General features: G+C 35.2%; 8 protein-coding genes and 1 pseudogene across 11 annotated transcripts; 3 read left to right on the top strand and 6 right to left on the bottom strand.

The window, feature by feature from the left end:
* Positions 1–562: 562 nt before the first annotated feature.
* LOC140862096 (putative late blight resistance protein homolog R1B-23) lies at positions 563–3,205 on the top strand. The gene has a single exon (XM_073265100.1). The coding sequence runs from the start codon at positions 563–565 to the stop codon at positions 3,203–3,205; it is 2,643 nt and encodes an 880-aa protein (XP_073121201.1).
* Positions 3,206–4,797: 1,592 nt separating this feature from the next.
* Positions 4,798–7,440, top strand: LOC140862095 (putative late blight resistance protein homolog R1A-3). The gene has a single exon (XM_073265099.1). The coding sequence runs from the start codon at positions 4,798–4,800 to the stop codon at positions 7,438–7,440; it is 2,643 nt and encodes an 880-aa protein (XP_073121200.1).
* Positions 7,441–18,994: 11,554 nt separating this feature from the next.
* Positions 18,995–21,865, top strand: LOC140866339 (multiple C2 domain and transmembrane region protein 6-like; annotated as a pseudogene).
* A 38,275-nt stretch (positions 21,866–60,140) lies between these two features.
* Positions 60,141–61,293, bottom strand: LOC140867221 (uncharacterized). Its single transcript, XM_073272298.1, has one exon. The coding sequence runs from the start codon at positions 61,249–61,251 to the stop codon at positions 60,379–60,381; it is 873 nt and encodes a 290-aa protein (XP_073128399.1). The 5' UTR covers positions 61,252–61,293; the 3' UTR covers positions 60,141–60,378.
* Positions 61,294–75,262: 13,969 nt separating this feature from the next.
* On the bottom strand, positions 75,263–78,311 carry LOC140866249 (uncharacterized). Its single transcript, XM_073271196.1, has 4 exons — positions 77,871–78,311; positions 76,762–77,193; positions 76,104–76,410; positions 75,263–75,873 (listed from the first exon to the last, which is right to left on the bottom strand). Exons 1-4 carry the CDS (start codon positions 78,252–78,254, stop codon positions 75,731–75,733), a joined length of 1,266 nt encoding a protein of 421 aa, XP_073127297.1. The 5' UTR covers positions 78,255–78,311; the 3' UTR covers positions 75,263–75,730.
* Positions 78,312–88,669: 10,358 nt separating this feature from the next.
* Positions 88,670–92,383, bottom strand: LOC140863499 (4-coumarate--CoA ligase-like 9). Its single transcript, XM_073266964.1, has 6 exons — positions 91,331–92,383; positions 89,954–90,143; positions 89,725–89,870; positions 89,578–89,645; positions 89,257–89,359; positions 88,670–88,962 (listed from the first exon to the last, which is right to left on the bottom strand). Exons 1-6 carry the CDS (start codon positions 92,378–92,380, stop codon positions 88,837–88,839), a joined length of 1,683 nt encoding a protein of 560 aa, XP_073123065.1. The 5' UTR covers positions 92,381–92,383; the 3' UTR covers positions 88,670–88,836.
* A 14,597-nt stretch (positions 92,384–106,980) lies between these two features.
* LOC140867087 (uncharacterized) lies at positions 106,981–115,938 on the bottom strand. 2 transcript variants are annotated; one of them, XM_073272165.1, is made up of 7 exons: positions 115,442–115,938; positions 115,329–115,352; positions 112,309–115,035; positions 108,312–108,376; positions 108,159–108,182; positions 107,793–107,865; positions 106,981–107,188 (listed from the first exon to the last, which is right to left on the bottom strand). In XM_073272165.1, the coding sequence occupies exons 3-6, from the start codon at positions 113,639–113,641 to the stop codon at positions 107,809–107,811; spliced, it is 1,479 nt and encodes a 492-aa protein (XP_073128266.1). In that variant the 5' UTR covers positions 113,642–115,035; positions 115,329–115,352; positions 115,442–115,938; the 3' UTR covers positions 106,981–107,188; positions 107,793–107,808. The 2 variants fall into 2 exon arrangements, with proteins under 2 accessions (XP_073128266.1, XP_073128267.1); XM_073272166.1 differs by having other exon boundaries at positions 106,981–107,865; positions 108,272–108,376.
* Positions 115,939–131,931: 15,993 nt separating this feature from the next.
* Positions 131,932–134,772, bottom strand: LOC140865578 (uncharacterized). Of its 3 annotated transcripts, none has more exons than XM_073270258.1 (6): positions 134,644–134,772; positions 134,081–134,161; positions 133,864–133,993; positions 133,482–133,775; positions 132,448–133,192; positions 131,932–132,218 (listed from the first exon to the last, which is right to left on the bottom strand). In XM_073270258.1, exons 2-5 carry the CDS (start codon positions 134,146–134,148, stop codon positions 132,452–132,454), a joined length of 1,233 nt encoding a protein of 410 aa, XP_073126359.1. In that variant the 5' UTR covers positions 134,149–134,161; positions 134,644–134,772; the 3' UTR covers positions 131,932–132,218; positions 132,448–132,451. The 3 variants fall into 3 exon arrangements, with proteins under 3 accessions (XP_073126359.1, XP_073126360.1, XP_073126361.1); XM_073270259.1 differs by having other exon boundaries at positions 132,452–133,192; XM_073270260.1 differs by having other exon boundaries at positions 133,482–133,772.
* A 2,030-nt stretch (positions 134,773–136,802) lies between these two features.
* Positions 136,803–139,307, bottom strand: LOC140862094 (uncharacterized). The gene has a single exon (XM_073265098.1). The coding sequence runs from the start codon at positions 139,305–139,307 to the stop codon at positions 136,803–136,805; it is 2,505 nt and encodes an 834-aa protein (XP_073121199.1).
* Positions 139,308–144,179: the final 4,872 nt, after the last annotated feature.

The raw sequence follows: 144,179 nt of genomic DNA, 5'->3' as shown, positions 1-144,179 counted from the left end.
CAGAGAGTATGGAGTATAAAATGCCATGACCGTGTGGACATTTACCTAGTCAAATGTCTCAAAACTATATGAACACAATTTATTGCACATCTCGTTGTCATGTCTCGGTTAGCTGTTTCATTAAATGATTTATTACACAAATAATAGTTGATCAACTTTCATACAAGATATCTGAGTCCGTTTGGATTTCAAAGATTTTTTTCAAAAATGATTTTTAAGTTTTAATTTTTGGTTTTTGAAAAAGCTCTAAGGTAGTGTTTGCAATCTCTAAAATTAAGTGATTATAGAGATTATGTTAACAAATTTGTTAAAAAAATCTATATAATCACTTATTTTTAGATGTTACAAACACTACCTAAATTTGACTTAAAAAAATGCTTTTTAAACACTTAAATGACCATCCAAATACTTTATAAACTAAAAAAACACATTCTTGGATTAGCCTGTTACACAAAGATATACGGATTTATCCGAGGCACGCCGAAAAGCCTTTTTGGTTTGACTTTTGATACTGGCTATAATACATCGTTCCCTCTCTCCTTTCAATCCATCTATGTCTCCCATGGCAACTCCTTATGCTGCTCTTCTCTCACTTGCTCGATCAATCCACCAGATTTTGGATCTTGATCCCTTAATTCACAAAGAAAGAATCGTTTCCCTTCAAGAAAAAGTTGATTCCGTCATCACTTTCCTCGAAGATTATTCGGAGAAGCATCGCGGAACACACGATCGTGTGGGAAATGAAATCAGAAATGCTGCAAATGAAGCCCAAGATTTCATGGATTCGTATCTGTGTTTGGTATCAAGAACCCATGATGAGTGGAGTTCTTCGGAGGCTAATAATTGTGATCGATGTTTAGCCATGGCGTTTGAAAGGATTAATTTTATCTGGGAAGAGGCAATGGAGATCATGGAGAAAGAAGACACAACTGAAGATCTCCGATCAAGAACTCGCGCTATACATCATTCATACAGAGCCCAAGTCACTGAAAGCAAAGTTGTGGAATTTGATGATGACTTGGATGCTATCAACGAACTTATGTATGAAGATTCGTCTAAACTCCAAGTTATTCCGATTGTTGGGATGGGAGGAATTGGGAAGACGACTCTAGCTAGAAGAGCTTACGAGGATTCACTCCGTGCTCAGTATATTGACATCTATGCTTGGGCTACATTGTCCGGAGAGTACCAAAGAAGAGGTACTCTTTCGGAGCTTCTTCGATCCTTGAAGAAATACACCACTGATGCTAATCAACAATATTCCGGTGAGTGCGAAGCCCAATTGGCAAAACGAGTGTACCAAACTCTCGTGGGTAGGCGGTATCTGATTGTGATTGATGATATATGGAGTAGCAAGGCTTGGGATGATTTGAAGATGATATTTCCAGATGATGACAATGGAAGTCGAATCTTGCTAACCACGAGGATATCTGATGTTGCTGTTTATGCGGGGTGTTCTAGTACTAGTTTTCACCAAATGAAGTTTTTGAACGAAGATCAAAGTTGGAAACTACTTGAGGAAAAGATTTTCGGGCATGAATCCTGTCCTCTCCACCTGGTGGGACTCGGTAAGAAGGTCGCAAGAAACTGCAGGGGACTTCCTCTCACGATTGTGGTTGTCGCAGGACTGATCCTTTCTTCGGGAAACATGATGAAAGAAGAATTTTGGGAAAGTGTTTTGGGAAATATAAGCTCAACAGAATCCACAATCAATGTGCAATGCTCAAATATACTAAGTTTGAGTTACGATTGGTTACCTCTGAGACTAAAGCCATGTTTCTTATACATAGCAGCTTTTCCGGAAGATTTCGATATTGATATTTCTAGTCTAATCATGTTGTGGGTTGCAGAGGGATTCCTTAAACCAAGTGATGAGTTTAAATGCTTGGAAGAAGTGGGTAAGGGATATTTGGAGGATCTTGTGCATAGAAATCTGATCTTAGTGAGTGAGAAAGGGCCTGATGGGAAACTCGAAGCTGTCGGAATTCATGATGTCTTGAGGAAAATTTGTATAACAAAAGCTGAAGAAGAGGGATTTCTTCATCATTTGTCTTTCAAAAGTATTGATGCCTGTGGTGATGCAATAGAGAACCCAAAGCGTCGTCTTTATGCACATTCCACATTGGCTTTTCAGGAACTACACACACAAGATTCAAGCGTGCGTTCGATTTTCTCCGAGGCAAGACTCTTTGCAACGTTACCTCCGAATTTTAGGCGCCTCAGTATCTTGAATTCACCCAAAGTGACTTGGTGGAATTTACCAGAAGTAATCTCAACATTCGTCAATTTAAGGTACATTTGCTTTACCTTAGACGACAATTATATGACATGGCCCGATAGGTTTCTTGCCTCATTATCCAAACTTCCCAATCTGGAGACTATAATTGCTGATGTAAATTGGGGCTTAGAACTGGAAGTACCCAATCAAATTTTGAGGATTCCCAAGTTAAGGCATCTGATAATGAACAACCCCTTTCATTTATCGGATCCCTCTAACATAGGAATCATCAACAAAAGTGATCTACAAACACTTGAAATAGTGATCAATTTCATGTTTACCGAAGATGCCATCAAAACACTTGTGAATCTAAAGAAATTGACGGTCGTTTTTGCTGAGTTGGGTGATAATTGGGATGATTTTAATCTCAACAATCTTTGTCGTCTACAAAACCTCGAAGAATTACAAGTCTCTCTCGGTCTATCCAATTACTTCATTGTGACTGACACTCCTCATGATCCATCTTTGATATGGAACTATGCTTTTCCAATGAGTCTCAAGAAGTTAACTCTGCATGGAGTTCCTTTTCCTTGGGAAAATATGGCCATAATCGGGTCACTCCCTAATCTTCAAGTGCTCGAGATATTAGATAATGATATCAACAGAGAATCGGAGTGGAGTATGTTAGAAGACCAATTTCTCCAACTCAAGTACTTTTGTTCAACGTTAGATCATTTGGTAAACTGGGAAATGGAAAAAGATCACTTCCCAAGCCTCGAAACCTTGATCCTCAAACGCGTGAAGTGGATTGATGAGATTCCTCGTGGATTAGGAGAAATAGATTCACTTCAACTTATTGAGTTAGAAGACTGTCGGGAATCGTTAGTGAATTCGGCCAAGCAAATTCGGGAGCAGCAACATGAAAATGGGAATGATGTTTTTCAAGTTAATGTCATTAATCACGAGTATATGAAAAATTTTGCTTGAAGTATTTGGAAGCAGAAACTGTAAGAATTTGTATAGTTTGGATTACATATTTTTCCTCCACTGATAAATATCCAATAAAGCAGAGGATAGGGTATGCACTGAGTTAATTGATGTGCCACTGAATCAATTTTACAGTGTGTGTGTTACAATTGTGTCTCGAACTGTAGACCGCGTCCCAATTTTATTTTATTTTTATCATGTTTCTATTTTCAGCGTGCATTGTTGCAAGAACTAAATGTTTTTGTCATGGTTTGAATTCTGGTTCCTTGGGTTTCTGTCTTGCGTCAAAATTATGTGTTTTGGGCTTTAATTGGGTTTTCTTTGGTTCATACCACTGATATTATTTAGGTGCCAACTGCTAACATTGGAGGAGTTCTCTAATGTCTGAAATAGCTCAAATCGAATGATATAATAATAGCACTCTCAGATAAATATTTAAATATGAATGAAAAATTCTAGTCTATATTAATTTTTTCCTCACTTAAATTCTAATTATTTTCTAATTTTTAATTGATATTTTATGTTTAGATTAATGACCTGAATTACCATAATAAAGGGTAATAATCATGATTTAAGTTCTATGACTGTTACATTAATTTCTTCGAGTGCCATTACAAATACTCTACCGATTGAAATTGTCCATATGCATTGTGAATAAAATGATTTACATTTTCCCTTAAAAAAAATGATTTACATTTGTAAAAACTTATTAAAATAAAATATTTTACATAAGATAAAAACTTATTTAAAAAATTTAAACTATAAAACCATCCAATTTAAAATATTGTTAGATAACCAATTAATTAATTAATTAATCACTAAGTAATAATAATTAGTTGTATTAAAAAATAAATAATTACAGAAAATATGTTAAACTAATAATAATAATACAAGCATAATATCTAAATGCAATTAATGTGCAATTAGTAAGCCTGAATGGTTAGTGAGCAATATTTACAATATTTACTATCATAATTATCTTTATATATTTACGTTTATGCCATAACTTAAACATATCACATTTACATTTGTATCCCTATATTTATTTAGTTCTACCTAGAATAGTGTATAATAGAAGGAATAAAGTTGCAAATTATAGTTATAATTATTAAACTTTGCACTTTATTGATAGTTTTAGATAGGCGATAGAATATATTAAATTCTAATTCCTTTTTAATTTTTTAATTGATAGTTTAATTTTAGATTAATGACCTAAATTAGTAAAATTACCATAATAAAGCGACATAATCATGATTTAAGTTCCATGACCATGACCGCTACACTAATTTCTTCGAGTGCCCAATTACAAATGTTCCACGATGGAGTGTGAATAAAATGATTTAAATTATATAAAAAAAACTTATTTTAAAAAAGTTAAACTATAAAAAAGTATCCCATTTAAAAGTTTATTAACTAATAATACAATTTAATGCATATCTCGTTGCCATGCCTCAGCTAGCTGTATCTCACTTGCAAATTAAATTAGATGATTTATTAAACAAATATATAGTTGGTCAACTTTAACATAACATTATAATACAAAGTTGTGTCTCTCTCGTTTCAAATTAGTCCATTATCTTAATTTGTCTCCCATGGCAACTACTGCTTATGCTGCGCTTCTCTCATTTGCTCGATCAATCCACCAGATTTTGAATCTTGATCCCTTAATTCACAAACAAAGAATCGTTTCCCTGCAAGAAAAAGTTGATTCCATCATCACTTTCCTCGAAGATTATTCGGAGAAGCATCGAGGAACGCACGATCGTGTGGGAAATGAAATCAGAAATGCTGCGCATGAAGCGCAGGATTTCATGGATTCGTATCTTTGTTTGGTATCAAGAACCCATGATGAGTGGAGTTCTTCGGAGGCTAATAATTGTGATCAATGTTTGGACATGGCGTTTGAAAGGATTGATTTTATCTGGGAAGAGGCAATGGAGATCATGAAGAAAGAAGACACAACAGAAGATCTCCAATCAAGAACTCATTCTTCTCGCACTATACATCATTCATACAGAGCCCAAGTAACCGAAAGCAAGGTCGTGGAATTTGATGATGACTTGGATGCCATCAAAGAATGTATGTATGAAGATTCGTCTAAACTCCAAATCATCCCGATTGTTGGGATGGGAGGGATCGGGAAGACGACTCTAGCTAGAAGAGCTTACGAGGATTCACTCCGAGCTCAGGATTTTGACATCTATGCTTGGGCTACATTGTCTGCAGAGTATGAAAAAGGAGATACTCTTTTAAAGCTTCTTCAATCCTTGAAGAAATACTCCACTAATGGTAATCAACAATCCAATGAGAGCGAAGCCCAAATGGCAAAACGAGTGTACCAAACTCTCTTGGGTAGGCGGTATCTGGTTGTGATTGATGATATATGGAGTAGCAAGGCTTGGGATGATTTGAAGATGCTATTTCCGGACGATGGTAGTGGAAGTCGAATCCTGTTAACCACGAGGCTATCAGATGTTGCTGTTTATGCGGGATCTTCCAATACTCGGATCCACCAAATGAAGATTTTGAATGAAGATCAAAGTTGGAAACTGCTTCAGGAAAAGATTTTCGGGCAAGAATCCTGTCCTCTCCACCTTATGGAGCTTGGTAAGATGGTTGCAAGAAACTGCAGGGGACTTCCGCTCACGATTGTGGTCGTGGCAGGACTGATCCTTTCATCGGGAAACATGATGAAAGAAGAATTGTGGGAAAGTATTTTGAGAAATATAAGTTCAATAGAATCAACAATCCCCGTGCAATGCTCCAAGATACTATGTTTGAGTTATGATTGGCTACCTCTGCGATTGAAGCCGTTTTTCCTCTACATAGCAGCTTTTCCAGAAGATTTTGAAATTGATATTTCGAAGCTAATCATGTTGTGGGTTGCAGAGGGATTCCTTAAACCATGTAATAACAAGCCTAAATGCTTGGAAGAAGTTGGGAAGGCGTATTTGGAGGATCTTGTGAACAGAAATCTGATCTTAGTGAGCAAGAAAGGGCCGGATGGCAAACTCGTAGCCGTCGGAATTCATGATCTCTTGAGGAATATTTGCATAACAAAAGCTGAAGAAGAGGGATTTCTTCATCACATCTCATCTAAAACAAATGTCTGTGATGATGCCACAGAGAATCCAAAGCGTCGTCTCGGTGCACATTGCAAAGAAGCTTTTCAGGAACTACATACACTAGATTCCAGCGTGCGTTCGATTTTCTCCGAGACTAGATGCCTTTCAATTTCGTCTCCCAAGTTCAAGCACCTCGGTATCTTGCATTCACCCAAAGTGACTTGGTGGAAATTACCAGAAGTGATCTCGACATTCGTCAATTTAAGGTACATTTCTGTTGCCTTGGATGACTACATGCCATTCCTCAACGAGTTTCTTCCCTCTTTATCCAAACTTCCCAATCTTGAAACAATAATCGCTGATGTAACTAACTGCCAAGCATTGCTAGTACCCTATCAAATCTTGAGGATGCCCAAGTTAAGGCATCTGATAATGAGCCACCCTCGTTATTTATCGAATCTCTTCGACTTAGAAATGGTCAACAAAAGTGATCATCTACAAACACTTGACATAGTGATGAATTTCATATTCACCGAAGATGCCATCGAAACACTTGTGAATCTAAAGAAACTGACTGTTGTTTTTGATGGTCACTGTGATACTTGGGATGATTTTTATCTCGACAATCTTTTTCGTCTACAAAACCTCGAAGACTTACAAGTCTCTCTCGGCCCACACGATTATATGTTTGTGTATGACCCTAATCATCCATCTTTGATATGGAATTATGCTTTTCCAATGAGTCTCAAGAAGTTAACTCTACGTGGAGTTCCTTTTCCTTGGGAAAATATGACCATAATCGGGTCGCTTCCTGATCTTCAAGTGCTTGAGATATTATCTAATGATATCAACAGAGAATCGGAGTGGACAATGATAGAAGACCAATTTCTCAGACTCAAGTACTTTTGCTCTTCGTTAGATTATCTGGTGAAGTGGGAAGTGGAGAAAAATCACCTCCCAAGCCTTGAAAGCTTGATTCTCAAGAATGTTGCGTGGATTGATGAGATTCCTTGTGGATTAGGCGAAATAGATTCACTTCAACTCATTGAGTTACAGGAATGCCGGGAACCGTTGGTGAATTCGGCTAAGCGAATTCAGGAGCAGCAACATGAGAATGGGAACCGTGCTTTTCTAGTTAATGACCTTGGTTATGCGTACATGAACGATTAGTATTCAAGTCTCGAGCTCGAGATATCGTCCCATACTTGTGACCTTAGTGCCAAATGAGTTATTAGCATTCAAGTATTTGAAAGCAGAAATTGTAGGAATGTGTATTAGTTTGGATGAAAGACTTTTGCTGTGAGTGATAATCCAAGAAAGTGGAGGTTGGGATATGCAGAGAGTTTTTTACAGTTGAATCCTATATGAGAGAATATATATTTATTACTGAGCCGAAACATATACGTTGCATTCGGATCTGTACAATACATTTCAATTTTTAAACTATTTAATTCGTTTAGTTGTGTAAAAACTTTTTTTAAAGTGCTCTTAGATTATATATTTTTTTGGTGAGTTTGGAAACCTAATAAGTTTTTTCTCATTACGTTTCTTTTGTGAAGGATTATTGACGGTAAAATAAATATTGTGATGAGTTTGTTTAATTTGAAAAGCATATTAATTAATAATAACAATTTTTGACAGTTTTTAAAACATGTTTTTTTAGGGAAAAATATTTTTTTTCCCAAATAATTTGACCTTTTTCAAGTTTTACTCCACTCAATTTTCAATTTTTGGTCTTGATGACATAACTTCTAAATTTTCAACTATTTTAGTTCATCTACCATTAGAATGTTTAATTTTTACGAGAAAACAATTATTATAGGTAGTGGCTAAAGTATATTTTGATGCCACAATCTTTGAATTTTTTTGGTGGAATGCATAGACCTTATAAATTTTGATTGATTTGTTTGACTTTTTTATGCTAAGTCCTTCCAATTAATTAACGTGATTTCCTCTCAAAATAAAGAAATCCCTGCCAAATTTTGGCCACGTTAGCTTTAGCCAACATGCAACATCTAATCAGTGTTTTTCGATAAATGTAAATTATTATATCTAAATTTATATCAATTATATCGTGACTATTTGCTATTAACATAGTTGGATTTTGTATCAAATGTATCATGACATTTTTTAAAAAGAATTTTGTATTAAATTTTTAATTGATATACAAATATTGATGTCCAGAGAGCATCTCTCAATTAAAATTAAATATTATGGTGGTAGAGAAACCAAAATAGCCAAAATCCAAAAGTTATAATATCAAAACAAAAGAGACCAAGTTAGTTGATGTAATCGTGACACACACGATGCGTGTGCTCCATATAAAATTTAGAGAATGAAATATATTTTTTAGTTTTAAAATAGCAGAAGAGAAAGTAAAATGTAAGGGGCAAATGTGGTATATATAGTTGGATTATTATATAACTACTCGAACTACGTAAACCGAAATATAAAATGTAAGGGGCAAATGTGGTATATATAGTTGGATTATTATATAACTATTCGAACTACGTAAACCGGAATATAAAATGCAACTGGTTCGTATGTAAGCATAGAGTAATGATAAAACCCAAGAATTAGAGAGCTCAAGGGGAGTAAAAATGAAAAGGTACGTTGGATATAAAGATTAAAGAAGATACCTTTATTTATAAATGTTTAAGAGTGTTTAGCGGGTTTGAATCTTTGTGTATTGGGCTTATAAAATTGAACTTATTTTAATAATTAATATCATTGGGTTAATGGGCTTCCATCCCATCTGAGTAATCCAAGTATGTTTTGGGAATTATAAAAAAAATTAATCGTCGTACCAAAAATAGTTACTTAAAGGTAACTCCGATGATTTTAATCTCGACAATCTTTCCAAATTCACGCACGACTAATGGGATAGCTCATTAGTAATGGATGTGAACATCTTGTATAAGGAATTTTGTCCTTTACATACTAACTTTACAAAGTTCCCTTTCCTTGGGAAAATATTGTAAGACCCGATATTATATATTAATTAATTTGTGTGTTAAAAATATGTATTTATAAATATCGGTTTATAGACGATATTAAAATGAATATGTTATTAATAGAGCATACATGAGTTGAAATAACTCGAACCGGGTCAAATTTGAACCCCGAATGAATAAAATAAGACACACATTAAAGCAATACATATCTAATTAAATAGATATGGATATATATATTCAGACTGTTTCTCTCTCCTCACGCGTTCATCGTCATCCCCGTCTGTATCGTTTTCCTTTTCATTTCAAAATCTTTCCGTCGCTTGTAAGGGTCGTATCTCATTCGTTTTTGGCCGGATTTCAAAAGTAAATATAGTTCTGGAATCCTCTCGACGAGAGCTATCTTTCGGTACCTATATTTCATATTTTATTGAGATTTCCGGAAACCCGTCGCACCAGCCGTCGTCGTTCACCGTCGTTCGCCGTCGCCGATCGCCGCCGGAGTGTAGAGGGTTGCTGTTTCGGTTGATTAGACCTCTAATTCAAATATTTGAGGTAGATTTCGAGATTAGTGTTTCGAATTTTGGGAATTTTGATTCAATCGACTTCCGATAATTAATATTTGATTTATTATTGGTTGTAGGTATTATATCGGACTCGATTGGAGGTATTGGCTATTTTTCAGAAATTATTCTAGCATTATTTCGAAATTTCAGATTATTGTAGTTGGGGATTTTTGACTTTTAGGATTATTGCAATTACTATTTAAATGTGTCACTGTGTTAGAATTGTCTTATAGTAATTTAGGATTTAGTAACTAATTATGGACAATTTCAGATTATTTATATTTAGGTAATTTGACTTTTAGAGTCGTATATTCAATATTTGGTTATTAATAGGATGTTTTAATATTAAATATGAATTTTAGGATTTATGAGCAATTTTTCTGGAATTACAGATTCTGAAAATTTGGGATTGGAATATCCGAGAAATATTTGGGATAATTTCTATGGTAAATTAAGAATTGGTTGAGGTACGTATGAGCTGTTTATATTACGACGCCTATAATGACATGTAATGATATTAAGTATTTTGTAATGAGTGATAACGTGTTTTATATGCTTACGTGGATTATATGATTTCCTTCACTCATTTACAAGTTTACATAGCACGTTGAGCCTTGACTCCTTTGATTGCTATTGATATTGATCTCTTGAGATGTATTGAGTCATCATGGAGCGAGTGACATTGTTTTAGTGCACTCCTGAGATAGCATGAGGCACGGACAGGTAGCTCATGTCGCCCTCCGATGCTACGTACGACACTCCTGATGACAGCATGAGGCTGGACGGGTCGCTCCTGTCACCCTCCGATGCTACGTGTATGGATTAGCAGTGATGATTCGAGGTCTGCTGCGTTCCTGGCACGGGTGGCCACTGAGTTTATTGTGATACGATTATTTGGACTCCTTTTGGTATCCCTTATTTCATTGATACCTGTCACGCATTACATTGCATTTCATTGCATTGTACTTGATTTTATTCATGTCAGTTATATTTGTCGTAATTTTTATAGTTCGTCGTACTGGGGTCAGACCCCTGTTTTCTTTTTATGATGTGGTTGTTTGTGATTCCATAGCAGGTTATCCAGGGGATTTGACGCATCTGGTGGAGCGTCATCTAGTGGCACCCAGTGAGGCGAGCGTGGAGTCGAGTTCCCAGATATATGTATATATATCAGTTTAGCGAGTTTTATATTTGCCGGGGTGATGCCCTGTGTATCTGTATAAATAGTTTTGGACCTTGTTTTGAATTGTTATTTGTGTGATCGAGCCTTGCCGGCTCTGCATGTGTTTAGTCCTGGCCAGTGCGGCTATAGGTTTGTAAATTGGAGTTGTGACTCTATTTTCGAGTATATATTGCTGGTTGTGTTGTACAGGTTTTTGGGATGTTCTATTTACGAATAGGTCATGCCGAAATTTCTGTAGGCCCAAACGAAAATTTTTAACTCGTTTTCGCTATTTACATTAATTAATCCTGGTTGTTTGATCATTAAATATTAAATCAGGACATGGGCCCTTTCATTTGGTATCAGAGTGTATACTGGGATATGCTCGAATTAGAGTCTAGGACACTCGAGTTTAGACACTAACAAAATGGTTGCGTATGTGTGTGACTACTTGTTCTTACGTGACTTACTTGTGGTGTTTATTTTTGAACGTATTTGTTAGAACCAGTAGTTCTTGGCTTTAGAATTAGTTTATGAATTCTATTAGAACTCTGAGTTCCTATCATAGTTTTCTGTTTGTTAAGATATTTCTGCCTATGTTTAAATCCTTGTGTCTTGTAGAATGGAACCAGGAGGAAGAGGTAGAAAAGGGAAGGAAGTTGTAGAAGAGTTTGCAGCGGAAAATGTTAGAAATCTTGATGATATTGTCAGGGGAAGACGTGGTCGACCAGCTGTTCAGCCTCCGAAAGATGTGGAATTAGAGGTGGAACAACAACCACGGGTGAATCCTGACAAGGGGAAAGCTGTTCAGGCTGAGGCTGATCCAGTAGCCCAATTGACTGAGAAAATGGGAGGAATACGATTAATAATTTCTCAATTTCAGGAGTTGCGTCCGCAAAAGTTCTTTGGCAATGAAGGAAGTGAGAAAGCTGCTAGTTGGTTGAAAAGTCTCAACAATATATTTAATGGACTAGAATATCCTGATGATATTCGACTGAAGTTAGTTCCTTTTCAACTTAAAGACCGAGCGCAACTGTGGTGGGAAACGACAGCAGAAACACTTTTTGATTCTGGTGAAAAGATCACATGGGAAGTATTTTGTAAGCAGTTTGCACAAGAATATGCACCACCATCATACTATTCTGCTAAAGAAGATGAATTTAATCTGTTGGTGCAAGGCAATAAATCTGTTGCTGAATATGCTTCTCAATTTTCTGCTCTTTTGCCTTATGTCCCACATGTTGCAAAGAATGATCGATCAAAGCTTTCACATTTTTTGAAGGGGCTTACACGAACGATCCATACGTTGGTAACTACTGGAACTCCATCTACTTATATGAAAGCAGTAGAAAAGGCCAAGAAAATTGAAGCAAGTCTACTCAGGGGTGAACCACAATCAATCCCAGCAGCTAGTCCTCAAGGAGCTGGAAGCAGTTTACAGACACCAATGAGTTTACCTTCATATCAGCCTACGCAATTTTCTCAGCAAGCGAAAAGGCCTTGGTTTAAAGCTAGAGGGAAGCCATTTAAAAAGAAACAGCAGTCTAGTTCATCGAGTTCCAGTGGTAGTCGTGCAGAAAGTTCAGTTGGATCGTCTGGTAGGGTGTACTGTGACAGATGTGGTGGTAAGCATTTGAGTGCACATTGTACAGGATTTCCAGGAACTTGTTATACTTGTGGGCAGGCTGGACATTCGTCTCGAGTATGTCCAAATGCTGGAAGACAGCAATTTCAGCCACAACAGTTTGGCCAGTTTTCTGGACGACCATCATTCAGACCATATGCTCCTGTACCACAGTTTGCTCCTACACAGCCTTATATTCCAGTACAGTCCACTCAGCAGCCTAGGTATCCATCTCCTCAGAGTCAGCAGCGTTTTCCAGGTCCACAGCAGGCTCAAGTCCATGCTATGACTCAGGATCAGGCACAAGATGCACCTGGGGGAGTTATTGCAGGTATTTGTTATATTTTTGAGTATCCTGCACGTATCTTGATAGACACAGGAGCATCTCATTCATTTTTATCTGTTACATTTGCTGATGAGCATGAGATTGCTTTTACCCCGTTATTGGATACTGTGTCTGTTGCTACTCCTGCTGGTGTTTTCTTGATGTCTAATGAGATAGTTTTGAATTGTGTGATTAGATTTGAGGATAAGATAATGATAACCAATCTAATCAAACTAGCTATGTCTGATTTTGAATGTATCTTGGGTATGGAGGTAATCCCGAATAATAATTTTTTTAAAAAAAATTCTATGAAAATATTTTTTAAAAAAATTATGAAAAAATCAAACAATTTCTTAATACATTACAAATAAATTAAAATTTCTTTGTATATGACCATTAAAAAACTAAAACATCTTTTTAGTACATTACAAATAAACTAAAACAACTACTTGATTAATACAAAAAAACATATAATTATTTGTAATAATAAAAAAATAAAATAAAAATTTATAGCTCAATGTTAATATTAAAAAAAATAAATATAAAAAAATTATATAGTATTTAATTATAAAACATTAATATTAAAACATAAAATTATAAAAAAAAATTATTTTTTAATTAAAAAATATTATTAAAAAATATTATTTTTATATTCGGATCGGGTCGGAAATCCCGTCGGGAAGAGTTGCCTATCCCGATCCCGAAATTGATCGGGTCGGGACATTCGGGTCGAAAAAAGTTCGGGGCGTGAAAAATTCGGGATAAAAACGGATTGAAAATCGGGACATATCGAGATTTATGTGAAATTTACCACCCTTATAATTGGTTCACTCTCAATTCTTCAAGAGCTAAAGATGACGAGTATTGACGTCACTGAGACGTCGGAGTGGACGCCTATGGAAGCCAATTTCTTCAACTAAAGAGCTTTCATTCTTCGTTGGATCATCTTGCAACCAAAAATGAAACAATTAAATAATAAATTGATATGAAAAATATTAATATTTTAAACAAATGAAATAATAAATATAACAAATATTGCTACCTTTAAAAAAACAAATATTACTAATTATTTCACTAACTACAACTGCCCGAATGAGGATTTAGCGGTTAAATTTTTTTGCATTTGAGATGTTCACATGAACATCTCAAGTGCAAAATATGAGCCGCCAGATGGAACACATGAGAAATGCCTATGTGCTAGCATAGACAAGGCCCTGGACATGTTGTGTTTTCCACGGAATGATCGATGCTACCTTTCAGGCACCACCCATGTGCCCAACGATCCATTAATTTATTCCATGTTCGATGTTCGATGTCGACAAATTTATTCTCCACGTAACAAAACCTATAGGCACAAAAATTTCACCAAATCTCGACTATCTCACAAAAATACAAGGCCACGACATGCATGCCAGCGTGTAGGGGTGCTTATTGATCGGTTCAGTTTTTATTTTGATTTTTTATTTTGATTTTTTCGATTTTTGATTTTTGAAATATATAATCCGATATTTGAACCGTTTTTCTTTGGTTCGGTTCAATTATTTTGGTTTTGATATAATTATTTTAATTAATATTATAAATATATTTTAAAATATAATATGTTATCTTTTAAATGATTTCTTTGTAAAATTTTTAAATTCAATGTCTAAATGACTTAAATAAACAACAATAAACTAAAAATTATTAAAAATGATTCTTTATTCACTAGACATCATTTCATAAAATATATAATATAAATAAATATATAAATAAAATTAATAATTTAATAAAATTTTGATTTTTTCAGTCGGTTCGATTTTGAGATATATAATTCGAAACCGAACCAAATAAATTTCGGTTTTAACATAATTTTAAATTTTAATTTTCGATTCGGTTCGATGTTTGATTTTTTCGATTTGTAAAATTATACACTCGGTTACACATTATTTTTAAAATTAAAAACTGTCCAATCTAATGTACTTTAATTGAAAGAAATCTTTTAACAGTATGCATAAGGTATTTAGTTTGGTAATTTCAATGATAATAAATAACAGTGTGTGACATCTTCATCCTACATATTGTATTTTTAATTTTTAAATATATTTTTTTAAAAAAAATCAATTGTAAAAAAGAAAATACTTTAAATAATGGTACCAGCTGTTTCCCACAATCCTAAATGATTAACAAAGGGTGGTTCGTCCACTATGACATGAAATTATTCATTCATTTGATCTATTCACTTCCATCTTCTAATTCTATGGCTGCTTATGCTGCGCTTCTTTCACTTGCTAATTCAATACACCAGATTTTGGATCTTCAACAGTACTCTATCGATCCCCTTCACAAGGAAAATATTGTTTCTCTCCAAGAAAAGGTTGATTCCATCGTCACTTTCTTGGAAGATTATTCAAAGAAGCATTGCGGAACACTCGATCTCATGCGGGGAACTGAATTCAGAGAAGCAACATATGAAGCACAAGATCTCGTGGATTCGTATCTGTGTTATTCGGATCAAGATTTGAACACGGCGCTTGAAAGAATTAACTTCATATGGGAAGTTTGCAAGAAGATGAAAATGACTAGTGATGCAGCAGAAGATATACGACCTGTTGCTAATTATGATCATGTCGAAACGATGGCGAAAACAGTGATCGAGGTGGGAGTTGATGATGACTTTAAAGCAATCAAAGAACGAGTGTATGAAGATTCAGATAAGCTCCAAATCATCCCAATTGTTGGGATGGGAGGAATCGGAAAGACGACTCTAGCTAGAAAAGTTTACGATGATTTGCTCCTTGCCCGACATTTCGATGTCTACGCATGGATTAAAATGTCAGCAGAGTATCAAAAAAGAGAGATTCTTTTGGGGCTTCTTCGAAACCTCAAGAAACCCGATGATGAACAATCTGGCGAAGGCCAAAGCACAGAGAATGCTTCAGGGTATCTTGATTCCTTCGACAAAACCGATACCCAACTATCTGATAAGAGCGACGCCGAATTGGAAAAGCTAGTGTACCAGAATCTCATCGGTAGGCGATATCTCGTTGTGATGGATGACATATGGAGCAGCGAGGCTTGGGATGAATTGAAGAAGATATTTTCGAATGATGGAAGTGGAAGTCGGATCTTGTTAACTACAAGACAATCAGAAGTTGCTGTTTATGCTGGATCTTCTAGCAATCCGCTTCACCAGATGAATTTCTTGAGCGACCATCATAGTTGGAAACTGCTTCGAGAAAGGATTTTCGGACAAGAATCATCTTGTCCTGCCCAACTTGTGGGAATCGGGAAGAAGATTGCAAGAAATTGCAAGGGACTTCCGCTCACGATCGTGGTGGTGGCCGGACTCATCCTCTCTTCGGGCAACATCACAAGCCAAGAATCGTGGGAAAGCATTTCGGACAACATAAGTTCGACGGAACCTATAATTGCATTGCAATGCTTAAAGATACTCTGTTTGAGCTATGATAAATTGCCTCTTCGTCTAAAGCCGTGCTTCCTCTACATGGCAGCATTTCCAGAAGACATGAAAATAAATGTTTCCAAACTAATCAAGTTGTGGGTTGCCGAGGGATTCGTTAGGCCAAATGATGAGTCGAAATGCTTGGAAGATGTTGGGGAGGGGTACCTAGAGGATCTCGTGAATAGAAGTTTGATCTTGGTGACCAAAAAAGGCCGAGACGGGAAACTTGAAACTGTGGGAATTCATGATCTGTTGAGGGACATTTGCATGACAAAAGCCGAAGAAGACGGGTTTCTCCTTCATGTCTCATCCAAAAGGAATACCCAAAATGAGGTTCTAGTAGATAATCCCATTCGCCGCATTAGTTTTCACTTCCCCGAACGCTGGCCGATAAAAGATCCATTAAAAGATCTAAGAGTGCGTTCACTTCTACTCTTCTCCGAGAGGGAATTGAGAGCATCGTTATCACAAAGCCGTAGGCATCTTAGTATCTTGGATGCAACCAAACTGACTTGGCCAAAGTTCTCAGACGAAGTCTCCACATTCCTCAATTTGAGGTACATTGCTTTTGCCTTCAACGATATATCATGTCCCCACGGATTTCCTTCCACAATATCCAAACTCCCAAATCTCCAAACTATAATTGTTCATTTATCTACTCACGTAGAATGTTTTGAAGTACCCTATGAGATTTGGGAGATGCCCAAGTTGAGGCATTTGATCATGAACGTTCCTTTTCGTTTATCGTACCCCTCCAACATAGGAATCGTTGGCAAAAGTGGTCTGCTGACACTCGACGAAGTGATGGATCTTCGATTGACCGAAGAGACCGTCGAAACACTTGTGAATCTAAAGAAACTGGTGGTTGTTTTCGCAATGTCCGATGCTAACTGGGAAGATTTTAATCTCGACAACTTTGTCCGTTTTCAAAACCTCCAAGAGTTGCAAATATCTGTGCACAACTTGTGTATTAGTCCTTCAAGGATATGGAGCCATTCTTTTTCGACGAGTCTCAAGAAGTTATCTCTGTGTGGAGTTCCTCTTCCTTGGGAGAATATGGACATAATTGGTTCACTCCCGAATCTTCAAATGCTACATATGATGGGTATGGATGTCAAAGAAGCGTCGGAGTGGACGACGCTGGAAGGCCAATTTCTCCAACTCAAGCACTTCAATTCTTCGTTAGATAATTTGGTGAAGTGGGAAGTGGAGAAGGAACACTTCCCAAGCCTTGAAATCTTGACTCTTCGCCATGCTTGGATTGATGAGATTCCTTGTGGTATAGGAGAGATAGATTCACTTCAACTCATTGAGTTAGTACGTTGCAAACCATCACTAGTGTTGTCAGCGGTGCAAATACTGGACAAACAACGTGAAAATGGAAATTATGCATTTCTACTTCGTGTTATTGAAAATTAAGAGAAGATGGGAAAGAGGAAATTGTATTTGTTCTAATATTGTATTGGAAGAATTTTGCTCGAAAATCTAGTGTCGGTGGCTCGTGGGATGAGATTAAAAAAAAGAAAAAAGTAATAAATGTAGCTAACATAATGACTAACAATAATACATAAATCAACAAATATATAAAACAAAAGGAGAATATCAATTTAAGCACGTAATTTCATAGTGATTTAATTGAAATAAAGAAAAATATCTCTTGAATCATAAATAGTTGGCTTCATAATTTCATGAAAATTCGAAATATTAAATTAAGGTTATGGAGAAATGGTAAAGTATATATGTATTCTATCGCAAGTATTCCATCTTTTCCCCAAAAGCAGCTAGGGTCGCATCTGGAGATCAAGGTTTGGCGGAGAAACTCGAAATGTACTCTACACAAGGCTAAACCAATCCATTTGAACCGGAGAAAGAGAGAACACATCTGCAATCATATAAACTCCTGTTCGATTTATCACTCATCCTTGCAATTTGAAAACATTTGGTCATATAAACAAGCAGATGTGAACCTCAAACCTCATCGTCACCATACCACGCAGGTATGATATGCCACTCCACCTTGGTTCTAATATCATGCATGGAGTTATATATACCATGCATTGTTGCATATTTATACTGTCCTGAGAATAACCGGTGGTATGCGGATTATCTTGCAAGTATAGTTGCTGATGCAGATTGTGTGATGCAAAGAAAGAAGATATGTTTTGAATATAATAGGCTCATGGACTTGTATAAAAGTCTTGGCTCCTAAATTTCTGTCCGTTTGGTTACTGCATGCATCCTACATCATTTTATTCAGGTAAATACTCAACATTGTCCTTAAAAAAGTTCACTACGGACATTTTTTTTAAAAAAAATTACAAAAATTTTATCCAAACAGATAAATATTTTTAATTTATAATAGAATATTAAAAATATTTTTAAAAAAGATGTACGAATCTTAGGCCCCGTTTGGTTTCAAAAGTTAGGCAAAAAAAACACTTTTTTAAATGATTTTTATTTAATAAAGTGTTTGATTGACAAAAAATAAGCACTTTTTTGAGCCAAAATTAAAACTTTTTCAAAAGCAAAAAATTATAACTTAAAAAAATATTTTTTTTAAAAAATATCTACCAAATCCAAACTTTTTTTTTTTTTTTTCTTAGAGTCAAATCGTGTTGAAGCACTGTTTGTGTATCCACTTCCCACCGATCATCTTGCCTTCTCGATGGCAAAACTTGTGGTCGAAGTTCTTGATTCCGCTGATCTCATGCCAGAAGATGGAGAAGAGAGTTCAAGTCCGTTTGTGGAAGTAGAATTTGAAGGGCAGCGCCGCAGGACCGCCACGAAGTCCGAGGATCTCAACCCATTTTGGAATGAGAAGCTGGAGTTCAATGTGAAAAATCCTAGATATTTGTCGGATGAGACGATCGAGGTCTCTGTGTACAACGATAGCAAATACGGCCACCACGAGAATTTCCTTGGAAGGGTTCGGATCTCCGGGGTGTCTGTTCCATTTTCTACGGAGGAAGCCGTTGTTCAGAGGTACCCGCTTGAGAAAACAGCTCTCTTTTCTCGTGTAAAGGGTGATATAGCTCTGAGGATACACGCAGAGGTACAAGATTTCAAGTCATTTGATCTATTGGAGGAATTTTTGCAGTACTTGAATGTTGGGGAAAATCATCATCTTCGTAATGATGGTAATAGTTATGCCAAGGCTGCAGATACTACTACTAGAGCATTGCAGGAGGTCAATACCAACAAGTTCGATGATGAGTATCAATATATGGAAAATCGCGCGAGGGACATTACTGCAAGCACTTACGATTTGGTAAAGCAAATGCATTTCTTGTATGTCAGGGTCGTAAAGGCTAGGGATCTTCCAGTTATGGACATAACTGGGAGTCTCGATCCATTCGTTGAGGTGAAAGTTGGGAACAATAAAGGGGTGACCAGACAAATCGAGAAGTGTCAGAATCCGGAATGGGGAACTTGTATTTGCATTTTCAAGGGAGAGACTGGAAAGCGATTTGATTGAAATCACTGTGATGGATAAGGATATTGTGAAGGATGAATTTGTGGGTAAAGTCCTGTTGGATGTTGTTAAAATCCCCGAAACCCGATATCCCTCTAGCTCCTCAGTGGCACAGATTGTTGGACAAGAAAGGAGAGAAGATCAATCAAGGGGAGATCATGCTTGCAGTTTGGAAGGGAACTCAAGCTGATGAAGCTTTCCCTGATGCTTGGTTTTCTGATGCTCGCAGCATAGACCACCAACGTCTTGGCAATACACGATCAAAAATATATTTTTCTCCGAAATTGTTTTACCTCCGGGTCCATATAATCGCTGCTCAGGACCTTGTTCCCTCGGGTAGAAGTCGACCCCTGGTAACATATGTGAAGGTGCATGTTGGGCATCAGCTGAGGGTCACTAGGCCTTCTCCGATGAGGCACATTAATCCGGAGTGGAATGAAGAATTTATGTTTGTAGCATGTGAGCCTTTTGAGGAGTCTATTGGAATCAGTGTGGAAGAAAGAATTGGACCGGGCAAGGATGAAGTTATCGGAGGTTTTGTTATATTTTTCGGGGAGGTTCAGCGGAGACTTCAAACTAAGAAGCTGGATGCTCGATGGTATGCTCTCCTCCCTCCTCCTGTGGCGGAGGAAATTGGGGATAAGAAAAAAGAGGTGGAATTCGCGAGCAGAATCTGTCTGGGAGTCTGCTTAGATGCTGGTTACCATGTTTTTGATCAGGCCACGGATTTTAGCAGCGACCTTGAGCCGTCATCCAAGCATCTGAGCAAAGATAGCATTGGACTGCTTGAAGTTGGTATTCTAAGTGCTCACAATCTGCAGCCAATGAAGAGCAGAGGTGACAGATTGACAGATGCTTATTGCGTAGCAAAGTATGGGATGAAGTGGGTCCGAACCAGAACTGTTCTTAATTCTCTGCATCCTCAGTGGAACGAGCAGTATACTTGGGAAGTTCGTGATCCTTGTACCGTAATCACGATTGGCGTTTTTGACAATAGCCAAGTCAATGGGAAAGACGATGCAAGGGACCAGAGAATTGGAAGGGTGAGAATCAGGCTTTCAAGCTTAGAAACGGATAGAGTTTACACACATTCCTATCCGCTTCTGGTTATTTCTCCGTCTGGTTTGATGAAACATGGGGAGCTACACTTGGCAATACGTTTCACGTGTACAAGCTTGGTGAACATGGTGACACGATATGGGAAGCCCTTGCTCCCAAAGATGCATTACGTTCAGCCCATATCCATCAAGCATGTCGACTGGCTTCGCCACCAGGCTATGCAAATAGTGGCGGCAAGATTATCCCGGGCAGAACCACCCCTCCGAAGAGAGACAGTTGAATACATGCTGGATGTGGATTACCATGTGTGGAGCCTAAGGAGAAGCAAAGCCAATTTCTACCGCATAATGTCTCTTCTATCTAGCGTCTCATATGTGTATAGATGGTTTGATGGCATCTGCCACTGGAAAAACCCGCCGACAACAATCCTCGTGCACGTTCTGTTCTTGATACTTGTACGCTATCCGAAGTTGATCTTGTCAGCAATCTTCCTCTGCTTTTTTGTCATTGGCTTGTTGAACTACCGGTATAGGCCTAGGCATCCGCCCCACTTGAACGCTCAACTTTCTCTAGCAGAGAACGGTCATCCGGATGAACTGAACGAGGAATTCGACGTGTTCCCAAGTTCTCAGCCAACTGTCATGGTGAGGATGAGGTACGACAGGTTGCGAAGCTGGGCAGGAAAAGTTCAGGCGGTGATAGGAGATGTAGCAACACAAGGCGAGAGGGTGCTCAGCATACTGAGCTGGAGGGATCCCAGGGCCACAGTCATATTCATAGTGTTTGCATTGATCGGCGGTGTGTTCGTGTGTGTCACTCCATTCCAAGTAGTGGCAGTGCTGTTTGGGCTTTACAATCTGCGCCATCCCCTATTCCGGCGCGGGATGGTATCAATGCCCGTCACTTTCTTCAATAGATTACCAGCCAGATCAGATTCTCTTCTTTGAGATTTGTACAATCAGGAGCTTCAATTCATCAGTAACTAGTCCCTTGAGCAGAGGCAGCAGAAGAGGGTGTTGTAGCAACTTTCTCAAACAGCTTCCTTTTCACATGGAGTGATATTTGTTATTAATATTCATTATTTTGTTGTATGAGATTGTTAATCTAATTGTGTATACTGTATATATATATATATAAGCTTTAATTGTACGTGTATTATATATATATATATGTATATATATATTTTACCCTATAAATATATCAGTTTTAATTGTGTGTTTACCTTAAACCCCTTGTATGTCTATATATATATATATATATATATATATATATATATATACTAGTAAGTAGCACGTGCCACGCACTAGAATGACATATTAATTTATTAAATATAATATAAAATAAATTTAAATTTATTTATATTTATAATAAAAACTAAATTATCAATAATTAAATTTTCAAATAATCTATAATTGTTTGATTTTTTTTAGATGTATTAAGTTTCTAATAGTTGTTAAATGTCTTATACTTGAGTCTTAAGTATTATTTCTCTAATGACATTTTTTTACTTCTGTTCACAATTTCATGCATAGAATAAATTAAATACGTAAATGAGATGAAAATAATTTTTTTTCTTGTCAAACATATATTCACTTTTATATATAATTTTTTAAATATTTTCTAAGAATTATGAAGATGTCCATTTTTTTACCAACTAAAAATTAAACATATCACGTGTAAATAGATGATAGAAATGTTAAAAGATGAATTTAAGGTGATTAATGACACAATTAAAGGCACAATACATCCAAATATAATTTGACTTACAATATTGCTCTAATTTTTATCATCTAACTTCAAAAAATAATCAATTTCATTTTTCAATTGTTAATCAAATCAATGTAGTATATTAGCAAGTCATAAATGCATAAATTAAACCACATTTTTTTTCTTCCTTTTATGCCCCTAGTACCCAACTAATATCTCAATTTTACATTTATATTTCAAACTATTTTCAATCCAATAAAAAATAACAAAAATATAATCATGAAATTACTAAATTATTTAACTTCTAATTTTTATTATTTCAAATGTATTTTAACTCTCTTTCAATAATTTTTTCTATAATTAATTGTTAAAGTATAAAAATACATTTCTCAAAAAATAAATCCTAAAGAAATAACCAAATAAAATTCTAATTCTAATTATTAAATTCAAAATAAAATCTTATAACACTGTTAAAATAAGGTTTTATCATTTATTTAATATTCCTTATAAGCAAATGAAAGTCTAAATTTTAAAATTGTGTCTCTTGGCTTCCCGTCACTATTTTAAATCCTAAAAAAATAACCAAATAAAATTCAAATTCCAATTAGTTAATACAAATTAAAATCATATAACACTATTAAAATAAGTTTTTATAATTTATTTAATATAAACAATGTGCAAATATTTAGTTAATATGTAATTAACGGAAACATTAACTGCAAGTCAATTAAAACCATTAATTCATATTATTATTATTATTATTATTATTATTATTATTATTATTATTATTATATTATATAATCAAAATATATATTTACTTTTATACCCTAATTAAAATTTAACTTTTACTTTTATATCTATACATATTTTTATATGATCTTGCATAAAATGTAGAATAAAAGTACAAAATTATTATTTCACAATTGTAAAAATATACCATTTTATTCACACTTTTAGATAAGTCATAGATAATAGATAATATGATTTATTTTTTGAGAAACGTATTTTTATGATTTAACAAATCATTATAAAAAAATTTATTGAAAGAGAGTTAAAACACTGATGAAATGATAAAATTTAGAAGTTAAATATTTAGTAATTTCATGATTATATTTTTGTTATTTTTTTACTGGATCGAGGATATAGTTTGAGATATAAATGTAAATGTGAGATATTAGTTGGGGCATAAAAGGAAGAAAAAAAAATGTGGTTTATGCCTTATGACTTACTTATATACTACATTGATTTGATTAACAATTAAAAAATAAAATTGATTATTTATTAATTGAAAATTAAATGAAAGCCAACATATGTAACTGAAAAGTTGCAATTGGGATAAAATTGAAATTAGTAAAAATATTTTGATCGTGTACATGAAATATTAGATCAATTATATATAACAATATTTTTTGATTGTGTGAATGAAATATTAGATCAATTATATGAGTAATTAATTAAAATATGAATTATAGAGTTTTGATATAATGAGCAACCATCATAAACACCTACATGGCAACAACTGACGTGTCAATCATTAATTATATATACAATGTTATTTTTAAATTATTAAATGCTAAAAACAATAAAAAAAATTCTATTTTTAAATGATAATAACAATAAATATAAAAAAGATTTAGAAGAAATGATATTTTAATATTAAAACCAATTATCAATAAAACTAATATCTATATTGTTTACATTCATTTAATTTGGTTTATCCCTTAAAACAAATCTAAATTTCAGAACCTAAAAAATAAATATCTATTACCCATTATCTATTATATATTATTTATTACTTATCTAAAAGTGTGAATAAAATGATATAGTTTTACAATTGTGAAATAATAATTTTGTACTTTTATTCTACATTTTATGTAAGATCATATAAAAATATGTAGAGATATAAAAGTAAAAAACAAATTTTAATTAGGGTATAAAAGTAAATATATATTTCGATTATATAATAATAATAATAATAATAATAATAATAATAATAATAATAATAATAATAATAATAATTAATGGTCTTATTCTAATTATTTTATTCAAAATAGAATCCTATTGCAATATTAAATAAGTTTTTATCCTTGTCAAAAAAAAAAAAAAGTTTTTGTCATTTATTTAATAGTCCTCATAAGTAAATGAATTTTTTTTTTTTTTTTTAAAAATTCAAAACTTTAAAATTTCTTGATATTAAAATAAGAATGATTCACTTAGAAAATTCAAAAATAATTTTTTTTTTCAAAAAATAAATCCTAAAAAAATAACCAAATAAAATTCTTATTTTAATTATTTAATTCAAAATAAAATCCTATAGCAGTATTAAAATAAGTTTTTATCCTTGTCAAAAAAAAGTTTTTATCATTTATTTAATAGTCCTCATAAGTAAATAAAATATTTTTTTATTTTTGAAGAAGTCTAAACTTTAAAATTGTGTCTCTTGGTATTAAAATAAGAATGATTCACTTAGAAAATTCTAAATTATTTTTTTTTCTCATGTTTTATTTATAATAACTTTAGGAATATGATGAAAATCAATTAAAATATAATGTTGTATTCAATGATTCAAAAAAAATAAATGCACCACTTTAATGAATAAGCAACACATTGATTCTTCACAATTTTAATATCCCAAATTTGACCCTAATTTTTACATCATTTTTCCACACAATGCCCATGCAATTAATACACATAATTCATACTTTTTGGGCAATATAGTAAATACACAATAAAAACTTTGTCCACCATTCATACTTTTATAGTAGAAATAGATTTTACCCTATAAATATATCAGTTTTAATTGTGTATTTACCTTAAACCCCTTGTAATTTCCCACGGTGTGCAGCAACTGTATGGCCTCATATTTAGTTTTTGTTCGGATGCATTAATTGTTTTCCAATTATTCTAATTTCGTTTCATTTGTATTGCCTTATTATTAATTGCATGTGGTATTAAATGATCCTCATACATGCATCATTTCATTGATTCGTTTTCACTCTCTCGTGGCTGGCTCTTGGTTGTCTTTTGTTTTGGATGCATGACTGATGGTCCAAGGCTTTAGTCCTGTCTGGATTCGTGTCCAGGTGGTCTTTAATTTGTTGCTGTTTGTTTCATTTTATTTTATTTTTTTTGTCTTTCTGTTATCTGCCTTTAGATTTATTGGCACGTTGTTATGTGGTTTTAGATATTTTATGTAATTCTTACTCGCATTTTGTTGATAATACTTTGTTTGTTTGTTGTTTGCTTATTTATTTCCACCCGTGTTTTGGCAACAACTCTCCCGAAGATGCATCCACTTCTGATAATACACTCTTCCATGTACTATAAAATAAATAAATAAAACGGAGCAAATGCGACCGTAGTTTTATACACTCTTCAATTTGTTAATTTTCTATTACTGTGGTAGTTTTTTAAACATCTTGAATTAAATTTTAAAAAATGTCAATCAATGATTAGTGTAACATATAATATTTTTTTGCCCAAATCATGGATCTAATTATATTTTAAAACATAAACATAATTAATGTTAGAGAGGTAACACAACAAATTATTGAACCATTAGATTAACCATTAAGATGATACCCGTAAGTAGGTTGAAATCAACCAAATGTGTTACATCACTTCGTCACAAAAAATTATTGAATAATGCTAGAGGTACAACCAATATATCGTACAACGATATTTACAACAATTATGTCGTGATATTTTGCTATTATCTCGTGAGATTTTGATATGATATCGTGACATTTTGCATTTAATGTATCGTGAGATTTGATAAATTAAAATTTTGTATTGAATTTTTTGTGGTGTAAAATTGGTTGTACAAATTTGATTGTACATGTAGCATTACTCAAAATTTGTTACATCACTTCGTCACAAAAAATTATTTCAAATTATGTCTTTTCGATTATCGTTTACGACAATATAATTCATCCAATAACTAACTACACAAGCAGAATATTGTTCTGCCACAGCCCACACTATTACAATTAATGAACATATGGTCCTGAATCCCAATGGGCTTAAAATTTGTTTGGAAAAATTGCAATTTTGATTATTTATACTTTTTAGTTCGTAATTTTTTTTTCTTTTGCAATTTTATTTATTTTTTTGATATAACATTAATTCAGTGATGATGTGAACGTGATGTGTTTAGTGTCACGTAAGTATTTTTTTAAAAAAAATTATTTAAATTGCAAAAAAAAAAAATCAAAACATAAATAACTAAAAATGAAATATGAAAACATAGAAAACTCAATCGCAAATTTACAAAATTACAAATTAAAATTACAATTTTCAACGAGAACTCAAGAGTAGTTTGAAATGGAACCAATTACGGTACATGTAAACAGAGATCAAAAGTTTTTTTAATAGCTGCACGATCTTCATAAAATCCCATACACTTTCTTGAAATAATCCCGAAGCAAAAATCTTGCATGCAAAAAACAATAAATTCTAAACATTTTCCCTTCCAAGATTTGCCATAATAAATATTGCTCAAAAAAAAAAAAAAGATCATTCATCAGAATCAAATGACACGAACTTGGAAAGCACGGTTTCCATTTTCACGTTGTTGCTCCTGGATTCTTCTCGCCGAATTCACTAATGATTCCGAACAACACTGCAACTCAATAAGTTTAAGTGAATCTATTTCTCCTATATATAACACATGGAATCTCATCGACAACCAGGCTTTCTGAGCATCGGAAAGTGCTCATTTTCCACTTCCCACTTCACCAAATAATCCAAGGAAGATCGGAAAGAAGAAACTGGCCTTCCATCGTCGTCCACTCGGAGATTCCGGCGACCCCGGTATTCGTCATCTCGAGCAGTAGTTGAAGATTTGGGAGTGACCCTATTATATTGCCTATATTGTCCCAAGGCAAAGGAACTCCTTTTAGTCTCAACATCTTGAGACTCATTGGGAATGCATATGGTTCCAATTCATGGAGGGATTACGCCAGTAGTCCGTAGAGAGTCGTAATTCTTGGAGATTTTGTAGAAGGAAAAGATTGTGGAGATGCAAATCATCCAGCTTATGACGCTCTCGAAAAACAACTTTCAGTTTCTTTAAATTTGCAAGCTATATTCCAATGGCCTCTAGGGTCATGAATTTGAAGTCGACGATTTTATCCTTATCCGGATGTAATAAATGACATGGGGTGTCAACAATCAGATGTCAAAAAAAAAAAAACTTGGGAAATCCACATATTTCACAGGGGACTGGCAACTGAGGTCCGAAATCATGTTTCTATGCACAAGATCCTCTAAATACCGAGTTATATACAAAACCAGAAACAGAGAAAAGATAATTGCATTCATTGAATTCAATATTGATTACTGTTTACAACTACCGACATCCTATTATAGAAATCTAGAACCAATGAGAAAGTGACAAATGCAAATGAAGTTGTAACAAACAAATATTCTTTGTCAGACTAAAAATCTATCCACTAAATTCTCTCAAAACATTCGGATCCAATAATATACTTGAATTGACTAACTTTACCCTTTAATACTTGCTCCATAACATACCGTTCTCCCTCATCCGTCTTCCAAGCATTTGGACGGATCATTACTCGGTTTAAGAAATCCCTCCGCAACCCACAACTTGATTAGCTTCGAAACATCGATGTTATATTAGTCCTCTGGAAAAGCTGTGATATTGTAGAGGAAATTATAAACATGGCTTTAGCCTAATAGGTAACCGATCATAGCTCAAATATAGTATCTTTGAGCATTGCAGCTCTATCGTAGGCTCCATATTGAAACATATGTGTTCCGAAATACTTTCCCACAATTCTTCTTTCGTCGTGTGGCTCGAAGAAAGGAGTAGTCCTGCGACCACCACGATCGTGAGTGGGAGTCCCCCGCAGTTTCTAGCAATCTTCTTGCCAGTTTCCACCAGTTGAAGTGGACAAGATTCTTGTCCGAAAATCTTTTTCTGCAGCAGTTCCCAACTCTGATCTTCATTCAGAAAACTCATTTGGTGAAATGGAGTGCAACAAGATCCTGCATGAACCGCAACATCTGATATCCGGTTTAGTAACCCCATGATTGGTCAAAATTAGTGGGTCCCACGTGGACCAACTGATTTTAACCAATCATAAACCGCCACATTACCCGCAGGGCATTACCCTGCGAATAGCATCTACTCAACCCTGATATCCTAGTAGTCAACAAGATCCGACTTCCACTACCTTCGTCTGGAAATATCATCCTCAGATCATCCCAAGCCTTGGTACACCATATATCATCAATCGCGACGAGATATCGCCTGCCAATGAGATTTTGGTGGATTAGTTTCGTCAACTGTGCTTCGCTCTCATCAGATTGTTCATGATCATCGGGTTTCTTGATGAGGTCATCCCAAGCCTTTGTCATATTATTTATCTATTTATTAGTTAATAATTTTAAATCAATTAAATCAAATAAATTATAATCTATTCATCAAATCAAATAATATTTTAAATAATTTTTTTTATTTATTTTTAATTAATTTACATTATATATTAATCTGCACTGTGATCCATGCGCAGATATCGAAATACTGAGAAGGCAGTGAATCCTTGTAAGCTCTTCTAGCTAGATTCGTCTTCCCGATCCCTCCCATCCCAACGATGGAGACTATTTTGAGCTTAGCTGAATCTTCACATAACCTCTCTTTAAAGTCGTATATCTCCAAATCCCACAAACATGTTCCAATTGGCGGTGATTTCGACTGCAGATGAGTGATCAACATGTGAATGAATCGAAATCTTCTGCAACATCGTCGCTGTTCTTGATCTTCATCACCACTTCCCACATAAAACTAATCCTTTCAAACGCCATGTCTAAGTGTTGATCCAAGCTCACTGGCCTCATCACAATCAGCCACGGAATAATTACTCAAATCCTCTTCGGTTCTTATTATCAGTACCGAATAGGAATACGAATCCACGAAATCTTGCGCTTCATCTGCAGCTTTCCTGATTTCATTTCTCACGTGATCATGGAGTGTTCCACGATCGAAGTTTCTCCGAATAATATTCGAGGAAACTGATAATGGAATCGACCTATTCGAGGAGGGGCGCGACTATTTCTTTGCGAAGAGGATTGATGTATTGTTCAAGATCCAAAATTGAGAAAGGGAGAGCAGTGCAGCATAAGCGGCCATTGGAGACAAAGTTTGATCCAAAATGGGAGCTAGCTAGGATACGTTGCCATGCATGCATATGATATTTAATGGACCAACTATATAATTAATTTTAATTAATATGTAATTAAGCATGTGGTAACAGCTGATAACATCGTGCCGTTGTATATTATATTATAGGAAAACGTGATTGTTTCATTTTTTATGTGTTATATATTATAGGAAATTCTATGTTTTGTGTCATGTAATTAATTTATATGTTTTTTTTTAATTTTATTGGTCTATTTACAGCCTCATTAATCTCAAATTTGAATTATTTGCATTTGTTTTTTTCACACAATTCAGTTAGATATCAATATGTCATCATTTACTTGACTAAAAACTCTTTTTCAAAGAGAGAGAAAAAATTATCAGCGGATCATTATTAATTAACTAGTAACCGTATCAAAAATGAAAATGTAATTAAAGATTAAAAAAATTATTTGGTCGTTATTATATATTTAGTGTGATTAGGTAAAAAAAAAATTGATAAAAATTGTTATATAGACAAATTCCTAATTAATTTTCCTCACAGATATAGTTCAGCAACTTAGATCTAGGGAAAATGATTTTTTGGTTCATCCACTTGTCCCCTTTTTTGTTTGGTCTATTAATTTTTCAATGTTTGGTTTTTGTATGCTAATTTTTAGTTTTCGATTATTTTGGTCCAATTGATGACGTTGAAGCTTGACATGTCAGTATTGTTCGATGTCACGTCATTGTTTTTCAATATCACGTCATCTTTTTTTATTACACGTCAGTATTTTTTGATGTCAAATCAATAGTAATCAAAATAGCTGAAAACTAAAAGTTAATATATCTAAAATAAATTTGAAAAGTTAGTGGATCAAAATTAAAAAAAATGACCAAGTTAATATTGGAACAAAAAACTATTTTCCATTGAATTTATGAGCACAACTTCTTAATTTATATTACAAATTTATTTTAATTTTTGCTAACTGAAATAGAAGTTATTAAATAATTTTTATAAATTGCAAAGTATTTCATGCACGTGCGAATCATGGATTTGATTATTGATTATCATAGAGTGATTTAGCCAGCCTCACGTGTTCAACTTCAGGGCAGGAATTAATTAAACCGAATTTAAGGGATGTCCGATTTGGGAAAATTATATTTTTATTCCTTATAGTTTACTACAATATTTTTGTGCCCTGAGTATAATTTATATAAACTTCTAAACTCCAAAAAAAAAAAAATACCAATTAGTCCTAATTACCATTAAGTTTTTAATAACTTAATGACGTACATGAATAAGTTTGTGATACTTATTAAAATCCAAGGACCAAAAATATTCATAAATAATATAGAATAAAATAATATTTAAATTTAATTTTAATTTTCCGATATATATTATTAAAATATTATAATATCTGAACAAATTTGATATACATATAATTAAACAAAATTTGAATAATTGCTATTTCAAAATTGCACACTACGTGATTACACATAATTATATTCCTGATGTGTCCCCAAGCCAAAATAGAAAATGATATTTTATTTTTATTTTTATTTTTTAAAATATCTGTTTCCACAAGATAATCTAAAAAGATGCGTAAAAATTTAAAATATCCCAAAATCAGAGAACACGGGGGTTGATTTGTTCCGTTCGAAAGGAGCAAAAAAAAAATATTTTTGGACCTTAGTTTTTTAGTTTAACTAAATATTTTTGGACATGTAAGTTTTTTTTTTTGGACTTGTAAGTTTAATTTGTATGTTGTTTTTTTTCGTGGTTATGTTATTGATTAATTCACGATCAAAAAATATTATTTATTATAATTAAGTAGGTATATTATGAGATGAGTCTTATAAATGTATATATTCGAAATAGTTGATTTGATTTATATATATATATATATATATATATATATATATATATATATATACTAGAAAAATGTACGTGTGTTTGCACGTAACAACAATTTTATTTGATTGAGATCGAAGTTATTAAATTTCGTCGAATGTTTAGCTTTACTAAAATCAAGTGAAACGACCCTGCCTCAACTTTTAAATTAAACTAAATAAAATACTAATTTTTCAAAATATTAAAATTTTTATTAAAATTTCGGCATGACCTTTCTATTTATATTACAACCAACCTGTCTCAGACAACAACCAAAATAAAAATAAAAGAGATAGACGACTGACGACACAAGAAACTAGGCCGAAACAAGAACGAGGCCCAAGAAAAAGGTTCGACATATCAAACATCCACAAAATTAGAAAAACTAATATTTACATGCCCATAAGCAATGATATCGAAACATTACATATGCATTTGACAACTAAGGAAAACAAATGATCCATAACATAGAAATTCTAATGACTATGCGGAAGACGAGCATAGGTCGGAGGGATGTGTCATGCCCGCATCGCAGTTCACTCGATAGTCTTGCCCCTCGATCTAAATGAAATACTCCTCACCTGAAAGTAGGAAGAAGTGGGGTGAGTCTAAAAGACCCAGCAAAAATATGGGGGGAATAACGAGTGCTACGTAAATACAAGCACACACAGATTAAAAATAGCTGATACTAAAAATAACTTTGTTTTGTGCCCTTACTTTAAACAAGTAAATAAATTTCAGAATGAATGAAAGAACATGAATGAAACATATGCATGACTAAGTCAAACATAATTAATGAAACTGCATAAATTGAATCTGAATCTGTAACTGTGAACTTAGATCCTTGATTGTGACTCTGTGATTTCGATCATGATCATGGCTATAGTGCACAATGCCGCAAGGAGGTCGAGATGAAACCCACCCGTACTTGCCCTCTATTGGTAAGGGAGACCAGAATAGCTCCGGCCCCACACGAACACATGCTAAGGTAAGAAAACTCATAATGAATTGGTAAGGGAGGCCAAAACGTCTTTCAGCCCCACACGAACACATGAATATGTAGTCACAACCATCTCACTTCGTTCAAAATATATTTCTTTCCTTTATTGAATATGAGACTTAGAATGCATATGTAAATATGACGTACATGTAAATGTTAATCAATAATCATGCATATGACTCACACATGGATGATCGGGACGGTGATTTAGGAAACAAACCAAAGGATGGAAAAACTAAACCATAATGTAGCGCTTAAAGACAAATTGAGTGGTTTACCCGTAAAATTCATAACTTACTCAATTCTCACTCAAAATCAGTTCCGCTCGAAACCACCACTTCCTAACGCTTAGAATTAACTTAAGAAGTCATCCTCGAATTTTATTTCCCAAGCAACCAATTTATGAAAATCGGATTTCCGGGCAGCAGCCCCTATTCCACAAAATTCTGCACGCATCTATCCGTCCAATCACCTAAAACTCAACCAAAGCTTAACCGACTTAATTCCCGCTTGAACTGACGCATTCCCAACATCCTAGACTACTTTCCGACCCGAGCCCTTGGCCAAAACCCAAGTTTAACCCCTGTTTAAAAATCGATTTCCGAACAGCCCACTCACTTCACAAAAATCTGCTCATGAATTGTTTTCAAACTTAACCAAAACTTAACTATAAATCCTCCAATCTTCCAAGTCTCTAATCACCAACATTCAATCACGTTTCCAGCCCTTACAACACAACTCAATTCGCCCTAAGCTAGCTCGAAGTCAGTCCATAATCACCATCCAAAAACCGAGTCCCTACGCCTCAAGTTCGAATACACCTCCAATCAAACTTACAAGCCCACTTCGAACCCTCCTAGGAGCAACCATGTGAACTAAAAATTTCACCCATGGTAGCTCCTAAATTCACCATCCAATCAACACAATACATCACCAAGTATACAAACCATGCCATGAAGGAAAAAATCTGGAATATATTCAAACAACAAGCCAAGACAAATTCTGAACAAAATTCGAACACAAAGCATGAAGAAAAACTGAGAAATACTCGAACAACCAGCTAGTTAAGGAAGCTGGAAATTCTCGAACACATGATATGCAAGGAATCTGGAAATTCTCGAACACCAGATATGCAAGGGAGCTGGAAATATTCGAACATACAAGCTAAGGAAGAATTCTGGAAAGAAATTCGAATCAACACTATGGAAGTTTCTGAAAAAAAAATAAACGAACCAATGCTATAAGACTATGGAAACTTCCGAACCAACAACACATGGCATCAACAATCCTCAAGCATGAAATGCAAACTGCACAAAAATTTCGAAACCAAAAACAGAAATCTCTCGGCCAAATTGCAAGAAAAGCTGAAACAGGGCACACGACATAAATAAATTTCAAAAGCTTCAAGATATGCAACACAAAATATAATAATCTACATGGTGAAGAAAGAAACCCATTATCCTTGCCTAGGCTAGAAAACCGAAATGCTCCAAAAAGCACAAGAAAAAAAACCCATTATCCTTGCCTAGGCGGTGGCGGAAAAGCTTGGAAGAATGAAGAACCCGATGGTGAGGGGAAGGAGAAGTGAGAGAGGATGTCGTAAGTGTGAGTGTGTGGCGTGAGAAATGAGTGTATCTTGAGTGTAAATTTTAGGGGTTAGGGTTATATATTAAATTGAGTGTGTAGGATATAGAAAAAAGTGCTAAGCACTTTTAGAAAGTGCTAATCAAACTTAGCAGCTTTGGGTCTTAAATTTAATTACACTTATAAAATACACAAGCTTGGGAAAAAAAAGAATTAAACACTTTAAATATTCGGATGTCACAGTAACGAGTAAAATATTTAAATAACAATCAGAATGATTAAAAAAATTTTAAACAAACTAAACAAACGTTTAAAAGCAATTTAAATAAATACACAAGCAAAAATAAAAATATTTAAAATTATTTGGACAATTAAAAGGATTTAAATAAATAATCTATAAATTTAAAATAGTTAAAAAAAATAATTTAAAATAACTAAAACCTAAACTTAGGCTATTTAAAATAAATAAGTTGAATACTCGAAATATTTAAACAAATAAACTAAATAGTTAAAATTATTTAAAATAATAAATTAAACAATTAAAATCATTTAAATATGCAAGATGAAACCTTTAAAATATTAAAACAATTAAATTTCATAATAAAAATCATTTTGACAAATAAACTTAAACAATTAAAAATATTAATTAAATAGTTAGTAAAATAAAATCATTTGAATAAATAATAAAATATTTTATTAGCACGCAATTCAAATAAGGAATTTAAATCACATAAAATTAAAAATAAAAATCCTAATATTTATTAAATTAATGCATGTGATTTAGTATATTGGATTTTAGGAGTCACATCAAGTGTTATATTTTTTACGAGCAAGTTCAAACTTCAGTCACCATGATTCAATATTTAATTAGATACTGAAGTGGTCATATGACCTATTTAAATTTATTTTTTGTTATATTTGTCGGTTTCTGATCGACGGTTTTTTGTAGTGATATTATATGTTTATGCATTGAGTTTGATTTATTTTTTAGCTAACAATTTTAAAACAATAACATAGGTTATATATTTATTGAAAAACGTAAAATATATATTTATTACAAACTGTAAGATCAAGAAATTTGTATTTTACTAAAAGCTATAGTTAGAGATAATTTTCTAACGCAAATCTTAAGACAAATATTTACAGAAAACATGTATTTCTAGAAGACCTCCAAACTCTCTCAGGGTTATGGAATTTTGAGTTTACGAAGGAAATGTTTAACTTTATTAAAATCAAGTGTTACGGGCAAGTTCAAACTTCAGTCATCATGATTCAATATTTAATTATCTACTGAAGTGGTCATATGACCTATTTAAATTTATTTTTTGTTATATTTGTCGGTTTCTGATCGACGGTTTTTTGTAGTGATATTATATGTTTATGCATTGAGTTTGATTTATTTTTTAGCTAACAATTTTAAAACAATAACAAATGTTATATATTTATTGAAAAACGTAAAATATATATTTATTACAAACTGTAAGATCAATAGATTTGTATTTTACTAAAAGCTATAGTTAGAGATAATTGTGTAACGCAATTTTATTGTGATTTTCTACTTTTTGTCACGTAATTTTTTACGAATTCATAAGAATTAACATTAATTGATTATATTAGCCAAGTATTATACTATAATACAAATATCAATATGAAACTTAGTTATAAGGGTAAATTCGCATTCAGTACCTAAACCCAAACACATATGCATGTTCAGTACCCTGTCAGAAAAATATTTGTTTGAACTTCCTGGGCCCACATTTTTTTTTCGGATGAAAATGAGTACAAAACATTGAAAATAAGGTACGAATATATTATATTCCTGTACAAAACATTGAAAATCTGGTACAAAAACTTAGATTTTGAGTATAAAATTAACATGAACATTTTTATTAATTAATAAGAAAAATATGTCATTAATATTAATATTTTTAGTATTAAAAAATCATATATTTGTACCATATCTAACACATTTCGTACTCAAAAAACATATATTAGTGCTCTATTTCTGATATTTTGTACTCATTTTCATCAAAACATACAATTTGTCATTAATGTCAATATTTATCTATATATTTGAGTACTAAAAAATCATATATTTATACCAGATTTTCAATGTTTTGTACTGGGATATCATGTATTCGTACCTTATTTTCAATGTTTTGTACTGATTTTCATCCGAGAAAAAAATGTGGGCATAGGGAGTTTAAACAAACATTTTTCTGACGGGGGACTGAACATGTATATTTGTTTGGGTTTAGGTACTGAATGATACTTTACCGTAGTTATAATCATACTCTTTATGTCTCACTTATTTAAACTATATTTATTTTTTTATTTGTCTCAATTATATATATAGTTTAGTTCTCATTTTAAATATCATATGTCCTACTCTTTTAAAATACTTTCTTAATATGTATGTGAAAATACAAACAAGCCTAAATACGTGGGCCGAAATTACTATATTTTTTTTACCTTGGATAAGAAAATATTGATGTTGTTGATTACATTTGTAGTCCCTAAAATTTTCAAAAATATTATACAAAAATATTGATTATTAAATGAAAAATGATAATAACTAAAGTTCCACTTTTATTTCATATTAAATATCATATGTCATATTCTTTTACCAGTTTATTTCTATTAAGTTCATATTATTAAATACTTGTATAATTATTTTATTTTAGTATTATTAAATGGTTTTATTAGCCAATTATTATACTGTAGTATAAATATCAACATAAAACTTAATTATAATCATACTATTTATGTCTTACTTATTTAAATTACATTTATTTTTTATCGGTTTCAATTATATAGTCTAGTTTAATATTAAATATCATATGTCCTACTCTTTTAACAATTTATCCCTATTAAATTCATATTATTAATTAACTACTTGTATAATTATTTTATTTTATTATAATTTCATTAAATAGGGGCATTTTGAACACTTTCTTAATATATATATATATATAAATATATATATATATATATATATATATATGTGTGTGTGTGTGTGTGAAAATACACACAAGACTAAACACGTGAGACGAAATGAGTATATTTTACTTCGAATAAGAAAATATTAATATTGTTTATTACATTAGTAGTCCTTACAATTTTGAAAAATATTAAACAAAAATATTAATTATTAAGTGAATAATGTTAATAAATAAAGTGTCACTTTTATCATATTAAATATCATATGCCATATTCTTTTACCAATTTATCTTTATTAAATTCATATTATTAACTACTTGTATAATTATTTTATTTTATTAAAATTTTATTAAATAAGGGTAAAATGAAAATTTCTTTATAAAATTTACTTTTTCAAACAGTTTCTTAATATATATGTGAAAATACACACAAGCCTAAATAAGTAGAAAAAATTAAGTATAATTTTTATCTTGGACAAGAAAATATTGATGTTGTTGATTACATTTGTAATCCCTAAAATTTTCATAAATATCACAAAAAATATTAATTATTAAATAAAAAATGATAATAACTAAAGTGTCACTTCTATAAATATATATATATAGATATAAACAAATAAATAAATTAAGACATATTTCAATTAATATAATAAATTTTTAATTTAAGAAATGAATTAAATTTAACAATTAATCTAATTTGAATAATAAATCAATGGAAACAAAATTAAGATAAATTTCAATTAATAAAATTTTAAATTTAAGATATGAATTAAATATTAACAATTAATATACATTGAATAAATAAATTGACAAAAATTAATTACTCTTGACTAATCAAGAAAATAAAATGAAAAACTAAAAACATCGGAAATGAAAAAAAATGTTTAATTAATAGTATTTAATATAAAGAATGGAAAATTAAAAAAATTCACAATTAAAACTAAATAAAAAATTATAATAACTAAAGTCTGCACTCGAGTTCATCTCGATTTGATGGTTGGATTTGATGAGTACTTGATGCAGATTGTGGATCAACTTACAGGGGATTCATCTGCACTCGAGTTCATCTCGATTGTCGGGATGGGAGGTATCGGTAAGAGTACATTAGCAACTCATGCTTATAATCATCCATATGTTGTACATCACTTTGACGTCCGTGCTTGGGTCACTGTATCTCAATCATATAACATAAGAGATATCATGTCGAGTATAATGGACTCGATGAATAAATTGCCTAAGAGTACTGATCAATTAGGACTTGATGTGTACCAAAACTTGAAGGGTCGAAGGTACCTCATCATAATAGATGATATTTGGGATATTAAGGCCTGGGATGACCTGAAAAGGATGTTTCCAGATGACCAAATTGGAAGCCGAATCATCTTGACCACTCGGATAGCCGATGTGGCTGCATACTAGTCCTTCTGGGGCTCTTCATCAAATTTCTTTACAAGAAATCGGAAAGACAATTGCACAAAATTGTGGGGGACTTCCCCTCTCTGTTGTGGTAATTGGCGGATTGCTCTCAAAGTTAGAGATGAGACAAGAGGTGTGGCGATCCGTTGCTGAAAATGTGACTTCGTTTGTGTTTTCAAGTGACGACCGATGCTCGGCTATGCTAAGACTAAGCTACAACTACTTGCCTCAATATTTGAAGGCATGCTTCCTTTACACAGGAATTTTTCCCAGAAATCATGAGATTAGTGTTTCCAAACTCACCATGATGTGGGTTGCTGAGGGTTTTCTGGGACAAGCTCATGGTCGAAGCTTAGAAGAGTCGGCAGAGAGGTGTGTGGAAGACCTCCTTGATAGAAGCCTGATTTTGAAGTCTCAGAACAACTCTCAAGGCAAAATCAAAGCTTTCAGGATCCATGACCTCTTACTCGACTTCTGCATAGAATAAGCAAAGCATGAGAAGTTCCTTCAAATAATAGAAAGTCCTGCGCATCTACCTTCGACAAGTAGTACAGCAAGTGAGCGTCGTCTAAGCATTCGAGTTCATGTACTGTTTGAGCACAGTCGGTTTAATATTGACTCCATGTCATCCACTTCGTATGTTCGCTCGCTTGTTTCTTTGGGACTATGGCCACCTTCCTCAGATTTGTTCTTAAGATTCAAACTTCTTAGGGTACTACATGCTATTGAAGTAGCATTTTCTCAATTTCCATGTCAAGTTATGGAGCTTTTGAATCTACGTTACATGGCTTTGTGTTGTAATGGGGATATACCAGCATCAATAACTAAGCTGTGGAATCTCCAAACTTTAATTATGGTTCCAGTTTTGGGTATGTTTGGGAAAAATTACTTACCTGTGGAAATCTGGATCATGTCACATTTGAGGTATGTAAGGTGTTACGGACCTAATTTTCTTGATCCTAGAGCTGCCAAATTCGACATTTACAGAAAACATGTATTTCTAGAAGACCTCCAGACTCTCTCAGGGTTATGGAATTTTGAGTTTACAGAGGAAATGTTGCGGAGGATTCCAAACATCAAGAATATCGACGTTTACTATGATTCTCACCGTTTGATAGAAAACGAATGGTCATACTACCAACTTGAGAATCTTGGCAACCTGCGTCAGCTCAAAGCATTGAAGATATGTGCATTTCCATACCCAAGTTGCTCGGTAAAGTCGAAATTCGCCGTTCATTTTCCAGCATCGCTTAAAACTTTAACTTTAAGTGGGGTTAGAATTCCATGGCATGAACTGACAATTATAGGCTCGTTACCCAATCTTGAAGTTCTCAAACTGAAGGATAACGCGTGCGTAGGGACGGAGTGGGAACCAAATGAAGACGAGTTCTGTCAACTAAAAGTTTTGGTACTTGAAAGTTTGGAGTTGGAGCATTGGAGAGCTGAGTCTGATCACTTTCCAAGCCTCCAGCGCCTCATCATTCGGATGTGCTACAGTTTAGTCGAGATACCGTCCGGGTTGGGAGAAAGCCCGACGCTTGCCACAATTGGCTTGGATGAGTGTGAGGATTCCGTGTGGGATTCAGCAAACGAAATACGGAAGACACAACTTAGCTACGGAAACGATGATTTTCAAGTTAGTAATGTGCATTCTGACAAGAGGTATTTTATAGGGCATGTGGATAGGCTTGTTAAAAACAAGCGCTTATAAGTTGTTTGGAACTTTTTTTTTAAAAAAAAAATGTTTTTTTTAAATTTCTTTTTAATAATTAAAAATATGTTGATATATTTGATATTATAATAGAAAAACGTACGTGTGTTGCACGTAACAACAATTTTATTTGATTGAGACCGAAGTTATTAAATTTCGTCGGAAAACAGCTTTATTAAAATCAAGTGTTATATTTTTTACGGGCAAGTTCAAACTTCAATCACCATAATTCAATATTTAATTAGCTACTGAAGTGGTCATATGACCTATTTAAATTTATTTTTTATTATATTTGTCGGTTTCTGATCGACGGTTTTTTGTAGTGATATTATATGTTTATGCATTGAGTTTGATTTATTTTTTAGCTAACAATTTTAAAACAATAACATATGTTATATATTTATTGAAAAACGTAAAATATGTATTTATTACAAACTGTAAGATCAAGAGATTTGTATTTTACTAAAAGCTATAGTTAGAGATAATTGTGTAACGCAAATCTTTTAGATCGTATCGCAGTTCAAACAAACACATGTTTCAATTGTTCAACCCAAGGAAAGAATTATTGCACCCAAATAATCACCTTATCAAGAATTGTGATTTCAATCAATATGAATCGAAACTACGAGCTTCACTCTGATATTAATTGTATGACCGAACACGTCTCGCTTTACCAAAATTTATAGCTGATGGTAACAATACGACTCAAAATTTTAAGCAATACAAAATCTCAAGCGTCATGTTTCAATTAATGCTCTCAGAGACTATTATTGCACCCCCAGCATAAACAATTTATGTTAAATGATAATTTTACTTATATTGATTTTAAAAAAACAGTAATATTTGACAATTCAATAATGTTCGAATTCTTTTCAGCATTTTTACGTCGTACCAGTATTTTTTTTTATAAATTAGTATTTTTCAGTTCCATGTCCCCTATTAGACCAAAAGTAGCCGAATTCAAATTTAGTGTATCACAAATAAACTTTGTAAACTTTAGTGGACCAAATCATAATATTAAATAAGTTAGTGAAAAAAAAAACTATTTTTTCTTTATTAAAAAAGCTTTATTTAGAGATGAATTTTGATCTTCTATTGATAAACTAAATATATATCATGTATTATTTTTTTCTCTGATAAACCATGTTAATCATTAGACAATTGTTGTATCTTGACTTACTACATTAATTTATTTCAGATAAATAATTTTTTGATTCATTTACTTGTCCAAATTTGAGTTTTAATCCATTGAGTTGTAAAATTTGGTTTTGGTGCACTAACAATTAATTTATGACTATTGTTAGTCCAATTGCTGACGTGATTTTTGACAATTAAACAACGCTCGATCTCAATTTTTGAATTGAATATGTTTTTATTCTTAATTTTCTTCAATAATAATCCAATTGTGTTGTTTTCATTTTGATATACATATAAAGTACATGTTGGTGTGCATGATAATTAATATATAGTTTTTAAGAATAGTATGTTTAGGTACCGTTTGGTACAAGTACAATTAGTACTTGTACAACTTATCTTATCAAATCCCGCGTTCTTCTCGTCATATTATTTATCTATCTATTAATTATTTATTTTACATCAATCAAATCATTAATCATTTATCTTACATCAATCAAATCATTGAATTTAAATTACTATATTACCCTTATAAATAATATTATTCATATTTTATTTATTCTCAAAAGGACAAAATGATAATTTATATTTTTAATGTAAAATTCAATCAATCAAATCCAATAAACTATAATCTATCAATCAAATCAAATACTAATTTAACTATCATTTTCTATTTATTTTATATTACATTATATTACTTATCCAAATATTATTTATCCTATCCTCGAACCAAACTTAGCCTAAATATATTATTTGCAATAAAAATTTGAGTGACAAAAAAATGTAAAGAAAAAATATTTTTTAAAGAATGAACAATCATATTTTAAACAAGTTAAATTTTTTTATAATCAATCATTTCTAAGATTTAAGTAACTTAGATATAAGAATAACTTGTTTGACTTAAAATCGATTTGAATTTTGTGTGATTTTCTACTTTTTGTCACGTAATTTTTTACGATTTCATAAGAATTAACATTAATTGATTATATTAGCCAAGTATTATACTATAATACAAATATCAATATGAAATTTAGTTATAATCATACTCTTTATGTCTCACTTATTTAAACTACATTTATTTTTTATTTGTCTCAATTATATATAAAGTTTAGTTCTCATATTAAATATCATATGTCCTACTCTTTTAACAATTTATCCATGTTAAATTCATATTATTAACTACTTGTAAAATTATTTTATTTTATTTAAATTTAATTAAATAAGGGCAAAATGAGAAATTCTTTTACAAAATTTATTTTACAAACACTTTTTTACCTTGGACAAGAAAATATTTATGTTGTTTATTAATTCTTTTAAATTTTCATATTCTTTTACAGATTTATCCCTATTAAATTCATATTATTAACTATTTGTATAATTATTTTATTTTATTAGTATTAATTGATTATATTAGACAAATATTATACTGTAATAAAAATATGAACATAAAACTTAGTTATAATCATACTCTCTATGTCTCACTTATTTAAATTACATTTATTTTTTATCTGTCTCAATTATATAGTCTAGTTTTCATATTAAATATCATATTTCCTACTATTTTAACAAATTATCCCTAAAATTCATATTATTAACTATTTGTATAATTATTTTATTTTATTAAACTTTCATTAAATAAGTGCAAAATGAGAAATTTTTTTACAAAATTTACTTTTTCAAATACTTTCTTAATATGTATGTGAAAATACAAACAAACCTAAATACGTGGGCCGAAATTACTATATTTTTTTACCTTAGATAAGAAAATATTGATGTTGATTATTACATTTGTAGTCCCTAAAATTTTCAAAAATATTAGACAAAAATATTGATTATTAAATGAAAAATGATAATAACTAAAGTTCCACTTTTATTTCATATTAAATATCATATGTCATATTCTTTTACCAGTTTATCCCTATTAAGTTCATATTATTAATTACTTGTATAATTATTTTATTTATTAGTATTAAATGGTTTTATTAGCCAATTATTATACTGTAGTACAAATATCAACATAAACTTAATTATAATCATACTCTTTATATCTTATGTTGGAGATCAAACCCAAATAGTTTCGGTGATAGCAAGTCAAAACAAAATCAAGTAATAAAATAATTTAAAGACTAAAACTATTCGGACTTTTCCAGATCAAATATCTGAGAACTCAAGCGAATCAAGTATTATGCCAGATCGATTGGAGTATAAATAGCCAGAACAAAGTGCCCGATGTCCAGATCAATCGAGAAGACTCTCAACGGACCTTTACAGATCAATCAATCAGATCGAAAGCCCCAATCAACAAGATCTAAAGCTTGACTTCAAAGTAACCGTTGCTGAACTTATTGAAGAAAAGACAAAATTATTTAATGATATCATTGAACGATGATCTGCCTCCATTAAAGTCAAGATTTGTGTACTATCTTTTGAAGATATGTTGGCGGCTATTTATCACAGATTTTTTGGCAGCTCATCTTCAGAAGTTGTTGGTGGCTCAACGGCTACCTATGATAATTATAAATACTCAAACATTTTGAAGATTCTAAAAGAGACCAAGAGTGAAAAACACAAGCTATCAAAATTGAAGTTCATTCAAAAACCCTTTCACTCAATATAACTCAGATACCCTTTTCATCAGATGAAAGCCTCGACATTCTGAGTTAGATAATATCTCCAGATCGATCAAACTTCAAAAGAAACATATACGAAATTGATCCAGATCAAAGTCATTCACAGCCAATCAAATCAAAACACATAAACACATTTTGTAGTTGTTTTGTGTAACTCAAAGCAGAAAGTTCGATCTGCTTCGAGAGGAAGTATTGCTAGGAGTTCTTATTTAGGCATTGGATAAGTCCTAGATTGGATTGGATTTGTACAAAGCCTTGTATAAATCAAAGTCTTTTAGTGGAATCCTTTTGAAAACAGAAGAAGGGGTGACGTAGGAGAATTCATCTCCGAACATCCAAAAACAATTTCATCTGTTTATTTAATGCACTTACTATATTTTATATGCCTTAACGTTACATACATTCAATCTGCGAGAAATATTTCTTCCGCCTGACTATTCCTCAGATCTTTCGAGCAGATCAAAGTTTTAAGCAACAAAACTTCTGTCTGATTTTAACAAATCAGATCGAAGACTCTTTAAATTTTAAAATAGTGTATTCACCCCCCTCTACACTTATTTTCGATCCTAACAAGTGGTATCAGAGAGGTTCTTGCTTATCACCTGAATCGTCTCTTAGACTATGACATCTTTAGCTATGACATCGTTTAGTAAAATTCCTATGTATTCAAAAGAAGATTATGATGACTGAAAAATTCGTATGCAGGCACATTTATCAGCGCTGGATGATGATATGTGGTTCGTAGTAATAGATGGACCAATGAATATTATGAAAGTCAACACTGCAGTTGCTATCACTGAAGGTGCTCCACAGATGATAGAAAAGCCTCGATCTGCATGGACTTCTGAAGATAAAAGGAAAGCTAATCTTGACAATGTAGCCAGAGACATACTATACAAAACTCTGGACAAGAACATGTTTAGCAAGATCAAAAGCTGCACTACTGCCAAAGAAATATGGAAAAAACTCACTCAACTATGTGAAGGAAACGATCAAACAAAGGAAAACAAACTCATGGTGGCCATTCAAAAGTTTGATAACATAAAGATGAAGCCAGGAGAAACAATGAATGAATTTGATGAAAGATTCAGCAGCATTATGATCGAGCTAAATGCACTTGGAAAAAGCTACAGCAACCGTGAAGTAACACTCAAAGTTATGAGAGCTCTACCACGAGAATAGGATGTAAAGACAGTATCAATGAGAGAATCCAAAAACCACAACAAGATCGAACTACATGATCTATTTGCTGATCTCAAAGCTTATGAGTTTGAGCTGGGAGTTCGAACTGAAGAAGACACATCAACATCACAAGTCCCTAAAGCTCTCACTGCTGCAGAAGAAATTCCATCAACCAAAACCGCAGAACAAATCAGCAGTGATATTTGTTAAGAAGTTTGGAAGATTCATGAGGAAGAATCACAATAACTTCCAAAGAGTAAACAGATCAAGCTTCAAATCAAAGGAACCAACTGAAGAAAATCGAGCATGTTACAATTGTGGAAAAGAAGGACACTTCATAGCCGATTGTACCAAACCTAAAAAGGATGAGAAAAGAACATCTTACAAAAAGAATTCAAAAGAAGAAAGGAAGAGATTCAACAGGAAGAAAGAACAAAAGGCCCTATTAGCAGATGAAAGTGTTGGAAAACTGGCGTTCAGATCAATCACGATTGATACCCGGTGCAGCGGAAGTTTAAAAATTTTATTATGGAACAATTCCATAGTGTGGGTATCAACCGTTTAACGATTAAATTATAAGTGTGTGTAAAATTAAATAACAATTATGTAATTTTTACCTTCAATCTCGAAGCGAGATTATTGGACACCACACAGATTTCTCTGCGCTTCTTGTATCTCCCTGGAACTGATGAACAAGCTTTCCTTCAATCAGGTCCACGAATGGAGGTTTAATCCCTCTGATAGATTGCACTAGAAAATCTATCAGAAGTTTTCTACGAAAAGAATAAACGAATTTGATTCGCTATTCCAGACTGCAATTCAAAATCACAGACCGGAATTTCTCACGCAGAGAAGGGAGGGGGGCGGCCGAATTTCTTTTGAGAGAGAGCTAGGGTTTTCGATTTTCTGTCTCTCAAATTATGACCAGTTGTGTGTAATTTCTGTACTGCAATAACTTATTTATAATGCAGGCCACTAACACCTTAGGGCCCATTAGTCATAAGTTGAGGCCCGACAAGCAAATCCCGCATGTTCAGAAATTAATATAAAATTCATCGTGACTCCGATTGATAAACCGATTTTACCAATGTGCACAGAAACCATTTCTGCACATTTTAAAGTCAAGATAAATTTTCCTGAATCCGAATTCAGTGGTTTCCAAAAATGTACATCCCTATGTCATTTTAGGAAATCCTACTCCCTTACTCTTATTTAAGAAGTCCAACTTCTTTATTCATTAAATTTAACTCTTTAAATTTAACTATCTCAACGGGGATTAAAACTCCATTACACTGTGTGACCCTCAATGGTTCAGGGATACAGCTAGCCGTGGGCTCACAACTCCTTGTGACTCGGAACAACGATTTCCGACTTGCCCAACGAATCATGGTAAAGCGCCTAGCAACATCGCCCCATGATTCCCTAGGTATCACTGATAGTGCCTACAAGAACCAGTAGATTTTGGTTAGCGTACAGTACGGTCCCTTCATCCATATATCCCGATCGAATCAACAACCATTGGTATATCGAGAGTCGCTCAAGATTCGATAACTATGCAATACATCTTGAAGATCAAATTAGTGACATCGCATGTGCTACTAAGAAACCATTTCTTAAATCACATCAAGTACTCTGGCCAGAGATTCGTCACACTAATATCTCCTCAGATCGCATAGGATATCCACACTCGCAAGTATGTGGTGAATCCTTGACAACAAAGCATCGACTCCTATATGTGTTGTAACTGTACCCAATCCCGACACCTGATGACCCCCATAGAGTCGGTAAACGAGTCAAAGCACAGTACTAGCATATAGAGTCTCCATGATGTTTCAAGTAGTAAGGACTAATGGTGTACAACCAAAACCGCGGACTTTATCCACTCGATAAGTGATAACCACTTGGAAAGTCCGGATAGGGTAGTTCGATTATTCATCCTATGAAAATCCATTTGCATGCTTCGAACATCTCCATGTTCCCTACCAATGAAACGTGGTACTCCGCATCGCAAATGCTAGTCTCAAACTCGAGTGATCCTTATCCTTATTATCGGACGGCTCAATCGACTAGGAACAGTTTAGAATATACAGTGACTATAAGATGTATTTCATGATAGACATCCCCATGTTCTACCACATCTTATATACACTATAGTATATTCAAGGTCTTTATCAAAACAACAATAGTATATCATAATATAACAATATGAAGAAAGATAAAGTCATTGCCATTAATAAAAGTGTAAATTACATTAAACAAAAGATCGTTTGTACAAAGAGTCATCAAAGCCCATAGCCACAAGTTGGCTCACTGGGCACCCACTCTTTGAGAAAGCAACAGCAAATGGGCTGAATCGGACTCCACTTCATCTGATTCAGAAACATCATCAAGTGAAAGTGAAGATGAAGCTACCAAATGTCTTATGGCTAATGAAGCTGATATTCCAGATGATGGAGAGGTACTTGACTTTACTTCTGATGATTTAGTAAAGAAGATCTTATTAATGCATTAAATGAGATGGTTAATGAATATCGCATGCTATCTCATAAGTTTGATGAGGTCAGAACAAATGGAAAGAGCTCAATAGACAAGTCAGATCAAAGTAACTCAGATGAGTACACTGGATCAGACAGTCTAAAAACTCAATAAGTTTGTTAATGACTGAGAACACTAATATGAAAAGTCAGCTTCAAGTAACTCTATCTGAAAATCAGAGATTAACAGATTTAGTAAACTCTTGGAATAAAGCATCGATTTCTTTAGATAAACTTACCGAAATGCAAAAGCAAGCTGGAGATAAATCTGGATTAGGCTACAGAATGAATGAAGGAAGTTCATCTATCTAAACTACCCAATCTTGCCTGGATAAAAATAACTTTAAATCCTTGAAGTTTGTGAGATCCAGCACGATATATGAACCAGATATTCCTATGACATATTCAATACCTCAACAGAGTAAACTCTTACATAGAGGGCTGGGATATGTTGAGCCAAACAGATCTAAGTCTCGATGGACTAAACCTAGATTAAATTGGTCTGGATATGGTCTTGAAAGGCAAAGAACTCCATCTACTCAACATATACCACATTTTAATAACTCTTATAGAAAGTATTGGAAGTCAAACAGGAACAATCAATATGATCACTATACTTGGCATACACAGCACAATGCACAAAGATCATTAGATAAATCAGTTATCCCAAAAGGAAGACATCATGGAAAGCCTGTAAGAATAATACAAGTGTGGATTCCAAAGGGATTAATCCACCGTGGACCCAAGTAGGAATAGGGACCAAAGTTATTTTAATTTACTTTTGCAGGTAAATAGAAACGAACTCATTAAGCAAGCAGTCTGGTATTTGGATAGTGGATGCTCAAGGCATATGACGGGACTATGTTCCAGGATTAGGACCTAAGATTACCTTCGGAGATAATTCTAAAGGTACAACCATGGGTAAGGGTAAGCTTATCCATGGAATTATTCGCATTAAAGATGTATTACTTGTAGAAAATTTAAAATATAATCTGATTAGTATTAGTCAATTGTGTGACTACGACCACTGTGTAGAATTTCAAAAGCACACTTGCATTGTAAAAGATCAATCTGGACTAATCATTATGACAGGTGAAAGAAGGGGAAATACTTATAAGGTAAATTGGTCGGATCAATCACCTACTACAGTCTGTCTGGTAACAACAAAGATGAACCAAAATTGGTTATGGCACAAGAGACTGAATCACTTGAACTTCAAAGCCTTAGCCAATCTGAGTAAACATGAATTGGTTACAGGTCTGCCTAAAATCGAGTTTTCAAAAGATAAAGTGTGTTCTGCCTGCCAACTGGGTAAGCAGATCAGATCAACTTTTAAAAACAAAGGATGTAAATCTTCTTTCAAAAGTTTAGAACTATTGCACATGGATCTTTTTGGTCCTATACCAGTAACAAGCTTAGGGGGAATGAAGTACACCCTAGTTATTGTTGATGATTTCTCGAGATTCACTTGGGTGATATTTTTAAAATCCAAAGATCAAACTGTCACTCAATTGATTAAACTTCTTTTAAGACTTTAAAATGAAAAATCTCAATCGATTGATAAAATTAAAAGTGACAGAGGAACCGAGTTTATAAATCAACCTTTATCTACTTATCTTGAAAATCATGGAATCAAGCATGAGTATTCCGCAGCTAGAACGCCACAACAAAATGGTGTTGCAGAAAAGAAAAATAGAACTCTAAAAGAAACTGCTAGAACAATGATTGCTGATTAAGGTTTTTCACAAAAGTTTTGGGCAGAAGCTGTAAACACAGCTTGTTATACTCAGAACAGATCAATGATTAATAAGAAAGTTGGAAAAACACCTTATGAGATCTGGTATGGTAAAGTTCCTGTGATATCTTATTTCAGAGTTTTTTGCTGTAAATGTTTCATACATAACAATGGTAAGACTCATCTGACTGCACTTGATGTCAGATCAGATGCTGGGATATTTCTTGGTTAATCATCTGTTAGTAAATCATATAGAGTATTTAATACTAAATCTCTAACAGTTGAAGAATCAGTTCACAATGTGTTTGATGAAACATCTATTACTAATGAATCTCCAAGTTTAAATGATCTTAGTAACAGAATAGAAGATTCAAAGCTTGACACAGATGATGAATACGAGATCCAGATCATGCAGAACAGAGAAATTCAATGTGAACCAGATCAGGTTGAAGAACAGAGACCAGAAGAACCACCAGTTAATAATGAAATTCCAATGAACACAGACCTTGTTCAACCTCTTAATGATCAAACTCAACAAGGGAATACAGATCACCTTGGTCCATATTACAGATGGTCCAAGACTCACCCACCAAGTTTGGTAATAGGTAATCCATCTGCACCGCTAAGAATCAGAGGTCAGATGATTAATGAATTCTTGCATGCTGCTTTCATTTCTCATATAGAACCTAAGAGGATAGAAGAAGCCCTTCTTGACAGTAATTGGATAGAAGCTATGCAAGATGAACTAAACCAATTTGAAAAAAACTCTGTCTGGCACTTAGTTCCTAGGCCCTCAGATAAGTCTATAATAGGAACTAGATGGGTATTTAAAAATAAACTCAATGAAAGTGGTACTGTAATAAGAAATAAGGCTCGCTTAGTAGCACAGGGCTACAGACAAGAAGAAGGTATTGACTTTGATGAAACAATTGCTCCAGTAGCTAGACTTGAAGCTATTAGAATTTTTCTTGCTTATGCTGCTTTCAAGGACTTTAAGGTATTCCAGATGGATGTTAAGAGTGCGTTTCTCAATGGTCTTCTTCAAGAAGAAGTATTTGTTGAACAACCCCCAGGTTTTGAAAGCAAAACTTATCCAGATCATGTGTTCAAACTGGATAAAGCTCTTTATGGATTGATCGATTGTATCAACCTCACAGCTATCCAATCAATAATGTTTATGATCTGATAAAGATAATTTGCATATCTAGAGGATTGCAACAATCCTTCTTGAGATTCTCAAAAGTCTATCATATTTACCCTGCTTTTAATACCAACTTATATTCTATGCAGGAAATTAATTAGTTGAACATCTATTTCGCAGACAGCATGTCCAATCACAAATAGTTATTTTTGTGTTTATGTATACAATATCTTGCTCCGAACCTTTCAAATATTATCATTACCTCATGCATTCAATTTATTGTCTGTTCATTTATTTTTCTTCTGACAACTCAAATGTTTGATCTGCCTAAGATGAAGCGTTTATAAACTTTCATCTGGGACAAACTAATCTGATCTTTAGTAGCTTTTCACAGTTTTATTATGTATTATATGTTACTTCATTTCGTTTAAACTTACTGAACAGATGAAAGATTTTAGCAAAATACTTCATTTCATAAACTTCGGAAGCTTACAAGATACAACATCTTCACATACCTACCCTAATCACCTAGAGTATCTCGTATGGGACCCCAGACTCTCTTTCTCACATCAGCATCAAGGCTCCACAGGTTCAATCACTCAATCAGGGCTGGATCGAATTACCTACCCTTGTACTCATCTGCATTAATCAGATGAGTAAGAACCTTCACCTATTTCCTATACATCAGAAAGGACACCCCCTGATGTGTAAGAATCTCATTTACGGTGATGGCACCCAGCAACTCCATATACATTTCCTTGTGATACTCTATCTCACAATCATCCTCATATTTGCGTGGAGGAAATGGAGCTTGTTGATACATCCGTATCTCCTCAACCTTGAACCAAAGCCTCATCACCCATTTAAGGACGAACTCTTGCATCTCTTCCTTAAACTCTTCAACAGATTGATCGGAACTCATGACTCTCTCTTGCCTTGAAATTACGAACGGTTACTCGGACCTTTCATCTGAGTGTCCTATTTATAAAGGGAAGTTTGTTTGTTGTTTTACATTCCCGAGGAATTATTAAAATATTATTTTATTTGCCGCGTGCTTGACATATCTCTCAGCCGCATTTTATTTGAATTTGAATCGTTTATTACGTCATGTGCCACGTTTTTTTTTAAAAAAAAACAAACTTATCGGATTAAATTCTTCTTCGCTCTCTTAAAATTTCTACGAAGCCCTAAATCGTGTTTTGAAAGAACAGATTACTCGCATTCGAATCTTTGATTTTTGCAGGAACAACATGACACCCATAACCCAAAATGTTCTTCTAGTTGATTTCCACACCGTATTCGATCTTACAGATCAAGGAATGGTGGACATGTTCAGAACAATAGAAGCATCTGGGCTGCAGAAATTTCTTGAAGGAGGGAAATCGCTATACAAGCAGGCTTTGCCCAAATTCTTTCAGACGGCCAAATTTGAAAATGAAGTTATTTTTGCAACCTTGGGTGGAGAATCAGTTCAAATTACATCTGCTTTATTCACCATCTCATTCAATCTACCTCAACAGGGCATCATTGATTTCTCAACTATCTCTGGCGAAACAAAGCAACAGATGAAGAGGATGTACTCTTTGATAGACAAGCCAGTCCGCATTCCTTGCAAGAAGAAGGAATTAAAGCTGGAATTCAGAATCTTGCACGACATCGTGGCCAAGTCTCTTCTGGCCAAAGCAGGTTCTTTTGACGCTATTACATCTGAAAAATTTGATGTTATGGTTGCTATCTCTGCTGGTATTTCTGTAAACTGGTCTGCTGTTCTGTTCAAAATCCTATATGCTATGGTAACTGCTACTGCAGAACAATCCCAGGGATTCGCAGTTCAGATCGATGAAATATTTAATGATCTGAATGTCCATGTGGGACCCTCTTCTCCAAGTCATCCGCACAAGACTCTGAATGAGAGGGCAATTGAAGTTTATAAGGCTAAGCAATTAATAGTCTTCAAACATGGCTCACCTCACTCAGATGAAATTAAAGATATTACTCTTTCGGGTGAAAGCAAACCTCTATTAATCGAAGGTGCTAAGGAAATATCATCGCCCAAAAAGGCTACACCAAAGAGAAGATCATCGACAAAGAGAAAGGTGATTATTCACTCTTCTGACTCAGAGACATTAGAATCAGATCAAGTGATTCTTGCAGATATTATTGTGCCACATTTTCAAAAGAAACGAAGGACCTTCAGACTCCCCCCTAGAATCCCTATGCCTACTCAGACTGAACCAGTTCCCGCAGTACCTATTTCTATGGTTGAACATATAGTCTCTCCAGTATCTCAGATGAATATCCCTGCCTTCTGCTCTGGATTTTTCAAACAACCCGATGATGTGTCAAATACACAGTCAAAGACTCAACGTCTCATTGATCTGACTGCTGATCGTATTATCAAGCATGTCGATATAAAGATGAAGATCTTTGATAAATGAATATTTCATCGCACTGAGGATCACTTCACCAATATTAGAAATTTGAACAAATTGGAAAGCATTGCGTCTCTTTAAGAAAGTATTCTTGAATGGGCTGAGACTCAAGTTATTTCTCGAGCTCTGGAAAGAAGAGAGTTTGTAAAACTCAGGCTTCAGGAGAGCATTCTTCGATCTCATATTTGTATACAGAGAGCAAAGCGTCATCCCAAAAGTTTGAACATTTTTTATATCTCTGCTGCACTTACTAAACTGGAGAAGGACGCTCATCTGCTAACTACTAAGGCAAATGTAATGAGACAAGATTTTCTTCTGGAAGCTCCAATCAACGCACGGGCTTCTTCATCTGATATGTGTCCTGAGATAGATGATTTGAATTTATCGGATGAAATCAGTCTGTCTGCTGATCCAACTTCACCAACTGTCTCACCTATTAGAGTTGTCTCTCTTCCAGAGACGTCATTAATCAGTGATGTTGCTCCCTCAGATCAATCTGCCCAGGAATTTTTGTCTAAGGAACCACCGACTTCTTCTCAACTTTTAGATGCGTCAAGTGATCAGTTTGACCACTCTGTACACCCTGATTTTGAAAAAGAAATAGAGATACCACTGGCTACATCAACTGTTCCTACAGCCTTTCCAGATGACACTCTTTTGTCTACAAAAAAACCAGTTGGACATGAGTTGCCAGTTGATACCTCTGCTCAAGAAAATTCTTTTATTGAAGAAATGATCGTGGACCCTCAAGAACATATGACGATTTCTGCTATTGATCCGAACTCAGCAATGGTACCGTTCGTTCCAATGGAAGAACGAATTAATCATCTGTATGATGAATCCTTGAAGATTGTCTCTTCTGAACAACTAGTAATGGATTTGCCTCCTATTTTCAATGTATTTAGGACTGATCTTATTCACAGTCTATTCAGGCCTATTACCATCATGTTCAAAGACAATATAAGTCTTCCATCTGCAACTCATTCAAACATCTCCACCCCAGATCCAGGTGAATCGTCGAAGATTTTGGACGAAGTTGCTCTTACACCTCCGAATGTCTCTGCTCCACTGCTTCAAATCTGTGCTTCATCTGAAGCTGCAACAACTTCATCTTCTCATCTGAATAAAGATAGGCCCGATAATTCGCTGTCTGAATCTTTGGCTCAACTATCTACTATTGTCAGTGAATTGCACGTTAATCAGATCCAGGCATTTGCAGAATTTCGTGACTTCAAATCACACGTACTGACAATATTAAATAACATTAGTGAATCTATTTTGAGTGTTCAGATGAAACAAGCTAAAGAATATATAAGTATCCTTCGGAAACTTGACAGACTCGAAGCCTCTACAGAAGCTCACAATAAACAGATTCATGATACTTTTGGTACTCAACTCACGGTTATTCAAGACCTTCTATCTGAGAATAGTGATGCCAAAAAGAGGGAAAAGGTCATAGCCAAAGGCAAAGCAAAGAAGTAAGGACTATCAGATCAAAATAAGAGACCATCAGATCAGAAGAAGAGCAGAGTAGATCAGATCATCTTGGAAAATTAATTTTTAACATTTATTTTGTCTAAAAATTATTACTCGATCTATGATAAGATAATTTTGGAAAGCTCCTTGATCTATCGTTCTTATTGAAATTTGATCCGAAAATGAACTTGGTTTTGACATCACCAAAAAGGGAAAAATTGTTGGAGATCAAACCTAAATAGTTTCGGTGATAGCAAGTCAAAACAAAACCAAGTAATAAAATAATTTAAAGGCTAAAACTATTCGGACTTTTCCAGATCAAATATCCGAGAACTCAAGCAAATCAAGTATTATGCCAGATCGATTGGAGTATAAATAGCCAGAACAAAGTGCCTGATGTCCAGATCAATCGAGAAGACTCTCAACGGACCTTTACAGATCAATCAACCAGATCGAAAGCCCCAATCAACCAGATCTAAATCTTGACTTCAAAGTAACCGTTGCTGAACTTATTGAAGAAAAGACAAAATCATTTAATGATATCTTTGAACGATGATCTGCCTCCATTAAAGTCAAGTTTTGTGTGCTATCTTTTGAAGATATGTTGACGGCTATTTATCACAGATTTGTTGGCGGCTCATCTTCAGAAGTTGTTGGTAGCTCAACGGATACCTATGATGATTATAAATACTCAAACATTTTGAAGATTCAAAAAGAGACCAAGAGTGAAAAATACAAGCTATCAAAATCGAAGTTCATTCAAAAAGCATTCCACTCAATATAACTCAGATACCCTTTTCATCAGATGAAAGCCTCGACATTCTGAGTTAGATAATATCTCCAGATCGATCAAACTTCAAAAGAAGCATATACGAAATCGATCTAGATCAAAGTCATTCACAGCCAATCAGATCAAAACACAGAAACATATTCTGTAGTTGTTTTGTGTAACTCAAAGCAGAAAGTTCGATCTGCTTCGAGAGGAAGTATTGCTAGGAATTCTTATTTAGGCATTGGATAAGTCCTAGATTGGATTGGATTTGTACAAAGCCTTGTATAAATCAAAGTCTTCTAGTGGAATCCTTCTGAAAACAAAAGAAGGGGTGACGTAGGAGAATTCATCTACGAACATCCAGAAACAATTTCATCTGTTTATTTACTGCACTTACTATATTTTATCTGCCTTAACGTTACATACATTCAATCTGCGAGAAAGATTTCTTCCACCTGACTATTCCTCAGATCTTTCGAACAGATCAAAGTTTTAAGCAACAAAACTTCTGTCTGATTTTAACAAATCAGATCGAAGACTCTTTAAATTTTAAAATAGTGTATTCACCCCCCTCTCTACACATATTTTTGATCCTAGCATCTTACTTATTTAAATTACATTTATTTTTTTCGGTTTCAATTATATAGTCTAGTTTTAATATTAAATATCATATGTCCTACTCTTTTAACAATTTATCCCTATTAAATTCATATTATTAATTAACTACTAGTATAATTATTTTATTTTATTATAATTTCACTAAATAGGGGCAATTCAAACACTTTCTTAATATATATATATATATATATATATGTGTGTGTGTGTGTGTGTGTGTGTGTGAAAATACACACAAGCCTAAACACGTGAGACGAAATGAGTATATTTTTACTTTGGACAAAAAAATATTAATGTTGTTTATTACATTAGTAGTCCTTACAATTTTCAAAAATATTAGACAAAAATATTAATTATTAAGTGAATAATGATAATAAATAAAGTGTCACTTTTATCATATTAAATATCATATGCCATATTCTTTTATCAAATTATATTTATTAAATTCATATTATTAACTACTTGTATAATTATTTTATTTTATTAAATTTTATTAAATAAGGGTAAAATGAGAAATTTCTTTATAAAATTTACTTTTTCAAACAGTTTCTTAATATATACGTGAAAATACACACAAACCTAAATAAGTGGGAAGAAATGAGTATAATTTTTATCTTGGACAAGAAAATATTGATGTTGATTACATTTGTAATCCCTAAAATTTTCATAAATATTACAAAAAAATATTAATTATTAAATAAAAAATGATAATAACTAAATGTCACTTCTATAAATATATATATAGATATAGACAAATAAATAAATTAAGACACATTTCAATTAATATAATAATTTTTTAATTTAAGAAATAAATTAAATTTATCAATTAATCTACTTTGAATAATAAATCAATGGAAACAAAATTAAGATAAATTTTAATTAATATTTTTTTTTAATTTAAGACATGAATTAAATATTAACAATTAATATAAATTGAATAAATAAATGGACAAAAATTAATTACTCTTGAATAATCAAGAAAATAAAATGAAAAACCTAAAAAAACATTAGAAATGACAAAAAATATTTAATTAATAGTATTTAAGATAAAGAAGGGCAAATTATAAAATTCACAATTGAAACTAAATAAAAAATGATAATAACTAAAGTGTCACTTCTATAAATATATATATATATAGATATAGACAAATAAATAAATTAAGAAATATTTCAATTAATATAATAATTTTTTAATTTAAGAGCTGAATTAAATTTAACAATTAATCTACTTTGAATAATAAATCAATGGAAACAAAATTAAGATAAATTTCAATTAATAAATTTTTTAATTTAAGATATAAATTAAATATTAAAAATTAATATGCATTGAATAAATAAATAGACAAAAATTAATTACTCTTGACTAATCAAGAAAATAAAATGAAAAACCTAATAAAACATTGGAAATTACGAAAAATATTTAGTTAATAGTATTTAAGATAAAGAAGGGCAAATTAAAAAATTCACAATTGAAACTCATATATTTATAAGAGTAATAGATAATAGATAAAGAAGGGCAAAAATTAATTACTCTTGACTAATCAAGAAAATAAAATGAAAAACCTAAAAAAATTGGAAATGACAAAAAATATTTAATTAATAGTATTTAAGATAAAGAAGTACAAATTAGAAAATTCACAATTGAAACTCATATATTTATAAAAATTAATAATTAATTAATTAATTAATAATATATATATATTAAAAATAATATTTAATTACTAAAACTAATTTTTTTTTATGAAACATATAAAAAATGATATCAATCTCATAAAAGTGACATCATCATAGTTTTTATGATTATAATTTCAATCACGAAACTTAAACCCATTTTTATTGCCCCTAATTAAGGCCCGAGCTATGATGCTCCACCGGGTGTGCTTCACTCGGTACAACATATGTCCTTCATTAGGCCCGAAACCCATACAAATTGTGTGGATTTAGGTGGATCCCGAGCCCAGTGAATGGCCAAAATTCCACCCGATGAAGTTCACCCAGTAGAGCATAGTCATTCCCCCTAATTAAGTGGTCACCTACGTCAATTATTAGGTATTACTGAACTAATGTCTCCTAAAAGACAAATAATTGATTTACACAAGAAAAACATCAATTAATCATTTTTTTTACTTGGAAAAACTCGTAATATTGTTAATTAATATCATTCATTACAAATTTTATCAACCAAGAAGGAAATTATTCATTCACTCATAAGAAAGGCGAGGGTAAAGAAAAAGCAAAAACGAACAATATTATGGTTTTTTTAAAAAAGAAAAAATACATTACAAACTAAGCCAAACAGTCCTTCGCATATGATTAATCGACAAGAATGGTGCTTTCTTACAACATGATTAAGCCAACTAAGACAGAAATAGTCGACCCATTCTACATTAGAAGGCATTGATAAAGCTTTTCTAGCCAAAAGATGAGCCGCCTTATTAGCAGTCCTTCGCATATGATTAATCGACAAGAATGGTACTTGCCCAACCATAGATCTGATTTCCAAAGCCAATAAACCATATGGACCTATATCCTCTTCAATGTTGTGGATAGCCCGAACTGCTTCCACCGAGTCGGAAAAAATACAAACATTGACAAACCTCTGTCTCACACAAAAATCCATTACACGGATAGCCATCAATTCCGCTCCTTTGATCGATCCTTGATATCGAACACACCAAGCTAAAGCACCACGAACTACTCCTTAAACCGATTTCTTATCGCATCCAATCCCATGTCAACATCCAACCGAACATGATTTAAGCTAGGTGGTTTCCACATAGAATCTGCCAATAAAGGCCTAACCTCCCCACTAACTGAATACACCAAATAAACCTTCCAAAAATTTTCCAGAAACCCATAAAACCCAATCCACATATACATCCATTTCTTTCTCGAATCTTCATGTATAATTTTGCAAATTTCATTCCAGGTTGCCCAACATAACATGACAAATAATTGCATCACCAACTTCGATAAATAATTTGCACAATAAAAAAAAGGAAGCATCCCAGTTTTTTTTTTTTTTCAAAAGAGAACAAAATGAGGTATTTTTACAAATATTTCTAATTAACCACCGGACAAAATATAATACAATGGCTCGTCGACCATAATGAAATTTATTTACACAAAGAACACGTACCGTCCGGACATGATCAAGGACGGATCTATCTTATGTCAGTCTTAGTTTATAGCCCACCCCAAATATTTTCTATTACATATGTAAGTTTTTTTACTTGATCTAATGAAACTTAATTTTCACACCGGAAGTCTATATCATCTTCTTAATTCTAGTGCACAACTTCATTTTTGGGAAGAAATTTGCATGTTGGTGTTGCAAATTTGTCATTTTATGATTTTGATTTTTTATGTTATCAAATTTTAGTTTTAGTCACGCAATTGTTTTTGGTAATACTAGTATATTTTTTTATTGAAAGTGATAATTTGACACTATACACTCTAGTTTCATACTAATACTGCATTGTTTTCATGTCAGAGCCAAGTCGAAAAAAGATGAAAGTTGCCAAAAAAGCAAAGATAGCATATTAAAATTGAAATTTGACAACATAGATTATCAAAATCCTAAAGTCAAATATATGTTACCAAAAACACGATTTTTCTATTTTTTTTAAGTAGTGCAATGTAATGACTTTTTTATAATATATAATTTACTGATTAAGTTCAAGTACACCACAACTCTAATTCTTTGATACATCCCTCACATGATGTTTGAGGAGATTAAGGGATGACATCTTTCAAAGGTCGCCATAAGAATTCTAACTTTAGGCGGGAGTTGAAAGCTTCCACATTGTTTTCCCCCAAAACAGATCTAGGTGCCCGGATCGGAAATGGGAAGGAGTAATGTTTTGGTTACAACGAAAATTATAGGATGATTCTTAGGTCAATCTCATGAATTGATCGATGCTACCCCACCCGGATAGTGCCAAGGTGGAATATCATTGGTCCAATCTTGTTGATTTAACCTGCAAAATTGATCTGGGCCATCAATGATGACATCAGAGTTAGCATCGACCCTTCTCAATCTTATATAGTTTTTAAACGTTGAAGAGCTTGTAATTAAAAGTTGAGGAAATAATATATTGAATAAAAAATATCACAATATAATTATTATAAATATAATATGATCTGTACGTTTTTAGCTATAATCTTTTGTAAGTGATAGACGCTGGATATATCTGATTCGAAGATTTATTATGCAACTTTAATCGTTATTTCATGTAACAAGAATCCAATGTTAACCACTTGAAACTCTCTACTCATCAAGATTACAAGAGTCGAATGTACATATGAACTCCATACTCCCAAAACAAACTATCGAAAAAGGCACTATATTTACAATTTCTATCCCAAAACCTAGCCAAATCAAACACCATTTTCCTTATTTTTCTCAAAAAAAAAAGGTGTTCTTTGTTTAGTCACAAATTAAACATTAATAATCAACTTTCACCATCCCAAAGAGAGGGCTGCTTGGGTGTCGAGCCTCCATGCAAACCCTCCGCACTCCATTCTCCAAACGTCGCACGGCAGCGTCGACGACCCCTTCTCCTTCCCGCACGTCGTCACCACCCTCACCCGGCAAGTGAACGCCGCCCACTCCGCCGGCAGCGCCACCCCATCCTCCACCACCACCCTCACCACCACCTCCTCCCCCGCCGCCATCTTTTTATAGGCCGCATTGATCCATCTCACGTTGTTGCTACTGTCCGACACGAAACCAGGACACGTGTCCAGATCCAAGCTCATCACCTTCTCCACGTCCGTACGCCCCAGCACGACGTCGTACCCGTAGCTATCCAGCACCCACCTGTCGGTGACCCTCTCCACCCTCACCCACGACTCAGCCACCTTCCTCCGCCCCGACGCCGCCGCCGCGTCCTCCATCACGTGATCCACACACGGAGGAGCACTCACACGACCACAACCAACGTCGATCGGTAACGGAAAACCATCGACCCCCACACTCTCCTTCACAACCGGCGTCTCCGGCAGCAGAGTAAGAGTCTTAACAACCGTCTCTCCGCCTCCAGACGCCGTTACCTCCGGCAAAGGCCTCCGCTTCCGGCCGCCACACCTCTTAGTCACTCTACCACCACCACCCTCCCCCTCCTTCAAACTCCTCCTCTTCTTCCGTCCAGAAGAACTACCATCCGACCTCTGGCTGATCTCCGGCACCACTCCGGCGGGGACGAACCCACCTGCAGAAGCCGGCTTGGGAGCTATAGGACGAAACCTGAGCATTATCCTGTCCACCTTAGACGCCACATCGTACGCACCCCCGGCGTACCTCGCTACACAGCACCCACCTCTTCCGTTCATGGCCGATCACGGGCAGAATCTATTGGTTTCTTGAAAAGGGTTAGATCTGAATTTATAGTGAAAGTGAGAGGATTGGTATAGGGCGGAGCGGAGCGGCCAATGGGAGTGTAAAGTGGAGGCGCGTGGCCAATGGGAATGGAGGGAGTGGCGCATCCATAGGGGGCACGTAGGGGGGGAAGCATGGGGCCTCGTGTACGGTGGAACTTCCAGAATAATTGTACGTGGTCCAATGAGATTCTAGGACCCACCAGATTGCGCCACGTGGACGTGGATAATGGGATGGAGATCTATTTATAATCTACTAAAAATCTTTTTGGGGTAATGGGTTAGCTGGTCTCTACCTATCATTCTTTCTATCGGTGTTCAAAAAACTTGATTAAGTCTTTATTAATTTTGTTTAACCTTGAATCTTTTTCAAAACACTTTGTTTCGGTCTGTTTCGGTCAAAAGCGAAAAAAAAATGATCAGACATGTGTTGACCATATAAAGCGACATTAAATACACTTAAATATGATTTTTTTAAAACAAAAATTGACTAATAAGACGAAAATAAATCTTAAATTAGCGGTTTTACTAGTGAGTGTTAGCAATATTAGAAATGTACAATATTGTATGACTAAGTGTAGCGATGATGTAAATGCAGTACATATTGAGGGATAAGACAAATTAATTTAGTTTATGTTCGATGACACGTGATATGAAATAAATGATAAAATAAATTGAATTAGAATTTCACAAAGAATTAATGCATAACACTTGAACTTATTATATTTATTCATTATTTACTCCGTTAATTTTGTGAGATGACTACCTAAAATTATAGTTTAAATTGAAAACGCTTTTTACGTTTAAACTCGTAGTAATCGCGCTTAAGCTTAAAAAGTTTAAAGATTGACTTTCACGCTTCGACACCCTTCACATTTTTTAGAATTTTGCTTTCAATGGTACACTGAGTTACCTGTGATTTTCAAATGGAAAAATGTCGATTTTTAGTTACTTAGGCACTGTTTGGTTTGAGGTATGGTATAAGTAATATATAGATAAGTAGTATAATGTAATAAAAAATAAATAAGAAATGATAGTTAAAATTGTATTGGATTTGATTGATAGATTATGGTTTATTTGATTTGATTGATTAAATTTTATATAAAAATGTTAAATGACTATTTTATCTTTTTAACAATAAATAAAATAAAAATTATATTATTTATGAGGGGTAATATAGTAATTTGAATTCAATGATTTGATTGATGTGAGATAAATAATTAATGATTTGATTGATGTAAAATAAATAGTTAATATATAGATAAATAATATGATGAGAAGAACGTGAAATGAGATGAGATGAGTTATACATATATTAGTAATACCGTGAAAAGAACGGTGCCTTAATATATGATATTTTATGGGGAATAAAAAGATTAAAATGGTACGATAAATTTTGTTTTTATCTTGGGTTTTGATGTTGTAAATATCTAGTTTTAGATTTTGGTCCTTCGAGATGGCTTATATTTTAACTTTAGTTGTTTTTTTCACTAAATGTTACCGAAAATTTTTGATGTGAATAAATAAGGAAGAATTATTTCGATCATTGTAGATCTTATTGTGCAAGGTCGTTTTGATGGTTCAAGGCATATTAGTCGTAGTGAATTCTGTTGTGGAGAATTTCGATATGGAAGGAAGTGTTTGATATAATGGAATTTAAAATTAGATTGGTATTTGGTGGGATTTGATGGGATTTGATATAATTAAATGAAATCGACAAAAACTTCTATAAGACGGTCTCAAGGGTCATTTTTTTTAGACAGATTTCTTATATGAGTTATTCATTAAAAAATATTATATTTTATGTCAAAAGTATTACTTATTATTATAAATATGAATAGGGTTGACCCGTATCACATATGAGACCGTCTCACAGGAGTGTTACTCAATGAAATATTAGCAAAAATGAAAAGATTTCATGGAATTTCATGGGATTTAGGTTATAAAGACAAAATAACTTTTTTTTTAAACTAACTAAAATATCATTTCCTCTAAAAACAATACATTTAATTCATAAATATTTTATCATATAGTTGAAAAGATTATTTTGAAACCATTTTAAAATATTTATATATTTTAAAAATTACATAAATTCTTTATTTTTATGATAAACTTCAATTATTTTTAATGCTAAAACTTAATTTATCATAATTTGATGACTTTATCTCAATTTTCTTTTGATGAAATTTTTTTCATTATTAAAAAAATTATTTAATAAAAAATAAATATTTTCCTTATATTTATAAATTATATTTATTATATACCATGTATAAAAAAAATATTTGACTATTAAATATTATTAATAAGAAATATATTTTAAAAATAATAAGTAAAACAAAAAATTTTAAATATAAAATTAGTTTAATTTTAACTATCAAATCTAATTCCTAATTAACATTAGCCAAACACTATAATGGAATTCTAAATCCAATTTCATTTCTAATTCTAATTCTAAATCCAATTCCAAATTTCATTTTTAACTCTTCCAAACACAGTGTTAGTTGTAGTGCAAACAATGCAGCTCATCGTCTCGCACGTTGCACTTTAATTTATCACACCTTTCACCTATGTTTTGTATTGAATGTTTTTTTTGTGACGTGTGAACCCGCAACCGCTATCTTTCGGTGCGCTCTGGATAAACCCCCGGACTAACGCAATAGCCTGCAAACTACGTTAGTCAGGTAAACCACACTGGGTAAACCCTGTGCGACAAACTAGTCCAAGAAAGTGTTGGCATGAGAAATCGAACTCCTGACCTTTGGCCAAGAGTTCACCTACTCCACCAAGTTGAACACCCCTTGGGGGTGTATTGAATGTTTTTACCCTTTTGGTTGGTGGATGTAGTCATATAGCTACCAAAGATTTATCTATTGAACAGTTTAGTTGGATTTTTTAAAAAAAATACGGGTTTTGTAGAACATAATGTATTTTATCAATATAAGTCGAATTAAGTAGGCTTCATTCCTTAATGGATAGTCAAGTTGTAGTGAAATCACACTGTGAAGTGTTTGGCTAAACTTATTAAAAATAGTTGATAAGCTTCTTAATTTAAAAGTTGTTTTAAGAGTTTATAAGTTGTCAGAAAATATTTTTAAAATAAGTTATTAAAGCGTTTGGATAAATTTATTTTAAACAACTTAAACATGTTGATATGTTTGGTTTTAAAAAAAATTTTTATTATCAAAATTACTAAAAAAATGTATAATGTTATGAAGGTAATGTAACAAGTTATACATATACGAAAATAATTTTAGAATAAATATATATTTTTTAAAAAAATAAAACTATTTTATATTTTAATTAGAAAAATTTTATTTTATTTTATTTGAAATTTTTTTAAAATTAATATTTAATGGATGGAGAATATGATGGACATTTACGAAAATATGCAAGGCTATTTTTGAAATATAAAATATTAAAATGAGATCTTTTTTAAAAACAGTTATAAGCTGTCAAACAACTTATTTTGGCAGCTTATAATTTTTTTAAAAAAAATTTGACCAAACAAATTTTAACAACTTGTAAGCGCCAAATCGGCTTATAAGTTATTTTAAAGAGTTTATAAATCATTATAAGGTCAGTCAAACATCCTCTATTGAAAGAAATACCCGAACATTGTTGGTTGTAGGGGTGAGAAAAAATATCGAAATACCGAAATACCGGAAAACCGTACCGAAAAAATTACCTAAATTACCGAAAAAATCGATATACCGAAAATTTCGGTACGGTATGATACTGTACCGAAATTTTCGGTATCGGTATCGGTATGGTAAATTTTTTTTTTCGATATACCGGTATATACCGAAATACTGAAAAATAATTTTTTTTAAAAATATATATATGAAAATTTTCGGTATACCGACTTTTTTGTCGGTATACCAAATTTTTTTCGGTATACTGACAATTTTTCGGTATACCGAATTTTTTTTGAATTCGATATCGGTACACGGTATAGATTTTCGTCATACCGAAAGTTTGGTATACCGAAAATTTGGTATATTCGGTATACGGTACGGTATCGGTATGGAAAAATTCCATACCGATTTTTTCGGTACGATATACGGTATCCGATTTTCGGTACGGTATACCGTATCGACCCACCCCTAGTTGGTTCATTTGAAAAATGTGGTTCGTGAAACTATATATGGATTGGAGCAATTCAGCATAATTTGATATCGACTTGTGGAAAAATGATGCTCCAAAAAAAACAAAAAATTTGACCGTAAGCCAAGACGTAATCTAACTTAATTATAAGATCAAAATTCAAAATTGAAATACTTACATGACCAAAATATAAAATGAACAAACTTACATGACCATTTTAGCTTTTATCCTTATTTTTAATCTAGTATTTTTCATACGATTATATTTTTAATATAGTACTTTTTGTAAAATCAATGATAGTTTCTAAATAAGTTTCGATTATTAATTTTAGTCATTCCCGTCATTATAGTTTTAATTAGGTTTTACTATTAATTTTCATTCCCGTCAAAATCATTGATCATGTATTAGACTGGTAATATAATTGTTAGATTTTTAGTCATTCCCGTCATTATAGTTTTTAATTAGGTTTTACTATTAATTCTCATTCCCGTCAAAATCATTGATCATGTATTAGACTGGTAATATAATTGTTAGATTTTTATTATTGTGTGGTTAAAAAACCTCTCATAACGTTCATATGTTCTTAACAATATAGTCCTTTCGAAAAAAAACAAACAAACAATATAGTCATAAAAATTTAATAATGGTAATTATCCGTTACCTAATTAAGAAAGACTAACATTGATCGTCCGAGTTGCCGGAACATAATTGATTAACATAAGTGCAAATTGCTCAAAATCCCCAATGCAAACATATTTTGCTCTACACTCTCTAGCCACTTTTTTGTATCACATTTTTTGTTAATTTATATCATATCTTGTATGGTTTTATACCACATCTTGTATTGTTTTGTACCACATTTTATGATTAGGAACCCCAAAGCAAAACATGTTTGCATTTAGGAATTTTTGAGCAAATTTCCCAAAACATAATTGATTAAATAAAATATATAATGTTGTACTCTAATACATACAAGACTAAAATTTGCATTTTTTTTTATAAAAAGATGTGTTTTCGGAATCATTAATTGTTAAATTTAATAAAATGTTTTGATATCTTGAATCATTATTTAAGTAGTACAATAGAAAACCGAAATCTGAAATTTATTCATTAAAAAAAATTATATGATAAAACTTCATAAATGAAATATGATGTATAATTACTTGTTAAAATTTAATAAAATGTTTTGATATATTGAAATAATTGTGAAATGTTTTTTCGGATATTTTTTTTGAAAAAATGATTTCATTTAATTTTTATTATTTCCTATGTCATTTTTGCATTTTTTTTTGTTGAAAAATTGGAAATAACGCGTGTTTTTTAGATGTAAGGTTTATAAATTTTACTGGATTCATTTAGAAAATTTTTGCAATTTAAAATTTCTTCATTCTTTTATAATGTATTTTTTTCATGATGTGCCCTAATCTCTATTACTTGAAAAATCATATTTTACCTTCTGAGTATATTGTAATCTTATCGACCGAAGAAGAAAATTTAATATATTATATATGTGAAACTCGTAATTTTTACAACCATCAAGATTTTTTCAGAATAAGTTAACTTAATCATCACATCCTCAGTAGTTTATATTTTTTATCTTTAAATATTTTGCAAGTGTTTCTTTATATAAATTATATGTTTTATTTTTTTATTTTAAAATGTTTATTTTACATTATTTTAACTTTTTATCCAATGAGTCAGCCAATGTTGGGACAATTCCTAAATATATCTCAGTATCTTTTCCATTTTCCGTATTATATCCTTTTCACTTTTCATGTTCTAAATATATCCCTGATTCATTAAATAGTTTCTTGAATTTGTCCTTAAAACTAAATAATGCACATTCTACCCTTTATATCCCTATTTAAAATTTAAAGGCTTAATCCCATCATGCTTCCGTCAGTAAATTAAAGCAGAATACCTCTTTGACCACACTGTTGCCGGGTTATGTCCACCAGGTTTTACAGGTTGTTCCTCACAACCAAACCACGTGATCGCAACCGATGGTTCCTGACACAGACTCCTTCAGCAGCAGCTAGCACAGCCCTATTTCGTTTTCTACCTTATGGCGTATAGTAAAAGCTTAATTTTTTAAATAAAATAACATGATAGAGAAGAGCTTCGGAAATTTATTCAGACAACATATTATTACATAAATCAACCTCTTTTGAAGAGGAGGAAATGACTTGTTTAGCTACTCATAGTAGCCTTGTTCTTGTAATACATAAAAGTAAAACTTAATATAATAGAAAGAGAAATATTACAATGTTTTATTTGTAAGAAAACTGAAGGAAATGATCGATGTCTTCAACTTCCTTAAAATCCTGTATTTATAGCCGAAGTTCCACTCGTTTCACCGAGAAACTTCAGGGAATCTTACAGCTGTCTTGAATTCTTTATGCCATTATTGATGACATCTTTTGCTAGTGGGAGTCACATGCCCGATGACATCTTTTACTAGTGGAGGAGTCAAATGCTTGACTTTTTCTTTTGGATTTATTCTCCTCACATGCCTTCTTTATTGTTGTCGGGGCATCTTTTGCTTTTGCAGTGGGCCCCTGGAAAAACGCGGTTTTGATGGTCCCTGTCCACCTTTGCTTGTCTCGAAAATTTTTTTTCGATCCGTTCGGGGTTTGAAGGTTTTTCCGAATTCTGGCTCCTTCTGGTTTGGATATTCTGGGCAGATATTCTCTGACCATCTTCCGATATGAGCCATACTACAAAATTTTCGGCGAGTTTCTTTACTCCCCGACAGCTTGTTGTTCCACAAAAAGTTCCTCTTCTTTTCGAAGAGTTCTTCCGCAAAAGTCGTAGTTTTTCATGTCATTGTGTTTAATAGTAATGATCCGTTCACAGAATTTTGATAAAATTTGAACGGAAACTTGACCTTATCCATATCGGTGAGACAAACCCAAATACCCCATGCCCTTCTGGTTGAAATTTCATTTTCTCCAAAGGTGGACACCAATGGTATTTCTTCAGATATAGGATCATTGATAAATCTTTGATTATTCATGTCAGGTCTCCTTAGCTTGATGAAATTAAAGGGCTCGTGTGATCCTTTCCCTGTTGGTTCTGGAGCTGCACTAAAGAAGTATAACTCGAGCACATCTCCTCTGGACAAATGATCATTATTTGCCCATGTTTCTTGGACTGCTTCCTGAATCCATTTTGGTAGTTGTGATATTTCCTGAAATCCTGGTGAAGTTGTATAAACTGAGGCTAGAGCCCCAAATTCATACCATAGATTTACATCCTTAGGATTGACATTGTTTTTTAGCCAAACCCTTGGATATATTCCTACAACATCAACCCTGCAAGTGATCGGGTTGATTTCACTTCTTGTACTTAATTTCTCCCATCTTTGTTGATAAACCTGAAATGGAGAAATTACAGCTGGGTTAGTATCAATCTTAGATTTGCCCTTGTCAGTGTGGGGCCTAAGATTGATCTCTTCTTCTTTTACCCCATATGCGAAGGGTTGACTTGATGAGTTATCCTCATCAATTGTTGCTTTATCTAGATCATCAAAAGCTGATGATAGATTAGCGCTTGTTTCTTGAGTATTAGAATCCTCAACATATTGTTTTACAATCGGTGGCTGTATTTCTTGTTTTTGAGAAACCAGTGGTTTTTCTATGGCACACATAATTGGCCCTTGAATAGCAGCTCATAGTTGAGTTCGAGCTTGCATACATCCTGTGATTCGATTGGATACCTGAGATGCTGTTGACAAGCTGCCCGCCATATCGCCACTTATGACAAGCTGTTGAACTCGGTTTGAAGCAACTCAAGGTGTTCCCTGAGATGCCTCTGCATTTTCATGACGAAATCTATGTCACTGCCTTCCATCTCTTGTTAAGAAATCTGCAAGAATATTTTCATGAGATTTAATAATAACAATATAAAAAATATAATTTTGACATAAAGCTTGCCATCTTAATAACCTAGCCTTCTCAGGTTTAGATTCAATCTTATTCCTTAGGAAAGCTTTTACCTGAGTGTTATCAACCTTCAAAGTGAATTTTTTAGCAAGTAAAAATAATGGCCATTTTTCGAAAGCCCTTTTAACTGCATAAAATTCATTTTCGTTGATATGCCATCTGATAGCCTCAGATTTTGAAAAAAGACCGCTACAGTATCTGCATGGTATTTCTCCATCCGAAGTGATCTTAGTAAGAACTGCTGCATACCATTCGTCACTGGCGTCTGTAAATAACACCAGATCATCTTCATCCACGGGTATAGCCATTTTTGGGAGATTCTTACATATCTCCTTTAATTGGTTCACCCCTTTAGTATGTTCATCGGTCCATATAAACCTTGCATCTTTTTTTAACAAAGGACTAAACACCTTTCTATACATTGCCAGATTGTTTATGAACATCCCTGCAAAATTAACTACTCCTAGAAAACTTTGGAGTTGTTTTACATCTTTGAGTTTATTTAAAAAATTCTTTACCTTTTCCACAATATGAGGTTGTAGAATTATTCCAGTTTCATCAATCTCAATTCCAAGAAATTCAATTTTTCTTGTTGCTATGGCTGCTTTTTTTTTTCCAGATAAAACCAGTCCTTCTTGTGTACAAATTTTAGAGAAAATCTCTAAATGTTTAATATGCTCATTTATGTTTTTTTGATGCTATAAGAATATCATCAATATAAACAAACATGAAGTTGAAATAATCTTTAAAAGGATTATCCATCTTTCTTTGAAATATTTGGGGTGCATTAGCCAATCTCATAGGCATAACTTCCCAGATATAATGTCCTTGTGGTGTAGAGAAGGCTGTGAATTTCTTACTGCCTTCTTCCATTCGAATCTGGTAAAATCCAGACTTACAATCAAATTTTAAGAACACTCTAGCATTTCGTACACATCTAATTAGATGTTCTCTACTCGGTATGAAGTACCCATCAAACTCCAGGATTTTATTAATACCTTGGTAGTTAATAACTAACTTGGGTTTTCCTCTTTTTATTTCACCATGATTTCTGACCAGAAAACCTGGGCTGCTATATGGTGAAACTCCTTCTTTGATTAGACCAAGGTTCAAATGTTCCTTGATAATCATTCTCATATCCCTTTGATGTGTTATGTTCATTGGGATAGGCTTATATCTGACGAATTCATACTCTTTGCCTTCCTTTAGAGTAAGACTGGTTTTGAGTTGATTTCTATCCCACCATGCCAAAAGATGCTCGTTGTAACTTTCTTTGAGCCTCTTTTTGACATCTTCAAGGGATACCTTATTTTCTAACTCTATATCTCTGTGATTTAGAGTTACTTTGAGAAGCTCCATATACTCTATTTGGAGTTCTTGTTCTGTTGTTATTTTTAACATGGTTTCTCCAAACCTTCTTGGATCTTTCATTTTTGGGTGAAAAAGTTGTCCTTTATCACCACGCTGGCTGCGAAATATTATCGGTATTTGTCGATAAAAAGCAACCTTGAGTCGTTGAACGATAATATTATGATCACAAATTGTAGTGAACATAAGTCTTCTTGACTCATTGTCTTGTGTGTACTTCTTAAACATTTGTAATAAGTTATTTCCTAACAGGATATTAGCTCATGTATCATGGAAATAGATTGGTGGTGTCTTTACCTTGTACCAAGGTGTTTGACCTGCTCCTCCTATAAGGATCTCTGCTTGTTTTATTCCTTTGCAAAGAATTAAAATTCTTCGAGAGAAATCTCGTCCAGCAATTTTTGGTAATTCTTCTTCACATTCTTCAAGGAAGACTCCTTTTTTTGCTGTACAAATTCCTGCTCCCGAGTCAATATAAGCTGCAAAATATTCAGCCTTATATTGTTCATACAACATCCCTATTGAAATGTATATGGAGAAAGGACTTCTTGTCATTTTTTAAAGGGATATTACTAAATGGCCCCTCCATTTTTAACAGACTGTGTTGTAACTCAGTAATTCGATTAAGAATATTTACCTTTAGTTTTCCTAAGGCCTTAGAAGGTAGAGTATGGTTACTCATTTCCACTTCTTCAATGCGTTCTAGTAAATCATGTTCATGACTTACTAATTTCAACAATTGCTTCTTCCTCTGTTTGTAAACAGATTTTTCGAATCTCATTAAGGGATTGTTCTTTATCCAATTCTCTTGGTTTTCCATCTCGTAGAATTTTTATTGAATCCTCCAAGTTTTTTCTTTTGCCATAAACTCTATTCCTTTTTCAAGGCATTTCCATGGTTTATGGTCCTCCAGAAACTCTAGGCCAAGAATGAGCTAATCCACTTATTTTCCTGGAATTCCACATATTTGAACTTCCAATTCTCCAATATTTATTAATCCTTGGTAAGTTCCTGTTACCTACTGCTCTAAATAGTAAATCGAGTTACAAGGAAATTGGTTCCTGTGACTTGTAATTTCGAATACTATTTTGACTTCTTTCCATCCTTCTGGAGATCTAAGTTTTCCTATTATTGAAAACTCCTTTTCTTCTGGTGGAATTTCCTGAATAGGAGATTTTTCCCACCTTCGACTTGTCATTCGGTCACCTTGGAAAGATAACCTTCGGGGTTCTATTTTTAGATCTCTGTATAGAACCGGTTTATCTTGTATTTGAATGTCTGTTTCCTGAATTAAAGGAAACTCGATTCTTTCCGGGTATATTGCTTGAACAACTTTTCCAAAGATTTCTGGAATTTCAATAAACTCATTTCTAATAAATAATTCAGAATGGTGCGTATTAGAAAGAGCATATGAAATTTGATAAGTAATAGAATATGGTCTATTACCTTCCTTCATTAATCTTTTTTCTTTGAAGTTTTGATGCAACGTCAAGGCTCGACTAAAGTCTCTGACAGCTAAATTGTAGGCTATTCTTGGATAAATAACTCCTACAATTTTTTCTGCACATAGATTTCCTGAGATCGTACCCAGAACAGCATCTTGGATATTCCCAATTCTTTTATCACATACTACGATATCTATGGGTGAATCTATTCCTTCTTTAAAAGTTGCCTTGATCATTATTTGGATTTCTCCAATATGAATCCAAGACATCGTTCTTGCTACCTCACTTTTCAGCTTTTGCAAGTTCTCTCTTACTTCTTCAAAAGGAATTAACTGCATCTCTATTTGATTACTTGTTAACTCCATCGGGATTGTCATTTCCCTTATGGATACTTTGTAAATCAAATGATTTCTTTTTTGTCTTAGCCCTAGGTTGCCTAAGACCCTCTCTACTTGTCCTGCCGAAAATCCTTGGTACTTCTGTAATGTTGGATTTTCTCTCATAATCCTTTGGACCATATTATGAGATATCGTGGTTTGACTAAAAAATCTAGCCAAACTCTCATGTGTTTCGTGTCGAAACACTTCTTCTTTATTCTGATTCATCTTCAGATTCATCTTGGCTAAACAATATCTCTTCTTCGTATATACTTTCATCTGAGGGGATATCTTCAAATTGATATACTTGGACTAGATCTTGAAAGAATACCGCATCATCCATATCTGGTGTTGCTTCAAAGAGTTTAACTCCCTTTTTCTCGTTTTCTGGACAGTTTGTAGATATATGTCCTCTTGCTCCACATGTCCAGCAGTTGCAATCCTTGAACTTTCACTTGATCTCGTATGAGTTCTTCTAGATGGTGTTCTTCCCCTGCCTTGTGATGAGTTTGTTGCTGTGGATGTTCTTGTAGGTCCACTTCTTCTACCTGATCTATAAGATCTGACCTTTTGTTTGGACCAAAATGTTCTTGGTTTCCAAGAACTTTTCATTCTTTTATTGTAGGGATTATTTCTTTTAAATCCTTGTGATTTATTCCCTATAACCGTAGGGAGATCATTTTCTCTACAACATAGAGGAGTATGCTTGTTAATACCCCTTATTTTCTTGTAATTCTTCTGTAATGCTGCCATATGACACCATTTCACCAATTTTCCTTTCAAAAAAGAGGCGCGTCTTGGCAAAATATCAAGATTACCTGGAACATATTCTTTTATCAGCATTTCTCTCCAGGGGCTTGGCATTTTTGCGAAATATAACTGAATGACTACATTTTCTTCAACTCCCGAATTTCATCTGTATTTGGTGAATAACATAATATATTCATCAACTAAACAGATATCATGTAACTCGAGGCTATATAGAGCTTGAGTATACCTTCTCTTTTTCTCTGTATAGTCTACCCCTATAAATTGTGCTTTACAAAGGGTGGTCATTCTTCCTCCAATCTCGCTAAGTGATTCTCCTACTAAGATTGATTCCTTGGTTTCTGGCATGGTCATTTCCCAAGCTATCTTGACAGATCCCATTAGACTCATTTCCAGAAGTTTGATAAATCCTTCTTTATTGAGATCTAAAGTTCCTGCTGCTATTCTCATGACTGATGTCCAATCATCTATGAGATCTTCTCTGTTTTTGAAGTCCAGAACATCCAGGTTTACATAACCCCATAAGGATGTATCGGGTCTAAAACGGTTTTTCCATAAGGAGTTTGATGTATTGGTATATTACTCCTTCTTGATCTGGTTCCTACTGGATGTGAATTTTCTCCAACATGGAACTCACTATGTGGTTCTTCTGTTTTAACCACATATCTCGGGGGATTCCCTATGGGTTGTTCACCCTCAGGAGAATTCATTTTTAGATCTACTACTTTAAGATTCGAAAAAAAATCCGCAAGATCTTGTAGATCCTCGAAATTTAATCTTTCTAAAGTAGTCATCAGATAGTATTTTTCTCTGATACTGTCTTTATAAGATTAATCATCAATTCATCATCAGTTAAAGGTTTTTGAACCATTTTGGTTTTACCTTTCTGATATAACAGAGGTTCGGTACCAAACGAGAGTGGTAACCTTCCTCCTGTATTTCTTTTTCTAAAACCAAAAGTATGTTCTAGATTTATAATTTTAGTTTGAAGATCCTTTAGAGTTACAAGAATTTCTTCTTGTTTTTTAAGGATTTCTCCAATTTGCCGAGGTATTTCATACAGCTGATTACTGTAATATTGTACCGTCTTTTGAATTTCTCTAAGATCTCCGGAGAGTTTAGAGGAATCTGGTGTGATCTCTAGAATTGAGAATTAAAAATCATATTTCTTAATCTCTTCAGAAAGTATAAAAGACCTAAGTCTCTTTAAGTTCTGTTGTAAAAAATCTATTTTAAATAGATTCACTTGTTTATGGGATTTCATATAAATGAAATCCTTCTGGTTCAAACTCTCGTTTGAATCCATGGTTTGTTGAAAATCTCTTCCTCAACAAAGAAAAGTATGATTTAATGAATAATATAAAATCTGAATAAAATTACCTAGACTCTGATACCATTTTTTGAGTTCAGAGGAAATATTAATTATAATTGTTAGAATAAAGGTATTATAGGCAATTTTTAGTTTGAGGGACATATTAAGAAAACTATTTGTTAAATAAGGGACATAATTAGAAACGAATAAAGTGTTAGTATATTTTTGAAAAAATTAAAAAACTTTAAGGACATATTTGGATTTTATCCCGCCAATGTTAAAATATTTTCTGGCTATGTGCCGATTCAATTGCATATGAAAAACTTGTGTGTTTTTTTTTATTATATTATTTATGCAATTTCAAGTTCTAATTCACTACATCTATTTTTAAAATCTGCAGGTTGGGTTCTATAACATGTAATTGTTAATTTTTATTGTTCGAGGAGTTGGGATTTTGTAATTTGTGTTTTCCTAATTTCCTATTCCTTGATCTCCGTGTCACCTCCCCTTTCCTCATTTTTTTTTCCTTAAATGTATTTATGACATTCATTTTTTAAAATATATACAAGCATCACGTTTTTAACAAAACTGTTCACTTTCTGTTAAACTACAGAAACTTCTTGGAAAGCAATATCGGGAAGAAGGATACTATGAATTATGGATTCGATTTATTCGCTAATTCTGCAAGAGTGGATAGTCTACAGTGACACAATACATACACTACCATTACAGCCACGTCTAGTTAAACGAACATTCTTGATAGTCGACACCATATATATAACAGTTTAACTAAACCGCAACAAGACATGTCCGAGTTGGGGTCTAGACGTCTAGTGTCCAGAAAAACGAACAAACGACACTTGTAACCTATGCTATAGGTTAGCATAAATATCTCTGAGCTTGCACAAAGCCATTACATAACAAGAGTTAAATGTAGCACTAGCATACCCTACATAAGGTTAATGTTGATTTTTCTCGTTCATAGCTATTCTAGTTGGTACCCCCATTGAAAAAGAAGGGGATGAGTAAGAGTGTAAATTCAAACTAAAGGTTTCATGCGTGTGTGTCTGTGCGCGCGTGCGTGCGGGCATTTAAAAGATTACTTGTGCGTGCATTTCATCTTGTGGTGATCGTGATGGTCTTCCCCAGAACGAAGAAAACGAGGGAGAGCTCGATGAAGAAGATTGTGTTGATGAGCATCCGATCAACCATCCATCCAAATATGGTAAATCCACCAGTGTTGGACTGCACATATGTAACTGCAAAGAAAGTTAACCTATGATGAGGATATATATATCACGGATCTTAAGTAAAATAAGGATCACGTTGGAGGGAACACAAATACAACCGAGATTTAGGCAATTTTGTAAAGACAAAAAGCTCATAATCACTTTTGTTTTTAGCATTTCCAAACACTACCTATGTCTATCACATGAAAATTCGGAAAATATTTTAGCATATAAATATATGGGTGGGTATAAGCACGCACCAAAAGCCTGTCTCTTGTGATATGAAGAGGCAGAGGAGTACAGCTCAACATTTGTGGACAAAGGCATAAGATCAGCAGACTCCAAATCACTTTCTGAATAATTTATTGGTAATGAACCCGCAGGACGGGACAATTCAGGATTTTCAGCATTGCCTAGATATCCAGACCCCAAGGCGTCATTAGAATTGCAAGTTACCATTGCATGCCACCTACTAGCAACTGAACCAAGACTCTGAGCTCTATGTGATATCTTTGCTGCTGCCGTTAGACAAAGAACTATTCCGACTAATTGAACAATAGAGAGCAGCTGCATAAACAGGTAAAGTGATGAAGCCAGGACTCATGCTTCTTGTTAAAACTAAATTACTGTAAATGTTTCATATACTTGTGTATAAATACTTTGCTCGAGCATGCAAATAAGGACGAGACAATGGAGAAAACAAAATATGAACTTGTACTCAGGTAACCCCTTGAACTCATTTTAGAGAAAACTCGACTATTTCACTTTTTCGTGGTCTAAAAGCATGTAACGTGCATAGAAACCAAACTAGTTCAAGTCCAGGAACTTGAAATTATGTGGAATTATCAAACATATCAGCTTTTCAAACCCTAATTGCTTTGCATGATACACTATCGACGAAGTTAAAGGGATACACACCGCAAAATCTCCTCCATTGACGAGGTTGATGATACCACGATTCTCTGTTGTCTGAAGCAGAGACACAAATTGACAAGCCGTGACAATTAAGAATTCCAGCAGAAGAAAAATCCTGAACCTGTGGCTTATTTTCGATAAGTCGTGTGTTAGACGCATGTGTTCTTCGATATAAACTGAAACATCCAAATCCCTCTCAAGAACTTTCCCATAATTCTCGAAGTGTATCACTTGCAAATTGCCAACCAAATTGAACAGGCCACACCCTGCTAGAAAGACTAAAGTCGAATACGCCCAAGACAAAAGACAAGAGAAAAACAAAACGGCAGACAACCCCCACGGATACTGATGTACATATAATACGCGAGTAAGCTCACGTGCAATCTTCAATAGAAAGCAGGCTCCAAACCACGATGCCAGCAAACAGTAAAAGACCTGCACAACACAAATTTATTATATTATGAAGTATGAATTCGATAGCAAACTTGAAAGATGGTCTACAGAAACCAGATATAAAATTGTTCACGTTAATCAAAAACTAAATTTATTATATTATGAAGTATGACACCCTCCGATTGCCTCAACTTGAATCACGTAATCTTTCTAACAGTAACACACAGTTTGAATTTTGAATTAGCTTTCACGAGCACATGGAAAACAACACATCATCGATCGTACCATGATCACGATCTATCAAAGAAAAATGGTAGACAAAAGATCCATCCTTTTCATGTACATTAAAGTTTTTCATACGTATATAGGTTTCCAACATATTCGATAGAATGCAATTCGACCTTTTTTCGTGTGACCCGAGCCACTACCATTACGCACATTAGGTGCACTCTGTGCGCAACCTCATACTAATAAAATATCCTACAAACCATGCTAGCCAACCACACCGTGCAACCAGTCTGTGACAAGTTCTACGACTAGAAATCCCCTTGCGGATGCAATTCCGACTTTGTTACTATGATAGAAGCTCGATGCACATAACATAACAAGACTTCGTAATCAAGCTGGTGAATAAAATATAACTCAAATTTGGGATACAAACAATGAAGCAATTTTATCTACCAACCATAGCATACGGAGGTTTTCATAAAAATTCTTACACGAATTTTCTGAATGTATTGTTTGCGGAACTGTGCCAAGTGGCCGTGGCACCTATCGACGAAGAGCGCCCTCCGCACGCCATACTTACGCAGAGTTCGGGACACACAGAGAAGAGAAACAGCGGCGACTAGAGCCCGGAAAACGAGGATTTCCATCTCGAAATCCGGAATCTCGTACCTTTCGCAGCCGGAGCACCGCGAGAACTCGATCGCGAGAAGCGGCAGCCCGACGGCGAGCAGGATGAACGCGATCCACGAGAGAGCGGTCCGCAGCCAAGTGTACTGGCAGAATCCGAGCAGTCCTAGGAAGGCTTCGAGTGATTTCAGGGATTTTTCGAGCTCCGCGTGACGATCCTCCATGAGGGGGAGCTCTTCGGACGCCATGATTGTACAAGTGGAAATGCGCGGGGTACAAGCTTTCACGGAAAGTTCAAGAAATAGTAGTCGTAGAGTAGAAGGATCGGCGAGTCCGCTCTTATATATAGACACACACGTGGTTCAACGAATTAATGTTACAATAAAATTTCATATTATAGTTTGAATTAATACCGGTGACAATAAAAATGACATCCTACAAACGGGTGGGGCCCTGGGTGGCCGACCACGAGAGATTCAGACAAAATGACATCCTAAGTCAAATTCGAGGTTTACTCTAAAGAAAAAAATGTCGCAGTTTGTTGTCTTGCGTTCGAGAATATGAAATATTTGGGTTAATTTTTTTTTTAAAAAAATTGTCTTCTTTAGAAAAAAATTATTATAAGTTGAACAATTCATTCACTATCCATAATACGATCTAAAATTAAATTTTTAGAGAAAATTTTAGGTATTTTGGTTTTGTTGTACATAAACTTAGATGAACTATATCGAAAAATTGGATCACACAGGAAACTCACATGTTTTAACACTCAAACCCCAAATAATGTTAAATTGTTTAGCATCGAACTTATCGTATGATAATCCTTAATTTTGACGAAATTAAATACTTGCATTGTATCATCAAAGTTACCATATGATATCATAAATTTTGGTATTATTCTATGTTACATGAATATTTATTTTTCAATGATTTGGTCAAATGTTAGTCTTTGAATTAACATATATGTCAGCTTCTATATATAAAAAAAATCTAAGGGATCACGTGATCTAATTATATTAAAATAAAATGATAAATACTCCTAATGTAACAAAGATTAAACCCTAAATCTTGATGAAATTTTATTTTATTTAATAATTGATTATTTTTACATGGGGTTTTAAGTGTGTTCAAGCGTTTGTACTGATCATATCAATGGTATGATAGTTTCGTTCAATGTAAGTATTTTAAACGAACTTCCACATGTTTATAGTGAAATGATCCTAACTCTATAATTAATAAATAAATATGCGGAAATTTTTTTTTTATACTTACTAAATAAAATATGTACATATATGCCCATACATATATGCACAGAATAAAAAGATTTAAAAATAAATAAATAAATAAATACTTAAATAAAAATGCATTTTTTAATAAAATAAATATCTGAGTCTACATTTAATTAAAATACTGTCATGAGGAAATAATTAAAAACTGCATGCACTAAAAATATTTAAAAGTAACATTCCAAAACCCAACCACTGAAAAATACTTAAAAATGTAACATACAAAAAAAAATATTCAACACATGCATAACGACTCAGACATCTATCACGGTCACGGGGATTACTGTCAGTCCGCTCATACGTCCTCGCCTCCGGTGGGTACTACATCCTCTACGTACTCACTTGCACCATACCAGTGTAGTAAGCCTAGAAGCACAACATGCTAACATAACAAGGATTTAAAATAATTTAAATCAATTTACTACTAATACATAACATATACATGAATGAGCATGCTTAAAAATGTCATAACATATCATAACTTAAATTAACTTAAATAACATAATACATAAATATTGTTGAGCAAATTATTTTCTAACATCGCATGGTTGTATCAGTAGTGTAACCTTAAATCATACATTAAATACTGATCAGCGTGGAAACCAACGTACGTGGCGGTGACGAATCACCTCTTAAATTGGCAGTAAACTGCCCTTCAATAGTTCACATATGGGGACGAATCCCCCTCAAATCTCAAATTGTCACACTACTTCAACTTCCAACATAAAATATTTTCTTATTGCTCAACCTTAAACATTTAATCATACATAAAATTATTTCATGAATGCATGTACTTAAATAAAATGTGTGTCCTTCATATATATTTAATTTAATTTCATACTAACATATACATATTAAAATAACTTCAATGCATAAAAATAATTAAATATATAATCAGGAGACATGCAATTTTCTCATGGATTGTACTGGACTGCTGGCCCTAACACTCAAGCCCATTTACTTAAATCTGGCCCATTAACACTGAGACTGGCCCAATAACATACTTAAGCCCAATAAAATTATTCTAAGCCCAATTAAATAATTCAAGCCCATTAACAACCAATTCTGGCCCAATGGGCCTAAAAGCCCAAAGACTGGCCCAATAACTTTCATGGGCCCTAAAGCCCATGAAAATTAGTAGACTCACTTAATTAATTTAATTAAGCCCAATAATAATTAAACTTAACCCAAATAATTAAATGGAACCCAAATCCTTTTATTTCTAATTAATTGGCCCAAAAACCCATTAAATCATAAAATACTTTAAAATTAAAAAGACTCGAGCCCGGCCCACCAACCCAGACCCGGACCAACTTAACCCGACCCACTACCCTACTGACCCGACCCGGACCACTCAGACCCGGCCCAGACCCGAAACTAGCCCAAAACCTCCTCTCCCTACCCCTTTCTCGGCCAACAGTTTGAGCAGTTCCACGAGATTCGTTCGTGTCATCTGCTCCAGAAACATTTGGCCGTGAAACCACCTCACGAACGTAGTGCACTCAAAGACGTTTCCAAAAGCTAAAAACCAGCCAAAATGATGGCATAACTAAGGAGAACGGACCTCTGCAAGTCAGCCTATCCTAGACTTGCGCGCAGACCTGAGCAGCGCCGGGACTTTCGATCGTTCTTCCTACTCCGGCCATATTTTTCCATGAAACCACTTCTCAATCCTAACCAACATCTAGATGGTTCAAGCCCTTCAGGCCTCACCCAAAATAGTGGCCTGGAGAAGGGGAACGAAGTCTTTTCCTCAGAACCCTGAACCTGCGCACCCTTGGACCCAGAACTGATGCAGCTCGACTCCAGCCCTGTTCTAGCCTTAACCATCCAACCAAACCCAGCCTAGGGACCCTAAGACCCCCTCTGAACCATGGACCAGCAGCCATGCACGCCCATAACCATAAAAACGTGAGTATGTTAATGAAATCAAAGAACCATGTGCATACCTCCAGAAATCCGATTTGTTTTACTGAAAATTTCAATGAAAAGTTTGATGCCTACACACACACGCATAATAACTGATATGGCACGAAAAATAAAGAAAGAATCATGCCTTGCACCGAAGTTGAAGAGAAAGCAACGTGTAAAACGATTCCGGAACGACGGGACGACGAGCAACCTTGCAACTTCGAAGAAATTTGGCTATGGACCCTCCTTGGCTGTGGTTCGAGGAAGAAGATGATGAATAGTAGGTAGGGAGGCGGCTGATGGGAAAATAACGTGGGGTTTGGGTAGATTAGGTTTAGGTTTTTAATTTAATTAAAATAGGTTTTAGGATAATTAAAAGTTTTAAATATAAAATTTTAAAACTCCAAATAAAAGTTAAAATCTGATAACTTAAGTTAAAAATATAAAAATCCCGAAATTAAAATTTAAGGGAATTTTAAAAATAATTAAAAGTCATTAAAATGGCTAAATTTGGATAAAAATGGACTCCTAAAATTATATAAAATTAAATACTAAAAATTTTGAGGTAATAAAACTCAAAATAATATTTTTGGGCTCTAAAAATGCTCATGGAATAAATTGGCTAGAAAGTTGTCATCTCGTCCGTCCACGGTCCCGTCTACGCGATCAAAACAATTAAAATACTAAAAATCGTAAAATCACTAATTATGGGTTAAATGCTTAAAAATAAATTAAATCATGCACAAATAATTCACATAATTATTTAACCCATAAATCACAAATTTAAATAATTAAATTCCCTAATTATGCATGCGGATTTACGTATTAAAAATACCGGGTGTTACAATTCTCCCCCCCTTAAATTGAATTTCGTCCTCGAAATTAAAGTACTTACCCAAACAACTCCGGGTAGCGAATCCTCATGTCTGCCTCGGTCTCCCAAGTAGCTTCCTCCTCTGAGTGATTCAGCCACTGGACTCTGACCATCGGTATGACCCGCGTCCTAAGCCTCTGCTCCTCCCTATCCAGGATCCGTATAAGCCTCTCCTCAAATTCTAACTCCGGTGTCAACTGAAGAAGCTCAAAATCCAATACATGCGACGGGTTGGAGACATACCTCCGAAGCATGGATACATGGAAAACGTTGTGCACTGCCGCTAGCCCTGGTGGTAGAGCTAAACGGTAGGCCAATATGCCAACTCTCTCCAAGATCTCGAATGGCCCTATATACCTCGGATTAAGCTTGCCTCTCCGGCCAAATCGCACTACTCCCTTCATAGGTGACACCTTCAGGAATACGTGATCACCTACAGCGAACTCCAAATCTCGTCGTCTGGTATCTGCATAACTCTTCTGACGACTCTGAGCAGTCCTCATCCGATCTCGAATCTGAGTCACAATGTCAGATGTCTGCTGCACAATTTCAGGACCAAGTAAAATCCTCTCACCAACCTCATCCCAATGCACAGGAGATCTGCATCTCCTCCCATACAATGCTGCATAAGGAGCCATACCTATAGACGACTGAAAACTGTTGTTATAGGTAAACTCCACTATTGGCAGTCTAGTATCCCACGAGCCCTGAAAATCGATGACACAAGCTATCAGAAGATCCTCGAGAACCTGGATCACTCTCTCAGACTGACCATCTGTCTGGGGATGGAATGTTGTGCTGAATAAAATTCTAGTCCCCAAAGCTATGTGCAGACTCTTCCAAAACGCGGATGTGAATCTCGGATCTCTGTCTGACACAATCGACACTGGTATGCCATGCAACCTAACAATCTCCTTGATGTAAAGCTTTGCATACTGTGTCAATGAGTAAGTAGTCCTTACCGGCAAGAAATGAGCTGACTTGGTGAGTCAATCCACAATCACCCAAATCGCTGTGCAACCTCTGGCACTCCTCGGTAAGCCAACCACAAAGTCCATCGTAATATTCTCCCATTTCCATTCCGGAATAGGAAGAGGTCTAAGAAGTCCTGCTGGACGCTGATGCTCTGCCTTGACTTGCTGACAAGTCATGCACTCTGACACCACTCTCCCGATGTCACTCTTCATCCCGGGCCACCAATACAATAGCTGCAAATCTTTGTACATCTTCGTACTTCCGGGGTGAATGGAGTACGGAGATGTGTGAGCCTCTGCTAAAATCTCAGCTCTCAACTGATCGACGTTCGGTACCCACATCCTACCACGGTACTGAACGATGCCATCCACCACTGTATACAAGAAGTTACCCCTAGCCTCATCTCTCTGTCTCCATCGCTGCAACTCCTCATCCGTAGACTGTCCATCCCTGATCCGATCTCGCAGAACTGGCTGCACCGTCAACACTGACAAGCTCGATGCATGACCACTCGGATAACACTCCAAGTCAAATATCTGAATCTCGCTCTGTAGTGGTAACTGTACGGTCAAATATGAGACCACTGACGACTTCCTACTCAAAGCATCTGCTACTACATTAGCTTTACCCGGATGGTAGCTAATGTCACAGTCATAATCCTTCACCAACTCCAACCATCGGCGCTGTCTCATGTTCAACTCCTTCTGTGTGAAGAAGTACTTGAGACTCTTGTGGTCTGTGAAAATCTTGCACTTCTCGCCATACAGATAGTTTCTCCAGATTTTCAAAGCGAAAACCACTGCTGCTAACTCCAAGTCATGCGTCGGGTAATTCTGCTCATGAACCTTCAGCTGCCTCGACGCATACGCAATAACCTTGCCACACTGCATAAGCACTGCGCCTAAACCCAGCTTAGACGCGTCGGTGTACACCACTAACTCCTCGTGTGGTATTGTCACTGCTAACACCGGTGCAGTAGTGAGTGCTTTCTTCAGCTGATCAAAGCTCCTCTGACAGTCTGAACTCCAGATAAACTTCGCATTCTTCTTGGTTAAGGAAGTCAAGGGTACTGCAATAGAGGAAAAACCCTTGATGAACTTCCTATAATACCCTGCCAAACACAAGAAACTGTGAATCTCCGAAGCATTCTTCGGAATACCCCAATTCTGCACTGCCTCAACCTTCGACTGATCAACTGCAATCCCATCTCTTGAAATAATGTGGCCAAGAAATGCCACCTGCTCGAGCCAAAACTCGCACTTGCTAAACTTGGCATACAAACGATGCTCCCTCAAAGTCTGCAAGGCTGTCTGAAGATGCTGTCTATGCTCCTCAATGCTCCTAGAATAGATCAAGATATCATCAATGAAGACTATGATGAACTGATCTAGATACGGCTGAAAGACTCGGTTCATGAGATCCATGAAAATCGCTGGAGCATTGGTCATCCCAAATGGCATCACTAAGAACTCGTAATGCCCATATCGTGTCCTGAAAGCAGTCTTGGACACATCTGCATCTCTAACACGCAACTGATGATAACCAGATCGCAGGTCGATCTTGGAGAACATTGAAGCTCCCTGCAACTGGTCAAATAAATCCTCTATCCTCGGCAGTGGATACTTGTTCTTCACTGTGACCCTGTTGAGCTCTCGGTAATCGATGCACAATCTCATACTGCCATCCTTCTTCTTCACAAATAACACCGGAGCTCCCCATGGAGAAAAGCTAGGACGAACAAAGCCTTTCTCTAATAGCTCCTGAATCTGCTCCTTCAACTCTTTCATCTCGGTAGGAGCAAGTCTGTACGGTGCCTTAGAGATAGGCACGGTGTCTGGCACCAAGTCGATGCTGAACTCCACATCTCTCACTGGTGGAATTCCTGCAACATCCTCCGGAAAGACGTCCGAACAATCACGAACCACCTCTATCTCTGATAATGATCTGCTAGATGGTTCTGAGGCCGTGCCAATACTCGCTAGAAAACCTCGGCAACCCCGTCTCAACAACTTTCTCGCCTGAATAAGAGATATCACCTGAGGAGTACTACTGCTCTGAGATGCATAAAAAGTAAACGGGTCGCCTTCTGACGGTTGCACTGACACTGACCTCCGACGAAAATCAATCGAAGCTCCATTGACTATCAACCAGTCCATACCCAAAATCAGATCGAATCCCGTCAACGGTAAGACCACTAAATCTGCTCTGGTAGTGCGCCCCTGTAAATCCATCTCCAAGCCTCTGCAGGTACTAGTGGTAGAAAGAACCTGTCCAGACGGCATGGTTACATCATACCCTGTTTCAGCAACCTCGGGCTTAATGTCTATCCGTCTGATAAACTCCAGGGAGATAAACGAATGCGCAACTCCCGAATCTAGCAACGCACACGTGGAATTTCCTCCTACTAGAATTCTCCCTGCACGCAGAAAATATTTCCATGTAGCTGCACCAAAATCTTAATTTACCCAATTTCACACCTAAGGACTACTCGTCTCTGAGGCATATTGCATCACCCCATGTTTCTTTACGTAAATCGCAATGCATAACTAAGTGTTTTAACATTAATGCTAACTTAAATTCTTAAAAGTAAATCATGCTGTAAACACTTAAAACTTACAGACCGGTAGCGTGGATTTCTGAGCTTGCATAGCAGTAATGACCCCTCCAAGGACCGTGCTTTGATACCAACTGAAACGACCCTAACTCTATAATTAATAAATAAATATGCGGAAATTTTTTTTTAATACTTACTAAATAAAATATGTACATATATGCACAGAATAAAAAGATTTAAAAATAAATAAATAAATAAATACTTAAATAAAAATGCATTCTTTAATAAAATAAATATCTGAGTCTACATTTAATTAAAATACTGTCATGAGGAAATAATTAAAAACTGCATGCACTAAAAATATTTAAAAGTAACATTCCAAAACCCAACCACTGAAAAATACTTAAAAATGTAACATACAAAAAAAAATATTCAACACATGCATAACGACTCAGACATCTATCACGGTCACGGGGATCACTGCCAGTCCGCTCATACGTCCTCGCCTCCGGTGGGTACTACATCCTCTACGTACTCACCTGCACCATACCAGTGTAGTGAGCCTAGAAGCACAACATGCTAACATAACAAGGATTTAAAATAATTTAAATCAATTTACTACTAATACATAACATATACATGAATGAGCATGCTTAAAAATGTCATAACATATCATAACTTAAATTAACTTAAATAACATAATACATAAATATTGTTGAGCAAATTATTTTCTAACATCGCATGGTTGTATCAGTAGTGTAACCTTAAATCATACATTAAATACTGATCAGCGTGGAAACCAACGTACGTGGCGGTGACGAATCACCTCTTAAATTGGCAGTAAACTGCCCTTCAATAGTTCACATATGGGGACGAATCCCCCTCAAATCTCAAATTGTCACACTACTTCAACTTCCAACATAAAATATTTTCTTATTGCTCAACCTTAAACATTTATTCATACATAAAATTATTTCATGAATGCATGTACTTAAATAAAATGTGTGTCCTTCATATATATTTAATTTAATTTCATACTAACATATACATATTAAAATAACTTCAATGCATAAAAATAATTAAATATATAATCAGGACACATGCAATTTTCTCATGGATTGTACTGGACTGCTGGCCCTAACACTCAAGCCCATTTACTTAAATCTGGCCCATTAACACTGAGACTGGCCCAATAACATACTTAAGCCCAATAAAATTATTCTAAGCCCAATTAAATAATTCAAGCCCATTAACAACCAATTCTGGCCCAATGGGCCTAAAAGCCCAAAGACTGGCCCAATAACTTTCATGGGCCCTAAAACCCATGAAAATTAGTAGACTCACTTAATTAATTTAATTAAGCCCAATAATAATTAAACTTAACCCAAATAATTAAATGGAACCCAAATCCTTTTATTTCTAATTAATTGGCCCAAAAACCCATTAAATCATAAAATACTTTAAAATTAAAAAGACTCGAGCCCGGCCCACCAACCCGGACCCGGACAAACTTAACCCAACCCACTACCCTACTGACCCGACCCGGACCACTCAGACCCGGCCCAGACCCGAAACTAGCTCAAAACCTCCTCTCCCTACCCCTTTCTCGGCCAACATTTTGAGCAGTTCCACGAGATTCGTTCATGCCATCTGCTCCAGAAACATTTGGCCATGAAACCACCTCACGAACGTAGTGCACTCAAAGGCGTTTCCAAAAAGCTAAAAACCAGCCAAAATGATGGCATAACAAAGGAAAACGGACCTCTGCAAGTCAGCCTATCCTAGACTTGCGCGCAGACCTGAGCAGCGCCGGGACTTTCGATCGTTCTTCCTACTCCGGCCATATTTTTCTGTGAAACCACTTCTCAATCCTAACCAACATCTAGGTGGTTCAAACCCTTCAGGCCTCACCCAAAATAGTGGCCTGGAGAAGGAGAACAAAGTCTTTTCCTCAGAACCCTGAACCTGCGCACCCTTGGACCCAGAACTGATGCAGCTTGACTCCAGCCCTGTTCCCGCCTTAACCATCCAACCAAACCCAGCCTAGGGACCCTAAGACCCCCTCTGAACCGTGGACCAGCAGCCATGCATGCCCATAACCATAAAAACGTGAGTATGTTAATGAAATCAAAGAACCATGTGCATACCTCCAGAAATCCGATTTGTTTTACTGAAAATTTCAATGAAAAGTTTGATGCATACACACACACACACGCATAATAACTGATATAGCACGAAAAATAGAGAAAGAATCATGCCTTGCACCGAAGTTGAAGAGAAAGCAACGTGTAAAACGATTCCGGGACGACGGGACGACGAGCAACCTTGAAACTTCGAAGAAATTCGGCTATGGACCCTCCTTGGCTGTGGTTCGAGGAAGAAGATGATGAATAGTAGGGAGGGAGGTGGCTGATGGGAAAATAACGTGGGGTTTGGGTAGATTAGGTTTAGGTTTTTAATTTAATTAAAATAGGTTTTAGGATAATTAAAAGTTTTAAATATAAAATATAAAATTTTAAAATTCCAAATAAAAGTTAAAATCTGATAACTTAAGTTAAAAATATAAAAATCCCGAAATTAAAATTTAAGGGAATTTTAAAAATAATTAAAAGTCATTAAAATAGCTAAATTTGGATAAAAATGGACTCCTAAAATTATATAAAATTAAATACTAAACATTTTGAGGTAATAAAACTCAAAATAATATTTTTGGGCTCTAAAAATGCTCATGGAATAAATTGGCTAGAAAGTTGTCATCTCGTCCGTCCACGGTCCCGTCTACGCGATCAAAACAATTAAAATACTAAAAATCGTAAAATCACTAATTATGGGTTAAATGCTTAAAAATAAATTAAATCATGCACAAATAATTCACATAATTATTTAACCCATAAATCACAAATTTAAATAATTAAATTCCCTAATTATGCATGCGGATTTACGTATTAAAAGTACCGGGTGTTACATATAGAATAATAATAATAAATATTTCTCTACAAGGGAAACACTTCATAGGAATTGAGATAAACTTCAAACATTATATACAAATAACATTTTGAAATGTTGTATGGTACTTAAAAAATAAACCAAATTACTTGTACAAAATTAAAGACACACGCCCCTAGTGTGGTAGTAATTGTAATTCTATGATGTTTTTATTAAATGTTTGAGAACATCTCACTTGAAAATAATTTACATATGTAACAAGTTTTTATCGAAAAGTTGCACAATCATAGCTTAGATGAAGATGTCGAAAGTGAATGTTTGACCAACTCCCTCCGCAAGATCTTTCCTGACGGAGATTTTGGGATCGAGTTGATAAATGCAACGCGACGGATCTTTTTGTAAGGAGCAACCTGGAAGACAGTAAAGAACAACCCATTGTTTCATATTGAAAAACCAAAATAGATGAAAACAGTGAAAGCCAAATATACAACAGCAGAGTTAGCCCCACAGTTTTAAAACATAGACAAAATAAGCCAAAGACGTTGTGTCTTCGCAGGATTAGAAGCAAGAAAAAGGGGATATGAAACCAGGCTAATGTGGGAAAATAACACTTCCTTGGGCAAAGCTTAGAGCACATATTTTCTTATGTCGAACCGTCTCACAGATATACGCTCTCTTTTGTTAAAAGACTTGGTTTTTCATACCTGGTTTGCAATGAAATCCATGATTCGAGTGGCAGAGATAGTGCTGCCAGGTTTTCTTACAACATATGCAATCGGAATCTGGCCTGCTTCTTCATCTGGATAGCTGCACGATCTCGAAAATATACGAAAGTGTTGAAACATAAATGGTAGCTCGTAATGGTAATCAATCAACAACTTTGTAACAAAGGGTATGGGACTGGTATGATTCTGAAGTATATTCGATTCTTTAGAGATACCTCGTCTCGTCGCGAATTTGAGAAGGATTTTTAGAAAAGACTAAGACAAACTAAAGAATATAGACTCAAACCAGAAAACTCATACGGAATCACTGCTGCATCAGCTACATCAGGCATCGATTGAAGCAAATGTTCCAACTCAGCTGGAGGCACCTGTAATATCAACTGATCCCATTATAGAGACAAAATTCATGAATCATTCAAAGATTTATTGGAAAAGAGCAAATATCACCTGATACGCCTTGTATTTGATCAGTTCTTTCAAACGATCAACGATAAAGAGAAACCCGTCGGAGTCGAAATAACAGAGATCTCCAGTCTTTAGCCAGCCTTCCGAATCCAAGGTTGCAGCTGTTGCTGATTCATTATCCGTGTAACCTGTCACAACGATTCGTCGAACTAAACCATCTGATATATATATATGAAAGAGTACCAAGTATCAAGTCTTGACAAGTTATCACCTGTCATAATCGCGGGCCCTCGTAGCCATAATTCTCCATGTTTTCCTGGTGGCAAGGCCTCCCCTGAATCAGGATCGACTATCTTGGCTTCCGTGTTCTCAGACAGACGGCCTGCGGATCCGTGGCGAGTTGCCTCCTCCGGCCCTATGGTTCGGGCTCCCGCTCCTGCAGTTTCAGTCATGCCATAGCCCTGAAAACAAGTAGCTAGATTGCATATATCTTGAAGCACAAAATGAGCTAGTTTCAGTAGCTTTCTTTTTCAAGAATCAGAAACAATGTGCTATCTTATTTGTTGAATCATTGTTTTATTCCATGATGGTAAATGGATCCAGTTCCAAAACATTTCATACAACATTCCGTCATTGATTGACCCGTATAGCATTACGTATCTAAAAAAATCAAAGCATTAATAAGAACTTAACACATGACAATTAACTTATACTTTATCATATAATATATAATATTTGTTTTCATGATAAGCACTGTTGTGAGTTGTGATCAAGCTTTAGAGCCCATTTGGATTTCACATACTTTTTTTTAAAAAAAAAAAATTGTTTTTTTAAGCTGTAATTTTGGGCTTTTGAAAAAACTCTATTTGACTTAAAAAAGTGTTTTTTAAGCACTTAGGCATAGTTTGGTACACATGATAAGGGAGAGATTAATAAATTATCCTCTTTCATCCCATGCTTGGTACATTTTTAAAAAGTCCATGATAAGTCAATGGGCCCTTGATAAATGCTTTGACAATTTGATTTGGTGTGATAAATAAAATACAACTAAAAAAATACTACAAAAAGACATGATTATCCTCCACATATAAAACATCTAAACTCTAAACACGCCTCATTCTCCTCTACATTACGGTTGGGTTAATTTTGTCATTAAAATCGAATATATAAATTTAATCACCCTTGTTAAAATCATACCAAACATTCAATATTATCCTACCATTTTACTTATCCTCGATTTATCTTTATATTATATATCATATATTTATCATATCCTATGTACCAAACTATGTCTTAGAGGACTATCTAGAAACCAATTAGGATAATGCTAAAGATACAACAAATATCATGTACAACGATATTTACAACAATTATATAATGAGATTTTCTATTTTATTACGAGATTTTGTATTCAATGTATCGTGAGATTTTAATATATTTAATTTTTTCATTGTATTGTAAGATTTGTTGTACAAAATTCATGATAAATGTAGCATGGTTCAACCAATTATTAGTTATCAGAACCAGTATGATTAAGACATAAATATATATTATTTTCAAAACAAAACAAAAAAGACAAAATATATATATTTAAATATTTATAATTTTTTTAAGGAAAATTGAATGTCGCATGGCATGTTTGTCGTACCTGGTGAACCTCCACGTGAGGGAATCTAGCCTTGAACTCATCGGAAACCTCCTTCCCCAGCGGAGCTCCGCCGCAGCCCAATATCATCAAAGAGCTCAAGTCGTATTTTTCCACCAAATCCGACTTCACCATAGCTACGAGCAGCGGCGGCGCGACGGGGATATGCGTAACCCGGTACTTTTCCACAGCTTCCAGCATCTGCAGGAAATCGAATTTCTCCATCAGCACCGCCATCTCCCCCATCGACGCCGCCTTTATGATCACGAAAAACCCGAAAACGTGAAACAATGGCAACGTGAATAACAGTACTGGGTGAATGTAAACACCATTTTCTTCTTCCCGTGCTTTCTTATTGTTGATTAAACTGTGGTGATAAAATCCGGCGATCACTGCTATCAAGTTACGGTGAGTTAACACGACGCCTTTCACTTTCCCCGTCGTGCCGGAGGAGTAGAGGATGGCGGCGTGGTCCCGTTGATTTACAACGACTGCGGCTGTATTGCCGGAAGGTTCCGCGTCAAGCATGGAGAGAAATTGATGGGAGTCGAGGAGGATCAGTGGGAGATCATTCGGCGGAAGCTTCTGGGCGGTGGCGGAGGTGGCGAAGAAGATGGCGGGTTTACAGAGATCGATTTGGTGGGCTAGCTCCGGCGGAGGAGACAATGGATTGGAAGGCGAAACGGTGATTCCCAAGGAGAGGAGGGAGAAGTAGAGGACCGGAACGTGGAAGGAGGGAGGCGAGAGGATGAAAGCGACGTCGTTCTTGGAAAGGGAAGGGTAAAGGGATTTCAGGGAGGATGATAGGGATCTGACTTGGCGGAGGAACGCGGCGTAGCTGAGGCGGCGGCCGGTGGCGGCGTCTACGAGGAAGGTGGTGGTGGAGAGGGCGCCGGAGGTGGGGGTGGTGGGGGAATGGAGGAGGGAGAGAGCGTACTCAGCGACGGAAAAGGGTTGTGAGAGCGGCGGAAGAGGTACGGCGGCGCGGAGGCTGTGGTATATCTTGGTTCCGGCGCAATAGCCATTGCTGGAGGGTGGCTGAGTTTCCGCCATGAAAATGAGCTCAATGGAGCTGCTTAATTAAATAGGCGATCAATAATTGGTTTTAGTGTCTTTAATTAGTTTAGTGCAAAATCATATATTTTATTTGCCTTGCATTTCGCCTGCATGTTATTTTATTTTTTAAAAAACAATATATTTTTTGTATGATATATAATTATTAATTAATGTAATTTTTTAAGTGTAATAATTGTTTGTTTTGTGAATCATTTGATACGTTTTGGGTTGATATTTAAAATATTATCAACATCGAAGTAAAATGGTATGCATTCTCTTAACTAAATTACTCTGACAAATTGTTTGAATCAATTCATCTTGGGCATTTTTTTTATAACTACGTGATGTGATCCATGAAGATGCGGACAACATTGGGAGAAAATGAATTTCAAGAAAATAATTATTAAATCAATTATTTGGTTTGATTTGATTTTTTTAGAAATCAACCGTTTAATTTACTAATACAAAGGATTAGACTCCGAAAGGAACCCCATTACACATGAGTTAGAGGTTTAATTTACTAATACAGTTTTGTGCTACTACGTCACAAGAGATATATTATTACTTAAATATATCTTTTAAGGCGGTTCAAAATAATTGAGTAATTGTTTGCAAAAGATTATATTTTTGTAGAAGTGATTAAATTTATAGATTAAAAAAATCGGTAGTGTTTGGAAACAAATGTGAAAATTTAAAAATCAAAGTTGGGTAGTGTTTGACAGATAATTAAGTGATTAGAATAATTTTATCATTGACCTTTTTATTAGAATCACTTTAAAGAATCAAAATCACCATATGACTAGCTTTTGGATTTCAATTTGTAATGTTTGGCTTTCTTATTAAGCTTGTGTAACCAATGAGAATGGAGAATCAAGAAAGGACATCATACCATGCAAGGTGGAGACACAGGAGATAAGTTTCAATCTCAACTTATCTAACTAACTAACCAACCGCAAGAGGCTGGGAGATAAGAAGGGAGATCGAAGCAGTTGGAATCAACACAAGAGAGATCCATTCTTCGATCGAGTTTTTTTTTTCTGGAATTAGCTAAGAGTCTTCGTGTGCATAGAGGGTGATTGGATCAGTCTTTGTGATTGTATTTCTTGATTTTCTCTTCATGTTCTTTGGTTCAATAAGCATTGGAGATTGAGGTCGATACATTGTAATCTTTGATACACTTTGTGATTGATATCGTGAAGAGCTTTTGGCCAAAGTGGATGTAGGATAATTCATATCTGAACCACTATAAATCATCGTGTTAATTTCTTCTTGATTGCATGTTCTTCGATTGCTAATTATCTTGTTTCGAATTGTTCTACGAGATCATTTCAATGAGCTAGGATTTCACTGGGATTTGATATATTCATGATCGTGTAGTAAATTGATAATTGTTGTGTATGCATTATCAAGATTATCTCAACAAATTGGTATCAAGAGCTTAGGTTCAAATGACGACTACACGTTTCGATATCGAGAAATTCACAGGCAAAAATGATTTCGGGTTATGGAGATTGAAGATGAGAGCTCTGTTGGTTCAGAATGGCCTCGAGGATGCTTTGCTTGGAGAAGAAAACGTCCCTGATAAAGTTAGGGGGTATGGACAAGAAAGATATCCTTGCGAAGGCACATAGTGCCATAATCTTGAGCCTTGGAGACAGAGTCTTGCAAGAGGTATCCAAGGAGAGATCGGCTGCTGCGGTTTGGTTAAAGCTTGAGCACTTGTATATGACAAAGTCTTTGGCTAACAGACTTTTTCTCAAGCAGAAACTGTATACCTTCAAGATTTCTACTGGAAAATCGATTGAAGATCATGTTGATGATTTCAACAAGACCATCTTGGATCTTGAGAACATAGAGATTAAAGTAGAAGATGAAGATCAAGCACTGCTGTTATTGAGATCTCTTCCGGATACTTATGAGAATCTAAAGGATACCATGATCTATGGTAAGGATTCTTTGTCTCTTGAAGAAGTACATGCTGCTCTAATGTCTAAGGAGTTAAATAAGAAATCGGGAAATGGACATGATGATCACAGTGTAGGACTCTATGCAAGAGGAAGATCAGAAAAGAGAGAAACAAAATATAGAGGCAAATCCAGATCAAAATCCAGACAGAAGTTTGTGAGGAAGTGTTACTCATGTCATAAGGAAGGACACTTCATTAAAAATTGCCCAGAAAGAAAAAGGAAACAAGTAGAAAAGGAATCTAATTCAGGAGATGCAGCTATAGCACAAGATGGCTATGAAAGTGCAGATGTTTTGATAGTCACAGTTGATAAATGTGAACTGGATTGTATATTAGACTCAGGCTGCTCTTTTCATTTGACTCCTTGCAGGCATTGGTTCAGTGATTTTGATAAGGTTGATGAAGAAAATGTCCTTATGGGAAACAATGTAGCTTGCAAGATTGAAGACATTGGATCTATCAAGCTCAAAATGAATAATGGAACAACAAGAACTTTGTCAGAAGTTAGATTTGTTCCAGGATTGAAAAGGAACTTGATATCACTTGGAATGCTAGATCAATCCGGCTATGAGTTTAAAGCTAAGGATGATGTCCTTACTGTTACTAAAAGAGTAATGGTTGTGATGAAAGGAATAAGACGCAATGGTTTATATGTTTTGCAAGGAGGATCACATAATGATCCTATTGTTTTGAATGCCCATATTAGCTTGGATAAAACCAAGTTATGGCATGCCAGGATGGGACATATAAGTGAAAGGGGGCTTATTGAACTTCACAAACAAGGTGCTTTTGGTAAGGATCAAATCAGCAAAATGGATTTTTGTGAGCATTGTGTTCTGGGAAAGCAAACAAGAGTCAAATTTAAAAGAGCTAAACATACAACCAAGAATACTCTGGACTATATACATTCTGATGTATGGGGGCCAGCAAGGAATCAAACACATGGAGGATCTAGGTATTTTATTACCTTCATTGATGACTACTCAAGGAGAGTATGGTTGTACACAATGAAGCATAAAAATGAAGCCCTAAAGAAATTCATTGATTGGAAATCATTGATTGAAAACCAGACAGGAAGGAAGATCAAAAGGTTAAGAACAGACAATGGATTGGAGTATTTGAATAATGAATTTGATGAACTATGTAATAAGAATGGCATAGCAAGGCACTTGACAGTAAGATATACTCCTCAGCAAAATGGACTTGCTGAGAGAATGAATCGAACCTTGCTAGAAAGAGTTAGATGCATGCTCTCAAATGCTAAGATACCTGTTAGTTTCTGGGGGGAGGCAGCAGCCACAACATGCTACCTTATTAACAGATGCCCATCTGTAGCTCTAAACTTCAAAACACCAATCGAAGTTTGGTCTTGTAAGCAAGAAAATTATGAAACACTAAGAGTATTTGGATGTACTGCTTATATACACACAAGTGATGGAAAGCTGCAACCAAGAGCCAAGAAATCCATCTTTCTTGGATATCCTGAGGGAGTTAAAGGTTATAGAGTTTGGCTCTTTGAAAATGGAAATGGAAAGGCTGTGGTAAGCAGGGACATTACTTTTGAAGAGGAAAGTATGCTCAGGCAGCCATCATCTGAAAATGTGTATAACAATGATAAGGAATCCTATAATGGTGATCACATTTTGGTGGAATCACAAAAGGATGCACATCCAGAAATACAAGACATCACTCCTACTGTACAAGGTGATGACTTGACAGATTACCGTCTAGCAAGAGACAGGGTCAGAAGGGAAATTAAACCTCCTGCTAAATATGGATATGTTGATCTAATAGCATATGCTTTGAGTGTTTCTGAAACCTTTAGCTATAAGGAACCAAGTTCATATAAAGAAGCTGTAAACAGCAAGCATAAATTCAAATGGAAAGAAGCTATGCTTGAAGAAATACATTCCCTTGATAAGAATAATACCTGGGAATTGGTGGATCTTCCAAAGGGCAGAAAAATAATCGGGAGTAAATGGATTTACAAAATAAAGGAAGAAATTCCAGGAGTTGAACCACAGAGGTTCAAGGCAAGATTGGTGGCAAAGGGCTTCACTCAAAGGGAGGGCATAGATTTTAATGAAGTATTCTCTCCTGTGGTAAAACATACATCGATTAGAATTTTGTTGGCTTTGACAGCAGACCAAGACTTGGAGCTGGAACAAATGGATGTAAGAACAGCCTTCTTACATGTTAGCCTGGATGAAACCATATACATTAGACAACCAGAGGGTTATGAAGCTCCAGGACATGAATCAAAGGTTTGTTTGCTCAAAAAATCCCTTTATGGTTTGAAGCAGTCATCAAGACAATGGTATAGATGTTTTGACAGCTTTATGAGTTGTCATTTGTTCAAGAAAAGTGATTATGACAGTTGTGTTTATCACAAGAAGACTTCAGAGGGATATACCATTTATTTGTTGCTCTATGTTGATGATATGCTCATGGCATGTAAGAACATGAATGCAATTCTGGAATTGAAAGAAAAACTCAAAGGGGAGTTTGAAATAAAAGATCTTGGCCCAACACAAAAGATACTTGGAATGCAGATTACAAGAGATAGAGCCAAAGGTATCTTATTCATAAGTCAAGAAGATTACCTTAAGAAGGTTGTATCCAAGTTTGGAATGATGAATTCCAAGATCATTACAACACCTTTGGCTGCTCATTTCAAGCTATCAATAGATCAGTGCCCTACTACACCATATGAAGAGTCTGTTATGAAGAATGTGCCATATGCTAATGCTACTGGTAGCCTAATGTATGTACAAGACCTGATTTGGCTTATGCTACAAGCCTGGCGAGTAGATTCATGAGTAGACCAGGTAAAGAGCACTGGGAGGCAGTGAAGTGGGTATTAAGATATCTTAACTCCACTTTAAAGACAGGTTTGCTCTATGGCAAACAACATGGCAAGGAAGAAGGACTGACAGGGTATATGGATGTCGATTATGCTGGTGATCTTGATAAGCGAAGATCAACCACTGGATACATTTTCACTTATAAGGTGGATGTCAAACTCTTCTCTGATAGTCAAAGTGCTCTGCACTTAACTAAGAACCCGATGCACCATGAGAGAACAAAGCACATTGATATAAGATTGCATTTTGTTAGAGATTTGGTGGAGCATGGAAATGTTCGAATGGAGAAGATAGCCACTGAAGAAAATCCAGCTGATATGCTGACCAAAGTTATTCCTAATGTGAAATTCAAACTTTGTATCAAGTCAATCAATGTTGGAGATAGATCCTGGTCCTTAGCTGCTGTGACAATGGTCCAAAGCTCATAAGAAATCCAAGGTGGAGTTTTGTAATGTTTGGCTTTCTTATTAAGCTTGTGTAACCAATAAGAATGGAGAATCAAGAAGGTACACTGTAACACCCGGTATTTTTAATTACATAAATCCGCCTGCATAATTAGGATATTTAATTATTTAAATTTATGATTTATGGGTTAAATAATTATTTGAATTATTTATGCATGATTTAATTTATTTTTAAGCATTTAACCCATAATTAGTAATTTTTATGATTTTTAGTATTTTTATTATTTGATCGCGTAGACGGGCCCGTGGACGGACGAGATGACAACTTTCTAGCCAAATTATTTTATGAACCTTTTTGGAGCCTTAAAATATTATTTTGAGTTTTATTATCTCAAAATTTTAAGTATTTAATTTTATTTAATTTTAGGGGTCATTTTTATCCAAAATTAGTCAAAATATTGACTTTTTAGTATTTTTAAAATTCCCCTAAATTAATAATTCGAGATTGTTATTTTGTTATCAGATTTTTAAAGTTATAATTAGGAGTTTAAGTTATATATTTAATATTTAAAACCTTTTATATTTAATTACTTAACCTATATTTTATTTAACACAAAAATTAAACCTAATCAACCTAAAACCCTTAGCCGATCACCCTCCTTTTCTCTCCCAATCAGCCGCCACCCTCCATCTTCTTCTTCATCGATTTTCAACCCTAGGAACTCCATAGAAGGTCGGTTTCAAGGTTCCAAGCAAGCCAAGGTCGTCCCGTCGTCCCGAAGTCTTTCCTACACGTGTTAAATCCATATCTACGGTGAAAGGCATGAATTCTTTCCTATTTTCGTACAATATCAGTATATATTATGTAGATTATGTTAGGCATCGAAATTCTTTTAAATATCTTTCAGAAAATTCGATTGAAGGTGGTTTTGGTGCATTGTTCTTCGATTTTCATATGCATGCTCACGATTTTCCTCTCCATGTTTGGTTCGGGGCTGAGGGTTCGGTCAGGCAAGGTCCTAGGGTGTCTAAGGCTCGAGCCATGGCAGGGCTTGAGGCTGAGAAGGGCTGGAACGATCGGTTTTGGAGCAAGGGGCGCAGCCGAGACAGATTAGGGTTTTGGGAGAAAGGGCTACGGCTTGGGGGTTTGGGCGTGCATGGGGTCAGGGGCCTGGTGTGGCTCGAACCGGCAGGACCCTGGGAAGGTCCTGCCGGCGGCGCTCCGGCCGGTCGTGGCCGGAGCAGGGCGGCAGCAGGCATTGAAGGCCTGCTGCCCAAGCCCTCGGCGGCCGAGAGAGGAGTAGGAAGAGGCGGGTCGGGTTCTAGGGTTAGGCTTGGTCCGGGTCGGGTTCCTGGGTCCGGGTCGGGTCAGTAGGTTAGTGGGTTGAGTTAAGTGGGTCCGGGTCCGGGTTTGGTGGGCCGGGCTCGAGTCTTTTTTTTTATTTTTAAAATATTTTAAGAATTAATGGGTTTTTGAGTCAATTAAATTAAAATAAAATTATTTGGACTCCCAAATAATTTTATTTGGACTTTTAAATTTTTAATTAAGTTAGTCCATAATTTTTATGGGCTTTTGGGCCCATAAAAGTTAATGGGCCAGTCTTTGGGTTTTTGGGCCCAATGGGCCAGTTTAAGTGTTATTGGGCTTAGTGTAAATTTAATTGGGCTTAGATTAATTAATTGGGCTTAAAGTTTAAGATATTGGGCTTAAGTATGTTAATGGGCCAGATTTAAGTTAATGGGCTTGAGTGTAGGGCCAGCAGTCCAGAACCATCCATGAGAAAATTGCATGTGTCCTGATTATATATTTAATTATTTTTATGCATTTAAGTTATTTTAATATTTATATGTTAGTAAGAAAATTAAATTAAATATATATGAAGGACACATAATTTATTTAAGTACATGCATTCATGAAATCAATTTTTATGCTATGATTTAATTTCTATGGTTGAGCAAATAAAATATTTTAGGTGGAAATTGAAGTAGTGTGCCATTTATGTATGGGCAGTTTCTGCCATTTATGTATGGGCAGTTTTCTGCCATTTATGTATGGGTGGTTCGCCACCAGCCTCGTACGATGGTTTCTTAGACTGATCAGTCGCACTATGGGTCACACTTACGGATAGGACCATTCGATGTTAAGAAAATAAATGCTCAACAACTCAAGTATGTATGTTATGTATTATGTATTTATGTTTATTTAAGTAAGTTATGTTATGTAATTTTTAAGCATGCTCATTCATGTATATGTATGTATTAGTATTAAATTATTTTAAATTATTTTGAACCCTTGTTAGTATGCATGTTGGGCCTCTAGGCTCACTACACTGATATGGTGCAGGTGAGTACGTAGAGGAGCAGGTTACTCCTACCGGTGGTGAGGACGTATGAGCAGCGCTGCAGTAGCCCCGTGACCGTGACAGCTTCTGAGTCACCGTGCATGATGTCATGTGAAACATTTTATTATATTTTTAGTGGTTGAGGTTTATGGGAATATTTTATTAAATGTTTTAGTGCATGCACATATTTTAATTATTTTATTTATGCAGTATATTTTTAATTCTAGGGTTGACTCAGATGTTTAATTATTTTAAAGAATGCATTTTTTCTTAAGTATTTAATTGTTTATTTATTTAGTCATGTATTTATTTTAAATATTTTATCCTGTGCATATATGTATGGGCATATATGTACATATTTTATTTAGTAGTATAAAAAAAAAAAAAAACAATTTCCGTCAGAGGAGTCCATCTACCTACACTGACGTGGGCTGAGTTCAGACGTATCTTCTACGCCAAATATTTCACTGAGGATGTGCGCAGTCGCATGATCGGAGAGTTCATGAGTCTCCGTCAGGGGGACAGATCTGTGGTGGAGTACGTGAGCCAATATGAGAGGGGCTGTCATTTTGTGCCCATGATTGCTGATAGTCCGCAGGAGAAGCTGCGACAGTTTGTTGAGGGCTTGAGGGCTGAGATCAGGCATGACGTACGTATGGCAGACGTCTTTACATATGAGTCTGCAGTCAGCAGGGCCTTGCGTTCCGAGGAGGGACGGAGGGAGATACAGAGAGAGCAGCAGGGTAAGAGGCAGTTTGTGCAGACAGGGTATCAGCGACCATTTTCGCAGCCACCTGCGAAGAAACAGTCTACAGGGCCATCTAAGGGCCCGAATCAGCAGAGGCCTCAGGGGAAGCCACAGCAGCAGACTAGGGGCGGGGCCCCTACTCCAGGGAGATATCCAGTGTGTCCGAAGTGCCAGAAGATGCATTCCGGGCAGTGTCTTATGGGAGCAGGAGTCTGCTATCGTTGCAAAGAGCCGGGGCATCAGATTGCCAACTGCCCGCAGAGGCAGAACGTCAGTGGGCGAGTATATGTGATGCAGGCAGAGGAGGCTGACCCAGATACCTCCTTGATCACCGGTATACCTAACCCCTAGACCTTTTTCAATTCCTTGCTTTTGTTTATTGCGATTATATTTGAATGCCTGTTACTTGAGTTTAACTATCAGCATGCTAGAATAAGAATTTTGTTTCTTTGTGATTAGAATTAAGGGTTGTAGTGTTTTAACCTTGGGAGCGTAGTGGTATGAATTGTTGGGAATCTTCTGCGTGCAGGGAGAATTCTAGTTGGAGGCAACTCCACGTTTGCGTTGCTAGATTCAGGAGCCACGCATTCGTTTATCTCCCGAGATTTTATCAGACGGATAGGCATTACACCGGAGGTTGTCGACTGTGGTTACGATGTTACCATGCCATCCGGACAGACTATCACTACCACTAGTGTCATCAGGGACCTGGAATTGGAGTTGCAGGGACACTCCATTCGAGCAGATCTAGTGGTTCTTCCATTGACTGGGTTTGACTTGATTCTGGGTATGGACTGGCTATCAGTTAATGGAGCTTCGATTGATTTCCGACGTAGGACAGTGTCAGTGAAGCCAGCAGGAGGTGAGATGTTTACTTTCTTTGCATCTCAGTCTAGCAGTATTCCTCAGATGATATCACTTGTTCGTGCGAGGAAACTGTTGCGCCATGGATGTCAGGGTTTTCTTGCTAGTGTGGTCACTACCTCAGATGTTTCTAGCAGATCTTTATCAGATATAGAGGTGGTACGTGACTATCCAGATGTTTTTCCTGACGATGTTGCAGGAGTTCCACCAGTGAGAGAGGTGGAGTTCAGTATTGAGTTGTTGCCGGATACTGTGCCTATCTCTAAGGCACCGTATCGACTTGCTCCTACAGAGATGAGAGAGTTGAAGGAGCAGATTCAGGAGCTGTTGGAGAAGGGTTTTGTTCGTCCTAGCTTTTCTCCATGGGGAGCTCCAGTGTTGTTTGTGAAGAAGAAGGACGGCAGCATGAGATTGTGCATCGACTACCGAGAGCTCAACAGAGTCACAGTGAAGAATAAGTACCCACTACCGAGGATAGATGATTTATTCGATCAGTTGCAGGGAGCTTCGGTATTCTCCAAGATCGATCTGCGATCTGGTTACCATCAGCTGAGAGTCAGGGATTCAGACGTGTCTAAGACTGCCTTTAGGACACGATATGGGCATTACGAGTTCTTAGTGATGCCCTTTGGGTTGACCAATGCTCCAGCAATTTTTATGGATCTCATGCATCGTGTCTTCCAGCCGTATCTAGATCAGTTTGTCATTGTATTCATTGATGACATATTGATCTACTCGAGGAGCATTGAGGAGCATACACAGCATTTGCATACAGCCTTGCAGACTTTGAGAGAGCATCGACTGTTTGCAAAGTTCAGTAAGTGTGAGTTTTGGTTGGAGCAGGTGGCGTTTCTAGGCCACATTATTTCTAGGGATGGGATTGCAGTGGATCAGTCCAAGGTGCAGGCAGTGAGGGATTGGGGGATTCCAAAGAATGCTTCGGAGATTCGTAGCTTCTTGGGTTTAGCAGGATACTATAGGAAGTTCATCAAGGGTTTTTCCTCTATTGCAGTACCCTTGACTTCCTTGACCAAGAAGAACGCGAAGTATAGTTGGAGTCCAGATTGTCAGAGGAGCTTTGATCAGCTGAAGGATGCACTTACTTCAGCACCGGTGTTAGCTATGACAGTGCCACATGAGGAGTTAGTGGTGTACACCGACGCGTCTAAGTTTGGTTTGGGTGCAGTACTTATGCAGAGTGGCAGAGTCATCGCTTATGCGTCGCGACAGTTGAAGATTCATGAGCAGAACTATCTGACGCATGATTTGGAGCTTGCAGCAGTGGTTTTTGCGTTGAAAATCTGGAGGCACTATCTTTACGGCGAGAAGTGCAAGATTTTCACCGACCACAAGAGCCTCAAGTATTTTTTACCCAGAAGGAGTTGAACATGAGGCAGCGCAGATGGCTTGAGCTTGTTAAGGACTATGACTGTGACATTAGCTACCATCCGGGTAAGGCTAATGTAGTGGCAGATGCTTTGAGTCGGAAGTCGTCAGTGGTATCATGTTTGACTGTACAGTTACCACTACAGACCGAGATTCAGAGATTTGGTTTGGAGTGCTATCCGAGTGGCCATGCACCGAGCTTGTCAGTGTTGACGGTGCAGCCAGTTCTGCGAGATCGGATTAGAGAGGGACAGTCCACTGATGAGGAGCTACAGCGATGGAGACAGAGAGATGAGGCCAGAGGTAATCTCTTGTATACAGTGGAGGATGGCATCGTTCAGTACCGTGGGAGGATGTGGGTACCGAACGTTGATCAGTTGAGAGCCGAGATTCTAGCAGAGGCTCATGCATCTCCGTACTCCATTCACCCCGGAAGTACGAAGATGTACCGAGACTTGCAGTTATTGTATTGGTGGCCTGGGATGAAGAGTGACATCGGGAGAGTGGTGTCAGAGTGCTTGACTTGTCAGCAAGTCAAGGCAGAGCATCAGCGTCCAGCAGGACTTCTTAGACCTCTCCCTATTCCGGAATGGAAGTGGGAGAATATTACGATGGACTTTGTGGTTGGCTTACCGAGGAGTACCAGAGGGTGTACAGCGATTTGGGTGATTGTGGATAGACTCACCAAGTCAGCTCATTTCTTGCCGGTAAGAACTACTTACACTTTGACACAGTATGCAGAGCTTTACGTCAGAGAGATTGTTAGACTGCATGGCATACCAGTGTCTATCGTGTCAGACAGAGATCCGAGGTTCACCTCAGCGTTTTGGAAGAGTCTGCACACAGCTTTGGGGACTAGACTTTTGTTCAGTACAGCATTTCATCCCCAGACAGATGGGCAGTCCGAGAGAGTGATCCAGGTCCTCGAGGATCTTTTGAGAGCTTGTGTCATCGATTTTCGAGGATCTTGGGAGACTAGACTGCCATTAGTGGAGTTTACCTATAACAACAGTTTTCAGTCGTCTATAGGTATGGCTCCTTATGCAGCACTTTATGGGAGGAGATGCAGATCTCCAGTGCATTGGGATGAGGTTGGTGAGAGGATTTTGTTGGGTCCAGAGATTGTGCAGCAGACAGCTGACATCGTGACGCAGATTCGAGATAGGATGAGGACTGCGCAGAGTCGGCAGAAGAGTTATGCAGATGCCAGACGACGAGATTTGGAGTTCGCAGTCGGTGATCACGTATTTCTGAAGGTGTCACCTATGAAGGGAGTAGCGCGTTTTGGACGGAGAGGCAAGCTTAATCCGAGATATATAGGGCCATTCGAGATCTTGGAGAGAGTTGGCACGTTGGCCTATCGTTTAGCTCTACCTCCAGGGCTAGCGGCAGTGCACAACGTTTTCCATGTATCCATGCTTCGGAGATATGTCTCCAACCCGTCGCATGTGTTGGATTTCGAGCCCTTACAGTTGCCACCAGATCTTGTGTACGAAGAGAGACCAGTGCGGATCTTGGCTAGAGAGGAGCGGAGGCTTAGGACGCGGGTCATACCGATGGTCAGAGTCCAGTGGCTGAATCACTCGGAGGAGGAAGCTACTTGGGAGACCGAGGAGGATATGAGGACTCGCTACCCGGAGTTGTTCGGGTAAGTAGTTTAATTTCGAGGACGAAATTCAATTTAAGGAGGGGAGAATTGTAACACCCGGTATTTTTAATTACATAAATCCGCCTGCATAATTAGGATATTTAATTATTTAAATTTATGATTTATGGGTTAAATAATTATGTGAATTATTTATGCATGATTTAATTTATTTTTAAGCATTTAACCCATAATTAGTAATTTTTATGATTTTTAGTATTTTTATTATTTGATCGCGTAGACGGGCCCGTGGACGGACGAGATGACAACTTTCTAGCCAAATTATTTTATGAACCTTTTTGGAGCCTTAAAATATTATTCTGAGTTTTATTATCTCAAAATTTTAAGTATTTAATTTTATTTAATTTTAGGGGTCATTTTTATCCAAAATTAGTCAAAATATTGACTTTTTAGTATTTTTAAAATTCCCCTAAATTAATAATTCGAGATTGTTATTTTGTTATCAGATTTTTAAAGTTATAATTAGGAGTTTAAGTTATATATTTAATATTTAAAACCTTTTATATTTAATTACTTAACCTATATTTTATTTAACACAAAAATTAAACCTAATCAACCTAAAACCCTTAGCCGATCACCCTCCTTTTCTCTCCCAATCAGCCGCCACCCTCCATCTTCTTCTTCATCGATTTTCAACCCTAGGAACTCCATAGAAGGTCGGTTTCAAGGTTCCAAGCAAGCCAAGGTCGTCCCGTCGTCCCGAAGTCTTTCCTACACGTGTTAAATCCATATCTACGGTGAAAGGCATGAATTCTTTCCTATTTTCGTACAATATCAGTATATATTATGTAGATTATGTTAAGCATCGAAATTCTTTTAAATATCTTTCAGAAAATTCGATTGAAGGTGGTTTTGGTGCATTGTTCTTCGATTTTCATATGCATGCTCACGATTTTCCTCTCCATGTTTGGTTCGGGGCTGAGGGTTCGGTCAGGCAAGGTCCTAGGGTGTCTAAGGCTCGAGCCATGGCAAGGATTGAGGCTGAGAAGGGCTGGAACGATCGGTTTTGGAGCAAGGGGCGCAGCCGAGACAGATTAGGGTTTTGGGAGAAAGGGCTACGGCTTGGGGGTTTGGGCGTGCATGGGGTCAGGGGCCTGGTGTGGCTCAAACCGGCAGGACCCTGGGAAGGTCCTGCCGGCGGCGCTCCGGCCGGTCGTGGCCGGAGCAGGGCGGCAGCAGGCGTTGAAGGCCTGCTGCCCAAGCCCTCGGCGGCCGAGAGAGGAGTAGGAAGAGGCGGGTCGGGTTCTAGGGTTAGGCTTGGTCCGGGTCGGGTTCCTGGGTCCGGGTCGGGTCAGTAGGTTAGTGGGTTGAGTTAAGTGGGTCCGGGTCCGGGTTTGGTGGGCCGGGCTCGAGTCTTTTTTTTTATTTTTAAAATATTTTAAGAATTAATGGGTTTTTGAGTCAATTAAATTAAAATAAAATTATTTGGACTCCCAAATAATTTTATTTTAATTTTATTTGGACTTTTAAATTTTTAATTAAGTTAGTCCATAATTTTTATGGGCTTTTGGGCCCATAAACGTTAATGGGCCAGTCTTTAGGTTTTTGGGCCCAATGGGCCAGTTTAAGTGTTATTGGGCTTAGTGTAAATTTAATTGGGCTTAGATTAATTAATTGGGCTTAAAGTTTAAGATATTGGGCTTAAGTATGTTAATGGGCCAGATTTAAGTTAATGGGCTTGAGTGTAGGGACAGCAGTCCAGAACCATCCATGAGAAAATTGCATGTGTCCTGATTATATATTTAATTATTTTTATGCATTTAAGTTATTTTAATATTTATATGTTAGTAAGAAAATTAAATTAAATATATATGAAGGACACACAATTTATTTAAGTACATGCATTCATGAAATCAATTTTTATGCTATGATTTAATTTCTATGGTTGAGCAAATAAAATATTTTAGGTGGAAATTGAAGTAGTGTGCCATTTATGTATGGGCAGTTTCTGCCATTTATGTATGGGCAGTTTTCTGCCATTTATGTATGGGTGGTTCGCCACCAGCCTCGTACGATGGTTTCTTAGACTGATCAGTCGCACTATGGGTCACACTTACGGATAGGACCATTCGATGTTAAGAAAATAAATGCTCAACAACTCAAGTATGTATGTTATGTGAAAGGGCCCGTGTCCTGATTTAATATTTAATGATCAAACAACCAGGATTAATTAATGTAAACAGCGAAAACGAGTTAAAAATTTGCGTTTGGGCCTACAGAAATTTCGGCATGACCTATTCGTAAATAGGACATCCCAAAAACTTGTACAACACAACCAACAATATATACTCGAAAATAGAGTCACAACTCCAATTTACACACCTATAGCCGCACTGGCCAGGACTAAACACATGCAGGGCCGGCAAGGCTCGATCATACAAATAACAATTCAAAACAAAGTCCAAAACTATTTATACAGATACACAGGGCATCACCCCGGCAAATATAAAACTCGCTAAAATGATATATATACATATATATCTGGGAACTCAACTCCACGCTCGCCTCACTGGGTACCACTAGATGACGCTCCACCAGATGCGTCAAATCCCCCTGGATAACCTGCTATGGAATCACAAACAACCACAGCATAAAAAGAAAACAGGGGTCGGACCCCAGTACGACGAACTATAAAAATTACGACAAATATAACTGACATGAATAAAATCAAGTACAATGCAATGAAATGCAATGTAATGCGTGACAGGTATCAATGAAATAGGAATACCAAAAGGAGTCCAAATAATCGTATCACAATAAACTCAGTGGCCACCCGTGCCAGGAACGCAGCAGACCTCGAATCATCACTGCTAATCCATACACGTAGCATCGGAGGGTGACAGGAGCGACCCGTCCAGCCTCATGCTGTCATCAGGAGTGTCGTACGTAGCATCAGAGGGCGACAGGAGCTACCTGTCCGTGCCTCATACTATCTCAGGAGTGCACTAAAATAATGTCACTCGCTCCATGATGACTCAATACATCTCAAGAGATCAATATCAATAGTAATCAAAGGAGTCAAGGCTCAACGTGCTATGTAAATTTATAAATTAGTGAATGCAATCATATAATCCACGTAAGCACATAAAACACATTATCACTCATTACAAAATATTTAATATCATTACATGTCATTATAGACGTCGTAATATAAACAGCTCATACGTACCTCAACCGACACTTAATTACCACAGAAATATCTCAAGTATTTCTCGGATATTCCAATCCCAAATTTTCAGAATCTGTAATTCCAGAAAAATTGCTCATAAATCCTAAAATTTATATTTAATATTAAAACATCCTATCAATAACCAAATATCGAATTTACGACTCTAAAAGTCGAAATACCAAAAATATCATAATCTGAATTTTTCCAGAAAATTCCCAAAAATTCTGAAATTTATATATATATTAATTCTAGCACATCTAGAAATCCAAACAGTGATTTAAATAGCTCTAAACTTCAAAAATCCCAATTTAAATAATCTGGAAATTCGAAATAATGCCCCAATAATTTCTGAAAAATAGTCAATACCTCCAATCGAGTCCGGTATAATACCTACAACCAATAATAAATCAAATATCAATTATCGGATGTCAATTGAATCGAAATACCCAAAATTCAAAACCCTAAATTCAACATTATACCTCAAAGCTTGGAATTAAAGGGTTAAACAACTAACACAACCCCTAAACTCCGGCGACGATCGGCGGCGGCGAACGGCGGCGGACGGCGGCAGCGAACGGCGGCAGCTGTGCGACGGGTTTTTCGGAAACTTCACTAAAAATATGAAATATGGGTACCAAAAGATAGCTCTCGTCGCGAGGATTCCGGAACTATATTTACTTTTGAAATCCGGCCAAAAACGAAGGAGATACGGAGATTTGAAGCGATAGGAAGATTTTGAAATTGAAAAGAAACGGAAAAGAACAGACGGGCGAAGGCGGTGGAAAAACAAATGGAGGAGAAAGATTATGCGTTATATATATTATGTATTAGTTTAATGTGTGTCTTATTTTATTCATTCGGGGTTCAAACTGGACCCGGTTCGAGTTATTTCAACTCCTGTGTGCTCTATAAATAACATATTCATTTAATATCGTCTATAAACCGATATTTAAAAATCAATATTTTTAACACACAAATAAATTAATAGAGTAAAATCGGGTCCTTACATTTCTCCCCCTCTAAAAAGAAGATTTCGTCCTCGAAATTAAACACACATCAAACTTATATACAAAGTGGTTAAACATCTACCACTGATAGTACATAGGGAAATCAGAGTACAAGGCATAATTCATAACATTGTCAAACAAATGAGGCCATTCTTGACGCATTCGAGACTCCAATTCCCATGTAGCTTCTTCTCTTCCATGTCTACTCCATTCTACCATAACCAAAGGAATCGTCTTGTTCCTCAGTTGCTTTTCTTTACGATCAAGAATCTGCACTGGATACTCAACATAGCTAAGGGAACTATCCAACTCCACATCATCAGCCCTCAAGATATGAGAAGGATCTGGTTCATACTTCCGCAGCATAGATACGTGAAATACATCATGTATCGCAGACAAACTCTGCGGCAAGTTCAAACGATACGCTAAAATACCAATTTTCTCAACAATCTCGTATGGACCGATATAACGAGGAGCTAATTTCCCTTTACGCCCAAATCTCATAGTACCACGAAATGGTGATACTTTCAAGAAAACAAAATCGCCAACCTGAAATTCTAAAGGTCTACGTCTGTTATTAGCATAGCTGGCTTGACGATCCTGGGCTGCTTTCATTCTTTTCCTGATCAGGTCAACTTTTTCTTTCATCTCTTGAATAAACTCTGGTCCTGACAACTGTCGTTCTCCTACTTCTTCCCAACATATCGGAGATCTACATTTTCTGCCATACAAGGCTTCAAATGGTGCCATCCCGATAGATACATGATAACTATTATTGTAAGAGAATTCCACCAAAGCTAAAGATTCTTGCCAACCGCCACTAAAATCCATCACAACAGCTCGTAATAAATCTTCAAGTGTCTGAATAGTTCTTTCAGATTGACCATCTGTCTGTGGATGATAGGCAGTACTCACGGCCAATTTAGAACCTAAAGATGATTGCAAACTAGACCAAAACTTATAAGTAAATCTGGGATCACGGTCTGATACTATAGTAACTGGCACACCATGCAATCGCACTATCTGATCAATGTACATTTTCGCCATTTTCGTATATGTCCACGTACGATCATATGGAATAAAATGGGCAGATTTAGACAATCTATCCACAATAACCCAAATGGCATCACAACCACGATTAGATCGAGGTAGGTGTGTCACGAAATCCATAGTAATGTGTTCCCAATTCCACTGTGGTACTTCAAGACTAAGTAACATACCACCTGGTCTCATTCTTTCAGCCTTAACTTGTTGACACGTCAAACACTTAGCCACAAAATCAGAAATATCATTCTTCATACCTTCCCACCAGTAATGGGCTTTCAAGATATGATACATCTTTCTAATTCCAGGATGTACACTATGTCGACTACAATGAGCTTCTCGTAGTATATTGTCTTTCAAATCTATCAAATTCGGAACCACAAGTCTACCATTATAACGCAAACATCCATCAGAAGCAACAAGAAATTTCCCTGACTGACCAGCTGGAGTTAATTCTTTCAAATGATGAATATATGGATCAGTCTTTTGTGCTTCTTTGATTTTCGAAATTATTCGTGGTTCAACTTGTATAGATGAAACTATGAAATGATTACCTTTAGCTCGATAAGTCCATCCTGAAGTTCTCAAATGCTCATGAACTTTAGAAATAGTTAAAGATGCCAACATCTTAGTATGAACTTTTCTGCTCAAAGCATCTGCAACTTGATTCACGTTTCCTGGCTGGTATTGAATATCACAGTCAAAATCCTTAAGCAGTTCCAACCATCGACGTTGTCTCATATTCAAATCAGACTGTGTGAATAAATATTTCAGACTCTTATGATCAGAATAAATCACAAACTGCTCACCGTACAGATAATGACGCCATATTTTCAATGCATGCACAATGGCAGCCAATTCTAAATCATGAACTGGATAACGAGTCTCATGTGATTTCAATTGACGAGATGCATACGCAATCACGCGTCCATTTTGCATCAAAACACAACCCAGTCCATTCAAAGAAGCATCTGTACAGATAACAAACCCACCTGAGCCTGAAGGTAATGCTAGTACTGGAGCCGTAGTCAATTTCTCTTTCAAAGTCTGAAAACTAGCTTCACATTCCCCAGTCCACACAAAACGTCGATCTTTTTGCGTTAATATAGTCATAGGCCTAGCTATTTCAGAAAATCCCTTGATGAAACGCCTATAATATCCAGCCAAACCCAAAAAACTACGAATCTCAGAGACATTGGTTGGTCGAGACCAATTAAGAACAGCTTCAATTTTACTAGGATCGACAGATACTCCTTGTGCTGATATCACATGTCCTAGAAATAATACTCTGTCCAGCCAAAATTCACACTTCGAAAACTTAGCATATAATTGTGATGTTCTGAGTTTCTGAAGTACTAACGTCAAATGTTCTTTATGATCCTTCCTTGACTTAGAATAAATCAAAATGTCATCAATGAAAACGATAACAAATCGATCTATGAATTCCCGAAACACACGATTCATTAAATCCATAAAAACTGCTGGAGCATTAGTCAACCCGAAAGGCACAACTAAGAATTCATAATGTCCGTAACGCGTTCGAAATGCTGTCTTGGAAACATCTTCCTCTCGAACTCGAAGTTGATGATATCCGGAACGAAGATCAATTTTAGAATATACAGATGTACCCTGCAACTGATCAAACAAGTCATCAATTCGTGGCAAAGGATACTTATTCTTCACAGTAGCCTGATTCAATTGTCGATAATCGATGCACATTCTCATCGTTCCGTCTTTCTTCTTCACAAACAAGACTGGAGCACCCCAAGGTGATACACTTGGTCTAATATAACCTTTTTCCAGCAAATCTTGCAATTGCGTCTTGAGTTCTTTCAATTCTGCTGGAGCTAATCGATATGGAGCTCGAAAAATAGGACTTGTCCCTGGCATTAATTCAATGCTAAGATCTATTTCCCTTTGAGGCGGAAAACCCGGAATCTCATCAGGAAATACATCAGTAAAATCCTTAACTACAGGGATATCTGAAACTTTCACTTTCTCTTCCTTCGTCGCATCTAGAGCATAAATCATAACTCCTTCATTTCCTATCGACAATAATCTAAACATTTCCATTGCCGATACTAATGGAATGCGAGATTGTGAATCACTACCATAAAAATTCCACTTATTGCCATAATACGGTCTAAATCTCACAATGCCATGAAAACAATCAACCGTAGCTCTATAATTCATCAGTGTATCCATACCCAAGATACAGTCAAAATCAGACATAGCTAGTTTGATTAAATTAGTTATCATGATCTTATCCTCAAATCTAATCACACAATTCAACACTATCTCATTAGACATCAAGAAAACACCAGCAGGAGTAGCAACAGACACAGTATCCAATAACGGAGTAAAAGCAATCTCATGCTCATCAGCAAATGTAACAGATAAAAATGAATGAGATGCTCCTGTGTCTATCAAGATACGTGCAGGATACTCAAAAATATAACAAATACCTGCAATAACTCCCCCAGGTGCATCTTGTGCCTGATCCTGAGTCAGAGCATGGACTTGAACCTGCTGTGGACCTGGAAAACGCTGCTGACTCTGAGGAGATGGATACCTAGGCTGCTGAGTGGACTGTCCTGGAATATAAGGCTGTGTAGGAACAAACTGTGGTACAGGAGCATATGGTCTGAATGATGGTCGTCCAGGAAACTGGCCAAACTGTTGTGGCTGAAATTGCTGTCTTCCAGCATTTGGACATACTCGAGACGAATGTCCAGCCTGCCCACAAGTATAACAAGTTCCTGGAAATCCTGTACAATGTGCACTCAAATGATTACCACCACATCTGTCACAGTACACTCTCCCAGATGATCCAACTGAACTTCCACCACGACTACCACTGGAACTGGAGGAACTAGACTGTGGTTTCTTTTTAAATGGCTTCCCTCTAGCTTTAAACCAAGGCCTTTTCGCTTGCTGAGAAGATTGAATAGGCTGATATGAAGGTAAACCCATTGGTGTCTGTGAACTGCTTCCAGCTCCTTGAGGAACAGATGCTGGGATTGATTGTGGTTCACTCCTTAGTAGACTTGCTTCAATTTTCTTGGCCTTTTCTACTGCTTTCATATAAGTAGATGGAGTTCCAGTAGTCACCAAAGTATGGATCGTTCGTGTAAGCCCTTTCAGAAAATGTGAAAGCTTTGACCGATCATTCTTTGCAACATGTGGGACATAAGGCAGAAGAGCAGAGAACTGAGAAGCATATTCAACAACAGATTTATTGCCTTGCACCAACAGATTAAATTCATCTTCTTTAGCAGAATAATAAGATGGTGGTGCATATTCTTGTGCAAACTGCTTACAAAATACTTCCCATGTGATCTTTTCACCAGAATCAGAAAGTGTTTCTGCTGTCGTTTCCCACCACAGTTGCGCTCGGTCTTTCAGCTGAAAAGGAACTAACTTCAGTCGAATGTCATCAGGATATTCTAATCCATTAAACATATTGTTGAGACTTTTCAACCAACTAGTAGCTTTCTCACTTCCTTCATTGCCAAAGAACTTTTGCGGACGCAACTCCTGAAATTGAGAAATTATTAATCGTATTCCTCCCATTTTCTCAGTCAATTGGGTTACTGGATCAGCCTCAGCCTGAATCGCTTTTCCTTTGTCAGGATTTACCCGTGGTTGTTGTTCCACCTCTAATTCCACATCTTTCGGAGGCTGAACAGCTGGTCGACCACGTCTTCCCCTGACAATATCATCAAGATTTCTAACATTTATCGCTGCAGACTCTTCGACAACTTCCTTCCCTTTTCTACCTCTTCCTCCTGGTGCCATTCTACAAGACACAAGGATTTAAATACACAGGCAAAAATATCTTAACGAATAGAAAACTATGATAGAAATTCAGAGTTCTAATAGAATTCATAAACTAATTCTAAAGCCAAGAACTACTGGTTCTAACAAATACGTTCAAAAATAAGCACCACAAGTAAGTCACGTAAGAACAAGTAGTCACACACATACGCAACCATTTTGTTAGTGTCTAAACTCGAGTGTCCTAGACTCTAATTCGAGCATATCCCAGTATATGCTCTGATACCAAATGAAAGGGCCCGTGTCCTGATTTAATATTTAATGATCAAACAACCAGGATTAATTAATGTAAACAGCGAAAACGAGTTAAAAATTTGCGTTTGGGCCTACAGAAATTTCGGCATGACCTATTCGTAAATAGGACATCCCAAAAACTTGTACAACACAACCAACAATATATACTCGAAAATAGAGTCACAACTCCAATTTACACACCTATAGCCGCACTGGCCAGGACTAAACACATGCAGGGCCGGCAAGGCTCGATCATACAAATAACAATTCAAAACAAAGTCCAAAACTATTTATACAGATACACAGGGCATCACCCCGGCAAATATAAAACTCGCTAAAATGATATATATACATATATATCTGGGAACTCAACTCCACGCTCGCCTCACTGGGTACCACTAGATGACGCTCCACCAGATGCGTCAAATCCCCCTGGATAACCTGCTATGGAATCACAAACAACCACAGCATAAAAAGAAAACAGGGGTCGGACCCCAGTACGACGAACTATAAAAATTACGACAAATATAACTGACATGAATAAAATCAAGTACAATGCAATGAAATGCAATGTAATGCGTGACAGGTATCAATGAAATAGGAATACCAAAAGGAGTCCAAATAATCGTATCACAATAAACTCAGTGGCCACCCGTGCCAGGAACGCAGCAGACCTCGAATCATCACTGCTAATCCATACACGTAGCATCGGAGGGTGACAGGAGCGACCCGTCCAGCCTCATGCTGTCATCAGGAGTGTCGTACGTAGCATCAGAGGGCGACAGGAGCTACCTGTCCGTGCCTCATACTATCTCAGGAGTGCACTAAAATAATGTCACTCGCTCCATGATGACTCAATACATCTCAAGAGATCAATATCAATAGTAATCAAAGGAGTCAAGGCTCAACGTGCTATGTAAATTTATAAATTAGTGAATGCAATCATATAATCCACGTAAGCACATAAAACACATTATCACTCATTACAAAATATTTAATATCATTACATGTCATTATAGACGTCGTAATATAAACAGCTCATACGTACCTCAACCGACACTTAATTACCACAGAAATATCTCAAGTATTTCTCGGATATTCCAATCCCAAATTTTCAGAATCTGTAATTCCAGAAAAATTGCTCATAAATCCTAAAATTTATATTTAATATTAAAACATCCTATCAATAACCAAATATCGAATTTACGACTCTAAAAGTCGAAATACCAAAAATATCATAATCTGAATTTTTCCAGAAAATTCCCAAAAATTCTGAAATTTATATATATATTAATTCTAGCACATCTAGAAATCCAAACAGTGATTTAAATAGCTCTAAACTTCAAAAATCCCAATTTAAATAATCTGGAAATTCGAAATAATGCCCCAATAATTTCTGAAAAATAGTCAATACCTCCAATCGAGTCCGGTATAATACCTACAACCAATAATAAATCAAATATCAATTATCGGATGTCAATTGAATCGAAATACCCAAAATTCAAAACCCTAAATTCAACATTATACCTCAAAGCTTGGAATTAAAGGGTTAAACAACTAACACAACCCCTAAACTCCGGCGACGATCGGCGGCGGCGAACGGCGGCGGACGGCGGCAGCGAACGGCGGCAGCTGTGCGACGGGTTTTTCGGAAACTTCACTAAAAATATGAAATATGGGTACCAAAAGATAGCTCTCGTCGCGAGGATTCCGGAACTATATTTACTTTTGAAATCCGGCCAAAAACGAAGGAGATACGGAGATTTGAAGCGATAGGAAGATTTTGAAATTGAAAAGAAACGGAAAAGAACAGACGGGCGAAGGCGGTGGAAAAACAAATGGAGGAGAAAGATTATGCGTTATATATATTATGTATTAGTTTAATGTGTGTCTTATTTTATTCATTCGGGGTTCAAACTGGACCCGGTTCGAGTTATTTCAACTCCTGTGTGCTCTATAAATAACATATTCATTTAATATCGTCTATAAACCGATATTTAAAAATCAATATTTTTAACACACAAATAAATTAATAGAGTAAAATCGGGTCCTTACATTATGTATTATGTATTTATGTTTATTTAAGTAAGTTATGTTATGTAATTTTTAAGCATGCTCATTCATGTATATGTATGTATTAGTATTAAATTATTTTAAATTATTTTGAACCCTTGTTAGTATGCATGTTGGGCCTCTAGGCTCACTACACTGATATGGTGCAGGTGAGTACGTAGAGGAGCAGGTTACTCCTACCGGTGGTGAGGACGTATGAGCAGCGCTGCAGTAGCCCCGTGACCGTGACAGCTTCTGAGTCACCGTGCATGATGTCATGTGAAACATTTTATTATATTTTTAGTGGTTGAGGTTTATGGGAATATTTTATTAAATGTTTTAGTGCATGCACATATTTTAATTATTTTATTTATGCAGTATATTTTTAATTCTAGGGTTGACTCAGATGTTTAATTATTTTAAAGAATGCATTTTTTCTTAAGTATTTAATTGTTTATTTATTTAGTCATGTATTTATTTTAAATATTTTATCCTGTGCATATATGTATGGGCATATATGTACATATTTTATTTAGTAGTATAAAAAAAAAAAAAAAATTCCGCATATTTATTTATTATAGAGCATGGGGTCGTTTCATACACCATACCATGCAAGGTGGAGACACAGAAGATAAGTTCCAATCTCAACTTATCTAACTAACTAACCAACCGCAAGAGGCTGGGAGATAAGAAGGGAGATCGAAGCAGTTGGAATCAACACAAGAGAGATCCATTCTTCGATCGAGTTTTTTTTTTTGGAATTAGCTAAGAGTCTTCGTGTGCATAGAGGGTGATTGGATCAGTCTTTGTGATTGTATTTCTTGATTTTCTCTTCATGTTCTTTGGTTCAATACGCATTGGAGATTGAGGTCGATACATTGCAATCTTTGATACACTTTGTGATTGATATCGTGAAGAGCTTTGGGCCAAAGTGGATGTAGGATAATTCATATCCGAACCACTATAAATCATCGTGTTAATTTCTTCTCGATTGCATGTTCTTCGATTGCTGATTATCTTGTTTCAAATTGTTCTTTGAGATCATTTCAATGAGCTAGGATTTCACTGGGATTTGATATATTCATGATCGTGTAGTAAATTGATAATTGTTGTTTATGCATTATCAAGATTATTTCAACACAATTAAATTAAACATAAGCTAACACATCATCTGGATTTAAAAATACACAAAGTAATTTTTTTAAACCAAAATCTAAAAATCAAATTTTTTAGTAATTGCAAAGAGTTCGAAATGTGGTTTTAAAATTATTACAAATAAAGATGGTATGATGTCAAAGTTATTAAGTTTGACCCACAAAGGTCTTTTTTTTTTTTTTTGACCCACAAAGGTCTTCAAGTTGGTAAGCGATGGTCGTGGGCTTTATTTCTCTTACAACGTTTCTTATACTAATACGAGTCAATCATACAAGATTTACCTAATAATGATTTACTTTAATTGTGTAATTTGCAAACAACTGTACTAATCGGAGGATTTATCTAATACAGTCCCAAAAAATAATGGATTCAGTATTCATGTACGTTATTAAAAAAAATTAAAAAGAAGAAAAGAGGTTTTAAAGTTTCATTGGTGCAAAAAAGACATCGTGCCATCTAAGATATTATATTAGTATTAAAAGGGTTGACTTCGAAGGGAATCCTATCATACGTGAGTCAGAGGCTCAATGGCTCATGCGGAGGTTAAATCGAAAAATGTGCACGAGCGCCAAGGAACTGAGGGAGGGAGCAACATGATCAACCTCCAAATCATACCCCATAATAGTATATTAGTATTGATGCTAGGGGTTGTTTTACATGTTTACCACCCCTATTTTTTAAAAAAATGATGTTTTTTGGCGTTGTTGTATTGTTGTTATATTAATGGACCGTTTAGGTCATTCAAAATTCACGATCACCTAGATTAATATATGTATTAAATTTTATCAAAATTTTAAAAGATTATTTGACATATTTATGTATCGATTTGTATCGAATGAGAATGAGGAATATGACATGAACTTTGAATTTTAATTCGTTGATATAGAATTATATGGAAAATATCAAGATTAACAACAAAAATAAATATTAGGTTAAAAAAAAAAAAACTCTCTAGACGGTGGTGAATGAGCACTCACCCATCCCTTGCTATTTTTTAAAACAAGGGTTAAAACATATAAAAACCTTTAAAGCGATCGGCCATGAATATGATAAACTTTGGATTCAAAATATAAATCGGAATATATATATATATATATATATATATATATTTATATATGTGTGTTTAAAAAAAGTCATTATATTTAATTATTTACTCAAAGTTTTTTAAAATTTAAATTAATATACAAGGAAAATATTTTTTTAGATCTATTAACTTGTTCGTTTTTTTGTTTGTTTTGGTCTATTACTTTTTCAAATTTTTGTTTTGGTATATTAACTTTTTAGTTTTCGAGTATTTCGGTTCAACCTGATGTTAAGCAACACATGTAGTCACATTACAAGTCCAACTAATGTAATCACATTTATCAATGTAACTTCAAAGGCATTGCAAAAAAGAAATTCAAACTTATGTAATCACATTATGCAAGGAATAGGAACGACTTTGGAGACTATTCAACATTCATTTATATATTGGTTGTGTTTAGTAAATGTCCTTGAATCTATTAGTTGACCCTGAGAAACCATATATCAAGCAAACCTTAGATCCTTCAATTAATGCTCACTGCAACTTATCCCTACAGCATACTGCATTTCAATGTAAATAATGAACAAAATAAGAGCAATGGACGTCATGGTTCATAAAACCGCGACACTGCAAAACAGGTCGACGAACCTAATTTTTATAGTTCTTTTGAGTGGAGATGGTAGAAAAATAATGAAATATAAACAAAAAAAATTAGTTATTTAAAGAGGATCTTAAAGTCGAGATGCTATTTGCTATGTATGTACTTTCCAATGTTCAGATGGTTTATGATGTCAAGGTTGATTTTAAACGAACATGTGCCCTCGATTTAAATAAAGTAGTAGTTATGCTAAAGGAAATCTATAGAATCAATCAAATGAGTACTTCCATTAATTAACTTATACCGATTGATGTTCAATCTCAACAAAAAAACATCTTAGCTCCATCTGCTGCCCCAGTGAAAATTATTCCCTTTATGCAACATTCACCACTCAAAATGAGTGGGCAGATCATAAAATTATAGAAAAATGTTTTAAAAGAAAGTGAAATAAAAAATAAAAAAATTATTACCTTGACCGATGTAGGGAAAAAATTTGTTTGTCGTGATAACTAGATAGGGTGCATAGATGTGTCCCGATAAATTCACTACAAAAATTCTTTGGTTTTAGCCACGCCATTTAACCACGGTTTTAGCCACGGTTTTTGAAACCGTGGTTAAATCCACCGTTGCTAAGGTTAACAACGGTTTTTTGAAAACCGTGGTTAATTTAGCAACGGTTTTGAAAAAACCGTGGCTAAATTACCAACGGTTTTCTAGGAAACCGTGGCTAGGTTAACCACGGTTTTATAAAAACCGTAGTTATATTAACCACGGTTGTTAAAAAACCGTGGCTAATTTAGCAACGTTTTTTTCAAAAACCGTGGTTAATTAACCACGGTTTTTTCAAAACCGTTGGTAATTTGGGCCACAGTTTTTGCCAAACCGTGGCTAAATTAACAACGGTAGATAAAAATCGTGGTTAAAATACCCACGGTTTTTATAAAACCGTAGGTAATTCTACCACGATTTTTAAAAAACCGTTGGTAATTTAGCCACCGTGTTTCTCAAACCGTGGTTAAATTACCAACGGTTGTTTAAAACCGTGGTTATTATTACCAATGGTTTAAAAACACCGTGGTTAAAATAACCACGGTTTTTTATAAAATCCGTGGTTAAGATAACCACGGTTTTTGAATAAACCGTGGTTATTTTTACCACGGTATTAAATAATCCGTGGTTATTGTATCCCCGTTTTTTTTAAAATCCGTGGTTAAAATAACCACGGTTTTTGGGGAAACCGTGGTTATTTTAACCACGGATTTATAAAAAACCGTGGTTTAAACAACCGCGGTATTAAAAAACCGTAGTTCTTTTATCCACTATTTTTTTAAATAACCATGGCTAATTTATCAGCGAAATTTAAATAAAACCGTTGTTAAATTAGCCACGGTATAATTTTTCAAAATACCGTAAAGATCATCAAAAAAGTTATCCACGATATAATGATTTCAAAATACCATAAAGATTAACCAAAAATTAGTTATTTATGACACATACTGACCGCAATCACCATTATTTTTTAACGCTGTCGAAAAACATGAATATTTAACCTCACTAAATGACCACGAATATTAGAAAAAATACGAAACAACTATACCGTTCAATCTATTAGTCACGTAAAAGAAATCCCAACATTAGTTCAAACTCCAAACATACTAACCATATATGTGCTCACATATTCCGCATGTGTACATCAATTACAGTATGACGAATTATTCAATCTCAAAATTCAATAAACGAAGTATGAAATGTATTTGATGAATACCTAGTACTGCTGAAAAGGAACTGGAGCTGGCAGATATATCCTGGAACCAATAAAAAGAAAAATAAAAAGAAAGTAATACAAATTAAGCTCGTACATGCAAGTTCTATTCGAAAAAGTCTACAATCTTGTAGACATGAAGTTGTTTTTATTGAAGCATTAATTTCATCATCCATATTAATTCTATATGAAAAACTAAGCACAGCATTGAACGCAATATATCAAAAACTACGGACAAAAGCAAGGAATACAAGTACTCACAGTTTTGACGCACAACCTACTTGACATCCTTCTTGAATAAAAAAACTACGAAATCATAGCCTGTATAAAAGAAACAACCGGATCCCTTAAAAACATGGTAAACCTGAAAAAGTCATTGGACGCAATAGATCAGAAACTACATACAAAACCAAGGGATACAGGTACGCACAGTTGTCTTGATACAAGAGAGAACTAAGGTATTCTGATAAAAGTAAAAGTAAAATGTTTTTAAGTTTGTCTTACCATTGTTTTCCTGTGTGTATGGATATGATAACACGACAAATAAATACTATAAACTATTTCAAGACAAGAGTCCTATGATTATTTCATGAATTATGATTCACCTACTTGACATCCTTCCTAGCTACATAATAAATAATCAAATCCCATACTCTATAAAAAACACAATCGGAACCCTGAAAAAATAAGCAAATTTGAAGGGGAAGCATGATATTAATAACTAATTACCGGTAAGAAAGATATAAGTATTAAATCCATCATACCTTTCTGCCTATGGTAGGAGATCGAAACATAACCACATGTTATTCCACTTCTCATTGTCTCACAAATCATCGGCTACCTGAAGCATTAACGAAATCCCAAATATCATATTATAATTTACTATTCGACATAGATCTCACACCATCGAAAACATACATACGTTAAGTAAACCAAAAGTTTTGAAAAATACTAATATAAGAACAAGGATGCAATTGTTATAGGACGATTAAATATTTTTAATTCATTTCTATCTCAATCAATTTAAATAATGAAATGGAATTCATGGTTAGGTCCTAAGTTCATATCTTACAAATAAGCATACAACCAATTTGAAACTAATTTCAAACTAATGTTTAGTAAATACGTAATCTATATTTTTCAACTCATTCCTCCATTATCTACATTCACCCATTATGCACATGATCAATAGCATCCAATGACACCGTTCAAAATGTAATGCCATAGCCAGAAGCCAAGCAGATGGCTTGAAATAAAATATCATGCATCCTTGTATGATTGTATGGATGCCAATTAAAGAAGGGGTAACTGTCACGCCCCGAAACCGGGCCTAGTTGACATCGGCGTTGTTTAAAAATTTAACATTGAAACAACAAGCCTCGTAGTACAAATCTTGCCAAAAACCAGTCTTTTTCATCAACTATAATTGTTTTTATATAGAAAAACACAAGTGCGACAATGCGGAAGTGAAATTGAAATTTAAAGTAAAAAAAAAATATTTCTTCAACTTGAACTGATCCGTCATCACCAACCCCATAACATAATCTGTTCTTTGTCATCTAACTCATCTTCATTCTTATCTAGGGAGGGAGAGTAAATGGGTGAGTGTTTTGGGAAACACTCAGCAAGTGGGGGCCAATCGTACACACAAATATCGAATATATATACATGATACGAATTCAATAGGAGTCAAGACAGGAGACAACAGAATACGAAACAAAGAATCAAGACATATCATAACCGAATCATAACTTATACATGGCACTGTTATTCAATTCGTTAATCCTGGCTACTGATCAGTCCCTAATTGTTACTCCTCTAAGGGGACGAGGCCTTAAACGGTTATTATAACCCACCGCATCAGGGCCTTATCATATCATGTTTTCGGAATTTCCTTACCATTTCTTAATTTGAATCCTAACAGTGCATTTCAAGATCTCATTGCATAACAGAGGAATCGTACAGAAAGAAACATGAAACGAAATCAAAGGACATGAAACGAGGAATGTACGATCGAGTTTTCAAAACAAGAACATCATTCTTTTAAAAATATATTTATTCATATCTTATCATAATGACCATGGGCTTTTACTGGTTTTGGGCTCCCTCTGGGGCCTTTTCCCACGCATGGGCTCCCTCTGGGGCCTTTTCCCTCACAGGCTTTTCCCAATGCGCCATTATTCAAATCAGAATCATCACAAACGAACATATCACATGGGTATCAATTGGAACGAAAAGGACATAATGAATCTGAACAAAGGCTTAGCAAAGGAATGCATAACGAATCATAAGGTACTTCAAAATGAAGCATAACAAAGGATTCATGTGGAACGAAATATATACGAAATCAAAGGACGTAAAACAAACAGTGTACGATCAAGACTTGAATCGGATACTTGGTGATTTCAAATAAGAATAAGCCCAACAAAGATTTTGATGGTTTCTTAGAATAATGCTTAGAGAATCAAAATTAACAAAAAGAGTCCAATAGAAACAAGACTCAATGATTTCCATCGAATTGCAACAAAGATGGCTTAAAGAAACAAAAACCCACTTACCTGATTCCCACAAAAATTGAAGTATATTGGATCTTTGGTCAGAACTCTAACTCGAAATTGGATGACACCTCGATCAGGACTTTCAACAGCACTCTTGCTCGACTACTTGCTTTGAACACAAGCTACTCCAGATTCGAAAATTAGGCAGAGTCTCGACCACTATAGATACTAAATTTTGTGAGATATGGAGAGAGCAAAGCTTGGGTTTGGTGTATCTAATTCCTTCAACCTTGAGCTCTATTTATAGATGAGGTTTAGTAGAAGGTGAAAGAACACTCTTAATGGTCATAAAAGTCCTTAATCATGTCCATAATGATAATTGATGATGAGAGTTTCATGGTTTGTCCTTTGGCTTTCCAACTTCTTGAGTTAATGCCAACATTAATTGAGATAATTAATCTTACATAACTCTTGGTGTAATTGCTTTTGAAATTGCATGCATGTAAATTTCTTGATCTTTACATTCCACCCTCCTTATTTGAAGTTTCGTCCTCGAAACTTAAATCGTGGTCTCCCACTAATGTATTTCAAGAATTCCTCCATGATTTGCTAATTAGATATGTTTTATCTAAAAATAGGTTTCAATGATATATCAAAACAAAATTTATTAATTTTCATAGAATTCAAAAGGAAAGGTTGGAGTACAATCTAACGAAAAATAGAATATCGATGACATCCTAATCTACGATTTCTCCATCTATAGGTTCTTCATTTGCTCCTTCCACTCGTGCATTCACTAACTGCTGCAAGTTCTCCATTTGGCCTTGTAAATTGACAACTTGAGTAGCCAAATTTTGGCTATCAACTCCAAATTGATTCACCTGGTTTTCCATTGATTGTCTGTATGCATCAATTCCTGTTGGAGTTGATCTCTTAATTGTTTTGCGATCTTATAATGATCACACCATGCTTCAGCAGTTGTCAACATTTGGAGTCCATACTTTTGCGCCTCTTGCAACTCTTCCTTGTAATCCTTGAGTTGTTTTTCTGCAAATCTTTTATCAAAAGCGAGTTGGCTCGCTTCTCTTTGAAATTTGTCCCTAGCCTCCTTCAACTCATCCTTGTCACGGAGCAAACTCGCGATAGTACTCTTGAGTTGCTCAATTTCATTTTCGAGACCCCTAAATGCGTTGGCTTGGTTTGCCATGTTCTCGAAAGTGAGCTTGAGGAATAGGATGGGGCTTGCTCGAAATTTTGGGTAAAATTGTTGCTTGGTGTGCTTTCTTTCATCTATAAAAGTGATTTATATAGGTGCCTAAGGGAGACTAATTTGGTAGGATAATAATATTGATTTGAATGGCCTAGATTCATGCCTAAATTGAGTTCAAATCTTCCTTGGAGTATGACCATAATCATCTCCCAATTCTTGATTGAATTTGATCAAGGATTATGAGAATATAAAATTCCATTTTCAAATTAACTAACTATAATTCAAAAATATGGTATAAGGAGGTTCAAAATTGGAAATCATTGTCTTCCAAATTAAGAAAATAAAAATGGATTGAAATGATCATTTAATCGGGTTATTAAATATCTTTTATAATTGAAAATCTTGAAGATATTCATGTGAATTGGAAGCCTAAGAAATCAAGGAAATTAGTAGAATTAGAGTTTCTATCCCAAAAATTATTGTCGTGTTATTCCGAGATTTCAATAGTATAAAATCCTTGGAGTCAAAAATATCCTAATGATGTTTATCTATAACCAAAAATATTAAACTAACATAAACTTCAACAATCAAGACTTAAAATCCGTATCTAGAATGTAATGAATGCTAGCTCCCAAATAATAATGTATAAATTCGAAATCGTAACTTAAATATTTCTATCGACCACGTACCTAAATAATAGTCCCAAAACTGAGTAAACATAAATCTAAAATAACCATTCTCAAATTTCTTAATAATCTTAAAAATAATACTAGTTTCAAGGTGGTTTTTTTTTTTTTTTTTTTTTCCATTCTCAATCTTACATACTAGTCCCAAAGTGATCATAGTTCCAAATTCACCATTTATCATAACACTAATTCCCAAATGATTCATTCTCCTATATCTTATATACTAGTTCCCAAGTGAATCATTCTGGTTCTATAGCTTATATACTAATTCCCAAGTTAATTATTTTCATTCTAAATCTTAATTTTCCATCAAGATTATGAACCTGGTTTTGGCTCTTCTTCATGTGCGTTCTTTGCGCTAACTGGTGTTGATTTGTAGCTAACTTGATTTGAGTGCTTGCACGTCCCATAACTCGTTCAAGGACAAAAGTGAAGTTCATTCTAGAATCAGATTACTCTTAACAAATCTATTCTATAGCCAACTATTTTGTCTTATAGGATTCTTTCTCTCCCAACTGGTCTATTGTCCCAGCTGGTCTATCTGCACTAGGGCTGCTTCACAACTGATTTTTTTTTTCAGCAAGAAGCTCTTCCCATCCGGATTATGGAACCTGGCGGCTCTGATACCACTAAAATGTCACGCCCCGAAACCGGGCCTAGTTGACATCGGCGTTGTTTAACAATTTAACATTGAAACAACAAGCCTCGTAGTACAAATCTTGCCAAAAACCAGTCTTTTTCATCAACTATAACTGTTTTTACATAGAAAAACACAAGTGCGACAATGCGGAAGCGAAATTGAAATTTAAAGTAAAAAAAAAATATTTCTTCAAATTGAACTGATCCGTCATCACCAACCCCATAACATAATCTGTTCTTTTTCATCTAACTCATCTTCATTCTTATCTGGGGAGGGAGAGTAAATGGGTGAGTGTTTTGGGAAACACTCAGCAAGTGGGGGCCAATCGTACACACAAATATCGAATATATATACATGATACGAATTCAATAGGAGTCAATACAGGAGACAACAGAATACGAAACAAAGAATCAAGACATATCATAACCGAATCATAACTTATACATGGCACTGTTATTCATCTCGTTAATCCTGGCTACTGATCAGTTCCTAATTGTTACTCCTCTAAGGGGACGAGGCCTTAAACGGTTATTATAACCCACCGCATCAGGGCCTTATCATATCATGTTTTCGGAATTTCCTTACCATTTCTTAATTTGAATCCTAACAGTGCATTTCAAGATCTCATTGCATAACAGAGGAATCGTACAGAAAGAAACATGAAACGAAATCAAAGGACATGAAACGAGGAATGTACGATCGAGTTTTCAAAACAGGAACATCATTCTTTTAAAAATATATTTATTCATATCTTATCATAATGACCATGGGCTTTTACTGGTTTTGGGCTCCCTCTGGGGCTTTTTCCCACGCATGGGCTCCCTCTGGGGCCTTTTCCCTCACAGGCTTTTCCCAATGCGCCATTATTCAAATAAGAATCATCACAAACGAACATATCACATGGGTATCAATTGGAACGAAAAGGACATAATGAATCTAAACAAAGGCTTAGCAAAGGAATGCATAACGAATCATAAGGTACTTCAAAATGAAGCATAACAAAGGATTCATGTGGAACGAAATATATACGAAATCAAAGGACGTAAAACAAACAGTGTACGATCAAGACTTGAATCGGATACTTGGTGATTTCAAATAAGAATAAGCCCAACAAAGATTTTGATGGTTTCTTAGAATAATGCTTAGAGAATCAAAATTAACAAAAAGAGTCCAATAGAAACAAGACTCAATGATTTCCATCGAATTGCAACAAAGATGGCTTAAAGAAACAAAAACCCACTTACCTGATTCCCACAAAAATTGAAGTATATTGGATCTTTGGTCAGAACTCTAACTCGAAATTGGATGACACCTCGATCAGGACTTTCAACAGCACTCTTGCTCGACTACTTGCTTTGAACACAAGCTACTCCAGATTCAAAAATTAGGCAGAGTCTCGACCACTATAGATACTAAATTTTGTGAGATATGGAGAGAGCAAAGCTTGGGTTTGGTGTATCTAATTCCTTCAACCTTGAGCTCTATTTATAGGTGAGGTTTAGTAGAAGGTGAAAGGACACTCTTAATGGTCATAAAAGTCCTTAATCATGTCCATAATGATAATTGATGATGGGAGTTTCATGGTTTGTCCTTTGGCTTTCCAACTTCTTGAGTTAATACCAACATTAATTGAGATAATTAATCTTACATAACTCTTGGTGTAATTGCTTTTGAAATTGCATGCATGTAAATTTCTTGATCTTTACAGTAACATTTCTTGTTCTATCTATATATTAACAACTATAAATTGGTAGGCCTGAAATCCGGCCTTATCCTATCACTTTAATATCATCACGCCAAGTGCGCTTAATTAACTTCTTGAAATGTCGTGAATTTTAACACCAAAATCTGGTGTATTATATTTTGTCAAGCATAAGGAATGAACATGATCAGTACCTTACACAACATCTCTGTATAAATTAAGTAGGATTATCATTAGTATTATTCCCCTATTTTTAACCATGTACCATGAAACCATCCCAAACTGGTGCCTTTTATTTTTCTCCAATTATCTTCGATGATTTCAAATTTTCAATACACTACAACCACCCAAAAACTTATAGTCTTCCCAATTGGATAATTAAATATCCAAATATTTCATTTTTAAATCATGAAAATCGAATCTGAAATATATGTAACAAATCACCAAACTTAAATCCCTCATTTTAGAATAAAAGACCTCAAATAAGCCTCTAATATACCATATAGAGCAGCCGGACATCTAAATAACACAAAAGTAACCTCTCGTTGAAGTATAAGTCATGCACGAAATCAAAAATTGCATAGGTGCAATAAAATTCTATCCAATATAATTATGTAAATGTGCACTTTCCTAGTATAACCAAATATATAGCAATTTTAGCAGATCAAGTGCATAATATGCAAAAAAGTTGAACTCTTTATTTTCGGGTCCTCGGATGATACTGATTCCCCACGGTGCTCCCAGTTCTTGATAATTCGTATCCTATTATATTATAATAATCTATTTTGAGATAGTGGCAAAATAAATCCTGAAGTATGAGGAATGCTCAAAATTCAAACCAAACTCATAGATTCTACATAATTCCCCGTAAATATATTTCGAATTAAGTTTGAAATACACGAAAATATGTTGAACCCAAGCATTTTTCATTATGTTGGATTTTGTCTTTAGTGTTGGATAATTAAATATCCAAAATTTTTATACTCTAATCTAACACATATAAATACCCAAATATTTCATCATTAAATCAAACAAATCGAATCTGAAATATATGTAACAACTCACCAAACTTAAATCCCTCATTTTAAAATAAATGACCTGAAATAAGCCTCTAATATACCATATAGAGCAGCCGAACTTCAAAATAACGTTGGTCCTCGGAACTGGCGGCGACGGCGACGACATCTGACGGAGAAACAAGCGGTGTTCGGGAACTGGGTTGCAATACAAAATCATGAAACCGTGCAAAAAGGGTGTTGAAAGACTGCCCTCAGAGAGAGGTTTCCAAAACTACTCTCGGATCTTAATTTGGTTCACCAACGGTGGAGTAATCGGCATTGGAAGTGAACGTGAATAGTGACTTAGAGGGAAATATGGAGGAGAGAAAGAGGAAGAAGAGGGAAACGTGAGAAAACGTGAGAGGGAATTAATGTGAAATGGAATGTGAAATGGCGCGTTGTTTTTTAATATCTAAGTGTTGTGTTCAAAAAATTTTGGTTTTTATTTCACTAATTTTTTGTCAATAAATTTTTTTAATTGTAATAAATAATGTGCACATTCGATCCAATTGCAGAAATTAATACAGCAATTGACGTTGAAATTATATAAAGCTTTTAAATTTAAATGTAACATATCTGAAATATTTTTAATTACAAAACAATTTTAAAAAACACAAACATTCCGTAAAAAAAAACATTGTAAATTAAATATCTTTGATATATAGTGACAAATATAATTTTTTTAAAAAATAAATGTAATACAATAATTTATAGGGGTGGGATCGGGTCGGGACCCGTCCCTTAATCCTCTTACATGATTATCATCCCGATTATAATTGAGATATTTTTTTTCTTTCGATACCTCACCCGACAAGTGTCGGGACCCGAATATTTGTTCGGGATCCCGTCGTGTCGGAAGAAAGTAATCCCGAACAATATATTTTTAAGAAAAAATTTTATGAAGAAACTCAAATAAGTTAAAATTTCTTTGTACATTTCTTCTTAATACATTTCTTTATTTTGCATGCATTTATTTTATTTTTGTGAGTTTTGTTAGTGTTTTATATTTTGTGCATGCATTGTATTCTCTTGGTTGAACTTCATAGGAAACGAAAGCATTTTTTGATTATTTGTGCGGAAATAACGCGCGCGCGCGAGATATCATAACTCGCGCGCGCGCAGAAGAACTCTACAGAGAGTTTGATCGTATCCGCGCCCGCGCTAGGCCTCCACCTCGCGCGCGCGCAGCCTATCATTTCAGAGGAGACAAGTTGTCACCGCGCGCGCGCGAGGCTCTTCCTCGCGCTCGCATCAAAGATTTTCAGAGGAACACCTATTGCAACGCGCGCGCGCGAGGCTATTCCTCGCGCGCGCGTGGCATAAAAGTCCAGAGAATCCCAAATGGCACCGCGCGCGCGCGAGTATATTTCTCGCGCGCGCGCAGCACTAAAACTCAAGGACCTCGAATTAAGTCTCGCGCGCGCGAGAGGCGCAGAGTGAACATTAAAAAAACTGGACTCTTGCTATAATCTCATTCTCTTCTTCATCTTTTCTCTTTCTCTCCCACCAAACCCTAAATCCCCAATTCCCTACTCTCCAATTCCTCCAAAAATTATTTTCAAAATTGTCCGTATTTTGCAGTTTCTTGGAGTTTATCATCGCAATTCAAGTTCGGGTCCGCCAATTTATGTCAGAATCCTCCTATTTCACGTTCCTAACCACCACGCCGCCGTTCACCGCCGCCACCACCTATCACCGCCTCTGATTCCGGCCACCCTCCACAATGTCAGCCAAACGATTCCGTTCGTCCCGCCCCGCCGCCGCTAGCTCATCCTACTCCGCTGCACTCTCCAAACGGTTCGTCTCTCATGAAGCCCAAGAGAGGTACGAAAATGCTAGACTCAATCGCAATCCTATTGCTGAGCGTGGTTTATCTTTGGAGTGTAATGATTTTGTCGCTTTGGAGATTAATAAGAGAAAATGGAATGTCTTTTGCAAAGTGCCCGAACCCGCCATTGTTCCGGTGGTTCGGGAATTTTATGCTAATGCCCCTGCTCGAGATGACTCTAAAGTTTTTGTTCGAGGAAAACTTGTGTCGTTTGATGCTGAGACTTTGAATAGGTTGTTTGATACTCCTGCTACGGATGATAGTCAATTTAGGAATTTTAAGGCGAATCCGGACTATAATTTACTTTTGAGAGAGATGTGTTATGCGGGTGCACAGTGGCACGATCCTCTCCGGTTCACTCATTTTCCAGAGCGGTTTCTGAAACTTGAGCCGGCTTTGTGGTATGCTTTCATAGCCCGACAACTTTTACCAGTGCTCCACACAGTTGACGTCCAGGCAGATAGGGCGATCCTTGTGTATGCCATCACGAAGCGGTGGCCGATTGATGTGGGCACTCTTGTCCACGATTCCATTCTTTATTCGATGCGGACTCCGTCTGTGGGCCTCTATTTCCCTCACACCATTACCGCCCTTTGTCGTCAGGCAGGTGTGCAGATCAGTCCCGATGAGGAGTGGCTCCCGCCTTTCAAGACCGTGGATGAGAAGCTTGCCACTTCCAAGCAAGCGAAGCGCAATTTGGAATTTTATAGCGTTCAGCATCATGTTGGGAGCTCCTCTAGCATTCGTCCACCGCCTCAGCCCACTCCTCCTCGCCGCACCTCTCAGGACATGGCCGTTGAGAGCTCCGCTTTTGACCACTATGTAATGGATTATTTTCAAGCCACTTCCACTCATCTCCATAATGTGAAAGACATTATGCGCAGCATGGCGACGCAGTTGGGACTTGATACATCTGGCTTTCAAGCGGCACCTCATTATCCGCCTCCATTCCCGTTCCAGTCTGACATGCCGGCCCAGTTTGTTCCGGGTGCACCCCAGGATCCCTCTATTCCAGAAGAAGAAGAAGACTAGTCACCAGTGGAGTATTTTCGTTTCACTTTTTGTTGCATATCATTTGTTTTTGTTGTTTTATTTTGTTGTACTCTGAAGCATTGAGGGCAATGCTTTAGATAAGTATGGGGGTGTTTAGTGTTTAGTTATCGTGTTTTGTTTTCATTCTGTTGCATATTATTAAGTTTAGTTTTTATGTTTTGTTCGTAATCATGCATATCATGTTGTTGTTGTTTGTATTGTCGGTGCGAGTTCAATGAAATATGTTAGTGGAAAATAACTATAGTATTTGTAAATCGAAAAATTATTTCCAAATATAATGAAGACATTATCATTAAATTTAAAAATTCAAATAAAATATGATTGAATTCAAAACTATAGATAGAGATAATATAATATTCAAAAAAATATAATATTATGATTTGAGTGATATACTATTTAGTTAAAAAAATTTAAAATATAGATAAATATACGATATAGTTTTATAATTGTTTTTCATTATCATACTTATAATTCTTCCTGTTTATTCATTAATATAATTATTTTGAAAATAAATATATATTCCGTATGTATATATGTATATGATTACTATAAGGAATAACAAAATTGAGAACACAATTTTTTAATAAATATGTATATATACATATATGTATGTTATGTAAGTATATATATATATACATATATGTAGAGTCACTACAAGAATCGATTTTAGTGGAGCATTCATTGATAAAAATTTGTTTACAATGCATTTTCATTACATAAATTATGAACAATAATAATTACAACAACAACATCAACAACAACAACGGTTAGATATTAATAACCACAGTGTACTAACCGCGGTACATCAAACCATAACTGATGGGAGGATTTGTTCATCACAAAACACATATGGAGTACTTTTACTGTATATAAAAGTACACATAGCTAATGTTTTTTGTCACAATGACATTCTCTAAACTACCAACAACTGAAACCAAGTCAACGGGTAGATGATACATACAAAGCTACAATAACAGTTAAGGCCTTCTGCTTGTCATCCAGCGAATGACGGAGAAACGCAACTTCATGGTCCCGTAACTGAAATAATAAATTAGCCACATAATTAGATCTCTATCAAGTTATCCCATCTTTTACTTTAATATAACATAAATGCAAATTCCGATAACTACTCGATTCTTAATTAAGCCAATCTCGCTCGATTGTTGATTGTCATAATTTACATATAAAAACATTATGTTAAACAATCAACAAACTAAGATATCAAAGTTATTAACTTTGTTAATGGAATAAAGTCATGAAAAGTTACCTACTCATGGCTGAGTCTCATCATCATCGTATTCATTGTCTTCATTCGTAATGAGTGGGTCTACGTGAAATGATGAAGTACGTCTTTGTGATGATATTACAGGGGTTGAAGCAATGTCCCTTGGTGTATATCTACTTGCCGGTGATCCCCTTGCTGCTGGTGAACCTCGACTCGCATCCCTGCTCCCTTGTGAGGACCTGCCGGTATGTGCGGAGTTGACACGATAGGCATGTGATAGTCCTCGACCGTGAGAAGACTGGCCACTGCTTGATGACGACCGATCACGGTAAAGGCGAAAAGACTCCTCCAGTGTAGCCAAACGTGTACTCAATGTCTCACACTCTTTCGTTGCTTGAAGGGCCTTTTCTGATGTTGTAATTGCACTCTCTTCTGCTTCATTTGCCCTTCGTGTAGCTGTTTGTGCCCTCTCATCTGCTTCATTTGCCCTTCGTTCAGCTGTTTGTGCCCTCTCGTCTGCCTCGTTTGATATCTGTGTAGCTGTTCGTGCCTCATCACGTAGAGCATCAATATATTGGCTTGCGCCAGCTAAGCCTCTCCGACGTGGAGCCATAGCCGTTGGAAACAGCGTATTAGCTACCGTCGACAATCCGTACATCCTACCTTTTACCGGACCACCGATGATGGTCTTAAAATGTTCATTAATAACTTGACTAGTAGGCTCTCCAATTACAGTCCCATCTGCCAGTTGAGTGCTTGCCGCTTCCATAAACACTTCCATTTGTTCCTGTAAACAATACATAATATGACTTATGTTATGTTTGAAACATGTATAAATCTCGAACGCTCGTCGACGAAGGTGCCATTTGATGTCTTATGCGTGTGCAAAAATAACTCCCACGCATTTGGCTCTTTCTTCGTTTTCTTACGCTACAATAAGAACATAAGCCGAAAATTACTTGGTATATACCTAGTACATGTTGTTAAAAATATTTTGCAACCCAATTTTGATTATTTCTAGATTCAAATTAAAGTATAGTACACATAATATTTCGACTAGAGACAGAATACAAAACCAGATCGACGACATGCATCGCATATGACTTAGAGCCGCCACTGTGTTTCGTCTGGCCTGTCCCTGGGCCTGCTGGCTCTGAGTGCTTATTCGCTTTGTTCTTAGCGGCCTTATCCTTCCAAGACTGAGTGTCCCACTCCCCCTTCCACCTAGCCCATTGTTCTTCAGTAACTGTATCCGGATGCTTATTCTTCGATCTCCAATTGTGGATAGTCTGACGGTAAAGTTCTTTTGTGTTAATGTACCATACCCTTTTCACATGGTCGTCGGTCGCTGCTTCCCATCTGTACTTCTTCTAAACAATATTTATGATATCATCCGTTAGTTGATGATTAATTACAATACCGGGCATTGTAATTTAAAATAAAAACTACTGCACATACCACAAATTCATCCCAATACCATTGGCGTTGGGCAGTGGTGACGTATTTCCAGGATAATCCTTCCTCGCATGTTTGTATGGAGAATAAAGATGTTATGTAAGATGAAACCTTGTGATTCTCTGGAGCAAACCTTTAAAATAATAATTATAAAACTAAGAAAAACAACTTAATATTCTTATACATTAACTAGTAATGTTAGTTATAATTGAAACCGTACTTTTCATACTCCAACCATATGAATTCCCTTGGATCTTGTTCATTCTCGTCGTCTGAATAAGTTGCCATGTTTGAATACTATCTACAAATTTATGTAAATTTTGGGTTAATGAACCAAGGTAAAATTTAAATTACTCATTACTACTATCACAAGGATTACAATGTGATAAACCAAATATTTATTTTTTGAAGCCATCCATAGCACTCTAATATCCAAAAATTATTCTCAATTACCCAATAACTTTAATTACATGAAAGTCGGCACCGATGACCGAGAAAAATAATCATTTACGTATTAGAAACTTCAATTTATCAATAAACACACAAAGAAGAACCAACTCGCTGAAACAATATATTTTTCAATAAACACATTACAGACTATATAAAATACAAATCTCTGAACAAGATGAAAGTACAGAAGCTCGAAACAAAGAAAATACCGAAAATAGCTAAGAAAAATGCAACCAACAAGAACAAGCCACAGAAATCGCGAACAGGGACGAAAGCTGTAGGCCTAGATACCAAGATATTTTGTATTACATTGAATCAAGTACAAGATCTTACCTTTTCTAACTTCAATCGGTTGATTTCCGGTAACAAGGGGCTGCAAATTTTGGCATTGATAGGCGGTTAGGGTTAGGGATGGGAGAAATGGGGATCGCGCGGCTTTGGGTAGGGGAGGGTAGAATAATTGTGTGTATATATATATATATATATATATATATATATATATATATATTGATATGTATATATCTCCTAATTATTTGACCAAAAATATTTTTTTTATATGGAGCAGCTGTCATAACCATACAAATTGAGATTAAAATACAGAATTTTTGTAAAGAAAATAATTGATTTCTTGGGCCAAAACCAACACATCCCGCTAATTGGAATGTACATATTAATATCCTATTAATTTGAATTAATATAATTATGTTGAAAGCAAAGGTGATTACTATCCGAAAAATCATGGGAGTTGGTTCACAAACACATATATACAGTAATTTATTAATATAATTATTTTAAAACTAAATATGATTACTATAAGGAACATCAAATTTGTGAAAAAAATACATAAATTTTAGTTTATACTAATAAAATGATATAAACTGTGAAGCATTCAGTAACAAAATTTGTTCACAGTTTAATACATGAATTTTCATTAATGATTAAAAGTAATAATAATAATAATAATGAAATGATCGTAACAATAAATCGTGACAATATTTACATAAAAACTTTTATATAATAATAATAATAATAATAATAATAATAATAATAATAATACAATAATAATGGTTAAAATTTACTAAGAGTAATGAAAAATATTAGTACTAATAATAATATATAATCAAAACAATAAGTTCGATAATAACGACAAATGTAATATATTATTTTAAAAAATTACAACTAATAATGATAAATTTAAAACAACAAATTATATTTATTATTAACATAAAAACTTGCCAGGAATTTTTGACAACATGATTACTCAATCACTTTCAACGTCGAAGTGTTCATCACTGCTTTCCTGTACATATTCGGCTCCGCTGTCTGTGCTTACCCTGTCAATTTCATCGTCAAAGTCAACGGTGGCATCAACAAGGTTTTCTGAGTTCAACAGAAATTGAGTTTCGACTTCATGAACTTGACTTTCATTATTTTGAAATGCACTTGTGGCGTCATTCCATATGTTATCGCCAGCGACAATGTCTGCGATATAAGCTCTCTGTCTCAAACCGCTTACGTAAAGCCAAGCACAAGGGGTCCTCCTCGAAGTTGGGTACTGCAAGAACACGACCTGTGAAGCTTGGGTAGCGAAGACGAAGGGTTCATTTGTGGGAAGATGTCGTGTCCGGTTCACCTCAACAATTTTGTACTTACCGTGCACGCGCGTACCTAGCCTAGGATGTGGATTGTACCAACAACATTTAAATATTGTTGTTTGCTTCAAAGGAAGACCAGAGTATTCCACCTCGATGATCTCTTCAATGAAGCCATAGTATTCGCTTTCAACACCGTCACTTGAATGACCACGAACTTGAACACCTGAATTATCTGTGGCTTTAAACGTCGTGTCGTGAACAGTGTAGAATTTAAAACCGTTAATACAATAACCTCTATAAGTATTAACTTTCCGCATCGGACCCAGCGCAATTTGTTTAATCAATTCTGCGATGAATTCCCCTTGTCTATCGGAATCCTACGATGAGCATACAATATTATCATTACCAACTCGAAGGTGATAAGAATATTAAATGTGAAATCGTAAATTAAATATAATCTTACTCTGATGTAAGATTTGAACCAACCGAAGAAGTTTGCTTGTATGTTCGAGTCTAAATCTTGATGACTTATCCCAGGAATCTCTGCACGCATTTGCTCCTCGTAAATTCTAAGCAAATATGAAAATGTTGTCAGAATGAAATACCAAAAAAATGTATGCCTATCAGTAAGATTGAAATCATGAACATATAACATTGCATACCTCATGTAGGACTTCAGTTCAACACAGTTCAACAAAACATATGTCGCCACAACATGATATTCCTCGTTTGACAGCCATCTAGGTTTTCTTCCACCGATATGTCTACCACGAACCGTAAATATTTTGACAGCCATCTAGGTTTTCTTCCACCGATATGTCTACCACGAACCGTAAATATTGAAAAAAGCTCTGACCCAATCTCGTTCATTAAGTTTTGTTGTTGGCGTCTAGTCTTTCATTGTCTTGTTTGTATCGAGTCACCAAAGTAATGCTCGCAAAATATGGACGCCTCACTGACCAAATAAGCATTACATATGGATCCCTCCACGCGTGCCTTATTACGAACCGTGCTCTTCAACCTTCGCAAAAATCTTTCGACAGGATACATCCATCTAAATTGTACTGGACCAGCAATCCGAGCTTCATAGGGCAGATGGACACATAGGTGTTCCATACAGTCGAAGAAACTTGGTGGAAAAATCTTCTCCAACTTACAAAGAATTACAGGTATCTGCTCATGCAATCGCATGATGTCACTCTGTTTAAGATTACGAGCGGTTAGGTCCGCGAAAAAAAGACTTAACTCAGTCAATGCCTCCCAGACCTCCCTGGGTAACAACTCCTTGAATGCAACGGGTATTAGTCGTTGCATGAATACGTGACAGTCGTGGCTTTTCATACCGAACATCCGCAATTTGTTCATGTCCACGCACCTGGACATGTTCGAGGCATAACCGTCCGAGAAACGGACATCCTTGAGCCATCTGCAAAGAACCTCCCTCGCACTACGCTCCAAACTGTAGCTGGCCTTGGGATGTCTACCTGTAGACACGTTTGGATGTAACTCAGGTCTGATGCGCATTTCAACCAGATCCGCCCTTGATTTTGCATTGTCTTTTGTACGTCCGAGGATATTCATGATTGTGTTGAAAACATTGTCAAAAACATTCTTCTCGATGTGCATCACATCCAAATTGTGTCTGATCAAATTCGTACGCCAATACGGTAACTCCCATAAAATACTGCGTCTTCTCCAACCACATTTTGCTAGCTGACATATCTCTCTGTTTCTGCTCTCTGAGTCGACATCATACGCAGGTAGAAAACCATAATTATCCAGCTCACTAAGCAACTCATCTCCTGTTTTGGTGGGAGGAGCTGGATACAAAACACGTCGCCCTCGTATAAACATGTTCTTCTTTCGCCGTAATTGGTGATCAATGGGCAAAAACTTCCTGTGGTTGTCGAACCACGACGTCTTACCACTATGCACAAGGGTGAACGCTTCCGAATCAGACATGCAATGAGGGCATGCTTGTTTCCCGGCTGTGCTCCAACCGGAAAGCATCGCATAAGCTGGGAAATCACTTATGGTCCACAACAATGATGCTCTCAATGTGAAGTTAGTCTGTGAGTGTATGTCGTATGTGGCAACACCATCGTACCAAAGTTGTTGAAGCTCGGCAATCAATGGTTGCAAAAAAACATCAAGCTTATCCTTCGGGTTACTCGGTCCAGGTGCAATCACAGAAAGAAACATAACCTCGTCTTTCATACACATCCAGGGTGGCAGATTGTACGGGGTTAAAATGACGGGCCAGGATGAGTATTGATGTCCCGTTTGGCCAAATGGTTGGAACCCATCAGTCGAAAGTCCTAACCTGACATTCCGGATTTCTGCTGCGAACCACGGATGTGTTTCGTCGAAATGACGCCATGCCAGAGAATCAGATGGGTGTGTCATGGTCTCCGGGTCAGAATGGTGGTCGTGATGCCATCGCATATGTGAAGCAGTAGCGGTGGATGCATATAACCGCTGGAGACGAGGAGTGATAGGAAAATAGTACATTATCTTGTACGGAGTTTGTTTATTAGGAGTCTGACTTCCACGTCGACGAGACGGTTTGTATCGAGGATGTTCACATATCTTGCATTCGGTTAAGTCTGAATCTGTACCCCAGTAAATCATGCAATTGTTGCTACAGACATCGATTTTCTCGACTGGGAGACCTAGATCTTTGATGAGCTTCTTCGTCCAATAAAAACTTGGTGGCATGTGGTTATTAGCTGGACATAACTCTGACATTAGCTGGCACATGTCGTCGAAGTTTCTTTCAGACATGTTGTGTTCATGTTTCATTTTCAATAACCTTGCAAGGACAGACAACAAAGAGTGACCGTGTGGATTACCGTCCCAGATCTCTTTCTCTGCTGATTTTATGAGGTCATATAGTCCTTTGACGTAGTTGTTGGGGGTTTCTACGGGTTCGATGTTGGGGTCTACATATTGCGACGGACCTTCTTCCTGATATTCTGTAGAAAACTCGTGTCCAAGATTTTGATTTGCGAGCAAATATTCTTGATCATGACTAAGAAAAATGTGATCCACGTGTATGTTTTCGGATTCCCAACTTCTGTTCTGAGACCGTGAAGACGACGGAACATCTGGATTGGTATTTGGAAAATTTGGACGAATATACTCTTCTCCGTGAAGATGCCAATTGTAATAGTTCGGTACAAAACCATATCGACTTAAGTGCGCCTTCACTATGTTGTCGTCCAAGAATACTTTATTCTGACACTTTTTGTGGTTGCAAGGACAACGTACTTTACCCGCTGATAAACATTCAACATGACTAAGAGCAAAGACCATGAATTCCTCTACACCGTTAATAAACTCATCATTCATATAACCATTTTGCAGTCTACGATACATCCATCCTCTGTCCGTGTGATTCATATTTTCCGACCATAATCAAAGGAAGGAGATATTCTTTAATGCTTATAACAATCATATTTATAATTATATATATATATATATGTATTCATTAATCGTTACCATGCATTATAATATATATATTATCCTAGTCTTATTTATATAGTTGTATTTTTTTACAAATAGCTTGTTTTATAAATTATACAAGATTAATTATAGCTTTGATAAAATTTTATATATCATGCCAAACATAATTTTTTTAAAATTTATATACTATCTATTTTATATTACATTAAATATCATTTGAAAATTGTATGTTAAAATATATATATAATGTTCGTAAATTTAATTTGGGTTTGCCATATATATATATATATATATATATATATATATATATATATATAATCAACATGAAATCATTAATGTAACTAATTCACTAAATAATTAAATAAAAAAATCCAAATTCATCATGAATTAAATCTACAAAAATAAAAGCTGAATATTTTTAAGTACGTACTTACAATTCACCGGATTTATAAAAGCTGAAATTATACTTACAGCTAGTCTTATTTCATAGTTGAATTTTTTACAAATATTCTTGTTTTATAAATCAAACAAATTTTTTTATTAAAAAAAAATTCAATCATCTAAATCCATTAAAAATAAGCTAAATAATGGTATATATAGTTACGTTGTTTCAAATTAAGGAGAAACATATATATATATAGATATATACTTCGTGAAATCATTAGATAATTAAATCAAAGAAAAATACAAATTCATCAATAATTAAATCTAGAAAAATAAAAGCTGAATTTTATATACTTACTTCACAGATCACGGACAATGGCTTCCGATCCAAAATTGGGTTCGACGGAACAATTTTTTTTTTTTAAAAAAAAATAGGTATTGGAAGAATTCACCAAATACGAGGATTTCGGATCTACTCCCCGATCTAAATTTTGATTGAGAATAAAGAAATTACTGACGGTCAAAAGTAGTGAAATTTGGAAGAAATAAAATGAAGTAATCGAAGAAGACGTATGTTTGGATCGAGAAAGATAGAGGTTGCAGATATAATTGCTATTTTAACCACGGTTTTTAAAAAACCGTTGTTAAATAGCCACGGTTTTGAAAACACCGTGGCTAAAAATAGCCACGGTTTTTAAACCGTGGTTAAATCCAAACCGTGGGTATAAATTAACCACGCTTTTAAAAACCGTGGTTAGGATAAAAACCGTGGCTAAATTAACCACGGTTTTAAAACCGTTGCTATTTTAGCCACGAGTTATTAAAAACCGTTGCTATAATAGCCACGGTTTTAAAACCGTGGTTACATAACCACTGTTTTATTAAAACCGTGGCTATTTTGCCACGGAATGTATGAACCGTGGCTATTTAGCCACGGTATTTATAAAATCGTGGCTAAACTTAACCACGGTTTTAAAAAAACTGTGGCTAAATAGCTAATTTTTTTGTAGTGAAAAATATAGAACATATGTAATCAAGTTGTTTTTCATTTTAATTTTAAGAACCAGAATACCAAACTGAGTAATCTCTACTAAAATGTTGGTTTTGTTTCTCATATTTGTGACTTAGTTCATTTAAAGTGGCATCATAATTTACTAAACAAATTTAATCATCATACTTCTACTGGCACATATTGTCGTACTAGTTATCGATTGTCTGATTAAGGTTCCCAATCCAAGTGAAGTCGAATTTTAAAAAATAAATCCAAGTTGAATTCGAAGCCAATTATGATATAAGTTTCCTTAATAAGGAGAACTAACAAAAAGTTGGTGGTCAAATTAAGAATATTCGAATACATAACAAGTTCGGTAAAATTATTAAATTGATTCTCAACAGATTGAAAACAAAATCACCAACTATTGGCATCAATCAAATGTCAAGAGAGCTATAAGGAATGGGGAGAGACTTATATTAATTATTCCCGAGAGATTTATAAAGATAATCCGATAACACGTTGAGGTGATATCTAGGAAAGTAAAACATATATATAATCTCACTGTCAACACCCCATCGTCGCTGCGCAATAAATCTGACTATGTTAATCTTATATGTTGTCATCAAAACATATGTATCTTGTACATATAAGCTAAGAAAATACAAGATATCATACTTACCTGCAGACAACAATTTTGTCTGCCCTTTCCTTGAAAGCTAAGGCCTGGAATGTATGGTTGAGTTCATTAAAAGTACAAAATCAATTATAAAATATTGTTAATAAAAATATGACTAACTGCTATATTAGTGATGCAATTGGGCGGGGCGGGGCGGGGCGGGAACGGGTATTCCTTCCCCATACGACACAATCACAAAGAGATATAATGCTTAATGCACAGGTAGAACGAAAGCATTACAAACACAAATTATATATATAAAGGCTATTTATTTGCCGGTCATTGAGGGAGTTATGCATTTTTTCATCTTTTGTTCATATAAAGTGATATTGCACAACCTGCTGCTATATTTGACATCATATAAACATGAGTCAATTTCACGTGTTTTTATTGCATGATTTTTATGTGTTTTGTATTCGTTTCGTGTCATTTTGTTTGTTTTAATCTAATTTTGTTTGCATTTAATGTTTTTCCTTGCATTTTTTTCACTCCTCTCGAGTGGTGGTTAATTTGGCATGAAAACAAGCAATATTACATATTTTGGGCAAAAAATCAGAGTGCACTCGGGCTGCCAAATTCTACCGCCCGAGCGCGACGTTGAAAAAAACAAACAGTGAGTCAGATAGTGGTGCGCCCAAACGGTAATTTATTACCGCTCGAGCGCGTCCTCGAGAAGAAAAAGAATTCAGAGGCAAAGGACCCAGCGCCCAAGCTGCCAAATTCTACCGCTCGCGCGCTCTCACAAAGCTGAAAATTTATATTTGCGGGAGTTTTACATGGAAAGAACTCTTGGGCACTATAAATAGGAAAAATTCTGACGTTTTAAGGGTTCCACACATCAGAAACGCAAGGGAGGAGGCGACCATCCAAGGAGAAGAACGAAAAGAGGGAGAAAACTTGAAGAACTCAAGAACCGCAAACACTAGTTTTCTCTTTTATTTTTCTTATATTTGTTGGGATTTAGGGGATCCTACCCCCAAAACTATGTTTTGATTTCTTCTTGAAGATTGGATTTGGTTTTTAAGCATTCTTGATTATATTATTGCGTTTATTGAAACTAGAAAATTGCACGTGCAACGCATGTGACACATTATAATAACTTTATTAATTGTTTGCTTAGCTTTTTTAATTAAGTGTTATATATTTTACTATCAATTTCAAACTTTGGTTATAATGATTTGATCTCTAATTAGTTATTGAAGTGAGAACATTATGTCTTTAATTTTTTCTCTTTACGATCGATTTGTGGTATCTAATCGATGCTTTTATGTTTTACACCTTGGATTTAATTTATTTTTTTAATTAATGACTTTAAAACAATAACATATGTTATATATTTGTCGAGAAATGTAAAAAAAATACATTGATTTTTTATAAACCGTAAGACTGAGCGTTTGCATTTTATTAAAAGATATATATAGTTGATATATAATTGTGCAATTCAAATATTTTAATATGTGTAACAGTTCAAACACTACATTTTGATTGTTTTACATAGCAAAGAGATAATTATTGTACCCAATAATTTCTTTCCCAATAATTATGCTTGCAATCAATGTGAATCGAAGTCATGACCTTCACTTTGATACATATTGTATGGCCGAATGCTTATTGCATTTTCAATAATTATAATCATTGGTAACAATACTAATCCAATATTTTAAACTATGTTGTATCTCAAACATCATGTTTCGATTGTTCTTCTTAGTATGAATAGTTATTGCACTTCAACAAAAGTAATATCTGTTAAATAATAATTTTACTTCTATTGATTTGTAAGTTAAAACAGTAATTTATTTGAAAGTTAAAACAATAATTTATTTGAAAGAAAATAATTTTTTTAGTTCCTTTAACACATCACATTTTACTTTTTAGTCAATTGATTTGTCAAATTTAAGTTTTAATACACTAACTTTTAATTTTGACTATTTTTAATCCAAATGTTGACGTGACATCTAATAAGTCAAAATTTTTTTAAGTTGCATCATTATTATAACGCCCATGTCAATATTTTTCGATGCAAAATAAAGCATTTTCCCGTGTCACCACAACAATTAGGTATAAATAGATTAAAATTTAGTATAAAAAAATAATTTTTGAAAACTTAGTGACCAAAACCTAAAATTTAAGAAGTTAGTGAAAAATAATAATAATTTTTTAATTTAAAAGTTTTAGTTGAAGATAAAATTTGATCTTCTATGAATAAAGTGTATATAAATCATATATATTTTTTACGTCTGATAAAACATGATGTCTATATGACTTGCTTTGATTTTCAAGTTTTTTGCTCATGCATAATACATTCACAAGTTTGTGTATATTTTCTAGCGTATTGAATAACTTTGTTTCGTTAGCTTTGAAAATCAAATTTAATATACATTGAATAATATTTAGCATATAAAATAATTAATGTCCTAACAAAAATACAATATAAAATAAATTTTTTTAACATAAACTCTTATGTTAAAGTATTAACAAATTTATGCCAAAAAATTAATTTAGTCGTACAATTATTTATTTAATTAATGATAAACATAATTGTTTCATAATTTTGTCATAATCTTATTTTAAAATTAAAAATATTAATATGTAAATGTCTCTTTTTTTTACCTTTTTCTGAAAAATCATATACATATAATATGCAATAATCAAGGTAAACTTTTTTTATTTCTTCAAATCTTGTAATATTTTTTTTCAGTGAACTATCATAGTTAGATTACATAGTCATCACCATTAGTTTTATAATATTAGTCCT

The sequence above is a fragment of the Henckelia pumila genome, chromosome 4 (assembly GCF_033568475.1).
Source record: "Henckelia pumila isolate YLH828 chromosome 4, ASM3356847v2, whole genome shotgun sequence".
Lineage (NCBI taxonomy): Eukaryota > Viridiplantae > Streptophyta > Magnoliopsida > Lamiales > Gesneriaceae > Henckelia > Henckelia pumila.
Note: the sequence above shows the minus strand (reverse complement) of the source record. Positions and strands in the feature narration are given on the sequence as shown.

Bases quoted from the DNA above. Each gene is read 5' to 3' on its own strand.
- LOC140862096 (XM_073265100.1), top strand. From the start codon at position 563: ATGGCAACTCCTTATGCTGCTCTTCTCTCACTTGCTCGATCAATCCAC.
- LOC140862095 (XM_073265099.1), top strand. From the start codon at position 4,798: ATGGCAACTACTGCTTATGCTGCGCTTCTCTCATTTGCTCGATCAATC.
- LOC140867221 (XM_073272298.1), bottom strand. From the start codon at position 61,251: ATGAACGGAAGAGGTGGGTGCTGTGTAGCGAGGTACGCCGGGGGTGCG.
- LOC140866249 (XM_073271196.1), bottom strand. From the start codon at position 78,254: ATGGCGTCCGAAGAGCTCCCCCTCATGGAGGATCGTCACGCGGAGCTC. The intron at 76,411-76,761 runs GTGTGTATCCCT...CTGTTTATGCAG, and splicing joins TCAATGGAGGAGATTTTGCG to CTGCTCTCTATTGTTCAATT. The intron at 75,874-76,103 runs GTGCGTGCTTAT...CTTTCTTTGCAG, and splicing joins TCACAAGAGACAGGCTTTTG to TTACATATGTGCAGTCCAAC.
- LOC140863499 (XM_073266964.1), bottom strand. From the start codon at position 92,380: ATGGCGGAAACTCAGCCACCCTCCAGCAATGGCTATTGCGCCGGAACC. The intron at 90,144-91,330 runs GTACGACAAACA...ACTTGTTTTCAG, and splicing joins CTCACGTGGAGGTTCACCAG to GGCTATGGCATGACTGAAAC. The intron at 88,963-89,256 runs GTATGAAAAACC...ACTGTCTTCCAG, and splicing joins TGGATTTCATTGCAAACCAG to GTTGCTCCTTACAAAAAGAT.
- LOC140867087 (XM_073272165.1), bottom strand. From the start codon at position 113,641: ATGGCACCAGGAGGAAGAGGTAGAAAAGGGAAGGAAGTTGTCGAAGAG. The intron at 108,377-112,308 runs GTATTTGTTATA...CCCGTCGCACAG, and splicing joins ACCTGGGGGAGTTATTGCAG to CTGCCGCCGTTCGCTGCCGC. The intron at 107,866-108,158 runs GTATTGACTATT...CTGGAATTACAG, and splicing joins TATACCGGACTCGATTGGAG to ATTCTGAAAATTTGGGATTG.
- LOC140865578 (XM_073270258.1), bottom strand. From the start codon at position 134,148: ATGGCAACTTATTCAGACGACGAGAATGAACAAGATCCAAGGGAATTC. The intron at 133,994-134,080 runs GTACGGTTTCAA...ATTATTTTAAAG, and splicing joins ATATGGTTGGAGTATGAAAA to GTTTGCTCCAGAGAATCACA. The intron at 133,776-133,863 runs GTATGTGCAGTA...AATATTGTTTAG, and splicing joins GGTATTGGGATGAATTTGTG to AAGAAGTACAGATGGGAAGC.
- LOC140862094 (XM_073265098.1), bottom strand. From the start codon at position 139,307: ATGAATCACACGGACAGAGGATGGATGTATCGTAGACTGCAAAATGGT.